Below are 121,896 nucleotides of genomic sequence, written 5' to 3'. Positions count from 1 at the left end.
GGGGTGCAGCCTGGGCACGCAGCCCTGCTGTGCAGTGTCAGCACCTGTAATAGATCTGCTGCCATACCACGGCCATTCCCTGCAGTGCTTTGGATGCTGCAGCAGTAATACTGTGCTCCTTTCTCTTGCAAGGGAGTGGGAGGGAACGGGTTTGGGAGCGAGCCCTGTTTAGGGTGCAGGTTCCCAAGGGAGGCCCGCGAGGCAGTGCTGCTTTCAGCAGGGATTGTTTGCTGTTATTTTTAAACAATACTTAAATAAAGAAAGAAACAAACTCACCACCATGGAAGGATATACCTCGAGACAGGGCTGGCAAGCTCGGCGTTTCCCTTGGAAAACAAGAGGGCAGGTGTTTCCTTCCCCTCTGCCCTCCATCCCCGTGTTCCCAGCACCCCCCCCCCCAAGACCCCCCTCTGCCGATGGGAGCAGCGCTCCGGGGCCTCTCGCCGTGCAGATTGGGGAGGGGAATTTGGTACCTTGGCTGAGCGCAGGTGCAGCGCAGGTAAACCGTAGAACGGTGCGGTTTCACGACTCCCTGGGAGGGAGGGGGGGTTCCCTTGGCGGAACACCCCAAATCCCCGTAGGGTGCCGGGGGCTGTAGACACCGAGCGATGCTCCCCCCACCCCACCCCCTGAGTCGCCGCAGCCGCGAGCCGGTCGGGGTTGGAGTGGGAGCACAGCAGGGAACCAACCGCCTCCTCCTCCCCGCAGCGGGGCGGGCGGCGGAGGAGCTCCGGTCGTCCCCCCCTCCGCCCACCCCATCCCTAGGGCCGCTCCCTCGGTCGGCGTCGCCGGAGGGGGGGTGCGAGGCGGCGGGGCGGAGGCGGCCGCTCTCCCCGCAGCAGTAGTACGGTCCGGGGAGGGCCCCGCGCCGGGCGGCGGCGGAGATGCGGGAGGCGGCGGCGGGGGCCGGGCCGGAGCGGCCGTACTGAACCCGGCAGGGATCGGCGATGGCGTTCAGCGCCTGGCAGCTGCTGTCGCCGGTACAGTGGGCCAGGTGGACGTGGTCGGCGGTGCGCGGAGGGAGCGGCCCCGACGGGGAGGATGGAGGGGTCGGGGGAGAAGCCGAGGAGGAGATCAAATCGTTGGGTTTCAGGCAAGTATACCGAGTCCCGGGGATGGGCGGCAGCGGGTGTGTGTGCGTGTGCATGCGGGGTCGGCGGCTCCCGATCCCCGGTTCCCCTCCGGTCCCCGCTCGCCGCTCGCTGCCTCGCATCGTATCGGTCCGCAGCCGGCCCCGCTGCTTCGGGAGCGGGGGGGGAGTGCATGGCTGAGCCGGCGCTGCTGGAGAATGGTGAGCGCTGTGCTCCCAGCTAAGGTGCTGGTGTGTGCATCGAGGTGCTGGTGTGTGCATCAAGCCTTCCCAAACACATCCCACAGCAGCCCCCCAAGCCATAGGGAAGATGCCCTTTGGGTTGCTGTATTCTCAGAGGTCAGTGGTGGCTCTTCGGGGTGACCCGATGAAGGCAATGCTGGGGCACAGGGGTGCACAGGGGATGCTCTCAATGTTGTTTTACTTGCTCTCCCTTTTCCGTTTGTTAGCGTGGCCCTGCTGGACAGGAGTGTGGCAGCCACAGGAGCCGGTCTGGCTGGATGTGTAGGCAGCGATTCCCAGCTAGCCTTGAAAGTGGTAATTCCTCACTTTTTTCCCCCCCCTCGGCAGCTCGGATTCCGAAGGTAATTATGAGACCCCCGAAGCAGAAACGCCGACCTGTTCAGCACTAAAGGAACCCAGTGAGCTGCAGCCTGAGGCCGGGACCAGAGGTAAGGGGTGAGCACACCTCTGGCTCACGGCTTTCTGCTCCGAATGCAGAAAAGCAGGGTGGGGTCAAGGAGAAGTCTCTTGGTTTTGAATAATGCCTGCCACATTTTTTGTGGTTAATGGCCTGAATGGTTCAAATGCCAGCACTTGGGGCTGTGTGCGCTCTGCTGTTTGCTAGTGTGGGTTGAATGCTGAGTTTACTGAATCCTGCTAGGTAGGGAAGGGGTGACACTGCAGGCTCGGAGGATTTGGCTTAGCCCCCCCTTGGCTCATTGCCTGTGCAGTGCAAAATTATCATCGGGTTGTGTTGTAACCACTGGTCACACCCTGCTGTGTCCCCATGCTGAGATAAGCAGCGGGGATGTGCAGCTCTGCGTTTGGGAGCACTGAGGCTGTGCCTGGGGGTGATGGGTTGATGTCCCAAGCACTCTCTGCTCTCTCCCAGCTACCCCAGCTGCTGCTCTGTAGTTTGCATTGCTGGGCTTGCAGCAGCAGGCTGGAGAGGTGCAGAGGTGAGTGCCATCCCCAAGGAGAGGTTCCTTTGCCTTGATGGAGAGAGCGTCTGGTTTGTGCTTCTGGTAATCTCAGCTCTCAAAGTAATCCTTCCCTTTAAGAAGGGATAGAGGCATCTTTAGTTTGGAGGATAATGTCTAAGGAGGAAAGATGAAGGCTTTCCTAGGAAATTCCCCTTGCAGGTGTCTGGGTCATTCCTGTGAAAGCTGCTGTGCGTTGCTGTGGATCTCAGGGTGCTGCTGTGCTGGCTGTGTTTGTGCCAGTCCCTGTTCCATGCACAATGGCTGCAGTGCTGTGGGACTGAGGGTGATGCTCTGCTGCAAACCCAGAGGAGTTCTGCTCTGCCTCTCCGTGATGGAGGCCGCAATTCTGTCCTGAAGTTCTCCTGCCAGGAGGGGATTTTCTTCTGTGCAAGGAAATGAGCAGAAGCAGCAAATATGGAGCACTGTTAGTGCAGAGCAGGGCTGTCAGCCCTGGTGCAGGGCACGTGTTATCCGGTGTGCTGCTGCTCCTTTGCCGGTATGCTAATTCTTAACAGAAAGGATTTAAAAATAGCCCAATGTCTGCAAAACAAAAGCGGAAAGCCGAAAGAGGAAAGAGGCCGTTAGCAACGTAACGCACGGCCCAGATATCCTGTGCTCAGCCGAGGGAGGGATGCGTGACTCATCCGTGCACAAAGCGAGGGGCGATCCCAGGGCTGCGCTCAGCTCGGGTGAAGGGATCGCAGCGTGGGATGGAGAGGGCTGTTGGGTTCTGCTGCTTTGCTCAGCTCTGCGGGTAGACACAGCCAAATGTCACCGCGCACAAAGCAGCTGTAACCGCGGTTCTGTCCTCCCTGCGCATTTTTCTTCGGAGAGCCTAAGATCTCCATGGTCACTGCATAGCGTTGGCAGAACCGCGTGCAGCAGGAGGGCACGGAGGCGTTGCACGGGGCTGGAAAGGCACCGCAACGTTCCGGGGAGCTGCACCGTGTGGAACTGCTCTGCTTTTGGGCTCACGGCCACGGTTCTGAGCGATGGCCGCGTCCCTTCTCTCCCCGCCCCGAGGACATCCGCAGGAATGGGGAGAGGTGGTTTTTTTTGCTGCGTGTTATTCAAGATGTAATTACTGCTTGGGCTGGAAACCAGGATGGGCTCCGTCTGTGAGAACCTAATGGGAAGGCAGAGCCTTTAAAGGGCGCCTTCTGCCCCCGCTTTGAAGTCTGTGCTTCTGCCCAAGGGTGTCTCAGTGAGGTTAAAACATCGGAGCAGCGCAGCGAGAGCGTGATGCAGTGTTCCTACAGGTCTGTGGGGGAGGTTTTAGGGTGGGAGGGCCTGGCAGGGTTCTCTGAGTGCTTTCTGGCTGCACTCCAAGTACGTTTCTTTCTTTCTTTTTTTTTTTTTTTACCGGGTTTGTGTTCACCGATGCCGTTCTGTGGGGCAGCGCAGCAGCGGCGTCCATCCGGACGCAGCGTTCTGCAGTCTCAGGGAGCACACAGCAGCCCCTCGTGATTCATCCCCGTGGCTTTTTAGCATCCCGGAGATCAATGGTGCAAACCGCCAGCCGTCAGCTGAGTCAGGGCTGCTGGCTGTGTGTGCTGGACTCGCCCATATTCGCTCTCCTTTGCTGCCAGCCTGTGCCTCGCTCGGATGCCCCTGAGTTGCAGGGGTGATGCTGGCTGTACTCCTATGCCGGCTCTGGGTGTAGCTTTCAGGATGCCCCGGTGGATAAGGAGCTTCCCCATCCCCTGACAGCAACGAAAAGATTAAACAGTAAAAGGATTTAGAGGAAGGGATTGGAGTAATAGTGATTAAGTCATGGAGCGGGATTTGTGATTAAGGAACCCTGGCAGCAGAGCGGTGCTGGGTGGGATCTATGCAAGGATGCAGGCAGAGCTTTGAAAGGCAGCTCCCTCCCTCCAATCCCACCCTGTTCTCCCAGGCTCTGCTCTGCTCCCTCCTGCCCCAGCACTGCTTGCATGCACAGCTTTTGCTCTCCATCGCACCGATGCATTGAAGTGACATTTTGTGAGCAGGAGCACCAACCTCGTGCAGCTGCTGTGAACAGTGGGTGTTTCACCCCATGCCAGCCGTGTGTCTGTGGTGGTGGTGAAGCAGTGCAGATCCCCAGCGTGGCCAAGGGTTGTGGGGCAGCTCTGCTCTGCCTGCTGAGCACCCACAGCCCCGTGCCAGCCTCCAGATCCCCTCTGCTGCCTGTAATATGCTTATTCATTAAGTGCAGAGTCTTGTTCCCGTTCATCCCAGGGCTTAATCATGTTTCGTGGTGTCACGCTTCCCTGAATTTATCCTGGTGACGTGTGACACCCACCCAGGTAGTTGCTGGTGGGATGGTTTGTGCTCTGCAGTTGGTCCTGGCTGTTCAGTGGTGTTGGCATTACGAAGCCCCTCTGGAGCTGGTGACACTCTGGGGGGGAGCAGGCGGTGGGGAAGGGGGAGGACATAAATGGAGATGTTGGTGGTGCGATGTGTGCTGGCACGGTGCAGCACAGCACAGTGCCTCCCGTGGGGCTCCCCTGCACCCTTTGCTTTACACACAATTCCCTGCACTGTGTCCATGAGTTTTGAGTTTTAAGGTTCTTGAAGCCAGAGATCAGCGGGGGTCCTGGCAGCGCGGGAGGGCACTCCCATAAGAACAGGGATAGGGGTGGGGGGGGGGAGCAGGAGGCAGGCTCTGATGCACTGCTTTCTCTTTGCAGGGCTCAGCAGCCATGGGGAGTTGCAGGAAGGGGAGCAGCACCCTGAAGAGGAGGCTCAGCCCGAGGTCGGGGGCTCTCCAGCCCACGTGGGGACCGAAAGTGGCCCTGAAGACTCAGCTGTGATGCAGCTACCGGTTGAAGCCCGGCCACCGGTGGCCAATGTGGGTGCAGCTGGGTGTGAGCTGATCATGTCAGGAGGGGACACAGCTGATGATGGTTTGGGGCTGACAGAACCAGAAAGGGATGCTCTGGTGCAGGAGAGCTCACCCTGTCAGCTCCAGAAGGGAAAGCTGCCTTCCCAAGGGAGCAAAGGAGGGGAAAGCACAGAGCCTGCCCCCGGTGAGGAGCCCTCAGTGCCTCTGGCTTCAGACCCTGAGCAGCACAAAGAAGCTGACAGTTCTGTCATGGCAGAGGGCTGCACGCTGCACAGCTGCCCACCAGCCCCCCATTGCCTCCCACTGAGTGAGCCTGGGGGTGACCTGGGCTCCCAGCCTCCAGGGCAGCTCCCAAAAGCTGAAGTTGATGCCACAGAAGTTGGGGACGGTGTGGAGACGCGGAGAGCCTCACCAAGGAAGGCCAGCAGGATCCCGGCCAGCAAGCTGACACCCAAGAGACACAGGAGGCCCATAGAGGACACAGAAAAAGGTCCCCAGGGCCCCCCCAGGGCCTCCCCTGCACCGTGGGACAACCCTGAGCTCGGTCCCTTTGGTGGCAGCTCAGCACTGCAGCACTCGCCCGCTCTCCCCAAAGGCTCTTACCAGTTTGACCCCAATAACTTTGACTCCGTGGATCCCTTTAAACCCACCAAGACCCTCACCAGCACCACTGACTGCTGCCCCGCGGCCGACAACAGCTTGAATGAGATCCTGGAGTCCCAGACGCTGGAGGATGAGCTGGGGAAAAGTAGAGGCTCCCCACAGAAGGCCAAATCACGTCTGATAACGTGAGTGTGGAGCACGGCCAGCTCCTTCCTCCCATGCCCAGGGCTCCTGTGTTCCTCTGCGCCCATCCTGTTGCATTGTGCCACCTCAATCCTGCTGCCCACCCAGGAGTGGATGGGATGAGCAGGGTGGGCTCACAGAGCAGTGCTCAGACACTGCTGGGATATTTGTGCACTGCTGCTGAGCTTCCCTTTTTGCAACAGGGGAGAGGATGGAGGTTAACAGGAGGATGGTTGTTACTTCTATGGCATTGCACAGGTGGTGGGACCTCGTCCCTTCCCAAACTATTCCAGGGCATGCAGGAATCTGTGCATATTTAGCTCCTGAACGTGCTATTTCAAACCCTGCTGTAAATGGTGATGTTTCATAATGCCTGCTGGGGGAGCAGGCAGCATTGCCTTCCTCCTCAGGGAGAAGGTTTAATCACAAACCTCTCTGTTTCCTATCACAAACCGTGTCTGGGCAGTGCTGTCTCAGCCTGGATCTCAGCTCCTGAGGCTGTCAGATGTGAAATAGCAGCTGCTGGGACAGGGTTGGCTCTGTGTGCTCTCTGTGGGTCTCTGGGCATGCAGTGGGGCAGAGGGACGACTGTGAAAGGGAGGAATTGCCCAGCCACTATTGGGTCCTTCCAGCACTATTGCACTCAGTGCTGGTGGTTGAAACCAGTTGGAAGCAGAAAGAGGAAATCAGCTTAAAAGGGGAAATTTTAGAAGCATCGAAGCTGTGGCTGGTTTGACAGTAAGAAAAAAACAGTAAGAAAAAAAGCTGTCACTCTGCAGATGGAAGCTCCAGTGGGGGCTTTACAGACAGCAGATAGCAGCTGGCAGGCAGAGCCAAGGGGAGGGGGGGGATCTTCCTCTTAGCAATGCCATGCAAAGGTTGATGCAGGGTCTGCGTTGCTGTGTGACCCCAGGGCTGTGGGTGGGAGAGCTGGAAGGTCTCAGCCCCTCTGCATTATCCCAGGAGCTGGGGCAGTGCTCGGTCTCATCCCACTTCTGCTAATAGCAAAGGCAGAATCCCTTATCTGTGTGCTCCTCCCCCAGATCTTGAGCTGTGTGACTCAGTGTGTTTCTCCAGATGAGAGCAATACTCGGGTCTTTTCACACGCTTTTCTTCTCTCCATCTGTCTGTCTCTCTTTCCTGTCTATTCTTGGGTGCCTCAGGACTACTGAACAAGTGAAATTTCTCTGTTTTCTGTTGTAAGTACTCTCTTCTGCCTTTCTTTCCTCTTTCCCTTTGCTTCTATTTCTCTGGGTGTGTGTTGACCCACCCGTTTCCATGGCATGGACCCCATCCTGTGCAGCTTTGCCCTGCAGGTGCTGCAGCCACGAGCTGCACTGCAGGCTGTGCCCCTGCTTGCTGCAGCAGCATGCTGACCCACTGTGCATTCTGATGGTGTAAAACTACTTACAGCACTGTGAAAGCCAGGCTTCCAGCTCCTTACAGGGAGATTTCAGCCCCAAAATGGAAGGGTGTCCTTTAACCCTCCCCATACCCCAGTGGAGAAGCTGCTGCAGAGGGGCAGGCTGGGAGGCAGCAGCTGGAAACGGTCCCTGGGCTGCCACTGTCTCATGTGAGGGCACCCACAGCGTGCTGGGCTTATCCCTCATCTTATGTCATCCACCCGAATGCCCTTCTTGTTCTGCTTAGTGCCCACTGCCATATGCACGAGAGCTTGGCTCAAGCACTGACATCTGTGTCACGGCTGCAGACTGATGGGCCTTTTTTGCAGCGTGGTTTTGAGCAGTGGCTGCTTGGCTCCATCCTTTTGAGTTACACAGCTGCTGTCTTGGCACTGGGGGAGATGAAAGCAGTGTGGTAACGGCATCCCAGGAGGTCGTGCAGGGCAGAGAGCTGCAGGTGAACTGCTTGCATTTAGGGTGTGCTATTACAAAATAGAGGCAAGGGTGAACTCTATCTGCTACAGATGTGCATGGCAGCCTGCAGATGTTCCATACCACACTGCTCGTGCTCTGCTGGAGCATGTGTGAGTTGAAGCAGGCAGGGAGAGAATTCCTCAACCCAAGGGCTGTCCTGCTGCAAATCTGCTCTGACGTCTGCATGGCTGCAGCTCTGGTGTGGGGCTGGAAATGCGTCTCCCCACATCATGTCAGCACTGGTTTTGGTGGCACGGACCTTGTGCTGCGTGCACCCTCCTCTTGGGGCTCTGTGAGCATCCCTGTGCTGCCTGCATCCGATTCAGGACACCAGCACCACACGCTGGGATGGGGCTGTGTCTGCAGTCCTGCACAGCCACTGGAATGGGACATTTGGAAACATGGGGTGAAGCCCCTGGAAGAGGCACCAGCCGTGCATCACTGCAGGAGCAACCTGAACTCAGCCTTCAGCCCCTCCTCAAGGCTTTTCTCCTCCAGGCAGCGTTTGCAGCACTCAACGCACAGCAGTGCTGTGAGCACAGCAGGGCTCTGCCCAGCTGCTCAGACCTGCAGAGAGGTGGGTGCTGCCATACGGGCAGGGAAAGGGCAGCACAGGGCTTTGTTGGGCACGGGACCGACTGCAAGTGCTCTTTCTGCAGAAGATCAGCGTGCATCAGATGTGATACCATTGCACTGGACATGCAGGCGAGATGCAGCAAAGGAATCCTTCATCACATCTTCTCTCTCGCTGTCAGCACCTGGGGTGCTTTCTGTTCTCCTTCCCTCCAATAGCAATAAACATCTCAAAGACAAATCGCTCTGTAGCTGTGTGTTTTGTTTGCTTGTTCCTTCGGCTCCTCCCAAAACTCACTCTGTCCCCCAAATAACTCACTGGTGAGTGGTTTTGCTGCGGGTGCAATGCTGGTGCTGGGGCTGCCTCCCCCTGCTTGGGCTGTCCTGCACGCACCCCCACTGTCCCTTCCTTGGTCTCTGTGAGCATCGGGTTCATGTTTTCATTTCCTTTTGTCTGCAGGAGCAGCTGCAAGGTGAAGCAGTACGAGACACCGGCGCTGGTGCTGGATGGCTGCACTCAGGTAAGTGGGAGCAGGCAGGGGATGCTGAGCATCCTGAGCTCCCCTCTGCCCACCTGCAGAGCCCAGCTGTGATCCTCCAAGCTCATCTCTGCCCTGCTAACCCGCACGCCTTGATCCTGCAGGATGATGGAAGGCTGATCTCTGAAATCCCAGACATTGCTGCGAGGGATGGACGTGCCACCGATGAGGAGAAGCTGGCATCCACCTCCTGCACACAGAAAGTGGCTGGGTTGGAGAAGAAGGGAGAGCCTGAAGATGACCTGGAGTACTTTGAGTGCTCCAACGTCCCCGTGCCAGCGGTGAAACCCAGTGTGGAGACAGGTAGGGAGCATCCCACTGCCCCTGGCTGTGCTGTGTATTGCTTGTCTGCATTGCTTTCATTATGGAAAAATCAGCGTGCTCTTTATCTCCAACCTGGAGTCTCCTGGCTTTAGAAAACCCCACCAGCCCCTTCCCTGCCCTGCTGAGCCCAGCATCCCAGCTCCTCCCCAGATGCACTGACCTCAGTAATAAAAACACAAATGCAAAGTCAGGGCTGTTGCTGAAAGCTCCCATCCTGCTCTGGTTTTGCTCCTGGTGCATCCTGTGCCAGGACAGCTGCACACTGCCTGCTAATAGAGAGCTCCAGGTCACTGCTGAAGCCCACGCTGCTGCTCCTGCTGTCTGTCTCCTATGTAATTATCTGCTGTGACCAATCTATTAAAAAATAATTAAAAGCCAGGCAACGTGGCACTCAATCGATAGCGGAGTTATAGGTGCAAACAGCAGAAATGGCCTCGTGGAGGGCTTGCAGCTGGTCATTAATCAGTTCAGAGCACTGAGAGAGGATGGCAGCACTTTGTCTCAATGGGGAGGGATTCCACAACAGCCCATCTCTGGGCATCTCTGCTACCTGGGCATCGTTGGTGTGGCAGCTGTGGGGTCAGACAGGGGCTGGGCTGCCACCAGAGGGGAGTGTTGGCTGCTGTTGCAGCAGGGATGCAGGATGTGTCCTACCCTCAAGGGCAGGAGCAGGGTATAAAGCCTTCTTGAGGTTGCTCAGACCATGCTGTACACCTCTGCATCCCATTGAAGCTGTGTGTGCTGCCAGGGTCTCATTTTCAAGCTGCTAAAACGTTTTATTTCTCTGTCTCCAGGCTTTGAGGAGATCTCCAAGCATACGGACAAGGATAGATCTGTTGCCTTCCCTGTGAGTGCTGCTTGCTTTCCCCTCTCTGCCCACCTTGGGCTGGTTCTGCTGGGGCTGCTGCATGGCTGTGGGGCTGATGGTGGTGTAGGGAGGGGGGAATGGGGCTATGCCAGCAGAGCTGCCCCAACCCAGAGCTGACAAGCAGGTGATGAGATTAGCAACATCAGCAAAATCAGCACCTCTGAGACAGATTTAACTGCACTAAGCCCCACAAGGACATCAGGCAAAGTGAACCTTGTTCTTGGTGTTGCTGAGGCTGCCCCAGGGGGTCGGGCTGTGGGGCAGGCAGAGCTGCACAGCTGCTTTGCAAGGTGCTGCAGGAAGGTGCTGAGGCTGCCTGGACCCAGGGATGTGCCTGAGGTGGCTGCCCATGGCTCCATCATGTGTGGATCTGAGCAGTGACAGAGCTGGAAAAGAGAGGAGAGGAGGGGAAGGGAGAGGAGAGGAGAGGAGGGGAAGGGAGAGGAGAGGAGGGGAAGGGAGAGGAGAGGAGGGGAAGGGAGAGGAGAGGAGGGGAAGGGAGAGGAGAGGGAAGTGCTTTCGTTTCCAAAACAATGCAGAACCAGGCTGCCTTCTCCCATCACTTTGCTATTTATGGCCTCGCAGCCCGTTTCCAAGGAGATAACTGCAAGGGGCTGCACTTCTGTGCAGACAGTGAAGGGAGGAAGAGGCTGTGTGAGCTGTGCAGTATAGGAGCACTTTGCTGGGGACATTCACCCGTGGGACCCCAACACCCCCCAACCCATATGTAGCCCCCACCCCCATTGTTCAGCCCTAGTTGTTTCAAAGCCAAACACAGAGTAAAGCAAAGTGATGTTGGATGAGAGCACAGCTGGGTCTGCCCCTCCCAAGGTGAGCCCCCACTCTGCCTCTTTTTTGGGGTGCAAGCCCAGGGGATGGCAAGGGGGTGACCCCAAATGTGGGAAGCGGGGAGAAAAGATGAGCAAAGCACAACACCCAGCTGGGTGATTCCCCTGCAGGGCCATCCTGGGCTGTGCCTGGCAGACAAACCCCCCACAGCCATCACCAGTGGCATCAAAAACGACAGCCCCCTGGACAGCATCTGCCTGAATGCCTCTGAGAAGGCGGCCGTGCTCACACTCATCAGAGAGGAGGTAACAGTGGGGGCTGCCCCATCCTGCTCTGCAGGGAGGGGGGGGGGTGGGCACGATGGGTCTGCAGGTGGAGCAAGGTCTCATTCTGCTGCTCCCCAGATAATCACAAAGGAGATCGAAGCCAACGAGTGGAAGAAGAAGTACGAGGAGAGTCGTCAGGAGGTCCTGGAGATGAGGTGGGAGCCTTGCCTGGTGGGATGCTGCGCTCGTGTTCCCCCCCAATGGGCTGTGGGGTTGTGATGGGATGATACAGTTCCCCTTTGCTGGGATGGGACACGTTGCAAGGCATGTCTGCTTTGTGCCTGTGCTGTGTTAAGCCTGCAGTTTGTTTGTTGTGGGGATGAAATCCCATTAGCTGCAACTGGAGGTGGTCTGGGAGCAGCAGCGGGGGGGTGCCCAGGTTGTTGCAACACTGGAGCCCAAGGCTGTGTGCTGGAGCAGAGCTGTGGGTGTTTGCCTGCAGAAACTGCTGTTTCCTACCTGCTTTTGTTCTCATTTTGTTGCAGGAAAATTGTGGCTGAGTACGAGAAAACCATTGCCCAGATGATAGGTGAGATCCCAGTGCTGCGGGGCAGGGTGCTGCTGTCTGTGCTCAGTCACTGCATCCCTGTTTGTTCCCCTCACAGAGGATGAGCAGAGGACAAATATGACCTCCCAAAAGAACCTGCAGCAGCTCACCATGGAAAAGGACCAGGCGCTGGCAGATCTCAACTCTGTGGAGAGATCCCTGTCAGATCTGTTCAGGAGATACGAAAACCTGAAGGGTGTCCTGGAAGGTTTTAAGAAGGTCCTGATCCCGATGTCCTCCCCATCCCTGTGGCTGTGGGGCAGAGGGGCCACACATTGTGGCATGCAACAGATAGGATCTGTTGTCCTATCAGAGCAGCACGCTGTGCCTGGTCCCAGTGCAGATGGCTGTACTTTGTTTTCCAGAACGAAGAAGCCCTGAAGAAATGTGCTCAGGATTATTTAAACCGTGTCAAGCAAGAGGAGCAGCGATACCAAGCCCTGAAGGTCCACGCGGAGGAGAAGTTGGACAAGTAAGAGCTGTGAGATGCAGGAGGATGGGCAGCAGATGCCTGGCCCTGAGTAATGAGCAGTCACCTCCGTGCAGCAGTAGGAAAATCACCTCTGATGCGTGGCATTCTCTGATTCTATGAGGTCCCTTCCAACCTTGGCCATTCTGTGAGGTCTCCCTTCCAACCCTGGCCATTCTGTGAGGTCTCCCTTCCAACCCTGGCCATTCTGTGAGGTCTCCCTTCCAACCCTGGCCATTCTGTGAGGTCTCCCTTCCAACCCTGGCCATTCTGTGAGGTCTCCCTTCCAACCCTGGCCATTCTGTGAGGTCTCCCTTCCAACCCTGGCCATTCTGTGATGCTGCAGAGCTCCCACCCCATAACTGTGGTCCCATCTCTCCCCATGCAGAGCCAACGAGGAGATCGCCCAGGTGCGCACCAAGGCCAAAGCAGAGAGCGCAGCGCTGCACGCGGGGCTGCGAAAGGAGCAGATGAAGGTGGAATCCCTGGAGAGAGCCCTGCAGCAAAAGGTAACGTGCCCACTTTCAGCACACTGGGGATGCTCTGCGCTCCGGTGCCCTGCTGATGCTGGAGCTGCCCTCTGAATTTTGGGGATGGAAAGCGCCCTAAGGTTCAGGGGGAATGGGATCACTGGAAAATGAGGAGGGATGCAACCATGGGTCTGCTTCCCTTCCAGAACCAGGAGATTGAGGAGCTGACCAAGATCTGCGACGAGCTGATTGCAAAGCTGGGCAGGGCAGACTGAGCTCACCGCCCCAGCGCTCCGCACCTGGCTGCTTTTTCTCCTACCTTTCGAGCACTTTGCCTTATTATTACCCCAGAGCGACCCCACAGAAAGCACAGCGTGGCTGCTGCACCCCCAGGTGTGAGGGCAGCCATCCCCACATGCTGTCACTGTCCTCACGTGTGCTGCATGGCACAGCCCTAAGGCACACCTGGTGCGTTGTTCAGAGTGCTGGGGAAGCTCTGCTTGGAGCTCCTTTCCCCACTCAGCACGGCGAGGCACAGAGCAGCAGTCACTCTCTGGCTCTTGCACTGCTGTCACCAATCCCCCTGCAGCAGCATTGCATAATAAGGGAAGCAAACAAAGCTGGCCTTTACAGGGAAAGGCAGATTCAGGCAGCATTTCCACGCAGGCTGCCTGCTGCTTTTTGGAGGTGGTTACTTCTTGGTGAGCCCAGGAGAAGTGCTGAGGCTCCTTCCCTCACCACGCACAGACAGCCCTGAGGTGTCAGATAAGGGAAATCAATGCTGTTGGACTGTTTCCTACCTAGCCTAGCTAAAACCTTAGCAAACCTTTTTGCTGCTACCTTTTTGTAAAAGAATTGAGCTGTTCTCCTTCTATTTTCTAACCCCTGCGTTCCGCATGCAGTGCAGACATCTGTTAAAGCAGAGCCATACACCGGAGATATATTTTATTAGTTATGTATAGAAAGGATTTATTACACAGGCACAAAGCCTGGGCACATGCAGGGTCCCCACCCACTCCCACTGACCCAACAAAGGAGCTGATGCTGTGCACCTGCAGTGTTGTGTTGAACGTTCACCTCTTTGCACAGCTGACAGAAAGGAAAAATCCTTTTCTCCCCCTGTTTTCTTGCCATTGCTGGGGAATCACAGTGCCAACCACATCCCACTGCAGCACAGCTCCCCTCACCAGCACAGGGGTGGCTGCAGCCTGGCACCATTCTCTTATTCTCCCATGTGTCGTGCTCTATAGCAGCCCTCCCAGCCCCAGCTTGGCTGCAGTGCTGCAGGGTGGTGGTGGCAGCCAGGAGTGATGCCAGCTCAAATCCTCATGACGCACGCGTTGCTCAGCACCTTCCCAAAACCACACGGAGCACGCCGAGTGCTGCTCTCTTCCTGCAGCACAGAGCTGTGTGGGAAGCAGAGCTTTCCCTGCTGTCCCTGCAGCAGTGATGTGATGTGGCAGCATCCTCACACAACACTGTTCCCCTTGTCCCATTGGCCACACTGCTGCTGCCTCCACCATCCGCGTGCTGTCGCGTGTCTGTGCCTCTCAGCATGCACGTACAATCTGGGCAAAGATTCCTAAGGAATGATTTATTAACTATAATATGGTTATAGTTGCATATATATATATAAATATATACATACCGGCCGTAGTTATCTATAACAGAAGGCGTATTTTAAGCTCACTGCTGCACCTCCCTGTGCTGCTCCCCGAAAACCAACGCTGCAGCACAGCTGTGCTCACCTTTCCTGCAGCAGCAGTGATGTGCTGTGATGCTGTGATGTCCCTTTCAGCAGCAGAGTGCCCATGAGCGCAGTGTTGCTGTGTGTAGATCTTTTGTCTGCAGTGAAGTGCCAATGAGTGCCCACCCTGAACTGCTCTCTGCTTCCACTGCATCCCTCCATCCTCCCCTCTTTGTGCTGACTACTACCAGGATCGCTTTGTACACCATACATCACTGCCATCAGCATCGATTTTGTACGTACAGTTATTTCCCTTTTATATGTCAGGTAAATATTTGTAAGAGTTATACTCACACAAAGGAGATTATGATGATGATTACTAATATATTTTTTTTTTTCCATATTTCATTGCCTGAGTAAAAATGGTGTTTATCACTCTTGAAAGGTTTCGTGCTGTTTGTAAGGCTGGTGAGGGGCTTGGGAGGATTTATCTCCTGGGAAGGGTCTGATTCTGCCTTGTGTGTGAATGAGGTTGGGGTTAGGGCTGGGTTAGGGTTAGAGGAGCAGAGTGCAGCCTTAGGGATGGATTGGGGCTGGGTTAAGGGAGGAGGAGCAGAGTGCAGCCCTAGGGATGGACTGGGGCTGGGTTAAGGGAGGAGGAGCAGAGTGCTGCCCTGGGGATGGACTGGGGCTGGGTTAGGGTTAGAGGAGCAGAGTGCAGCCCTAGGGATGGATTGGGGGATGGGTTAAGGATAGAGGATCAGAGTGCTGCCCTGGGGATGGATTGGGGCTGGGTTAAGGGTGGAGGAGCAGAGTGCAGCCCTAGGGATGGATTGGGGGATGGGTTAAGGATAGAGGATCAGAGTGCTGCCCTGGGGATGGATTGGGGCTGGGTTAAGGGTGGAGGAGAAGAGTGCAGCCTTAGGGATGGATTGGGGCTGGGTTAGGGTTAGAGGAGCAGAGTGCTGCCCTGGGGATGGATTGGGGCTGGGTTAGGGGTAGAGGAGCAAAGTGCAGCCTTAGGGATGGACTGGGGCTGGTTTAGGGTTAGAGGAGTAGAGTGCAGCCTTAGGGATGGATTGGGGCTGCGGTAAGGATAGAGGAGCAGAGTGCAGCCCTGGGGATGGGCTGGGGCTGGGTTAAGGGTGGAGGAGAAGAGTGCAGCCTTAAGGATAGACTGGGGCTGGGTTAAGGATAGAAGAGCAGAGTGCAGCCTTAGGGATAGATTGGGGCTGGGTTAGGGTTAGAGGAGCAGAGTGCTGCCCTGGGGATGGATTTGGGCTGGGTGAAGGGTAGAAGAGCAGACTGCAGCCCTAGGGATGGATTGGGGATTGGTTAGGGTTAGAGGAGCAGAGTGCAGCCTTAGGGATGGATTGGGGCTGGGTTAGGGTTAGAGGAGCAGAGTCCAGCCTTAGGGATGGATTGGGGCTGGGTTAAGGATAGAGGAGCAGAGTGCAGCCCTAGGGATGGACTGGGGCTTGTTTAGGGTTAGAGGAGCAGAGTGCAGCCTTAGGGATGGATTGGGGCTGGGTTAAGGGTGGAGGAGCAGTGTGCTGCCTTAGGGATGGATTTGGGCTGCGTTAAGGATAGAGGAGCAGAGTGCAGCCCTGGGGATGGGCTGGGGCTGGGTTAAGGGTGGAGGAGCACAATGCAGCCCTAGGGATGGATTGGGGCTGGGTTAGGGTTAGAGGAGCAGAGTGCAGCCCTGGGGATGGACTGGGGCTGCGCTGTGCCCATTGCCGTGCCCCTGAGCAGCCCCTGCCCTTGGAGTTGCGTCCCCTCCCAGCTCAGGTGGCATTAGGATGGGCTGTTAAGTGCGTTATCCTCAGCCCATAGATCCAATCGCCCAAGCAGATTACCATAAGTCCTCGGGACAAAAGAAAGGCTATGTGCCCCGAGCGCGCACTGCTGACAATGTTGCCCCTGAAGACCCTCCTGGCTCTGACCATCGTCACCTCCCTGGCGCGGGATGGTAAGTGACTGCGGCTGCCGTCCCTGCAGGAAAGAGTGAGGGGGAAAACAGTCCTTGCCCCGGTGCAGGACCGAGGAGCACCCAGCTCTGCTCCCCGCCTGCCGGCAATGGGTGCGCGGTGCCAGCAGGTTGAAGTGTTGGGAGAAGCCGTGGCTGCGCTCAGCTCGCTCTGATGTTGGGATCTTCGCACCGAGGGGATGATGAAATAAATGCAGCCGCGGTTGTAGAGCAGAGAAGCGAGCGGTGCCGCTGCGCACTCCGTGTTCGGTGTGGGTCCGTTCCCTTCACGCGTGGGGTTTTTTTTTTTTTCCTTTCCACGAGCAGTTCGTGCTCTGCGCTGCACAACGCGCTGAGCTGCGTGCCGCGAGAGGGCTCTGCTCGTCCAGCAAAACGGGCGGACGTTTTCCTCCCGAAATAAGCATTAATTCAACCTTCGCTACAAAAACCAAGCGGTCCTCCTGATGGCCCGGCTCGGGTGAGAGCGGCTCATCGGGGCTTTTCGGAGCTGCTCTGTCTGCATGTATTCAAAGCAGCGCTGTTATTTCAGGGCTCTCACTGTCAGACAGAGACAGCGGTGCTTTCACATTTGCTCAGGCGGTTCCTGAGCTTAATGGGATCTCCGCAGCCGCGCAGGGTCGGAGCTCCTCCACCCGCACAGAGCCCGGGTTCGTTGTGAGCTCCTCCGAGCGGCACAGCTGTGACACATCCACCCATCACCCCTCTGCCAGCCCTGAGCAGTGCCAACGGGCGCAGTTCTGTGCAGTGCATCGCACGGGGGGAAGCTGCCTGCATGGCACACGCACGCACTGAACCTCTTCCGCGGTTTAGATGAACCCCGCCTCCACTCCTTACAATTAAATTTGGCCCAAAAAGACAAAGGGTTGAAGGTTTTCCACCTCTTCGAGCTGTACCTGGGACAGTGCTGCACCCCCGTGGTGCCGGCAGCACGCAGCAGGCAGAGGCTCAGCACTGCCTCACCGCTCCTCCCCTTGCGCAGGTGCAGCGCTGAGATGCCACAAATGCGTCGCATCCAACGAGAACGACTGCAACAAGCAGGGCTCGCACAGCTGCCCTCAATACGCGGACGCCTGCTCCACCATCACTGCGCCCAGTAAGTCTGTGCCAGGGCTGCAAAGCTGCCACCACATCCTGCTGCAATTCAATTTTGTGCTGGAGGGGTTGCGTGTTCTCCTGCTGCACGGCTGCTGCACGCCAGCACTTAACCCTGTGTGCTCTGCCTTCCTTTGCAGACAGCATCATCAAGTCTTGCTCCTACAAATCCTTTTGTGACCAGGCACGGCGTAGTTCTGGAGGAGCCACCCTGCACTGCTGCTTCAGTGATGACTGCAATGGGCCACGGGGCTCACGCAGCTCTGGGGCAGCCACGATGCCACAGCTGCCCTGCCTGCTGGCTGCAGGGCTGGTGGGGACGCTGCTGCTGGGTGTGCCATGATGGGCACAGCATGGCCAGGGGGGTGGCACGGCCATGGGGGTGGCACAGCATAGCAGTAGTATAGGCCTTGCTCACCAGCAAGGCACGTAGAGTCGCTCAAATAAAGGCTGCAGCTGAAAGCCACGTTCTCTGCCACTGCTTTTCATTTACAGGAAAGCCATCAACCAGAGAGATAATGGCCCCAGCCAAAGCTATGGCGCTTCCTGAGGCTCTGATTTGAATGTGTGCTCATTGGAGCGTGGCTGACGTGGGAAGGCTGCGTCAGTGCAGTGCATGGCAGCCCTGGGCCCCACTCCCAGCACTCTGCCATGACCCCACACCTCAGGGTTGGGGTTGGGGCTGCTCATAATTTTGCCCTGTAGACGGACCGTGGATGTGCTGGGTGTGAAATATGAGCTGAGCTTGTCCTGTGCAACTATTTGCATTGCATGAACAGAGAAAACCATCCCAAGGTACCCCTGGCAGCACCTGTCCCCATCCTGACCCTGGGACACGGTTGGGTGAGCCACTCTCAGGGAGATTAAACATCTTTCTGGTGACTAATCCACGCTCTGGATGTCACCACCACCTCCAGGAGATCTCGCTTTTCCTCTTTCCACCAAGCTTTCCCTTTGAACCCCTAATGATTAGGTGTGTCCAGCAGTAAGGACCTGCCAGGTTGTGGCTATCTGGAGCTCTCCTCGTGTAGCCTGACCCCCTTCTTGGGATGCTCTGATGCAGGTGAGACAGCCAGGAGCACAGAGAGGGCAATGAGAACCCGACTACAAGAAGTGTGTGCAGGGTGAGACAGCAAAATGCTGACTGAGAGCACTGCTGTGTGCTGGGAGTTCCCCTCAGTGAGAGCACAAAAAAAAAAAAAGGGAACGGGTACTGAAACAAACAAAAAAAAAAAAGGGCAAGTTCAAACAGAAGAAAAGAAATAATTGGTTGTATGCAGATTCAGCTGTGGAACTCGATGTTGCAGGATGTTACCGGGACGACTGGGTGAGTTTTGCAGGATAAGAGGGTTGGAAGTTCTGGAAAGCAGGAATGTTGGGTCCCATGTGGGTCAGTGCTTGCAGAGGGATGCACTCTGGCTGCGGGGTGTCAGCAGATTGCTGGGTTCTGTGGTGATGGGACCTCAAGCCCTGATGGCTTCGCTGCTATCAGGGGTTTTCTGTAAGGTCAGGGCATTGCTCGTATCCCCAGGCAGGCTGCAGCACTGAAAATCATCAAGAGCACTGAAGACTCTCTAAATAAAGGAAGAGCCCCAGTGTGACCAATTGCCATGTGACTGTGCCCATAGAAAATTGAGCTGCCTCAAATCCAGGCCCTGCCGTGAGTCACAAGGTCAGCAAGAGGTGCCCCTGTGCAAAAATACCCTATGGAACAGTTTAGTCCTTGTGGAGCAGGCAGGGATGGGGGAGATGCAGCGGTTGGCAAGCAAGGATGGGGAGAGCTGCAGGGAGAAATGCCACCCCCATCCCATGAGTTGAAATGGCAAAAGGCCATCTGGGTGTTCCAGGCTGTAACCACGGCCCTGCTGGCAGCAGATGTGCAGGGAGGTCACAGTTCTTTGCTCCTGATGTAATGAGTGATGCATTCAGGGCTGCAGCTCCCAGCAGGGCGGGTGGCTGGACCGTCCCCATTGGGGAAGCATGGGAGAAGCCCCAGCTAGCAGAAGGGAGGGGAGCTGTGTGGTGCTCATGGCTTTGGAGATAAGGGTGGGAGAACAGCTCAGGCAGAGCCCAGTGTAAGAATTCTTGAAGAAACAGCTCCTTCAAGCACTAGGGGAGCACCAGTGCCTGTGTGAGCAATGCACCCCATGCACTGCACCATAGTCAGTTTCAATACCTGGGGAGAAAGTGCTCTAGGGTCAAATGCAGCTCTGGTCAGAGAAAGTGAGGCTTCCTGCATGCAACCTCTCTGCAGCTGAAGCCCTGCTGTCCTGACCACACAGAAGGCTGAGGCTCTCCTGAACTGTGCATTGCAGGAGCTGGAACTCGAGCTGAGCAGCTCATCTCTACCCAAGGCTGTGCTTAAAGTCCAGCACCTCTGGGCTCTGTGCTGCAGCCGTGGGTTCCGGGCAGCACTGCATTGTGATGCTGTGGTTTAACCCTCTCCTGAGGCAGACACACAGAAATGAACACACATGGTTTCAGTAACAGCATTTGGGCAATCTTCTGTAACATGGCGAGGGGGGGGGGGGGGAACCCTTTGTTCTAAAAGTGACCCTGGACATAGGAAGTGCTTGGGGATGAGGCAACGTGTTTACTTAACAACACTTCACAAAACAAGCCCTAAAGTGTATAAATACACTTGGAGGTGGGAATTTAATGCCTAACACTGCATCCTCAGACTAATCTTGCCTTAAAATGTGTGAAGGCAACCCCCCCACCTCCCCACACCAGATGCACCAGCACTGAGGTGCATGGAGCTGCAGACTGGGGCTGTGTGCTGCCCAGAACAAGGCTGGCTGTGTCCTACAGGGCTCTGCAGAACCTCCCTGGGAGTGCTGAGTTTGTGTTAACTCCCGATTCTGGTGCACCCCTCTCACCTGCAGGGAAGCTGTGCTGAGCCTCTCCCTGCTATGTGCACAAAGCAGAATCTGGGTGCACCTCCAGACTGCTGAGTGTGAGCACCCCCAAACGTGCCTCGCTGGGCTGACAGGACCTGGATCTAATAAGAAATAACGAGCAGCCTGGACCTGATGCAAAAGTTTAGGAAATTCACCACCTGAGATGCACGCTTTCCTCCATTCTTGTATTTGCTCACGGCAGCAGCGTTTTCCCTTCTGCACCATGAGAAAGGTTCGGTAAAGCAGTGACGGTGCGCCGGGTGATTTGGGGCTGACTGTCGGACAGAACCCCGTCGTGCACCTACCGACTTCTCTCTCACTTTTAACCCACTCGCTCCTTTATGCAGCGGGGCAGCTCCGGGAGGGTGGAGGCGGCTGAATTTCGGCTGCTCGGAGCCGCGTTCCCACACGGAACCCCAAATCCGACCCCCGAGATCACCGCAGGTGCGGAGGAGCGGCCATCTCCCGGCGCACCCACCCGCATCCCCGAGCACCCGCGCTCCCGCACTTACATCCGGGGCCGGCTTTACTAATGGGAGACGTAATTAACCCGGAAAAAAAGCGACGGCTGAGCCACGGGCACACCCCCTCCGCGCCCAGCCCTCCTCCGCGGCTCCGCTCGGCGTGCGCGCAGCCCCAACCCGGCCATGCGCGGGGCCGACAGCACAGCGGCGGTGCGGGGTGAGTGCGGGGCTGAGGGGTCACGCTTCGTCGCGGAGTTCTCACCCCACGCGCGGATGGAGGGGGGAATCCCAGTCCTTTCACTTCCCCCGCGCCCTCAGTGCTGCGCTGTTGGCTGTGCGCGCAGTGGAGCCGCCTCCGCTGTTCGCCCCGTCGGTCCTTAAGTGGGGTGGGGGCTGAAATCTCCTCGCAGCGCTTGGGAGCAGCGGTAACCATCGGGCTGGGGAGCCCCGCGCCGTGCAAGGCTTTGCGGTGGTCGTGCACGTCAGTGCTTGCAGCGAGGGGTGGTGCGGGGTGGGTTGAAGGCAGAGCGGGGTTTGGGGCGCTCGGGATGCGGGGCTGCGCTGGGCGGAGCTGGGAGCAAAAACGCGGGGAGGATTTGCGCTCCGCAGCTGTTGGAAGTGCTTTCTTCCGACAGAGTTTTTCGGTACGGTGATGAAGTGTATTTTCTTTGCTTGGTATCTGCGTATCCTCGCACACCAGCCGGTTAATTACTTCATTAAGGCATACATGCTTGCGCCTAGTAGGAGTTGCTGGGCTCTTCCTGCACCGTCTCTGCGCTGTGTCAGCTGCCGGAGAGGTGTTGGTAGGGCGAGAGCTCTGCTTCAGGTAGGAGGAAGTAACGCTGTCACCGCTGCGGGCGCCGCGTGGGGCCCTTGTGACATTCAGCGTCCCGTGTCTCGGATGACACCGGGACAGCAAAGACGGGACGAGAGCGAAATGGGGATGCTGTGACTGCAGATACGATGGGTTGCACCTCAGGGGGTCTGCCTGCAGCCAACGCTGCCACGGTGCAGAGTGCAGGGCTGCTGGGGGTCCCTGCAGCACAGCGATTGTGGCTGCTCGCTGAGCACCGGGAGCAGAAGAGGAGGGGGCATAGCAAAGTGCTGGTGTCCTAAGGATGCTTCCTGCAAAGTCTGGTGCTGCACGTGAGGTCCTGGAGCCATCGGGAAGCACGCGGGGGGGGTGGAGGGGGGTTGCACATCCCCAGAGATGCTGATTTTCTGTGTGGTCCTTCGTGTGTTCAGTCCCTCTTATTCTCCATCCTCTAGTGGCTTTCCTATGGCAAACGCGTACAAATATTTACGGCTCTGGATTTACAAAGTGCTGTGTAAATAGTAAACGTTTAGTGTAAAGCGAACCTCTTCCTGAACGGCAGGACCAGATGCCCGCAGGCTGACAGAGCCGGAGCTGCTGCTTTCATCATTTTCCTATGTAAAAGTGAAATTGGGGTGACTGTAAGCAGGGGTGGTGGAGTTCTGAGAGCTGGGAGCAGCGGGGCTCCCAAAGAGAGGGTGGGGAACGGCTCCGGATTCCTCTCAAAGAGGGAATCCAGCGCTGTCCCGAAGGCAGTTTGGAGAGATCGTTATCGTTATCTCCTCTCCTCGATGAGTTTTGCATATCCAGGTGCAACCCGAGGTCAGCTCGTGGAAAAGCTGAGCTGTTTGCATGCTCTGTTAACACGGGATGGCAAAGGGGAGAGGTGCAGCGTGTGTCCTGAGGAGGGGGGGAGCTGGGTAATAATCCCCAAACCGACCCCAAAAGCTACAGGAGTGCTGTGCCATGGCCCAGTCCCTTCCAGTTCTGTAGGAAGAAATCTCTGGGTTTTTGCTCGCTGCAGGAGGTGATTCAGGAAGCTCTGTCTGATCATTTGGGTGCCGCTGAAGTCACTTGGGAATTCGTTTCATGTGTACTCCCTGACCCCACAAAAATAAACCCACAAAAAAAAAAAAAGGCAGTGAAATGTGAAGCACCCACATGCCCTTTGTGTCGGGGCAGATGTGCTGTTTTGAAGCAGCCCTTCCTACTGAAGCAGCACCGTTTCCCCCAGCAGAGCTGTGATACCCATCTCCTGTGCGCTGATGTGGGGCTCTGAGGTCTGGGGACAGGTTGTCACCTTTACTCCCACCTCTGCTCTACAGCTGCACCGCAGCTCTTGCACAACACTTGCCACTCCACTGCAGCTATTGGGCTCAAAAATAGTATTTCCTCCTTTTCTGCATGAGATATTTTGTTTGTCTGAGCTCCTTTTGGCACCTGCACGAGTCACCTTCCCTTCTGCTGTCCAAACCACACCAACCCCAGCCTGCATCATCCATCACCACGACTTCTACCTCTATGCTTTAACCACAGGGCTCTGCTGGACTGAGCGATGCCCGCATCTCCTGCCTGGCAGTAGGGCTCTGCTCTGCTCCATGGGGATGTTGGAGCTCACAGCACCACGGGGCACTGCCCATAGCTGTCCCTGCTGACTCTGCATCACACGGCTCGCGCTTCCTGCTGGAGCTGCACATTGTTGGGCATTTCCTGGGAGTGTGCTCAGGCTTTCTGTAGCACGCAGTGCTGCTTTTGGTCCCCAGGGGCCTCGCACTGCCCATTCCAACCCCTTGCAGCTGCTCTGTTGTCCTATGGGGCAGCTCTGGGCTGTCACTCAGCACAGTCCATCCCTGCTGGCTGCAGTGCTGGAGTTCTTGGAGTGATGCAGATGGGCTGGAAGCTTTACTTTGGTGATGCAGTCACCCTGCGCTCCTTTCTCATCGCAGAAGCACGCTGGATGACTTCTGTGTTCGCCTGGCAGCTTCCCCACAGCACGAATGTGCAGAGGGAGCAGTTTCATTCTGCTCTCACTGCCTTGAGCCGTGTGCTGTGGAGACCTGGGAGAGGCAGCAGAAGTTGGGGCTGCATTTAGCAGCACGGCACTCACTGTTCCCTCTGATCCCTCCTGCAGGGTGATGCCAGAAGGAGCCCGGCATGCCGTACTTGGACCGACAGAACCGTATCTGTGGGTTCCTGGACATTGAAGAAAATGAGACCTGTGGCAAATTCCTTCGACGTTACTTCATCCTGGACACGCAGGCCAACTGCCTGCTGTGGTACATGGACAACCCGCAGGTAGGGCTCAGGGTTGATCCCATCCAGGTCCCCCTGAGGCTGAGCTGTCCCTGTGCTGTGGGACAGCCAGGTCATGGGGACAGCACTGTGTCACGTTTGTGCCCGTTCCACTGTGGTTTAATGGGTGGGAATGCTTTTTGCACAAAGCACTTGGGTAGGGTTTTTCCCCCGTCTATTGCTTTCCAAGCTTGGGGTTGAATTTTCCACTGCTGCAGCCCCATCCAAAGCCTGGTGAGGTCTGTGGGGACGCGTTAGGCTTTGCCTGCTTGGGGCAAAGCCACATAGTGGTGTTGAGCGTGGCCACATCTGGAAGCAATTCATCCACTCCAAGTAGCCCTGGTTCCTCCGCTGGGCTTTCCAAGGAAGCAGCAGCACAGTGGGATTGTATCTATTAGCAGCCCGGTCACCAACAATCCTGAACTCTGCATCTCTTTGCAGTTGCATCCAAAGCAAATAAAGCAGAATTCCCATTTGCATGCATTTGGCTGCACCCTGAACCCACAGCAGAACCTGACCCAGCGATGCTGACCCTGGGTCTCTTCTGCCTTCTGCTCTCACCCCCCTTCTGTTGTGTGCTTTGCAGAACCTGGCGATGGGAGCGGGCGCCGTCGGCTCTTTGCAGCTCACCTACATCTCCAAGGTAAGGCCTGGAGAGAGCATAGTTGCTCTGTGCCACGTTATCCTGACCTGCTGCCCTCCCCAGGCATCCGTTCTCCCAGGGAAGGGTAGAAATGGTGCATAAAGCAACAGCCAGCTGGGACTGCATGGTGTGAGTTTGCTGTGGGCTGGGGCAGCAGAGCCGGGAGGGAACGGAGCAGATCCCTCCATTCTGCTGAGTCATGATTTATAAATTAAGCACAGATGAAGCAATGCTGTGGGGCTGAGCCTTCCCCACGTCGGAAGGAGCCGCGTTTGTAAATTATAGACGTGGTAGACTGAGTGGAAATTGCTGTAAGACAACGTTTGGTCACAAACTCTGGGGCTGCGTTGTGCCGGGGGCTTTGAGTCCCGACTCTGTGTGTGCCAAAAAAATGGGACTTTGCTGGAGAAAACATACGTGAAGCATTACAGACTGGCTGGGAAGGAGGAAGTCTGTTAGAATAATACCCCGTGAGTGCTGTGCTTGGAGCCCTGGGGGATGTGATTCTTATATAAATGATTCCTCCACTTTCAGGGAGAAACCGCTGCTATTTTCCTTCAATTTCCTTAATTGCTGACAAGAGTGACTGCATTAGTCCGGCAGAAGCCTGAACGTTCAGGGCCTTGAAAGCTTCCCAGCATGTCGACAGCACTGGTGCTGATCCTTTCCCTTTAATTTGCTCTGCAGGTCAGCATCGCCACCCCGAAACAGAAACCCAAAACTCCGTTCTGCTTTGGTGAGTGGGGGGGATGCAGGAGATGTGGTTGGGGTGCCCCACTACACATAGAGGGGATTCCTGACTCTCAGCCCCTTCCCTGGCAGTGATCAACGCTCTGTCCCAGCGCTATTTCCTGCAAGCCAGCGACCAGAAGGACCTGCAGGACTGGGTGGAGGCTCTCAACCGTGCCAGCAAGATCACGGTGGGTCACAGGGCTCCTTTCTCATGCTTCTGTGCTGTGTTCCCATCCTTCCTGAAAACTCTGCGCATTGTGCTGTTGGAGGGCCGTGCAGGGCAGGCTGTGCCCAGATTCCAGGGCTTTGCCCACAGTCTCCTTTCATTTTCTGCACTGTTCATGCAGCCGTGAAGTGATGGGCGCTGACCCAGCAGCCGGTGGTGTCTGCAGCCCCGGCGCTGCGGGCGATGAGGGATGGATGTGCAGCACAAAGCACCATCTGTGCTCTGTGTGCAAGCAACACAGCTCCATCTGTGTGCTGGGAGAATTTGGGTGCTGTGTACCCCTGTGTCCTTCCAGCCCAATGCAGGCTGTGCTGGGACAGGAGCAGAGGTGGCAGTTTGGGTGCTGCTCCCGGTGCCAGGCTCAGCTTCCTCTTCTGTCAGTGACTTCTGCTCTGCGTGCACCACTCGGTTCCTGTGTTTCTGCACTGTGCATGCATGTGGTGCAGAGCACGCGGCTCGTGATGGTGACAGAGGCAGCTGGGTGCTGCTCTGCTCTGTTCAGCACGGGGAGCTCATTCCTGCCGCACCGTTGCACTGTGCCATGCGATGGAGGCTGACAGGAGCTGCAGCTGCTGCCCACTGACTGCTGCCTGCATGCGATGTCTCCATGCGTGCGTTGTGAAACTGCTTCCTGCAGCTCCCCAGCATCGCTGTGCAGAGCTGAGCTGGGGCTGGGGGCAGGCAGGCATTGGGCACGGGGCTGCTTGCAGTGCAGGTGCAATGTGCCCGCTGTGCTGGTGCTCGGTGCGTGGCACTGGGTGTGCAGAAGCACCCATCCGTCTGCTGCATCCCTCCAGACGTGCTGAAGCCCGGCCTCATTAAGGCAGATGAGCGCTCATCATTAAGCCTTGGCTGGAAGTAGAGCGGGGACAATTAAAGGAGCGATTGTCCCACAAAGGCACCGGGCTGCAGAAGCGATGCAGGCTCCTGTGGGGTGATGCTGAATTATTCACCACCTCTCATGTCTGTGCCTCCTGTGAACCGCTGGGGTAGGGGCCGCACCCTCCTTAATTGGGCTGTCGGCCCCATTGATGTTTTTTAAAGGGCCAAGGCTGCGTTTTGGCTGGGAACACCAATGTGGAGTCGCCCGTGGATCACACTCCCTTTCCTCCCCTTGCAGGTCCCAAAGGGTGGTGCTGCTGCACCCCCCACCACTGAGGTCACGAAGCCCCCGGCAGTGTTGCAGGCACAGGACAGGAAGCCCCCGGTGGCTTACAAGACTGAAATCATCGGTGGGGTGGTGGTGCACACCCCCATCTCCATCAGCCAGGTGAGCTGTGGGCAATGCTGCACTGCTGGGGTGTCCCCAAGGATGGGGTTGTGCTGGTGTGTCCAGCTGGTGTCTGGTTGGGAAAGTGTGGGAGGAAGAGAAGCAGCCCAGGAGTGCTTGGTGTGTGCCTGCCCTGGCTCAGCATGAGGCTTTGGAGGAGGCTGTTCCTGGCTGTGCTGCTGGAGGCTGCTTGGCACTTTTGGTTTTGGAAAGCAGCGCTGCGCCTGCAATGTCTTCCCACTCAGAGTGTATAAATAGCTGCTCTCAGCACCTCGAGCATCTCTGCTGTGTCTCACGCTGAGGAGTGATGAGACATGGGGGTGTGAGGAGGAGGGAACCCTCTGCTCCCTGCCCACCCTGTGGCACTGCCACCTTCCAGGCCTCGACTGCTTGTGTTGGGGACTGACAGCCACTCTTCCCACCGAGATGTGGGGATGGGTTCTGCCCCTCAGCCCCATCCTCAGTCCTTTCCTGGCTTTTTTTTTTTTTTTTTTTTTTTTCAGAGGAGTTGTTTTTAGAGGCAATACATCAGTATTGGGCTGGGCTATTTTCAGTGCACTCTGTTTAGCCTTAGGGGAGATGGCTGCTGCTCCCACTGCCATTTCCTGGGCACGCTCACCATTTCCTGGAGCTGTCCCTGCACAGTTCAGTGACTGCACTGGGGAGTCACACTCCCATCACCCTCAGCACACAGCAGCATCACCCACTCAGCTCCTGGGGCAGTGCTGCAGATGTGCCCAAGGTACAGAAGGAGGTGGTTTGGGGCACGGGGAGCTGCTCAACAGGGGTTTGCACAGATCCAACAAGTTGTCTGTGCTGCCCACTGCAGCTTGAGGTGGCTGAACTGGTCCCTGTCCTGGGAAAACCAAAGCACTGTCTTGAAGGTGCTGGAAGGAGCAGTGTGAGCACAGGGCGGTTGCTGGTTTAACCACACGGTGCCATATAAGGGTGGTGCGGGTGTGAGCCAGCAGTGGCTGCTATGGCAATGTGCAAACCTCAGACTGAGAGCGGGAGGAAGGGGCTGGAAGGAGCTGAGCACGGATGTTTGAGCTCAGCTACAATCTGTGCTGGGTGGGGACACGGTGGTGTTCCTACCTGGGCTATAAGCATCCGGTTTCCAGCAAGGGAATAGCAGCTTGGCCATAAGAAGTGGAACTGGAAGGTCAATGAGCCCTTTTGCTGTGTCCAGGTCATGCTCTGGCTCGCTCTCCCTCCAGTAACTGTGTGCTCCCATTTGCAGAATGGTGGGGATGGAGCAGAGGGCAGCGACCCGACTGCGCATCCACTGCTGCGCCGCTCGCAGAGTTACATCCCTGCCTCGGCCAGCAAGCCACCCGCTGGGCCACCAGCCATCAAGAGTGGCTTCTGCGTGAAGCAGGGCAATGTGGTGAGTGCTGGATGGGTGCAGGCTGCTCCCTCAGGCTGGAGATGCTCCAGGGCATCCCTGGTGTGGGGAGTGTGGAGCCCAACGCCGAGCGGTCCCCTCTGTTTTTCAGAGGAAGAGCTGGAAGCGCCGCTACTTTGTCCTCGATGAGTTTTCCATCAGTTACTACAAATGTGAGCAGGTGAGCAGCCGGCTGTGCTGGAGCTGAGTGCTGGGACTGCTGTGTCCCAATGGAACGGTGATCCCAGTACAGACCCTCTCATCCCACAGGACAAGGAGCCGCTGCGTTCCATCCTGCTGAAGGACATCTGCAAGACCCACGAGTGCCTGGTCAAATCCGGGTAAGGCTTCTGTGGGGGGAGGGTGGGAGTTTGGCTGCCACCCCCATCCCAAATCCCCTTCAAATCTTGAATTTCCCCTATGGGAACACTCCGGCTGTTGCGTGGGGGCTGCGTGGCTCCCATTTGCTTCAGCTCTCCAGTGTTATCCCCATGTCCTGGGTGCGGCTTCTTGCTTTCTCTGGACACTTTGCAGACATCTCAGTTGTGTTTTGCTTTGAAGAAACCCATGTTCCATCAGTCCCCAGGTGCAGGCGGGGGTGCTGGGACGCAGGATATTGCAGCTGCTCTCCGCCCCGCTGATAGGCATCTCTGTGCTGGGTGTGCTCACACGGTGCTTATCTCCCAATGGAGGAGCTGCTCAGTGTGTAGCACTGTGTGACAGCAGCACAGAGGTGTTCCTGAGGCAGCTGGGAGCCACGCACAGGCGTATTCCCTGCACCATCACAGGTGGCTGCATAGCATCTTGGAAACCATTTGTTCGGCGGATGCTGATAAAATCAACCTGGAAGAGTTGCAATGAGAAACAAACTCAGAAAACAAACCTTGTTAGCTGAAGTACAAATAGAATATATTAACATAGATTCATCTCTCATGATGAGACCCTCACCCTGAATGTGTCCCCGTATTCTCCAGTTATAAGAATGTATGTGGACATTTGCTACCCAGTGTGGCATCACCAGTGCCTCTTTCTCACTGTTTCAGTGACCTCCTGATGCGGGACAACCTTTTTGAGATCATCACGAGCTCCAGGACCTTCTACATCCAGGTATGGGGCGGGATGGTGGTGGGCACAAGGCTCTGCTGGAGCCATTCCCAGTGGAACTCCTGCACTCTGGGCATCGTTCCTCCCATCCTATAGGCAGACAGCCCCGAGGACATGCACAGCTGGATCCGTGCCATTGCAGGGGCAGTGCAGGCCCTGAAGACCCGCCCGAGGGTAGGTGAAACCCATCTGTATCCTATTTGGCATCTAGCTGCTGATTTACGAGCTGCAAAGGACGTGTAGGGCTGTGGTCCCAGAACTTTGCAAGTGGCTCCGGAAGCACAGAGAAACCAACCAACATTCTCTCCTTGCAGGAGATCTCCTTCATGCGCTCTTGTTCCATGACCAAACCTGGGGGCAGTTCGGTGCCATCGCAGCCACAGGAGAGGAGAACACCTTACAAGGCTCCAGCCACCGCCTGGCAGCCCTGGACGCCGGTACCACAGGACAGGAGGCAGCCCGAGGTGCCCAGTAGGGATGCAGTGTTTGTGCCGGCGCTGACGGAGCGCGATGGAGCTCCTGTGCCAGGTCAGCGCCTGCGGCACCGCTCGGAACCACAGCACCACAAGGAGAAGACGTTCCTCTTCGACCTGGATGATGACAGCATCCGGACCTCTGACGTCTGACGGCGCCTCTGCCCCACGGTGTGCCCCCTGCATGGGTGTGTGGCATCATTTCTCCCCGAGCACCAAATATGGAAGACAGTGCAGGAGGATTTGGAAGCACGAGGGGGGTGAGGCGGCCTTTCTTCTCTTTGGAAGAACGTTCATCTCCCTTCTGTGCCACTCAGTCTTCCCCAACACAGCTGTGCCTGGAGCAGGAGCTGCACTGCAGCCTGCGGTGTGGATGATGTTTCTTGGAGATCGGCTCCATGCACTGCCTGACTGATGGGGTACCAGCACACCCAGTGGCATCTAACCTCCTCCTTTTGTATCTGTGGCCATTGTTACATCCCAGTGAGGTGTGCTGCTCCTGGGGGACAGCGGTGACCGGGGCTGTGGTATCCTCAGGTTGTTCTGGGGTTTGTTAGGCACCAAAAAGACCCGTCTGAGTGAAGTGCCGTGAGCACAAAGCAACAAAAGCTGAGAGTGTAGATGAACCCCGGGAGACTCGTCCAACCACCCTGCACTGACTCAGAATGAAAATGAGAAGAACCTTTCTTAGCAGTGTGAGCCGGTCATTTCCATAAGCAAATATCCTCCTGTGGGAGGTGTGACACATAGCACATGGAAAATGCAAGTCTTCCCCATGGAGTGATTGTTTGATGCCTTCACCCCGACAGCACATGTAGGATGCCATGGGTGCTGCAAGCAGTGCTTGGTGCTGTGTGCACTCAGAGCTGCATGCAGGGCAGGGGCTCTGCTTCCCCTCCTAATGCACCACAGCAGTGCTGGAGCTGAGCTGCCCAAACCTGCATTGCAGCTGAAGGATCAGGGTTGCAGGTGTGGGGCTGCACTGCAAGCCCAGCAGTGCTGGAATGTGTGCTCTGCAGTTAGCAAGGTGTCCCTTTGCTTTATGTAGTTATCTTTTTTTTCTTTTGGTTATTATGCATTCTCTGCTCTGCAAAATCAGCCCAACGTGGCAGGATGTTGTCAGATGGCATTACTTTACTTTCCTGTGTGTCTGTTGTGACCCATGGAGAAGCAGCTGCAGATACACTTTATACAGTGGGGGAAGGTGAATGGGATCCCCCAGACCAGGGGGCAGGAGCAGCTTTGTGCAGGAGTGCTGGAGAACACTGAAATAATGAAAACGAGTGGAAAACAATGCAAATGGTACTGGGAGAATGTTAATATTTGTTATTTAATTGTAGAAACCTCAGTTACGCTGTTCATTTTTGCTTTTTTCCTTTGTTTTTTTTGCCTTCGGCTGACCTCTGCTTGCTGGTTTGGTGCTCTGTTCCCTGGAGGTTTTGGGCTGTCGCTCACACTCACAGCACTGGGTGATGTCGGCGCTCTGACCTCATTTTGGGAACCCATTAAATGATGGTTCCTTTGTGCAAGGCTTCAAACACAGCACCAAGCCTTGTTGCTTAGCAATTGCAAAGTTTCCTCAGGCCTGGGATGGTGGAGCAGAAGCTAGTTGCACAATTAAGGTTAATTATCCAGGAAGGTAACTACCTGTGGCTGCAGTGCTGTCGCAACAATCTCTCTTCTCCCATTCCCACCCTCCTCATCTCTGGGATAGAAGGATGCATTGGTGGGAGATGTGTGCAGGCTCCAAGGGTTTTGCATGGGAAGTGATGTGAGAGTTTGCTCTTTTATATGAAAATACCCAAATGGTTCCCAGCTGTGCTCCAAGTGCTCTTAGGACCGGGGGTCCCTCAGCCTGCGGGTGGGTTTTGGCTGCAGATGGAACTCTCTTTTGCCTCTTTGTAAATAAAGAAGGAAACCCCAGGTGCTTTTCCAGGCTCTCTTTTGGTGCTGTGCTTGGTAAGAAGAACGGTGAAAGGAAATGAAGGCATTTGGGGGCAGTTTGTTGGCACACAATGGGCACACACACCTGATGCGTTCTCTTGATGAGCCATTTGCTGCCTTTGCTTTCCGAGCGCTGCAAAGGGAGCCCTGCAGGCAACCCCTCCTTCCATCACCGATTCCCCCACGCTTCGGAGGCGTGGAGGGTTTCATTTTGAAGGTACAAAGAGCTTGGCGGGACGTGGGCTGCGTGCAGACAGATGCTATCGGCTAAGCGCCAGACCAAGTGCCAGACAGCGCCCCGGGGCTGTGGGACCGCACAGCGCTGCGTTCAGGGTCAGTGGGATCCAGGGGGTGAGCGCTGCCCTACAACTCCCCGATCGGGCTGTGAGAGCCGAGCTGTAATCAGCAGCCGCTGCCCCGTGGGCGTCTCCGTTCTTTGCATGCGGCCGCGCAGCGCTCAGCCACAGCCGCGCACCGGGAAGGAGCAGCCAGGAAGTAAATTCACTCCTTTCATTTACAGTGCCAGACGTCCTACAAGGAGAGAACTCCTCCACCCAAATTTGCTTTGAAATGTTTTCCATTAGCCCCGCTCACATTGGGAGTTAAAAGCAGGGAAGCTGACTTTATGTGAGAATAAAGTCAGACCCTGTGCTCGTGTAATCATGCAATATAACTCTCTGTGGCAGCTAACGAATGTAAATTTCTGTATCTGTTATTAAGTGAAGATAATAACTGAGCGCTTTTTCTTTTTTCTAAATGCTCAAAAGCCCTTTTAATTTCAGAGCAATTAAAAAAAAAGTAAGAGTAACTCACGTATTATTATTGAAATCCCCGAGAGAGAATTTTATGTGGGAACTGCAGAGCAAAGAAGTTCAGATCAGATGGGCTGAATCCCTGCAGCCAGGGAAGCTCCAGTGAATTCTGCCTTGCTGAGTACAAGGGCACAACGAAGGGTATCAGCAATGCCCTGGGTACCCCTCACTGTAGTTAATGACAGACTCACTCATGGAAAGAATGTGAGCCCCTGCTGTGAGCTGGCAGCTGCCGGGCTGAGAACACGGGGAGATGTTAATGATGATGGGCTTTTACACACAGGATTATTATTTTTTTTTCTTTCTGGCTCACAAATTAATTTTTTTTTTTTTTTTCCCATCGTGGGCTCTCCAGCCCTGTTGTTCCACTAGGCTGAAGAATGTGGTAGTTTTATAATGAAGGCTCCCCCCCCCACCTCACCCCACTACCCTGAGACCCGTTCAAAGCTGCCAAACTCAGATTACTTGTGACCTAAATGGGATATAAATCCCATTCCCCAGAGAGGAGGAGTTGTTGCAACAAACCACAAAGCAAAACTGGAACAGGCACAATTAATTCCCTGCCAGACTGAAACCTTTTGCAGTTCCACAGGACAGAAGTAGAAGTAACATTAGCAGAAGGCAGCTAAATGCAAGCAAGTGGAGGGTGCTCAGTTTGCAGAACTCTGTGAGAATGGAAAGTATACATCTGCTGTATTTTATGTCAAATCTTACTGGACCTTTGCATATATGGATTTTGTGTCTGGTTCTGGCTGCCTGTATTTTGCTGTAGCTTCCCTTTCCCGTTTTTATTCAACTTGGTAAGTTCTCAAACTGCATCTGGCAGAGCTTCCTCTTTTGTGTGCGTGCAGTTGCTTGAGGCCTCTCCTTGTTCCAGTGCTGCACGCACTCTGTGCCATGGCTGAAGTTCTCAGGTTCTTTTATTTCCAAAGCAAAATAGTTTATCCATAGTTTTTCTTCAATTCACTTCAAACGTGCTTTTGAAGTAGCTACTGGGAAGGAGAAACAGTACCTGCTGTAACTCTGAGTTTTGCCTACGCAGCAGCTGATATGACCATACAAACCAAAACCTCAACCAAAAGATCCCCAAACCTATTTCTCTCACAGTATGTGGACAATATTACTTTTACATCCTGAATTTATTTCTGCTGTACTGTGGCTTTTCCAGCCTGAAAGAGAGGAAAGTGACATTCTTCAGAAGGGTACAGTCTCTCTGCTAGATCTTACTCAGCTTCAATGTGTAGCAAATGCATATGGGAATAAGCAAATAATTAGAATTTGAGCTTGTTACTTCCCCTCTATAACACTGTTAGGTTTCAGCTTTAAATGTCTGCTAAACCACCACACAAAACCACAGGCTGGAGGCCTGCATCTCTGTCTGCAGAGTACTAACATCAAAAATAAGTGGAGTCAGCTCTTTCCAGACTTTATTAATTTGACCACTTGTGTTTGCAAAGTCTGAGTTGTCAAACTTATCACTTGAGAGGAAAAAAGCTCAGATTGTTTTAAACGAGCAAAATATATACCCAATTTTGTGTCCAACATATGTACAGAGAAATTAACAGGAACAATTGTTCTGCAGGTTAAGTTATAGCTTTGTAAATCCATATTTGTGCAACGCAGAAGTCCTCAAGTGGAGTTTGTTCTGATGCTTTGGAGCAAGAGGAGGAGTCCATCTCCAGTGAGCTCCGGGGAACCACTCTGGTTCTGCTCAGTACACAGTGCACCAATTGCTGCCATCGCTGGGCATCAGCCCCCCAGTGATGAGGAGGATCAGATCCACAAACCACCAGATCCCGAGACCTCCCAGAGTCAGCAGCTTCCCCACAGCAGTGCCCGTGTGGCCGAGGCAGAAGCGATCCACACCGAAGCAGCCCAGGAAAAACGAGTAGAGCAAAGTAGTGATGAAGTAATGGCCGGTGTACCTGCAGCAGGTGGCCAGGGGAGGGTTGGGGGGGAGGGCAGCCAACCTCTGCCCCCCACCCCGAGGCTGCCTGAGCCCAGTCTCGGCTGTGACTCGCTCCAGAAGAGCCCCTACCTGACGCAGGGCCGGCTGCCCCGCAGGAAGCTCCGCGGCTCGGCACATTCGATGCCGTCCAGGGCCCGGCACTGCACCCGCGTGTGATCCACATCGCCGTGTGCCTGTCCGCCGAACTGGACGGGGAGCGGAGGGGGGGACACTGAGCTCAGCCCTCAGCCGGCCCCCGCCGCCCCCGGCCCGGCCCTCACCTTTACACAGCCGTGGCCCAGCTCCTGCTGCGCCGTCGCGTTCCCGCCGTGGTCCACGGGCTCGTCGCACTCCACGAACTCCTCGGGGCTGCGGGGGAGGAGGAAGCGGTGAAGGCCGCGCCGCGGGGCCTTCTCTCCGCGCGAGGCCCGGCCCGGCGCTCACAGGTACGTGCAGAGGACGAGAGGCGCCTGCGGATCGCTGTAGGCCCAGGTGGCAGCAGGCGGCTCCGGTCCCGGCGGCTCCGGCTCGCTGCCGTTGTGCGGTAGGCCGCGCGAGGCGCCGTGCAGCAGCAGCAGGTTGCCGAGCAGCAGCACCGCCTGTCCGCACAGCAGCGCGTAGCCCAGCGGCCCGCCGCGCCGCGGCGCCATGGCGGCGCCCGCTGCTAGGAAACGCCGCTCCCGCCTACCCAGCTCTTCCGTCCCCGCCGCTTCCGTCGCGCTGCCGACAACCAATAGGAGAACGTGTTCTTAGCTCGAGAGGCGGGAGACCGTCGTCAGCAACGAATCAGAGCTAAGCCGGAAGGAGGCGAAGAGATGCGGAAGTACACATAGACCCGGAAGTGATTGATCGCTTCCGGCGTCGCGGCAGCCAATCGGAAAAGAGCGAGGGCGGGACGAGGGAGGAGCCCGCTTCTTTTAAAGCGGCCGCGGCGGTGTGAGGGCGTGGTGAGGTTTCGTTTGTGGTGCTTTGGGTTTGTGATCCCGGCCTTCTCGGTCTGTGGGTGCGTTTCCTCAAGGTGTGTGGTTCTTCTTTACTATGAGAGAGTGGTGAGGTGCTGGAACAGCTGCCCAGAGAGGCTGTGGATGCCCCGTCCATCCCTGGAGGTGTTCAAGACCAGGTTGGATGGGGCCCTGGGCAGCCTGGGCTGCTGTGAAATGTGGAGGTTGGTGGCCCTGCGTGTGGCAGGGGGTTGGAGCTTCGTGATCCTTGAGGTCCCTTCCAACCCTGGCCGTTCTGTGGTGCTGTGTCAAACAGCTCTGCCCAAGCACTCTGTTTTTTATTCGTCACAGTGCTGTGTAGCATGGGAAACACCTTTAACCAGTTCCAGTTCTGCCCCCACTCCCCCCTCGTTAGCAGGGCAGTGCAAGAGGCTGAATTGTCCTTAATTACTGTAAGCCCTGCTCTGCAGCAGCTAAAATACCAGTGCGTTACCAATGTTATTGTCCCTATCTATTTGTTTTGGGGTGGATTTCTTTCTGTTTTTTTGCATGCAGTTAATAAAAGTCAGAATTAAATACGTTTAATTACGTTCCAAATTTCAGAGCGTGAAGCAGGGTGGGGAACTGCAATATCCTCCTTTCCACTGCTACTGCGCAGCCCACCCCACCTGCATGATGCTGTGAGCTTAGCAGCAGCAGGTGTGGTCACACAATGGTTTCACCTGGCTTAGAATACAAAGCATGGCAATGGCCATCCTGCTGGGTCCTACAAGGGTCGTGAACCTCAGGCACTAAATAGACATGGAGGCAACTCTGCAGTGCCCTCAGCTGGGATTTTGCAGAAGGAGAAACACTGACCTGCTGGAGCACATCCAGAGGAAGCTAAATAAAAATGCTTCAAGGGATGGAACTTCTCCCTTTGAGGATGGGCTGAGTGAGCTGGGGCTGTGCAGCCTGGAAAAGAGAAAGCTCCAGGGAGACATGAGAGCAACCCTTCAGTAACTAATAGGGGCTGTAAGAAAGAAGGAGACAGACTTTTTAATAGGGGCTGTTTTGATAGGACAAGGGAAATGATTTCAAACTAAAAGAAGGGAGATTTAGACTGGATATAAGGAAAACATTATTTTGTGGTAAGGGTAGTGCAGCACTGGCACAGGTTGCCCAGAGAGGTGGTTGTTGTCCTGTTCCTGCAGACACCCAAATTCAGGCTGGATGGGGCTCTGAGCATCTGATGGAGCTGTGGGTGTCCTTGCTCATTGCAAGGGGGTTGGACAAGGTGGCCTTTAAGGGTCTCTTCCAACTCAATTGATTCTATGATTCTATCTAGAACGTGGTGCTGTAGCAGCTACTGGAAGAAAAATAACTCTGTCTCAGCCATAAACAGGACAGAGCCTTCCAAATGGCTCTATCAGTATGTTGAAGGTTGCGTAACACATCTGTGAACTCACTGGGGTGTGACTTTGGAAATGTCTTGAAGATAAATGGGGACCCAGTGCTTTCATTGTGCTTCTCATTAGTTAGGAAAGCATCTGAGGCAGTCAGCTGGTAGAATCTGTGTATCTCAGCTTCCGGTGCCCCTTGTACAGAGAGGTTGCCATTAGGAGACTCCTTTGGCCCTTCTCTATTAGGCCTAGAGGTGTAGAAATCACTCTTTAAGGGCTTTCTGAATGAAACTTGGGGATTAACTGAAGCGTGCTCAGCAGTATAAAGGTAGAGGGTTGGAGATGAAGATCCTGCTATTCACCCTCTAAATCTGCTGCTCTCTTTTTCCCTCAGTATCCTTCTCCAGAGGAATACCAAATTTGATCTCTCACTCCCCAATGCTTTGAGGTCTTTAGATTGGAAATGCTGAGCACACTTTGAGGCAGGTACGTGGCATTCATTAACTCCAGTTGGAGGCTGGGCAAAGGATATAATTTGATAAGAATGTATTTGGGAAACAGAGCCATTACCAATGTTTGTAGGTGCCAGTCAGGCAGTGATCACTCAGCTAGTGTTAAGGAGCGTGCTTCCTAAGCCAGCTGGATTGTTGCTGGTGATGTCAGGAAAGTCCTGACTGCATCCAGAGTCCTTAATTTGTTTTCTCTGCAGTGTTTATAAACAAACACCATGCACCTGGCACGTGGAGAGGATGTGGAAGCAGCAGGACTGAGGTTGTAGAGAGAACATGACACGTCTGACTTTGCTATTTAAAAACACTGTTATAAATTTAGCTGGTTTAGTTGGAGTCCTTGTGGCCTTCACTCTGACTAAGATAAATGTTTGTCATTCAATGAGAGAGGGACTGCAATGCCCAGTCCTATCAGGGGGGTTTCTGGGAAATTTCTTTTCTTGCAAAGAATTATGGAAATAACTGACAAATGACAAACACCTCATTTGAGGAATTTGTTCTGTGTCTTCTCCCATCCCCTTGCTCTCTGCTTAAGCACAGGACTCACTGAACTGCAATTCTGCAGTGTCTATTGTCCAGCTCCCAAAGGCTCAATGGGCCCACAGGTATCCATATAGGCAAGATTGATTCCAGAGCTGGCAGGTTCACATTTGGCCCAAAACATGTGGTTCAAATCCTTCCCACCTCCTTTCTGGTTTGTTTCTGCAGTTCAAGGCTTTGAGGTGTGTTTCTGTATTGCAGGGCTGGAACAGCAGTGGTGAACAGCAGGAGAAGTCAAAGGAGATGTGTACAGCTCTTGCTAAATGCAAAGCTGGGAATCTCATGCCCCTCAGGCAGGAACCACTTTTTCATGGTATGATTCATATTTGTGTGTTATTTGTACTATGCACAGTGATAACTGTGATCTGTGATAAGATCATAATCCCTGGGAAGCCTTATGTACCTCAGGGAAGGTATAAGCAGCACTGGATATTACCTGACTCAGAAGTCATGCACAACTTCTATGGAGGTTGAAGATGTATATCCTGTATCCCACACGGTGTTTTTCCTAACATCAGGCTGGAATAAAATTTTCTGCCTTACCTTGCAGAATTATGTTACTTACTGTGCTGGCTTTCTGTCTCACTTTGTGCTGTGGTCCATTAGAGTAAGTAAAACTGGCTTCAGGAAGCAGAGTTGTTTCCTCCTTCCCACAGGAACAGGAGGTTATCTGCTTGCTAGAGGCTCCAGGGAAAGAAACCCGAGTCAGAGGTTGTCTTCTCACAGCTCTGGAAAAAAATGGCTGTAGATTTCTGGAATGTGAAGGGCCAAGCAGCCCTGCTCCTTAACTGTTCACTGCAGCAACAGCAGTACAAGCTTCCTCCTGTACCTTCCAAGAACTCATCATTAGGCCAGAAGAGAAGGCTTGCTCCAGTTGGTCAGGTGTTTATTCACATGCACTCAAAAGCTATTTTTAAAACACCATAAATATCAGCCAGACCCGTGAGAGTGTGGGTGTGTGCAGGCATACGCTGTTTATACTACAGCATGCTCTGTCTACTATACTGCAGCTTCTCCACAACCTGCTCAGTGACGTGAGTAATTTATCACATGTTGTTTATGCCATCTGCTCTCAGAGGAAGGCACTGCGCTGTGTTTTGGAGAGGTGTTTAATGCGTAGCTGTGCTATCAGAGGCAGTGATGCTCTGAGCGGAAGGCAGTAAGCTCTGACGGTGTTTCATTCTGGAGTTTATTTCCCTTACTCACCTGTATCATGTGGGATCAGAGTGGAATGCTAATGTGAAGCTTTATCTCCATGTGCTTCACGCTATAATGCAGGTGATTGGTTTTTCTCTAAGAAATGTAGTGCCAAACTCTAAAGCTGGATTCTGGCAGTCCTTGTCACAGGAGGAAGTGGACAGATGTTCCTCCTCAATCAGCAGAACCCTTCCAGAGCCACGGTGCTGCTCCATGTGGCTGAGGTCAGCTCAGCTCAGCCCCGTGCTGCAGGGCTTCAGTGCTGAGCTCTCATTCCAGCAGTGCTGCTGTGGGTGGCACAGTGCAGCTCTCATCAATGCCACACTCCTGCCCTGCAGCCTGGCTGTGTAAGCATTTCTAAGCACTTTCTGTGCAAGATTTGCACAACTTCTTACAGGGATGTGCTTCAGGCACATCGAGCCCAAAGCTGTTGCTGCTGTCAGCTTGTGTGGGGCAGCTCTCAGACACATTGATCCCATCAAGCAGCCAGCTGAGTGCTTTACCTGCATTACAGTGTGAAGCACGTGGAGATAAAGCACACATTAGCATTCCTCTCTGATCCCACATGATACAGGTGAGTAAGGGAAATAAACTCCAGAATGAAACACCGTCAGAGTTTACTACCTTCTGCTCAGAGCATCACATCTGTGACTGCCTCTGGTAGCACAGCTACGCATTAAACACCTCTCCAAAACACAGCTGAGCTAAGTGTAGAACACTGACATCTCATACATAAGCTGGTTTTGGGACCAACTGTCTGTGTCCTCGGGTTTCTGGAGCCCTCCATCTGGCCCCTCACTGCAAGAAAGACATTGAGGCCCTGCAGTGGGTTCAAAGGAGGGTGACAAAGCTGGTGAGGGGTCTGAAACACAGGCCTGATGAGGAGTGGCTGAAGGAGCTGGGGTTGTTCAGTCTGGAGAAGAGGAGGCTCAGGGAAGACCATATTGCTCTCCATAACTACCTGAAGGGAGGTTGTAGTGAGCTGGGGGTTGGCCTCTTCTCTTGTGTAACTGGTGATAGAATCAGAAGGAATGGCTTCAAGCTGCGCCAGGAGAGATTTAGGCTGGACGTCAGGAAATTCTGCTTCTCTGAAAGAGTGGTCAGACACTGGAATGGGCTGCGCAGGGAGGTGGTGGAGTCACCAACCCTGGAAGTGTTCAAGGAACGTTTGGATTTTGCGTTGAGGGACATAGTTTAGTGATTCCTATTGGTGACAGGCAGCCGGTTGGACCGGATGATCTTGGAGGTCTTTTCCAACCTTGTTGTTTCTCTCATCCAGCTGTGCTTTTGCGGACCTCCCCACGCCGCGCATCCCGCAGCCTTTGAGCTCCAAACCCGCAGCCGGGGCTTCGCAGTGCGAATCAACACCAGCCCCGACAAACGGCCGCTGCCCCCGGGGTCCGCCCCGTCTCCGCCGTGCTGCAGGCGGCGGGCGGAGCAGCCCCGCCCGGGGGGCGGCGCAGCGCAGGCTTCGGCCCGGCTGCATAAGCCCGGCGCTCTGCCCGCTCCGAGATCCGCACGGCCGACGCGGGGCACGATGGCTTGGGCGGCACGGAGCTGCCCCTGCCTTCCCCTCCTCCTTCTCCTCCTGCTGCTGCTGGCCGCGCCCGCCCTGCCGGGCCCCGCGGGTGAGTGCGGGACGCGACCCCGGGGTGGAGCGAAACGAAGCGGCCTCTGCGGCCCGGGAGACGCGGGGATTCTGTTTTTTTTCCCTGCCCGACTCCGGGGTGACGGTTGTTGGGTTGCGCTGCGGGCTTTTGTCGTGGGAAAGGTGGAGCGTGGGGGTCTGAGCTGCTGGGGCTGCTCGCCGTCACCTTGCGCAGCCTGGGAGGGATGCTGGGAGGGATGTTTGTGTTCGGGCTGCAGGTGATTGCTGGTCCATGGGGAATCGTGGGTCTGGATGGGCAGCGTGGTCACAGCCCTTCCAGAAGCACTCGGCGAGCAGAGAATCACAGAATGGCCAAGGGTTGGAAGGGACCTCAAGGATCACGAAGCTCCAACCCACTGCCACACGCAGGGCCACCAACTTCCACATTTCATAGCAGCCCAGGCTGCCCAGGGCCCCATCCAACCTGGCTTTGAACACCTCCAGGGATGGACAGGGCATCCACAGCCTCTCTGGGCAGCCTGTTAAATAGCGGATACAACAGTGCTGCTGCCCAGCTTGGAGGATTCTTGTGCTGTCCTGCATGGAGGTGACCATACAGCCATGGTGTCTACGCTGCATTCGGGATCATAGAATCATAGAATGGCCCGTGTTGAAAAGGACCACAATGATCATCAAGTTTCAATCCCCCTGCTATGTGCTGGGTCGCCAACCAAAATGATGCAGTGAGATGATGGGGATCCAGCTGCCCTGCTCCTCGTGCACAGCTGCAGCCATGGCTGAAGGCACTGAGGGCATCACTGGGGGATGGATGGGGGATGGAGGGATCCAAGCAGCTGCTCCTTGTGCAGGATCTCAAGTGCAACACAGTGCAGTTGTGACAACGCAGTGACACCGTGCTTTGTTTATAGGCTTTTAATGAGTTGACACTGTGCTCTGTTGTAGTTTCAGTTCTTTGAAGCCCTTACTCCATTTATGGACTTCTAATGAATTCAAACTCTGCTCTGGGCTTCAAGGATGCTGATCCTGATGCTCCATGTAGATGATAGGCTAAAATGTTTCATCTGTTGTTGTGCTCTTTCTGTGGAAAGAGTAGCATGTTAAACTTGTGTGTCATGAACACACAGCTTTATTGTCAAGACTTCATAATTGAGAAAGCTTGTCTGAAGCTTATAGTGCTGAAAAATAATACACCTGTGGTCTGAGTGGCTCAGCTGTGAGTTGCTTGCTTAGCACCCAACGTGCTGCTCTGGACTGACTTGGAAGGAGGCTGCTGGCTGGCCCTGCAGCCCCAGGTGTTGCACCCATAGGTGCTGTGTGTACCACAGGCTGCTGCTGGCAGAGGGTTGGTGCTTCCATCCCTGCTGGGATAGGAGGAGCTGCAGGTCAGAGGTGTTACTGGAGGTGTGCAGGCAGTGCTGCTGTGACAGCTGTATCCCAGCTAGTCATCCTCAGTCTGTGACGAAGGATAATAGACCTTTGTCTATTATCATGTCTGAGCTCGGATGGGAGGGGAGAAACAAGTCACCTGCTTCAGCTCATCCACACCTTCAGCTTCTTGGGCTGGGATGTGAGTGCTGTGGCTGCTCCCCAATGAGGTGAGATATGAGGCAGAAATGAGGTGTTGCCGGAAACTGCTAATTAAAAATTCCTGAATTAATGTAATTGTAGAATGGCAGGTGGCCATAAGGGGTTGAGTGTCACGCAGCTTTTCCTCTCCCATGTGTGTCTGTAGAAGACCTCAGCCTTTGGCTGTGTAAATTCATAGAGAACCAAAGCATCACTGCCATAGGCAGGGGCTTTGCTTCTTGCCTCTTGGTCTCTTCTCTGATATCAGGATGGCCTTGCTGCTCTTTATCAGTCTTTAAAGGAATTTTTTAAGTGTCTGAATGCTTGGGTTTAAATTTTAGAAGGAAGTGCATTGTTTGGTTAGGATAATTCTTCAGTTCATGAGAAACACGGCCCTGCCTCCCCTGTGTTTTGAGAGATCTGGGACAATCGTTCTGCAGGGTAAAGAGGTTTTTGTGGTTATTTCTGTGTGAAGAATAAAAAGAGAAAAGAAATATCAGCGTAGCTCACGTCGCTTCTTGTAGCAATTTGTTTCTGGAAAAAGGAAGTTTGAAAGATGACTTTGTAGTTTTTGCCTGTCTTGAATTTCTCATTTCTTAAGATAAAGGAAAAAAAAAAAAAAAAAAAGTTTATTTGCTCAACTCTACTGAGTTCTATTGTGATTGAATGTGTGCTGCGTGGTTTCCTTTGGAGACCAAACGTAGACAGCAGCGTTTCTGAGAAGATGCATTCCCACGAACCTCTGCTGTGAAGGGAGCTGACATCCAAAGGGCTGCTGAGATCTGGAGGAAGTGAGTGGGCTCTGGGAGCAGCACGGGTGGGAGGGCAGGAGCTCCTGGGCCCCCAGCCTGGGAGAAAGGGTGTCTGGGTGGGCTCTGACGTCTGGCACCGTGGTGTGGCTTTGCTCTGTTTCTCTTCAAAGTGAGGTGTTAGTGGTGATACCAGGAAACGAGAGCAATGGCTCTTCTCACAGAACAAGAGGAGCTGCTGTCCTGCAGACTGATCAGGCTGTGGAGAGGACAGAAGGAGTAGTAGGAGTCTAGGCAGGAAGCACTTACAGCATCAGTTGGGATTTCAGCATGAGGGACATGAGAGCATTCCAGCAAATATTGCCATAGGAATGCTCAGTATCCTCATTAACTTCCAGCACCTCCAGTAAAATGTTAAGAGAAGTTACATTAATCATTCTTGTCTGGTTTAATGCTAAACAAATATTTAATCAAGTGGATGAACGTGCTTCTCTTGCTGTGACAGCTGGTCATCTTTTCCTACCTTCTGAACAGGTCTGTGACACAAGGAGAGACACAAGGAGACCTGCCTTCCCCTGCACGTAACAGGTTGGAGTGTAACACAAGTGATCAATGATTGAGTGTCATTCTGCAGGGACATCTGTGTTCCTGATCACACAGGTCTCTCCTGAAACAGGTGCTGCCTGGCAAAGTCCTTTGTGGTTCTAATAATGGGATACAGAGAATGCTTATTGAATTTGCAGTCAGAAAGGATTAGCAGTCCAGGTAATGTGAGGGTGAGAAAAATGTCCAGCAGTAAGGTGCAGCCTTTGGAAGGACAGATGCAAAGTGCTTTTCTGAGGTGGAAGTAATTGTCTGCACTTTATGAATGGGGTGCAGGAGTGTCTTGGCAGGAGAGGAAATGAGCCTGAGAGTAGCTTAAGCTGCAAGTGAATCAGCCTTACTGCTTGGTGTGGGGAAAAAAATAAACCAATGTAAGTAAATAAATACACAAAGTCATCTTTCATGAAGCATAGGAAGCCTGACCAAACTTTTAAAACAGCTTCAGCCTTCCTTGGAGCAGCAGGTGGCTGTGAGGTGGGTGCATGCAGGCTCCATGCAGCTGCATGCTGAAGCTTGGTTTTGTGCAGTGAGACTGTTCTGTTCTGTTTAGTGGTACCAAAGCTGGTGCTGAAACTTCTGTTTGTTTATTTTTCCTACCATGAAGGGTGTCTATCTGATCTCACTGTAACAGGCTTGGGAAGGAGTTACAGTAACAGAAGGGTGATGAATGAGGTGATGTGTTGGTGTAGGCGACTGTGGTTGTGTTGATGTAACTGAGCCAGCAGGCGTGCCATGGTCTGTGAAGGTGGGGATGCTGTCTGACCTCTGAATGCAGATCTTACCTGTCAGGGTAAGGGCCTGACATCTGAGCTTTGTGTCTGAAGAGCCCTAACCTGGCTTGTTTGGAGGGCTTTCCTGCTCCCACTCGCAAAGTTCTCACTGCAGATCTGGGGCGGGGAGGGAAGGTGATTCATTTCTTCCCAGTTGCTTGGTAATTAAGGCAGTCTTTAATGAGACAAGATAAATACAGTGGTTATAGTTGCTTTTTCCTTCTTGGAAATAGCGTGTGCTACAGCCAGGTGAGATGATAAGCAATGGGCTCCCAGGTGCAGTGCACAAAGAGCAGTGCATGAAGCCCTGTAGGTTATTGCAAGCTGCTGTGCACAGCAACTGTGCTCATTACACTACAGTAAGATTTTTCATCAGGCAGTGGGGTAAAAGCTAAAAAAAAGCAAAAAAGAGCTTATCTTGGGAGAACACAATGTGAAATCTTCAAACCTACAAACCAGCTGAATATCTGGGTTCGGTTTTTGCTCTTCTGCACCTCCTTCAGAACAAATTGCTATGAAGTGAGTTGTCTTTGTACTAAAAGGTGGGGATGGATTCTCATGGGCAGCATCCATCCGTCCATCCTGGAGGGTGGCATCTTCCTGCAGGCATTGCTGGTGAGTTTTTTGCACAGTGAAGGGAAAAGGAAGGCATTGTAGCCACTTTTTTTGCTCCCCAGCGTGGTGGTAGTGAAGTGGGGAAGGACAGAAAGCTGGAGGTGAGGTGTCAGGATGCTCTGAGAGCTGGAAGTGAGTTCCCCATACTGCTGTGCCTCTGAGAGCTGCCGTTCCCAGAAATCCCTCCCACTGCTTTGTGCAATGATTCACTCTCCCAGCTGCTGGGAGGGGGACTGGGGAGGGGGGAGCACGCAGCCTGCTGTGCACCGTGGGGCCAATGGTTCTGTCCCTGTGATAAAGGCTGTGGGGTTGGAGCATGGCAGAGAAGGGCTGTGCAATGGCCTGGGGCAGGACGTGAGCCTTGTGGCTGGAAATGAAGAGCAGTGCCATACTGGGGCACATGGTGTGATGGGTCATCTGGGAAGGAAGCAGCCCTTCCCTGTGCTTGGGGCCAGGGAGGTTCTGACACTGTACTTTCTGTGGCCTCTGAACATAAAGGCTATTTTCAGGAAGTTTCTCTGATTAATTTTTTTTATACTTTTTTTTTTTTTTTCTTTTCCTCTCCAGCAATCACAGTAATTAATGAGAATTGTGCTGCAGAATGCATCCCGTGGTTTTTTGTTTTTATTTCTTGAAAAGAAATCCAGCCTATACCCACGTGACAGCATTGCTGTGTGACAGATGGTTGTCCTGCAATACTTCTGCTTCCACAAAAATAAAACCACCACAGGCACATCACGGTGCCAAGGAGCACAGCTATTCCCTGCCCCTGGGTCCTGCAGCTCGAGCTCTCCTGATGAGCTCATTGATTCCATTGCCATGAGCTAGGAGAAGTGCTGCTGCTAATCCTGCACAGGGCGGCCCAGGGAGCAGCTCCAGGCAGCAGCATGCTGATGGGGAAAGTGATTAGCGTGTGCAATCTGTTATTGTTTACGTGTCTGTGCAGAACTTTGCAAAAAGTGGTGTCTTTTTTTTTTAATTCAATCAGGTGATGTGTTGCATGTGCAAATAATTTATGAAGGAATCTGGAAAAGGCTGCTTGCCTGTTCCTCTTCGGTTGTTTTTATGAGGTCTGTAAGTGCTCTCTAAGAACACGAGGAGCTTTGGCTCAGTCAGCAGCTTGGTGAGATGTGCAGGGGCTGGCTGGGAGCTGAGCACTGCTGGAGCCCCAGGGGGGTCAGAGGAGGCTGCAGGCAGGGCTGGCGTTCTGCAGCTCAGAGTCCTGAATTTGGCACCATCCTTCTGCGTGCCCTTGAGCAAGTTATCTGTGCTGGCCTGCTTTAGGTGCTCTGATTTCTGCTAATGAAAGGAGATGGAATATGAGATGGGATTTGCACGTGGCATTTTCTCCCCTCTGCCTCATCCTTCTTGTTTGTTTCTTTGGCCAGACTAACTTGGTGGTTGCAATTCTCTTTTGCTTTCCAGGTTTCCAGGAGATCTCTCAGTTGTCTTCCTACGAGGTTATAATCCCACAGAAGTTAGGAAGAGAGCGACGAGAGACCTCCAGTGTCTCCTCAACACAGGTACTGGGTTACCAATACCCTCAGTTCAGTATCTTCTTCCTAACAAAGTCTGTTGAAAATCAACCTTAAGTTCTCACACACAAACAAATCACACAAGTCATCTTGCAGCAAATAAGTATCCCTCCTTACAAAAGACACTGCATATAGCATTCACTTCCAGCCAAGTTCTGGGAGATGCTTCCTTGCTGCAGAGGTTACAAGCTGCAACAAAGGATCTTTCATCTGAGTATAAAAGAGGTGTAGTAGAGTTGTTAAGCAGGAGGAGTTTCAGAGAGGTGAAATTATTAACTTGGGATATGCTGTGGATGTGAGTGGAAGAAGCTCTGAGCTGCCTGGTCTTGCTTTGAGCAGTGGTTGGATACCTCAGGGGTACTTTCCAGCCTGTATTGTTGTGCTGTAATCACATAACCAAGGGCTGCACACCTCGAGGTGGATTAGGCCAACTGTTTTAGTCACAAATCTTATAAACCTTGGCAGAATTTAATATTCAGAAAAATGCCTTAAAGTGTATTGCGGTCATTAGTAGCACTAGTAGTGCTCTTGCTGTGATATTTAATGTAGAGTTCAGGTGATTCAGCTTATCTACTTAGCAACTAGGGTCCTTCCATGTTAAGTGAAGTCAGCTCACTGTGCTCAGTAATAAAACAGTATTGTCCTTTCCAGCTGTAACTCAATTTATCTGTGGAAGTCTTATAAACAAGGAATGTGAAAACTTTGAAATAGCTTCCTTCATGTGACTTTTCCCCAACTACTCAAGAAATGCCAGATTCTGGAGGTAGGGACAGTTATAAAACTGGCTTCAGGCTCACCTCCACGTGCTTATTTCTGCTGCGGTGCAACCAGCAAGATCTAACAGGGAAAGTCTGTCTGCTCAGGGTCAGGCAGCTTCCATGTGTGGAAGTGATGTGTAGAATCCTAGCCTGCTTTGTGCTGGAAGAGATCTTTAACAGTCTTTTATCTTTATATTCAGGACAAGGTGTTGTATGCTATTGAGATAGAAGGAAAAGAATACACAATCCATCTGGAAAAGAACAAGTAAGTGATTAATTTCTTGATATTTTTTTTTTTTAACTCCATCTGTTGTGTCCAAGTAACAAGCTGGCAGGTAGCATGCTAGTTTTGGTGGCTGAGGTTCTTTATGAGAAAGGCAGTCACAACCTAACTCTGAGAAATCTGCAGAGAAAGTCAATGAAAGTGAATCCAGTCCCACAGTCTTGGCTATCGAGCAGAAATGTTGAACTGAACTCTGTGATCCTTCTCAGAGAAGGAAGCTGTAGTTTGCTCAAAGGGGACCTGGGGAATCGTTGAAATGATTCTTCCTTCTCACATCTAAAAATAAACAAACTGAGCTATATTTCAAGTAAATATTTTTGCTTTCCTCTGGGTTTTGTTTGTTTCATTTTTTCCTCTGTCTCAGTAGCAGAAGACAAACGAGGAAGCTGATTTTATCTCCCAGGTCTTAATATCTATAACTTACAGAGAATATGTTGTCTGTCTTGCTTTTAATTTTTAAAGGGATACTTGCAGCAACAGCAAGTAAACATATATCAGGCTATTTCCCTTGTAATACTGTTACACCATCCTGATATCTTGGATTTTGCTGCAGGAGAGCACAACTTCTCTGTTAGTTTGTGAGAGTTTTCCTTTGAATGTTTCATCATTTAATTGCAATTTGTGTGTTAGTGACACTCTTGGTTAGAATCATCTTACTGCCCTGCTATGGCATCACAGTCAGTTCCTGGTATTTATTCTTCTCTGTCCCCTTTCCTTGCAGAGATTTGTTACCCAAAGATTTTACAGTTTATACCTATAACAAGGAGGGGAAGTTGCAATCTGAATACCCAGATGTCCAGGTAGGGCTTCTTTCTTACTTGCATAGCATTGCATTTAATCCATGTTTGCAGCTCTCAGCAGACTGCCTGCTAGGCTGCCTTTGAAAATTTGATTGCTTCTGTAGAGTAAGAATAACAGCAGCTTGTGTGATGCAAAAAGCATGAGAGTATCTCTATTGGCTTCACTGCTCTTACAAATCAATGTTGTTCCTTTGAAAGGGAAGCATTAATCACGTGATTTGTAAGATCTCATGTTTGAAAACAGAGCACCTGAGTTGACTATTTCCTTCCTGTTTAAAAAAAATAATTAAAAAAAAGAGAGAGAAAAAGCCTTTTCTGCACAAGATCACAAAAGTCTCAGTGACCTTGAAGCATTATTACATGCCTTAGCATTAATTGCCAAAAGCACAGGCAATGTGATCTACCCAACCCCTATTGTAACATTTAAAAACACACTTGCCAGATAATTTTGAATGTCTTTGCCACGTATTACCATCTCGTTTAGTTCCCAAAATGTCTAATGCAGAGGACAAAATGGAAGTATTGTGCCTTGCAGGGCTGATGAGGGACGTTCTGTGTGACTGAGCTGTTCAGGCTGCACAGCGCCGTGGTGAGGACAGCAGATGTTGGCCTTCTCCTCGTTAGCAGGAGGCTGCATACAAGCCAAATATTCTCCCAACTGTTTCTGTTAGAAGTCTGAATGATAATTTGGCTCAAATCTGTAGGGAGGGGCTGGCCTCAGAATATTTGAGGTGGGGTGAAGGGCTGCAGTTCAGAGCAGGATAGCTTAATGTCAGGCTAAGAAATCCAGTTGCTAAATAATGCTTCTCAGCCCTGCTTGTCAGTGTTACAGCAGGGTCAGCTCTGAATCCAGCTTCAGGTAGAATGAGTCAGTGAGGGGGGTTTCCAGCTCAAATCTAATTGATCCTGTCGAGTTGTGAGGAGCAGATGCTTTACAGAACAGGATTCAGACTGGATCCCTGTCTCCCTGCATACCTGAGCTATTGATTAGCTTCTCATGTAGAAATCCTGCTGGCACTAAGGCAGGTGAAGAAGTTGAGATGTGTGCTAGAGGAGGAAATGCTGTTAGACTGCAGTAGAGCCACAGGAAAATTAAAACTAGACTAGATAAAGGATGCATGGTGGCTTCAACTTTAAACATATGATGCTGTCGAATTGCAGCTAGTGCTGGTCAGTGGCAGACAGCAGTTATGTGATCACTGGATGTTCAGATGTGCATGGAACATGTGTGTAATGCACCTTTGTTTTCCTGTGTAGGATCACTGCCATTACCAGGGATACGTGGAGGGGATCCTGGACTCTGTTGTTGCTGTCAGCACTTGCTCAGGGCTCAGGTAGCAAACTCACCCTTTGTTGCAGCTGTCACGTGGGTCTCACAGCTCACTGAACACAAAACAAAATTCTTGCTCTGTTTTGAACTGCTGTTCAACCAGATGGGAATCATTGACAGGGAGCAACTTCAGTTGTGTATGCCTTTGTGTGGTTTTACTGCAGTATCTTTTGTTTATTTAGTGTTAACAGATACGTGCAATATCTTCAGTGATGCAATAAAATGTAAAGTGGAACACTAGTCTGCAGTTTTTACAAAAAGCTTCAAATGGGATTGGAAATTCCTTCTGCATTGGATTATCTTCCCTATTTTTTGGACTTTATTTGACACAGAATCATGTCAGACACCAAAGTGGGGACAGTAATTGAACTAAGTATTTCTGCTTAAGGTCTGTGATTTAATTTCTTGGGCACTGCAGAATCTTACAACTGTGTTTATTTTGGTGTATTTGCAAGGTGACAGGCTGCTTCCAGGCATTAAGTGAAGCATAATGGTTTGCAAGGGCTGAGATGTAGACATGCCTTTAGTTAAGAAAGAATAACTTGTTTTGTTTTACTGTAAAAACCTGCGTAACCATCCTGTGTTTAATGCAAGAATTCTCTGCACGCTGCCGTGTCTTAGGGGTTTGGTGACAATAGGGAATGTCACCTATGGCATTGAGCCCATGGATTCATCCTCTGGCTCTGAACACATCCTGTATTCATTGGATAATGTGAAGAAAGAGCCCTCGATGTGTGGAGTAACCACTGAAGGCCATGAAGAGGGGGAACATACAGGAGAAAATCACCATCCTAGTATGACTCAGCTCTTACGAGTAAGTGCACCACTGTTCTCTCCAGTCCCCTATAATGGATTTCATGAATGTTCAGCTAAGAATATGGCAGCAGCTTATCAGATTTCTCTGGGGCTTAACACATACCTACTGGGTTTTCTGCACTGCTGGAAAACAGCATGGTTGCAGTTTCTGCTTCTGCACACAGCAGTGAGAGTTCAGTGGCTAGTGAGATTGCTCATTGGCAGAGCTTTTGGGAGCTTTTAAGGGCAGGAACGTTGGAGCTTCATTGGAGAAGCTCATTACCAAAGTATGACATCTGAAGCCAGCAGCATATTGTGTTGTTTATTCCATTCTCCTAATAATCAGAAGAACAGATTGATGTGAAGATCTCCGTTGTTGTTTAAAGGCTGGCTGTATTGGAACAAGGTCACAGGAAAAGCAGGAGTATAGAAACATTCAAAAACAAACCAAAGGGCTGCTGGTCTTTGGTTGACACTGAAAGTCCTTGGATAGCTCAATTTTAGTATAAAATGCTCATAGGGAATTTGTCATTGCTTTGGACTACTCTTCCTGGTTTTGGCTTGTTTACATCTTGGCAGCATGCCTTGGGTGTGTCTCTTAAGCCACTAGTTGTATCGAGTGAAATATGACAGTATATTGTTTTTGTTGCTGTTTACACCTGAATTAATCACCTTGAAATTGTCTAAAAACCTTTTTCCACAGAAAAAAAGAGCCATCCTACATCAAACAAGATACGTGGAGCTATTCATAGTTGTGGATAAAGAAAAGGTACGGCTTGGATTGTGGGTTGCTTTCTCTTTCTTCTCCCCAGGAGATGAGTTGAAAAGCTGCCAGTCTCCATTACTCCCAAATGAATTGTTGAAAGACAGCCACACTTTAGCCAAGATTATGCAAATGTATTATACCAGCCTGTAACTGAAGAAACATGTCCTGTGTGGTACGCCTCTGGAAAACAAAAAACTGTCAGACGTGGAGAGGTTCTATCAGCAAAGAGTTTAGTAATGATGGAAAGCATATGGCAAAAGCTGCCTCTTGTGTTTTCTCTTGGATTATTGAGCAGCTGAGTAATAGCAGTGAAGATGCTGTTTTCCTGATGAGTGCCTTGCAGGCAGGGATTCAACCTCATGTATTCTAAGCAGAACATTGGGAGCCTGGCAAGAATGACTTTGGTTACTAGTCTGAAAATACTTTATTCATTTTGCTAAGCCTTGTCTTTATCTGCTTTTCCTGACTGAGTTTCTTTGTCTTGCAGTTTGAAGATTTTGGGAAAAGTGAAACAGAAGTAAGAGAACATATGGTGCAATTGGCAAACTTCCTTGACAGTGTAAGTTAGAGATACACCATCGTTCCCATTTAATGCTCAGTGTGACTTTTCAATCATTGATCCTTTTGCTAATCAAAATCTAACTCTCTGGGAAAATATTGATTTGAATTGTTTAATAAAAAAGTAGATTTTCACAGTCAGATGCATGACACAAAACCACTTGTTCTTCTTTGAAGCCCTTCAGAAATATTTCTCATTTTTTCTTCTCCAGATGTACATAATGTTGAACATCCACGTCGTGCTGGTTGGCCTGGAGATTTGGAAGTATGAGAACATCATTAGCACAGATGGAGGTGCTGGTGATGTGCTGGCAAACTTTGTGCAGTGGCGAGAGAAGAACCTTGTTCTGCGCCGGAGGCACGACAGCGCCCAGTTTGTCCTGTGAGTTGAGGTTCCTTCCCTTTGACTTTTAAGAAGCTTATTCTATTCCTGTCTGCTTAGCCTTGCCTTAGTATCAGGAGTGGCTGCTCACTTTCAGCAGAGAATCCAGTGCTGTGTTTTCCATAAAAACATTCCATGCCAACTTAAGCATTTTAAGGTTTCTCTGGTCTGTGAATTCAGCATCTTTTCTGACAGATCTATTTCTTGTTCCCCACATCCTGCAATGCTGTATTTCATACTGTGGACAGCTTGTAATCAGATAATCCTTTGTAAGGATTGTACACTGCTTAGACTTGTAACATAGGGCTTTTTCACATGAAAAGGGTTTAAGCCTCGTGCTGAGCATTGCATCTGAATGAATCAAAAGCTGTTTCTGCATTTGCTATCTAGAAACCAAGAACACGGTGTGAGCTCTGACACATGACATCGTGTGTCTGTGTGGTTGGAATGATTCTCTTTTTCTCTTAATGACTGTAGGAAGAAGGGCTTTGGTGGAACAGCTGGAATGGCCTATGTTGGAACAGTGTGCTCCAAGAGCCATGCAGGAGGCATTAATGTGGTGAGATATCTTTAGTAATACTGTGAGTATGAACAAGATTTTAAAAAGTGCCTTCCTGGAAGTGCAGAATCTTTAATATTAAGCACAGCTGAAGTGGCACTCATGAGGAGGTGACAGGATTTCTTTGCTGATGTTTAAACAGCCCTGTTTTATGTTAATGTAGTGACAGAGTAACAGAATTGTCCTTTTGGCATTTAAGTAAACAATTACTTAAATTGGCATTGAAAAAAAAAAAATCTCAATGTAGACTGCCCACTATTTTTCTCTGTTTTCCACTTGTGCAGTTTGGAAAAATCAGTATACAGATGTTTGCTTCAATTATGGCTCATGAGCTGGGACATAACCTGGGGATGAACCATGATGATGAAAGGGTCTGTCACTGTGGAGCAAGCAGTTGCATTATGAGTTCTGGAGCATCGTAAGTAACTGATAAAACAGGAAGCTTTTCCCTTTGCACGTGCTTAGTTTTTGCAAGTCATGGGATAGCAAACCTTATGCTTGTTCTATAACCTGAGGGATTGATTTGATGTAGAAATCTTCTTGTATTCTCTGTTACAGAGGATCAAGGAACTTCAGCAGCTGCAGTGCAGAAGACTTTGAGAAGCTGACCCTCAACAAAGGGGGAACCTGTTTGCTTAATGTTCCCAGGCCTGATGAAACCTATAGCATCCCCTATTGTGGGAACAAGCTGGTCGACATGGGGGAGGAATGTGACTGTGGGTCACCAAAGGTTTGTAGTTTGCCATGTTTTACAAGTGCTGCCTGAGTCACTTTGCATGCTGGCTGGGGAGCAATCTTTGCATGGCTGCAGGTGTGATTTCCTGATGTTCACAGAACTTCTGCTTTCAGGAATGTGAAAGTGATCCTTGCTGTGAACCAGGTACATGTCGGCTCCGATCCACTGCTGAATGTGCTTATGGAGACTGCTGTAAAAACTGTCGGGTAAGACTGAAACTTCTTATTTGGGATTGCACTTCACTGGTTTAGAAAAGGAGAGCACTTGTCAGTGCAGACGTGTGAGCAGCAGCTCTTGCTGCGCTGGGTAGCATCATCCAACACCCACAGAGGGCAGCAGATCAATGCCTTTCTTGTTGAGGACACACTGTGGGTTGGGAGCACTGCTCTCTGCTTTGAGGTTTGTATATTCTGATGCAGTTTCACCCTCAACTGTCTCTTCAGATCCTTCCTGGTGGAACTGAATGTCGGGCAAGTAACAACGAGTGTGACCTTCCAGAGTACTGCAATGGCACATCCCAGTTCTGCCAGCCTGACTTCACTGTTCAGAATGGCCACCCCTGCCACAATGAGGAAGCATATTGCTACAATGGCATCTGCCAGTACTACGATGCACAGTGCCAGGACATATTTGGCTCAAGTGAGGAAAAGCACAGTGTTCCTGTTTTCCTAGCAGATGTAGTTAAAAGAAAACACTAAGGTTATTTAAAATATCCAGTTGTTTTCCTGTAACAACACAAAGAATTTGGAACAGTGGCATTTATGGCTTTGCCTTCACGTGTCTTTTGTTACAGTTAATGCTGTGCTGGTCATTCAAGTAGTAATTTTCTTGCATTGAGCATTACAGTAGAGCTTCTGGCTTATAGGGCTTGCAGAAATAACATCCAGTCTACTGTACCACTTGATAAGTGATTCTTTTTTCACTTGGGACTTTGCAGTGCTGGCATTTTCACTCTTTATCATTTTGATCAAGCTCATAAGCTATCTTTTTTGCTTGGAAATTGTGAGACATAGGCTAATTGGGCTGGAGAATGGAAATGTGACGATGTGAGATGTTTCTGTCTCTGTTTAACCTGGTTCCTCTGGCTGTTGTTTTCAGAAGCCAAAGCTGCTCCCAACATTTGTTTTGCTGAAGTGAATTCCAAGGGTGACAGATTTGGCAACTGTGGTTTCCATGGCCATGACTACAAGAAATGTTCCAGCTGGTGAGTTGAACCAAATGCATTGGAAAGATCATAAATGTATGACTGACCTTTTATTTGGGTGCCATAGTATTAAATTGGGGTTTTATAGCAGAATCACTTGGGAGAGTAACATTATGCTATAATCTAACCTTAGTGGCAGTGCTTACATCATTCAAAAACCACCATGAGATGGCTTAGAAAAGATCTGTTTTACTCTAAATTCTGATGCTGTTAGTACGTAACAGAAAGCCCTCACACTTCTGCATTTGTAGTTTTTGTTGGCTTTTGTTGTAGTTTGTCCTGGTCCAACTTTTGCCCATAATATTTGAAATGAGTTTGAAAGTTCAGAGGGTTTTTCTGTAGCTGAGTTTGAAGCTGTTGCTTCAGGATATCTTTACCTGACACGTTCAGATTTGGGGTTATGGCAGGGAGAGTTTGTACTACGTCTCCCATCACTGATCTCCTAAGCATACAGAAAAAAGCATCACTACAGTATTTGTGTGTTGATGTTGTAGGAATGCCATGTGTGGGAAGCTGCAATGTGAAAATGTGGAAACTATGCCTGTTTTTGGAATTAAGCCTGCCATTATCTGGACTCCCAGTAATGGCACCACTTGTTGGGGTGTAGATTTCCAGCTGGGCTCTGATGTTCCTGATCCAGGAATGGTGAATGAAGGCACCAAATGTGGTAATGGAAAGGTAATTAACACGTTAAAAGTGACTTTTGTGGAAGAGTTGTGTTCCTGTGGAGTTGAGGTTTAACATGGAGGAGAATGTGACTTGTCAGAGAGCAGAGCAGCTGCAGAACCATCAATGTGGGAACAGTGAGAGGGGAAAAGAAGTGGGGTATTTTGGTAAAAAGTCATCTTGTTTGGTTAGCATGCATCTCTTAACTCCCTTAGGTCTGTAGGCACTTCCAGTGTGTGAGTGCTTCTATTCTGAACTATGACTGTGATGTGGAAAAGCAATGTCATGGACGTGGGGTAAGTGATACCTTACAAGTGAAACCTTCACAGTTTTGTTTTGTTCCCGTGTTCTTTTAATTCTTGTGTGTGTTTTTTTACATGTAGGTGTGCAACAACAACAGGAACTGTCACTGTGAGCCAGGCTGGGCCCCTCCTTTCTGCAATACCAAAGGCTATGGAGGGAGTATTGACAGTGGACCTCCCTTTAATGGCAAGTAGAGCAGAAGCAGCTCTGGGGCTGTGGGTCTGTGTTGGTAGGGATGGTGCTGGGCTGAGTGCAGGGTGCCTTTTGCTTCGAAACAGTTCAGTTCTGGTGGCTGAAGTGCTGGTGTGGGGCTCTTCACCAAGTTTCACCTGCTAGCAATCCTAGCTAGGGTTTTGAGCTCAAGGTGTTGCACTTCTTTCTTTTGGGATGCTAGAGATCTTTAAAGAAACTGGCCTGTTTTAACTTTCTTCAGGTGATTTCTGCCACCTTGGACCGAGATCAAATTGGGCTTCTCTGTATCAAAGCTGGATATTGAAGTGCTTTCTAATCTTAGATCCAAGCAAAACATGAAATTTGGCATAGGGTTCAAATTCATGGATGTCAACAGGCATCTCTGTAAGGATGGACTCGTAGCAGTGGTGGCAGAGATGGGTGCTACCCTGTTCTGATATCTGCATGTGCACCTGCAGGACTGTCAGCTGGCCAACATGGGCGTGTTGACAAGTCACTATTTGATTAATGTTTATTATTTGAGTGCAGACAGCATGCTTCGTTTGGTAGTAAATACAAATGTAGTCCCTGCCCCAAACATCTTACGGTATAGAAGACAGATACACCATAAAGAAACGGGGAGAGACAGAGGTTTGTGACACTGCATTGTTTGCAGACTTTTTTGGTTTGCTTTTTTTTGGTGGAGGGAAGAGATGGGTGGGGAGGAAATCTTGTCTTTGTTTCATGCAACTTTTTCACCTCTCAAGGAATAGGTGCTGGGTCAGTGTTTGACACAGCAAGAAGATGCTGTATCTGTGCACATAGAAGATACCTGTATGGGTTTACATGGGGAGAGTGGTGCCTGGAGCAGCACAATTCATGCAGAATAGAGAAAAAAGTGAAAGGCTGTGACACTTACTTTTCTCACTGATAGTTTGAAGATGAAAGAGGAGGCTTTAAGTTGGAGAAGACTTCTGCAGTGAGTTTGTGGAGCATATAAAGAAGGGACTGATGTAGCCTGCTAGAGGAATAGGGTGGCAGAATGAACCTGGAGACCCTTGTTCATGAGATGGTGTGGATTTTGAGGGAAGCTAGATAGTGTATTGATGCAGTAACAGATGGGAGAGTCCCACCATAGTGGGAGGATCAGACCTAGAAAAAAGGTTTGTGCCTACATCTTGCAGTCTTAATAGATTCTTTAGATATTTCTACCACGGAGAATGGAAGCTTGTTGTAGAAAAAATCCTAATAAATGCTAAAACAAAATATGTGACATTACCTCAACTCAATACTTTCTTCCTCTCCGTCCTTTTGTCCCCCAACAGACAAAGACAACTCATTGAGAAATGGGCTGCTGGTATTTTTTTTCCTGGTCCTGCCTCTCCTTATAGCTGCTGCTTTGGCATTTGCAAGGAGGGACCGACTGAAACGATGGTTTAGAAGGTTAATGTCACGTTGTCATTCGTAAGTATAGTCCCCTCTTCACCTTCTCTTCTGCCCTTTTGAGGTAGTCCTTAGACATTTCTTTACATAAGCCATTGCTGAAGTATGGAGATGTATTCCAGTCCCAAGCTGTCAAGCAAAGACAGCTGCACCAAATGATGCATGTAAATTGCTCTAGGCAATGGCAGAAAAAAATAGATCAATTTTACATAGTGGGAACAGAAAACTTTATTTTTACCTTTATGTTTGTTGTTATGTCTTTGGTGATGGGTTTTATGTTTTTTGGGTCCTATCTTCGGTGCAGAGGCAAAATAAAGCTGTCATAATCCTAAACAGAAAAAGGATTATGTTGTTTCTTAGATATGTGGCAAATACAATCCTCCTGACATTTGGTATTTGCTGGGATGCTCTAAATCCATCTAGCAAGTAAGAAGCACTTGGATTCATAGCCTACTCAGTCATCCTGTCAAGGTTATGTGCTCACCCAGGTAACATCTCTTGGGTTTCAGGTCACTTCAGTCACCACCTCCTAGAACAGAAGCAGAACCAAGAGATTTCCCTCACAGAGGTGTTCCACATGGCATGCCTTACCCTTCAAGAGGTGTACCCATGGTAGGAATTACTTGCTGTCTGTTTTTATTTGTCTCTGAAGTGACTGATGAGTACAGTTTATGTTGTTATTGTACTAGTAGAGGCTTCAAAGCTATTGTATTTTTTCATTTCTGTGAATTGGGCTTGCTCTCTGTTAAGAGTGAAACAGGAGCAGTATTTCTTAAATGGGTTCAAAAGCTCCTCAGTATTCTTTCTACTGATGTGCTTAGAAGGAAATAATAACTGTCATTTCCAGGCCTGTTTGCAAGTGATCTCAGATACCACCTATATAACGAAACAAATTTAATTCTCTTAAGTGCAAATCTGTGAACATTCTCATTCTGTTTTATCCATAGGACATGGAGCCAAATACTTTCCCTGTGCCATCCTACCCCATTAACCAGCATCCTCAGCAGGCTTACCACCAGTCCTACTACCCATCTCCACAATACCAGGCCCTGCAGCCACAGAAGCTGCCTGCAAGGTTGGTTTGAGTTAACTGCAAGTAATGTAACCAACTGTCCTGATGTATATGGCTTCTTGTTGCCTTCATCTTTGTAAGTATTAGGATATTTCATCAAATACTGTGAGCAGAACTGACCTTTTAGTGAAAGGGGTTTCTCTTTTGATTCATGCTTTGGAATAAAAGCACATTTGCACATTTTATGCTTATAGGGTGCTCTGAGGGCAGCAGAATTTGACCATGGGGTGTTGGAAGTGAGCCTGCACTGAGGCAGCTGAGTGTGCTGGAAGGGGAGGGTCTGTAACAAGTGGGCTTGGTGCAAAGCAAGAGGAAGATAGGGCTGCTTTGCTGTGTGCATTCTGGGCAGTGTCAGTGCATTTTAGATAATGTCATGTGGACTCACAGCAACTTGTCTGTTTTTACCATAGGCCACCTCCTCCCCAGCAGAAATGTGTACCTCAGAGACCTCCTCCATCACAGCAGAAATGTTTACCTCAGGGACATTACTTTCCTTCTCGACCGGCACCTCTGCCCCCCAAATAGCTTTTGACTTCTTTGGGACCTTCACATGAGCTGACCTGTTCACTGAAGCAAAGCTGAAATTGCATTTATCCTTCTTGCATCGAGTGGCCCATGGTAATCCCAGGAAGCCTTCCTTCTGCAGCCATGGATAAGGCAAAAGAGATATTGAAACGAGGAATGTAAACCTTCAAACAAATACCTCTACCAAAGCTACAGGAACAGAAAACATCAAACCTGTTTCTTAGATCTGAGTGTTGTGGCTCTGTATGCTGCAGCAGGGCTGTCCAGCTATAAGTGCAGCAGTTAAATAACCCTTTAAGTACAGCGCTCAGGAGTTGCTTTAGGTTTCCCCATTTCTGCAACGAGCCCTAAAAATGAAGATATTTGTTGTCATCTTTCTAAACGTCCAGTGAAGAGTTAAAGTAGTCCATACCATGTTCAAATCAAGGAAATCTGGCTAATTAATTTAAACTTAGCTTGCATGGACTGGAAAACGTTACCCATTTACACGTAAATGGCACAAGTGGAATAAGGTATCAGTGTACTTTATCAGAGAAAGATAAATATATTCTAAACATGTTTATGCATGTATATATGTTTATTGATGTGTAATAATAATGCACTTAAATTCTTAATTTCATGCTGACTGACACTAAACTACGTGAACATTAAGTTTAATTTAATGATTTTAAATTAGTTGTTGTGAGTTGCTAAGTGAGAATCCTGTACTAACTTCCACTAATACCATAAATGGGGAAGGAAAACAAAGGTACGAGAAGACGTGGCCATTTTTTTTGGGGGTTAAGACAAATTGAGTTTTCAGCTCTAGGTTTTAAGTTGGACCTCAAGACTCTGAAGAAATCCCTGCAGAACACTGAGAAGCAAATAATGTGAATCTGCTGAGACCACCTGAGCTTCTCTGAGCACTTTAAGCAGGAGCCTGTTGACTAATGCAGCGTTGTCACCTAATCTTCAACCCTTGTTAGTGTCAGTCAGGATGCTTACCTAGGCTTACCTGCAGCAGGTCAGGCTGCCATCTGTTTCTGTGCCACTGCTAAACCAGGTTTCATACAGTTCCCAAAAGGAGTGCTCAGCACTTGGTGTCACGGCTGTGCTGTGGGTAGAAACTGATGCTGGAGACAAATAGCAGAATTAAAATGGGGAAAACCAACCCTGCAAGGTGTGCTTGGCTTTTTCACTTTGTGCTGGCCACTGAGTACAAACTTGCTCTGCAAAGATCCCCCATAGTATTGCCAAAAAAATTCTAATCTTCTGTATATACATATATAAATATATATAGAGAGAGAATATTTGCATTTGCAGTAATAAAATACTTGAACTCCTGTGGTTTCCCATAAACATAGACTAAGATTTATAACACTTTTAAAATACATCAGATGTCACCTAGGCTAGCAGCAGACTTGTCCATAGGGGTCTTCTGTTTGTCCCTGTTCCCATTGTGTCCCACTTGGGTCAGGCTCTGCCATTTCCTGGCTCTGCTTTGTGTTTGGCAGCGTGGCTTCCAAAGTGGGGAACTCACATCACAAAGTAATCCAGGATGTCCTTAATTGTACTTCAAGCTGTACGTGTGAACTAAAACTATGCTGAAAACGGTGCCTTCTACTAAGTTTTTATACTTCATTGTGCATGTTAGCAATATTTACAGGGTGGTGGTGTAGGGCAACGAACGTGCAGTTTTTAGACGTGGTTCTATGGAAATGGCTCAGATTTTAAATGTGTTCAATATTGCAGATGACTACTGATTTCCTTTTATAAAGCATACATTATCCCTGCCCTCATTTGGTTGGGGGAGGGTTCCCAATTACAGTGCTGCCCCGGGAGCAGCAGCATCCCTCCCCCCTCCCCCCATTCCCATGAGCTTCTGGGATGCAGTGTGTGTGTTTGTAGCACTCAGGTGCGACGGACTCGCTGTACCCAACCTTTGTAAGAGCAAGCAAGCAATAAACACGCTGGTTTTGTACAAAAACACCCTTTTTTGTCCTCTGCTGCTTTCCTGGGGCTGCATGTGGCCGTTCCGTTGGGGCCGTTGCTGGTGGGGCTGTTCTGTTGTGGCTGTTCTGTTGGGGCCGTTACCAGCACAGCATTGCTGGTTGTTGTTGAGCAGCATGGGGCCGTGCTTGATGTTGGGGGCTGCACTGCTGGCTGTGTTCTGTGAGTGCTCCCTGCGGAGCTGTGGGGCTGTGTAGGGGCTGCTGGCTGTGATGCTGCTCTGCTGCTCTCTCCCCAGGTCCACGAGCGTTGTCACAGATCACAACCCCACTGCAGCTGCCCCACAATGAGACAGGACTGTCGGTACAGTGCTCCCTTCCTACTCATGCAGGGGTGGCTGGGTGATGGGGTGATGTGCTGGTGGTTGAGTGGCTCTGCCTGCCCCTCAGGGAGTGTTGAAGCTGGTTGGGCTTCCATTATCTGCTCTCTCTGCTTGCTGTTCTGCTTATAATTCTCCCCTTCTCTGCTTTTCTCCAAGGACATGCTGTCCTACATCCTCACGGTGGAGGGGAAGCCGTACATCATCCACCTCAAGAAGCAGTGAGTTGGAACTGCCCTGCTGTTCTGACACAGGGCAATTCCCACCTGTGGGCACTGAAGCTGCCATTGCCCCACTGGAGTGGAAGGGGTGGGGGGTGCATGTGGCTGTGACCCCAAAGGCAGCAGTTTGGGGTCTGCAGGCAGCAGTTTGGGATAATGCTTCAGTGTTTGACTCTTCTTCTGCAGTCTCTTTATACCTGAGGATTTTAGGATTTATATGTCAGATGAGACAGGATCCTCGATGTCTGATTCAACCCATATCAAGGTAAGCTTGAGTTGTTATTATTTGGTGACCAGCACTTGAGGCTCCCCAGCTCAGAAAGGGTTCCCTCTGCTTTGCCATAGGGTGACTGCTATTACCGTGGCTCCATCGAGGGCATCCCTGGTTCAGCAGTGACCCTCAGCACCTGTGCAGGGCTCAGGTATGGGCACAGAGCTCTCAGGTAAGGGATATAGCAGGCCTGGCACTGCTGGTGGCACCGTGTCCTCTGCAGGGGCCTGCTGCAATTCCACAATGCCAGCTATGGGATCGAACCTCTGGGCTCCTCTCCCACCTTTGAGCATTTCGTTTATCGGCTGAGAAATGAGAACACAGCGGGTTTCCTGTTTGCTCAGAGTCACCCCAGGGCTGCAGGAAGAGGGATGCAGGAGGTGAGCGTGGGGCTGTGCCCTGTGGGGCTCTGTGCATTTGTAGCCTGGATGGGCAGTGATGGCAATGGCTTGCAATGAGCTGTCATCGTGCTCCTGCCTCATCTAACAAGTGAGGAGCTGCTGAGCTGGAGTGGCTCTGGACATTATTGAGATTTACGTAGCACAGCAGAGCTCAGGAGTGCAGTTCCTAGGATGTAGGAATACAGAGCATCCAGCTGTTCTCTTTTCAGCCACCATCGGATGCAGCACAGTTGCCCAAGTACATTGAGGTGTACGTAGTTCTGGACAAGGCTCTGGTAAGTCAGCAGCATCCGTTTCTCCTTGTGTTTGCTTGATTGTGCCATTTCCAGCTTCCATTCATTCGCAGCTTCCCTTTGGGGTGATATTTGTGCTGAAGGTTTTGCAGGAGGGGAAGGATGGACATTGGTAGCTCACACTTACGTGATGGGCATAGGGAACTTGTGCTGTCACAAGCCATGCCTCAGCCACTTTCACGTCTCACGCTGTTTTTCAGTACAACTATTTGGGCTCAGACCAGAACGCTGTGACACAGAAGATGATCCAGGTTTTCAATTTTGTGAACAGTGTAAGTTTGGCAGAGGTGCAGCCCCTCAGGCTGACGCAGGGGTTTAATTGCTCTGAGACCAAGGTGTGAGCAGCCACAGCTGCTGCTACATTTCAGATCTTTAATCCCCTGAATGTGACCGTGCTGCTGTCCTCCCTGGAGCTCTGGATGCAACAGAACAAAATCCCAACGGATGGAGCAGCAGATGAGCTTCTGCAGCAGTTCCTGCAGTGGAAGCAGTCACACCTGGCTCTGCGACCACACGACCTGGCCTGTCTGTTTGTGTAAGACCAAAACACCACAATAACTGGAGATGAGCAGCTGCAGGGCATCACGGGAAGGGCTGTGCACAGAGCTGCTGTGTTCCAGGTACCGGGACCAGGCTGACTTTTCAATGGCAACATCTCCAGACATGCTGTGCCACAGTGATGCATCCGGTGCTGTGGCCGTGGTATGGAGCTGTGATATGGGGGCATGGTGTGGTGCTGTGCTGAACAGGGAGATGCGGCCAGGCCATGCCACAGCCAACAGCACTGCTCTCCTGCAGCTGCAGCGTGCTGTGACTCTGGAATCGTTCTCCATCCTCCTGGCACAGCTGCTGGGGCGCAGCCTGGGCATGGGATTTGATGATGGCCGGGGCTGCCGCTGCCCCACACAAACCTGTGTCATGGAGTCGGCAGCACTGTGAGTGCCCAGGGGTCCCTGTGTTACAGATACCCCCAGCAGAGGGCTGTGCTGCAGATGTGGTGGTGGTGGTGCAGGGATACCTGCTTGGGAAGGGAGCAAGGATAAATAGGGGTTTGCTATTGAAAAACAAGAAATTCCTGAATGCTGCCCGATCCCCATCAGAATCACAGAATGGCCAGGGTTGGAAGGGACCTCAAGGATCATGAAGCTCCAACCCCCTGCCACACGCAGGGCCACCAACCTCCACATTTCATAGCAGCCCAGGCTGCCCAGGGCCCCATCCAACCTGGCCTTGAACACCTCCAGGGATGGACGGGGCATCCACAGCCTCTCTGGGCAGCTGTTCCAGCACCTCACCACTCTCATAGCAAACAACTTCCCCCTGACATCCAACCTCAATCTCCCCTCCCTCAACTTCAAACCATTTCCCCTCGTCCTGCTGTTATCTCCCCTTTCCAAGAGTTGATTCCCCTCCTGTTTGCAGGCACCCTTTAGGTCCTGAAGGCTGCAACGATTCACCCCGCAGCCTTCAGCGCTGCACAGCGGTGGCAGCGCCAGCAAAACGGTTCATCCTTTCTTTCAGACACATCAGTGGGACGAAGGCCTTCAGCAGCTGCAGCACTGCAGACCTGGAGCAGTTCCTGAGGCTTGATGGAAGGCGCTGCCTCCTGCACAGCCCTCAACTGCGGGGCTCCTCCCCACGCCGTGCATCCATGTGCGGTAACGGCGTGGTGGAGAACGGAGAGCAGTGCGACTGCGGCAGCGCCGAGGTTTGGGTTGCACTGCAGCATCTCCATACAGAGCTGTGTGTTGTCCATTCGAAGCTATGAGCTGTGAGAGGCTGTGCTCGGATCCTGGCACCGATCTGATGGCAGCTTTGTGCGCTCTGGCTAGATTTGCGTTGTGGGGGTGAAAAAAGGAGGTGTGATGATGAGAAGTTTAAGGGAGGGGGGGACAAAAATGTGGTGTAATGCGGTGCTGCTGTGTCCACAGGCGTGCTTGAAGGATAAATGCTGTGCTACAGGATGTGTGTTTAAGCCAGGAGTGAAATGTTCCTCTGGGTTATGTTGTGCAGAATGTCAGGTAAGGCTCTGATCTTGTAACCATCATCGATTATTGGAGAAATATCATTTCTTAAGGATGGAGACAAACTGCTGCAGTGCAATTGAGGTGGTTCCTGGGTGGGGGATTTCCAGCTCAGCTCCCTTAAATTCTGGAGGGAAGTTATTGGGGGAGGTGTTACTTCTGGGGGGTGTGCAATGCCTCAAAGCCACGGGCTGCAGCGAGCAGTTGGTGTTCAATCCCAGTTCAAGGCTGCCAACACTCTGTGCCGTCCCCCTGCTGATGCTCAGTGCGATCTGCCCGAGTTCTGCAACGGCTCCTCTGCCTCCTGCCCTCCCGACGTCTACGTGCAGGATGGGCACAGCTGTGAGCACAGCACCGGCTACTGCTACCATGGGCACTGCCAGTCTGCTGAGCTGCAGTGCCAGCGGCTTTATGGGAGAGGTAGTGGCACCTGGCACAGCACTGGGGATGGGTGATGGGATGCTGGGTGGTGAAAGCAACCGGGAGCTGTATTCTGCTGGGTGCAGCCTGAGGAATTAGGAGCTGTGTGTTATGACCAATGTTACTGGCAAATATCCAGGTTCCAGGAGTGCTCCCGTGGTGTGCTATGAGGAATTGAACAGCCAGAGGGACAGATTTGGGCACTGTGGATACCACTCCCGGCACGGCTACAGGGCCTGTGCGTGGAGGTAGGCAGCTGAAGAAGGGCATTTCCCTGCTAAAAACACATTGTTGGGTTTAATTCGGGCTGTGCAGAGCAGGAAAGCATCAATGCTGTAGTTGTGTTAAGCAATAAACTCAGCACCGTGCGTGTTCTCCTTGCCAGCACTGCAGCCCTTCTCCACACTGGTGCTGTGAGGCTGAAGGATGCTGATGTTTCACCATGCAATGTATGTCCACGTCAGTGATGCACGCACCCATCTGATGCAGACTGATTTTACAGGAACCTTCGCTGTGGCAAACTGATCTGCACGTACCCACACAGCACCCCACTGGAGACTGCCAGTGCTGCAGTTGTTTATGCCCGGGTACGGGAGCAGCTGTGTGTATCTCTGAATTTCCTGAATGCATCACCAAGGCAGGATCCTCTGCTGATCCCACCAGGCACAAAATGCGGTTCCGGAATGGTAGGTAAACATTTTATATGTATTTTATTTAAAATGCTTTGAAGATTTTGCTCCGATGTGGGGCAATGAGCTGAGCACTCTGATTGTGATGTTCCAGGTGTGCATAAATAACACGTGCCACCCTCACTCCGTGCTGGGCTACAAATGCAGCAGCGAAATCCAATGCCATGGCCATGGAGTGAGCAACAGTGGGGGGCTGTGATTTGTCGGGGGGATTCCCTACCCACACCATATCACAGTAGGCAGCCCTGGGCAGGGCTGTGCCTGACCTGAAGACCCTCCAGCCGCCTGTATCTGCCCCCAGGTGTGCAATAACCATCAGCACTGCCACTGCCATCCAGGATGGAAACCACCCGACTGCCGTCAGCGTGGGTCGCGCCTCGGGGGCAGCATAGACAGCGGTGTGCAGCTGCTGCAGCACAGTGAGTGCAGGGTGGGGGTTATAGAAGCATAGAAGCATAGAATCATAGAATCACAAGGATGGAAATGACCTGAAAGATCATCGAGTCCAACCATCCTCCCCTCACCACTGCTACCACAAGCACTAAACCAGATCTCGCAGCTCCTCATCCTCATCCAGCTCCTCATCCATCTTGAACGCTGCCAGGGACGGCGACTCCACCACCTCCCTGTGCAGCCATTGCAGTGCCTGAGAGAACAAGTTCTTCCTTAAGTCTAACCTAAACCTCCTCTGCTACAACTTTGGCCATTTCAGGCTCTGTTTGTTGCCTGGAGAAGAGGCCAAACCCCTCCTCACCACAGCCTCCCTTCAGGAAGCTGTAGGGTGCAGTGATGTCTCCCCTGAGCCTCCTCTTCTCCAGACTAAACAATCCCAGCTCCCTCAGCTGCTCCTCATAGGACTTGTGCTCCAGACCCCTCACCAGTTTCGTTGCCCTTCTCTGAACACGTTTCAGTCCCTCAATGTCTTTTTTGTAGTGAGGGGCCCAAAACTGAACACAGCACTCGAGATGCAGCCTCACCAGCGCTGAGCACAGGGGGATGATGACCTCCCTGCTCCTGCTGGCCACACTATTTCTAATGCAAGCCAGGATGCCGTTGGCCCTCTTGGCCACCTGGGCACACTGCTGGCTTATGTTCAGTGTCAACCAACACCCCCAGGCCCCTTTCCTCTTCACAGTCATCCAGCCACTTGTCCCCAAGCCTGTAATGCTGCAAGGGGTGGTTGTGGCCAAAGTACAGGACCCAGCACTTGGCCTTGTTGAATCCCATCCCATTCACCCCAGCCCAGCGATCCAGCTTATCTAAGTCCCTCTGAAGGGCCTCCCTACCCTCAGGCAGACCCACACCACCTCCCAGCTTGGTGTCGTACGCAAACTGAGGATGCACTCAGTGCCCTCATCCAGGTCATCAATAAAGATAATAAACAAGATGGGCTCCAGTACGGACCCCTGGGGGACACCACTCGTAACAGGTCACCAGCTGGACTTCACTCCATTAACCACCACCCATTGGGCACAGCCCTACAGCCAATTCCTTACTCAAAGAAGAGCATATCTGTCCAGGCCACAGGCAGCCAGTTTCCCTAGGAGAATACTGGGAGAGACCACGTCAAAGGCTTTGCTGAAGTGTAGGTAGACTACATCAACAGCCTTTCCCTTGTCTACCAGTCCGGTCACCCAGTCGTAGAAGGAAGGTTGGTGCTGCAGGGCTGCCTTTCACCCCCTGCCCAGCCACAGCTGCTCTCACAGAATCACAGAACAGCCAGGGTTGGAAGGGACCTCAAAGATCATGAATCTCCAACCCCCTGCCACACACAGGGCCACCAACCTCCACATTTCATACCAGCCCAGGCTGCCCAGGGCCCCATCCAACCTGGCCTTAAACACCTCCAGGGATGGACGGGGCATCCACAGCCTCTCTGGGCAGCTGTTCCAGCACCTCACCACTCTCATAGCAAAGAACTTAACTCTCTTTCTGCCCCAGAGCCCCACCAGCAGCGGGCGCAGTGGAACGCGGAGAGAAAAGCAGGGTTGCTGGCCGCCAGCCTGCTGCTGCCCTCCGTGCCCGTGGTTGTGCTGCTGCTGCTGCTGCGCCGGGAGCTGCGGAAACGTCGGATCGGGAGCGGAGAGCGGTGAGTGCGGGGCGTTGCGGGGCGATGCGGTGCGGGGCTGAGCCGCTCCGTGCGCTCACATCTCCGTTCATCTCAGCATCGCCGAGGAGCGCAGCGAGGACGCGGAGGAGGAGCAGGAGGAGAAGGAGGAGGAGGAAGAGGATGAAGATGAAGCGGAGAGGAACGCGGCGGGGCGCAGCGGGAGCGAATAAAGCGTTGGGAGCACCGCGCGGCCGTGTCTCTGTCCTGGGGATGCGGGGAAGGGGGGGGGGGGACACGGAGGGGCCGTTACGGTGGGGCCGTTACCGGAGGGATCGCACTATGGGGCTGCTCCTGGTGATGCTCTTGGCGATGCTGGCCGTTCTGCGTGAGTCCGGTCCTTTGCGGGGCTGTGCGGTTGGGGGTCCCGGTTCGGAGTTCATCCGCCGGGTGATCGGTGGGCAGAGGGATGAGGATTCGGGGCTTCGTAAGGAAGAGTCCTTGGGAGGACCCCTGTGCCGGTTGGGTTCACTCTCAGCAAACGCTGAGCTGCTCGAAGATCCCTTCTGCTGCCGGCACAGCGAACACGAGTTGTGCTGCTGTGCCCGATGTGCGAAGTTCGGTTCGGGCACAGCAGCACCGCGGCGTGGGGCAGAGCTGAGCTCCTCCTGAAGCAAATGTTTGTGTGCAATAAATAGTGAGCGTGGCTCCATGAGCCCTGCTGTTTTCTGGAGAAGGTGAGCTGAGCCGGAGCCTCCCCTCGTGCTCCCATTGCTCAAAGTTCATATTGCCGGGCTCGGGTCCAGCAGTGTTACGTGGACTTTGGTTTAACCTTCACAAAAGGTGCCGCACGGCTGCATGGCTGCGAGGTGAATTTCTGCAGGCACAGCCCATGGAAAGCTGCCTTCCATGCTGTGCAGCTCACAGATGCCCACAGGAGGTGCTGTTCATCCGCGGTCATCACTAAATCCGGTTTGTTTCTTTAGATTCACAAATGCCTCTGCACATCACCGTTCCCCAGAGGGTGCTCTCAAACACAACTGGAGAGATGGTACTGATCAAATTATTCTCTGTGTGTGTGTGTGAGCGTGTGCATTCCTACCAATGCAGGAGTGCAGCTCTGGGAAGCGATGCTGAGCTGTCCCAGTGTGGGTGATGGAGTTGGCAGCCTCTTCTGTAGCTGCTCTCTGTGTTTTGTTTCTCCTTTCCTAATTCTCACTTTCTCTGCCCATGCAAGGACACGCAGTCCTACATCCTCTCAGTGGAAGGGCGGCCGTACACCATTCACCTCAAGCAGCAGTGAGTTCATTCCACACTGTTCTTAAGTTCTTTATTATGAGAGAGTGGTGAGGTGCTGGAACAGCTGCCCAGAGAGGCTGTGGATGCCCCGTCCATCCCTGGAGGTGTTCAAGGCCAGGTTGGATGGGGCCCTGGGCAGCCTGGGCTGCTCTGAAATGTGGAGGTTGATGGCCCTGCGTGTGGCAGGGTGTTGGAGATTCATGATCCTTGAGGTCCCTTTCAACCCTGGCCATTCTGTGATTCTGTTTTGGCAATTCCAACCTGCTGCCACCATCTCATGGCTGCGCTGGGGGCTGGGGGTGCTCATGCCTGCAATTCCAATGGCGGTGGTTTGGGGTCTGCAGGGACTTTGGGCTCCATCCACATGCAGTTGGTTTGAGCTGGGGAAATTCCAGATAAACATTTCTTTGGGTGTTTTCAGAGCGTTTTGCTGTATTTCTGTTCCAGGTTCTTTTTACCTGCTGATTTCAGCATTTACACATACAATGAGACAGGATCGTTGCGCTCTGATTCACCCTATATCAAGGTAATCTCAGCTAGCTTCTCTCTGTTGGCAGTTTGCAGGGTGGCCTTCCTGCTCAGTGCTTTCAGACTTGTCTCTCCTTATTACAGGAGAGTGGAGTTTCCCTTCTTTCTCCACCTTTTGGCATCCTAAACCAGGCAGGAGGTGCTGGGGTGGAACATAAAAGCTGCCCATGCAGATATACAACCACAGCCATCGTTGGGAAGGTTTGGGGTGTGCTGATGGTTCCCTTTGCTTTGCCATAGGGCGACTGTTACTACCATGGCTACATCGAGGGCATTCCTGGCTCAGCAGTGACCCTCAGCACGTGCATGGGGCTCAGGTATGGGGCACAGTGCTGCTATGCTCAGTGCTGCCCAGCACTGCCCACAGACTGATGCTGTGCCCTCCACAGGGGCCTTCTGCAGTTCCACAATGCCAGCTATGGGATTGAGCCACTGGGCTCCTCGCCCTCCTTCCAGCACGTGGTTTATCCTGTAGGCAGTGGGGTTGCAGCTGGGGCTCTGCTCCCACATGGCCACCTTGGGGGTGGCAGGGATGCTCTGGTGGCTGACAGCAGCTCTGACACGGCACAACCAGCTCTAAAAGTAAGTGCTGTCATTGGGACTGACCCAGCACTGGCATCTCTGGGTCTGTCAGAGCTCAGCACTCATTGCGTCTCAATTACACGGATAGATTAATTAACAACGATCAGCTTTTTTTCTCCTCCAGCTGCTGTCAAGGCACCGCAGAGAGGTGTTGCTCCACATCATTCTGGAAAGGAGTTTGGTAAGCTTGGTGCAGCCAACTCCAGGCTGTGGTTGTCCTCTGCATTCCTGCAGAGCTTTGCAGTGGTCCAGCATTGCTCTGTGCCCACCCCACGGCCGTCAGCCCATCACAGCATGGCCGATAGCCACGATGCATCCCTGTTTTCCAGTACAGCCACCTGGGGGGCGACAAATACATCGTGACACGGAAGGTGATTCAGCTCATCAGCTTCCTGGACAGCGTGAGTTTCACCTGTGCTTTGTGCGCTGCAGTTCTGCTGGTTGGGTTTCAGCTCGGCGCTGCTCGGCTTTGTCTCATGTTTGCTTTCAACCGCTCTCTATCCGTGCTGTGCTGGAATTAATCCCACTCCCTAAAATCGCTTTGGTGCCGTATTGTCCTATAACGAAATGCTCCACTGAGGGGCGGTGGTGCTCCGTGCGCAGAACGGCTGCAGGCTCTTCCCTGCCCGACACGAAGATCATCTTTCTCGTTGTGCTTCCAGATGTTCAGCTCCCTGAATGTGACCGTGACGTTGTCCTCCATGGAGGTCTGGAGGTTCGGGAACAAATTTCAGACCACAGGGGCTGGAGAATTGGTGCTGCTGCGCTTTTTGGATTGGAGGAGGAAGGCTAGCCTGCGGCCCTACGAAGTGCCCTTCCTGCTGATGTAAGAAAGCCACTACCGAAGAGCAGTGAGCTGCTAAACCTTTGTGCTTTGGATCATTGGGCATTGCACAGAGCTGCTGTGTTCCAGGTACCGGGTCCAGGCTGACTTTCTGGGTGCGATCTCTCCAGGCACGCTGTGCCGCAGTGATGCATCCGGTGCTGTGGCCGTGGTATGGAGCTGTGATATGGGGGCATGGTGTGGGGCTGTGGTACAGAGCTGTGGTACGGGGCTGTGCTGAACAGGGGGATGTGGCCAGGCCATGCCACAGCCAACAGCACTGCTCTCCTGCAGCTGCAGCGTGCTGTGACTCTGGAATCGTTCTCCGTCCTCCTGGCGCAGCTGCTGGGGCGCAGCATGGGCATGGGATTTGATGATGGCCGGGGCTGCCGCTGCCCCACACAAACCTGTGTCATGGAGTCGGCAGCACTGTGAGTGCCCAGGGGTCCCTGTGTTACAGATACCCCCAGCAGAGGGCTGTGCTGCAGATGTGGTGGTGGTGCAGGGATACCTGCTTGAGAAGGATAAAGGCTTCACTACTAAAAAGCAATCCTTTCCTTTCCAAAAGCAAGATGTTCCTGAACGCTGCCCAGTGCCACAGCAGTGGCAGTGCCAGCACACAACCACTGAGGTCCACCCTTTCTTTCAGTCGCGTCGGTGGGGCAAAGACCTTCAGCAGCTGCAGCGCTGCAGACCTGGAGCAGTTCCTGTGGCAAAACCCAAACTGCCCCTTCCTCAGGGTCCTGCAAATGCACCCCAACTCCAAAGCCACCGTCTGCGGTAACGGCGTGGTGGAGCAAGATGAGCAGTGCGACTGTGGTAGTGATGTGGTGAGCGGGGTTGGGGGGGGTTGTGGGGCTGGGATCCCTGCACTGCTCCCTGCGCTGCTCCCTGACAGCAGGAAAGGGCCAGCACTCATCCTGCAGCGAGGCAGTGGGGTGTGGGCAGCAAAAGTTCGTAGTGTGCTTGCAGGCGTGTGCCAAGGATGCATGCTGCACTACACAGTGCAAGCTGAAACCCGGCTCGAAGTGTTCCTTGGGTCTGTGCTGTGAAAAATGTCAGGTGAGATGTGCGAGTCTCTGGATGGGAGCTCAGCCCCACACCTGCAGAATGGACGGGATGGGGGTGTGGTGCTCGCAGCGAGCAGTTGGTGTTCAATCCCAGTTCAAGGCTGCCAACACTCTGTGCCGTCCCCCTGCTGATGCTCAGTGCGATCTGCCCGAGTTCTGCAACGGCTCCTCTGCCTCCTGCCCTCCCGACGTCTACGTGCAGGATGGGCACAGCTGTGAGCACAGCACCGGCTACTGCTACCATGGGCACTGCCAGTCTGCTGAGCTGCAATGCCAGAGGCTCTATGGGAGAGGTAGTGGCACTTGGCGCAGTGCTTTCGGGGCCAGAAATCCCCCCCCAACACCTGGGAATGGGTCCCTCTAATCTAAAGAATTGATATATGCTAAATGCAGCGCATTTGTGTGACCCTCTGTTCTATTGCTTCTAAACTTCCAGGTGCAAAAAATGCCCCACTGGCGTGTTATGAAGAAATCAACAGTCATCAGGATAGGTTTGGGCACTGCGGTAATCGGCTGCTGGATGGGTACCAGCCCTGCTCCTGGCTGTAGGTGTAACCCAGCGTGTTTGATTGGTGTTTCCCTTTACTTCCCAAGCAAAATGTGATGCAATGATCTCACGCTGCTGCGGTGTGGCTGTGTTCTGCACACTGACTTTTCTTCCTTTGCTGTGCTGATGAATTTCTTAGGAATCTGGGCTGTGGAAAGCTCATCTGCACGTACCCAAATCAAGTTCCCTTCACTAGATTAAAGGGTGCCATCATTTACGCTCAAGTGCAAGAACATCTGTGCGTGTCTTTTGATGTAATGCATGCACCCAATGAGGCAGATCCTTTCCTGGTTAAGGATGGTACAAAATGTGGTCCTGGAAAGGTAAGAAATGTTTCCCAAGCATGGAAATGATGTACCATTATCACAGGGTGTAACAGCCTTAGAAATAGCTGCTATTTTGCAGTATAATTTGAAGGTGGTCTCTGCTTATTGCCTGTGCCATTGGCTTACTGATCGTCCCTTAGACCAAGGGATCTTTTATAGAGCAATGGCCAGCTTGATGAATGGAGATAGAAAAGTGCCCAGCAGGGTTTTTTTCCTATTGTAATTGCAGGTGTGTATGAATGGCACGTGTCACCCACACTCCATTCTCAACTATGACTGCAATGCAGAGAAAAAATGCCATGGGCACGGGGTAAGTGACAGCAGTGCTGCTGGAGAGGTGATGCTGTGCTGCTCGGTGTTGAAGAGGAGCGAGAGGTTATTTCCAGGTGTTTGGGACTTGGCCAAACCTGGGGGTCCTCATCCTCCAGAATCATCATGCAGCAGTGTGGGAGAAATTAAGTGAGACTTTAATTAAGATCAAAATTAAATGGGATGAAGGAACATGGAGTATTTGCTCGTCTAGATTAGCGGAAAACTGGAAACGGAGTGTTTTCTTTCCACTCTGGCATTTGCAGGTGTGCAATAACAAGAAAAACTGCCACTGCCACCCAGGCTGGAACCCACCCCACTGCAAGATGCGGGGATCTGCGCTGGGTGGCAGCACTGACAGCGGACAGCGGCTGCGGGAAATGGAGAGTGAGTGCCCATAGAGGAGCCCCAAGCAGCCCCAGGGCTCTCAGCATCACCTGGGCTGCTGCGTGGTTCTGTCCCCAGGCCACGCCCCAAAGGTCTCTCAGAAGGATAGGCTGAAAAACGCGCTCCTGCTGAGCTTCTGCCTCCTCATCCCCATCCTCATCTGCATCATCATCCTGATCATGAAGTGGAGCCAGCTGATGCGGCGCTGTGCTAGGAGAGAGATGGAAGCTGCTGAGTGAGTTAAATTTGGGTGGTTCCTGCAGTGGGTGAGAGGTGAGCAGGGATGTGTGGGAGCTCCTGGAAAGCTGCTGAGATCCAGAGGACGTATTCCATGACATCCAGCTGGCTGTCTGCATAAAAGGCCTGGGAGAAATTGCTGGTTCCAAGGGAAAGGAAACTGTAGAAGGGGAAAAGTTAGATGCAGGAAGAGCTACAGGTGTCACAACTGGAAAGCAACACATCTGTCCCGCTGTGGAGGAGAAGAGTGAGAGAGACAACGTGAGAGAGCAGGGCCAGGACAGGGCAGGCATCTTTGATGCCCCTCGGGGTGTCACCATGTGCACTGTGACGGTGTCCCCAACCCAAAATAACGGGGCACAGATTTGGGGATGCACACATTTTGGGAATGGAGATGTGATGGGCTGGAGGGGAGTGAGAGCAGGGACTGAACTGTGCTGAGACCTCCACGCTGAGCCTTCATTTATCCCTGCAGCTCTGCCGAGGAAGAAACCAGCAGCATGGGGAGCAACGAGAGCAGCGTGAGCAGCCGGAGCAGCCGTGTGAGGATGGAGCCGGAGCCGGAGCGTCGCTCGGGGCTGTGCGCGGGGGAACCACGCGAGCAATAAAGACGTTGAAGCAACCGGCGGTCGTTGGGGCGATGAGGGCGGCTCTGGGGCTGGTGGTTCTGCTGGCGGTGCTGTTGGGAGGAGCGGCCCAGAGGCGGCCCCGCATCCGAACCTTCAGCATCCCCATCGCTGGCCGTTCCCGCACCGTGCGGCTGCGGCAGCAGTAAGCGGGGGTGGCGGCAGCGAACGGGGGCGGCCCCGGCGGGGAGCGGAGCGGAGCGGCACCGCGGAGGGTCCGTCTGTTCTGTGCGCAGAGTGTTTTTGCCCGAGGAGGTCCGGATTTACACCGACGGCCGCGGCGGAGGCGCGCAGTCCGAACTCGCGCATCTGGAGGTAACGGTGCGGCCGTGCGCTGCGCCCGACGGCTTTGGGTAGGGCTGGAGGGGACACCCGGAGCAGCAGCGGTGCAGTTTCCCTTCTGCACAGACGCTCTTTGGGCCTCTTGCTTTCTTTGGGATGCTGTTCCACCCCGCAACCTCAGTTAGCGGTGCGCTGAGGCCGGGAGGGGCGGACACCAAATGCCGTCGGTTCGGTGCTCGTTCCTCGGAACCTGCAGGGATGGGACGGGACCACAAGCGCTAGTGCTCAGCTCTGCTGCCCGGCGCTGTCTGTGCTCCCTGCTGCTCCCCACACAGCGGGCACCGCGCTGATGGTGCGGCTTCACTGCTTCCAGCGCGACTGCTTCTATGAGGGCTACGTGGAGGGTTTCCCAGGGTCACTCGTGGCACTCAGCACCTGCTCCGGGCTCAGGTAAGCTGTCCGCCCTGCTGTGACAGCAGGAGCACAAACACGGGGATCGACAGTGCAGCAGCAGAGCCATTCCTGCCCTGCACCTTCACCCTGCAGTGGGATCCTGCAGCTCGCCAACACCAGCTATGGGATCAAGCCTCTGGAGGCTGCATCTGGGTACCAGCACCTCGTTTATCAGATGGAGGGGGAGAACGTGGGCACGAAGCTGCTCGGAGGAAGCAGCTCCCTTGCCTGGGCTGCAGAGGTGTCCTTACAGCCATGGGATGGAGAGGTGAGCACAGCTCAGGGCAGTTTGCTTCGGTGAAGTGGTGCCATAGATCTGGGAGATCTCCAGCTCTGCAGCTGGGTGTTTTTCCTGCATTTGTTCAGTACCTCAAATGTTAATGACTCCCTGTTCATATGTGTATGGGGATTTTTGTTGCTGTTTAATTTGTTTTGCTCGTCTCAAGGTGAAGGAAGCTGTTCCTAGGTCCCCTCGGTATCTGGAGATGCGTGTCATTCTGGACAAAGCTCTGGTGAGTTTGCATCTTCTCCATCTTAAATTATTTTCCCTAGGAAAAACCTTCACAGAACATCAGGGGAAATGTGCACAGGGCTTGGCTGAACCCATGAGGTGGGAAGCAGCTCCCTTGGGTATGGAAAATGACATGGAATAGCAGGGGCTGCAATGGGAGAGCTGCCCAGTGTAGGGGCAATGCATGGTGGCAGCTCTGCGGGCAGACCCTGCACGGGGTGCTCCTGTGCTCTGCAATCTGTTACCTTTCAGTATGACTACATGGGAGCAGACAAATACGTGGTGACAACGAAGATCGTGCAGCTTTTCAGCTACGTGAACAGCGTGAGTGCTTTCAGTTGGGTGGGAAAAGTGATGCAGTGGGATGGAAAAGGACCTGTACTAAAATAGAGTGGGAAGCAAAGGTGCCCCAACCAGCCCAGACCTGGCAGACCCAATGGTGTCTGCCTCTTTCCAGATGTTTGCTCGCCTCAACCTGACCATAGTGCTGACTTCCCTGGAGCTCTGGACAGAAAAGGACAAGATCCCAACCACAGGAGCTGCTGAAGAGTTACTGCAGAGATTTCTGCAGTGGAAAAACACACATCGTACCTCTCGGCTGCAGGACATAACATTCCTGTTTGTGTAAGGAGGGGATGGATGGCGTGGGAATGACAGGAATAGGAGTGTTGGTGTAGTGCAGAGCAGCACTATAGGGTTTGGTCTGTGCTGTCCTCAGCTACAGGGAGCAGTCCCATTCCATGGGAGCATCCTCTGCGAGGAAACTGTGCCTCAAGGACCGTGCTGGAGGAGTAGCTTTGGTATGGAGCCATGTGTCCATGCGGGTAACCCTGTGCCTGGGTACAGCATTGGGCTGTGCCCACCCGGAGGGTGAGGGCTGCTGGCAGCAGGGATTGCTCTGCTGGGTGCTGAGCTGTGGTGTGGGAGGGTTGGGGCTGGCAGTGCCCCAAAGCTGCAGTGCCCTCGCAGTACCTTCGTGCCACAACGCTGGAGGTGTTCTCAGTGACCGTGGCCCAGCTGCTTGGGCTCAGCCTGGGGATGAGCTACGAGGACCCCGGGAGCTGTGGCTGTGTGGGAGCCACCTGCATCATGCAGAGCAGTGCAGTGTAAGGTTCCTGTCCTCCTAATGTACCTTCTGCTGATGGGAAGGGCCGTGGAGCCCCGGCACACAGATCTCACCCTCTGCTTACAGTCACTCAGCTGGCACCAAAGCCTTCAGCAACTGCAGCATAAGAGACTTTGAGCTTTTTCTCACTTCTGGAGAAGGGCAGTGCCTCCTGAACAGGCCACTTGTGAACGTGTCCTACAAAGCTCCTGTGTGTGGCAACAAAGTGGTGGAGCCGGGAGAGGCTTGTGACTGCGGGTCGGCAGAGGTGGGTGGTGAGCCTTGGTGGGAGCTCAGGGCTGTGCCTGGTGAAGAGCCATGCCAGGAACCCCTGGAGCTGTTTGTATCCCTATGGGAGCTGCGTGAGCTCTCCTGACTGTCTGTGCTCATTGTTTCCAGGAGTGCCGGCGTGATCCGTGCTGCACTGTGGGCTGTAAGACAAGGAAAGGGGTGCAGTGCCTGTCGGGGCCGTGCTGCTCCAGGTGCAGGGTGAGCCGTGCTGCGGTGCTGTTGCATTGCTTGTTTGCAAGACCTGTGTGCAGAGCATCACAACAGGAGCCTGTGCTGCTGGCTGTGGGTGCGCACTGTGCAAAGCTCCTCTCGTTTTGCCTCTTTCCACCAGTTTATGAAAAAAGGCACCCTGTGCAGAACTAGCTCTGAGGATGAATGCGAGCTGAAGGAGTATTGCAATGGCACCTCTGGGGCGTGCGCACCCAACCTGTGGGTCATGGATGGGCATCCCTGCAAGCAGAACACTGCCTTCTGCTACAGGGGGGTGTGCCAGACCGCCGACAAGCAGTGCCAGGAGATTTTTGGCAAAGGTGGGGCAGCATGCTGTTGGGGGAGCTGTTCTGCAGGGGGTATAAAGGGCCGAGAATCAAAACCACAAGGTGCAGCACGTGGCCCCAGTGATGATGCCCAGCTGCGAGGTGGGGTGAAGTTTTCTGGCAGTCTATAAGTGATGGTATGTGTTTGCAGATGCCAAAAATGGACCCTTGGCCTGCTATGAGGAAGTCAATGGCCAAAGGGACAGAATGGGGCACTGCGGCTCTGATCACAGTGGTTATCACAGCTGTGCCTGGAGGTGAGGGCTGTGGAAATGCCTCTCTCCTGTGGCTGCACTGAGCCCTCCTGTGTCAGAGAGCGACACGGAGAGGAGCAGAAGGGTGAGGGTGGTTTGCAAAGCCCTGTGCTCCTCGTGCCTGCAGTGATCTCCGCTGCGGGAAGCTCATCTGTGAGTACCTGGGCACTGTGCCCTTCACCAAGGAGAGGGCTGCCGTGGTTTACGTGCGGTTGCAGAACGTGCTGTGTGTCACACTGGACTACCTGCAGCCTCGCACAGAGAGGGACCCCATGTTGGTGAGGGATGGCAGCGTTTGTGACGACCATAAGGTGAGCAGTGGGGTGGCTTTTGTGAAAAGGAGGAGCTGTTGGAAGCATTTCTGCAGCAGTGGAGAGACCCAGGGGCAGTGGCTTTTCCATTGGTTGGATCCCAAACAAGTTGAGGTTGATAGTATGAATGGGGTGAAGCAGGAGGTGGGTGTTGGTGTCCATCGTGTGCTGCTGACTCTGTGTTTGTGCTTTAGGTCTGCATGGAACAGAAGTGTGTGTCTGCTGCTGCCTTGAACTACAGTTGTGACATAAAGAGAAAATGCCACGATCACGGTGTAAGTGACAGTGCTGCATGTCCTCGGTTTTGGAACCACTGCACTCTCTGCAGCTTGCAGATGTGAGGATGTGTTCATGGTCAGCTGCTAGAAATCATTTCTCTTCCTCTGTCACACAGGTGTGTGACAGCAAAGGGGATTGCCATTGTGATGTTGGCTGGAAGCCCCCGGATTGCCGGGAGAAAGCAGAGTCACAGGGAGGGAGCAGTGAGAGTCGTGGTGAGCAGGGAGGGCTGTGAGTGCAGGAGGGGCTGCTCCAAGGCTTTGCTGTTTCCCCTCTGGCTGCTGTGGGCTGAAGGAGTTGTCCCTTGCAGACCCCTGGAACAAGAGCTCGCTGAAGACATGGCAGCTTCTCGCCTTGTGTCTCAGTGCGCCCATCTTCGTTGGGCTCATCTTCGTGGTGATAAAGAAGCTGAGGCAGTGTCTGTCCAGAGAGCAGCCACAAGAAGAGAAGTGAGCCTGCTCCTCTCCATGGGGTGGCAGGAGGGGCAGAGCCCAGAGCTTGCCATCTGCACGGGGAGGGGAAGGCAGTGCTCTTTGGCACTTACAGGAACCCCCTTCTGTTCCCACTCTGTAGGTTTGAGGAAAGCACTGACGAAGAAAGGAGCACAGCGGATGCATAGCAGCATAGCTGGAAAGGCCTTTAAGGATACTGCTGAATTGAAGGGTGTTTGTGATGTGAATGGAGGCAGCAGCAGCAGCAGCAGCAGCATGGACCCCTGGGCAGGGGGCTGGAGTCTGTCAGAGGGACATTGAAAGGCTGTGTCCTTTGTATTGTGTCCTTGTGTGTGTTGTTCAATAAAAGGTGTTTCTGGTGCCTGAGGTCTGTGATCCCTGCAGGGCAGGGCAGGGTGCAGGTGCTCCCTTCATATATTACTTCTGCTCTCATCCCCCCCAGAGCTGTTGCCATGGGAAGAGCATGCCATCCACTAATGCACATTTAATCCATCATTACAGCCTGGTGCTTTGACAGTGGGAATTTAATGACAACCTCAGCTCGTGTTCAGCCATTAAGAAGTTAGCTGGAAACGCAGATTAATCCTCAACTGACATGAAATCTGACTCTGGGAGCTTTGCTCCCTGCTATGCAGCACTTACTTGCATGGCAGCAGCTTCAGTGCTGTTGCTCCCCTTAATTTACCTTGGCTGCACCGAGGCTGTTATGAGCACATAAATCAGCAGCACTGTGCAAACCCAGGGCTGAGGACTCAGTTGGTGCACACACCACTCCCCCAAGGACAAAATCCCCAGTCCAGTAAGGAGGACACCATTGGGGTGCCATGCTGGAGCTTCTCCCCATGTCCTCACACTGGGGGCACAGCTCACAGCCCCAAACCCTCTGCAGGGGCTGGAGCTCAGCGCTTGCTTATCAGCAACCTTTACTCATGTTTGCTCAGCCCCTCCGACCGCAGGCACCCCTCCAGGACAAGGTTCGGGGCTGGCTCAGCACAAAGCAGGGCAGCACAGCGTGTCCCAGCTGGGATGGAGGCCGGGGACGGGAAGGAGGAGAGCCCACAGCCCATGGGACTGAGCAGCTTCCAGCTCTCCGAGGAGTATGGCTTCCTTCTGCCCAAACCTCTGGTAGGACACGGCCGTGCCCGCGGGTCTGCATGCTAAAGAGAGTTGGGGCAGATGAAAGTAAAGGCAGATATTGGGGTTGGTGAGGGCTGTGCTGGTTGGGTCGCCACTTAGCAGCGTTTTACAGTAGTTTATGGAGCCAATGAGGAACGCATGAGAGATTTTGGCTTAGGCAGATTCATAGGACAAATTCCTCACTTTAAAAATGATTACGCTGGCTGCAGCAAACGGCACAGGGGAGAGGAGCAGGAGCTTTGCAATTCAGATAGTGGCTGTGGATTTACGAGGAGGGAATTTAGATGGCAAATCTCCTGCGCTACAAGCGGTGCCATTTGTCACCAGGCACAGCTTACAGCAGGAGCTCTCAGGGACAGGCAGACAGTTGTTTATCGGCCATTAGTTCACAATCACACGGGCTGCTATTACAAGTGGAGGAACCAGACACGAGCCATTAGCTGCAATCTGAGGGCTGGATGGGTGCTCCTGTCCCTTGCCACAGAACCTTTCCCCATGCAGTGGAGCATTGCCCTGTGCACACCTCGCACTGCCATTGTGCTCCCTTTCCCCGACCTGCAGCTGCTTTGCACTGCAAGCCCAAACAGGATGAAGCAGCTGTGTTCAGTGACCAAAGTCCTTGCCCAGTACTGTGCTTATTTCCCTCTGTGCCCTGAGCAGGATCAAGTTCCCAGCCTCAGAATGGACCTGTGTGTCTCACTAGTCACCAGCATGCGATGTGCTGATGCTCTCCCTCCTGCCATCTCCCCAGACAGAGCTGCCACCTCCCTACAGCCCTTGGATGGACATTGCCCATGAGCTGCCCCAGCTGATCGCCAGCCACCAGCTCCGTGCACGCATCCACCAGGTACACGTCACTTCATCTGGCTTTGGAGTGCTCTTAAACTTCAATCTGATGCAGCTGGGTCTGCAAAGGTCAATGCAATGATTGGGTCAGGTTAGCACCAGTCACTTTTGTGGCTGCAAAAGCAAAGCCTTAGTTTGACATAGAGCTAACTCATTGCACAGCTGCTGAGACACCTTGTGGTGCGGGGCAGTGAGATCCCAAGGGTTACCAGGGTTCAACACATGCAACCCAACCAGTTCCATCAACAGCAAACCCTGAAGGGGTGGGAGGGAAAGAACAGATATCCACAGGGAGAGCACATGGCTGGGGTGTGCAAGGTGATGTGCCAGGAGGGCACTGCTGGGCTGGGAGCACACAGGGCACACGTGCTGCCCATTGCTCATGAGGGTCTCTCTATCAGATGCCACAACTGAACACTCAACACCTCCAAGGACGAGAGGAGCTGCACCTGGCCCACCTGGTGCTCAGCTTCCTCACCATGGGCTACGTCTGGCAGGAGGGCGAGGAGGGCAGCATGAAGGTAACATCAGCCCCTGCACTGGGGGCCACAGCCATCCTGCAGGGGTGATGCCAGAGCTGATACAAAGCCCCACGTTGTGCTCTGTGCCCCCCCAGGTGCTGCCCCGCAACCTGGCCGTCCCCTTCTGGGAGGTGTCACAAGCTCTAGGGCTGCCCCCCATCCTCACCCATGCAGACTTCGTCCTGGCCAACTGGAGGAGGAAGGATCCCAGCGGGTAACCAGGCGAGCGCGGCTCCTGTCCAGCACAGAGCTCCCATCACAGCCAGAACCATTTGGAACCACCACAGCCTGGGGTTGACCCATGGCTGAGAGCCAGGGAAGGGTTTTGCCCCATGGTTACACGTGGGGGCAAGTGGCCAAAGGCTGGAACCTCCCACTGGCAAGCAAACCTGTTTGCATCCTATGCAGCACAGTCCACTGCTAGAATCGTTTATAACATCTCTCTATCTCTCTGCTTCTCCCCCTTTTCATGTGTATTTGCTGTCGATGCTCAAAATGCCTCCAGGCCTCTGGAAATTAAGTAAGTATTTAAGATGCTTATTTATTTTCTAACAGCATTTTGTTTGAATTGGCACAGTGCTCCCACACTGCAGGGCTCTGCTGGGTTAAACCTCTCTCTCCCAGTACACAACAGAAACAATTCAGTCCTTGGCACATAGACACCACTGCAACAGCAGCAATGCACCATGGCAGAACAACAGCTGCTCCAACCTCTGCAGAGCAGTGCTACCAGGGAAGGGTTTAGGATCCCTCAGAGGCAGAGCAGAGCATATCCCTGCTTACCTGTGCTTGAGGAATGGGACATTTTACACCTGGAAGGTTTTTCCCCCAAGGACTGAGCTATGCTCTGGTCCAGCACTGGAACAGGCAGCTTCACACTGAGTCCTGTGCAGATCTTCCAAACCACTCACCCATTTCTGGGATGCAGCAGTGCATTGGTGCTCAGTGCAAACTGCTGCAGCCCCTGAGCACACCACACATGTGGTGTGTCAGGGTTGGAGACAGGCAGGGACACAGGGGAACAGCTGCTGGCTGCCCTGCAGGAACCTGGAGCCCATCATATCACTGCCTGGGGGAGAGAGCCTGCGTGGATTCATCCTTGTCACGCTCCTGGTGGAGAAAGCAGCTGTGCCTGGCATCAAGGTAGGGTGCCACAAGCCCCACGGCCACCTGACCCAGTATTCAGAGTACATCTTAGCCCATCACTTCACGCTCTCCTTCTCTGCTCCTTGCAGGCCACCATTCAGGCCATTCACGCCCTCCAACACCTTGATGATGAGCGCCTGCACCGAGCCCTGCAGGGGTTGGCAGCAGCCATTGGAGACATGGACAAAGCCCTGCAGCGGATGCACGGTACTAGAAATGGATGCACAGTAAGAGCAGGGCTCATTGGATGCACGGTGTAAATGCACTGTGCCTCAGAGCACCTCACCAAGCCCTGCTCCAAGGGCAGAGCGAGGTCCCATCTGCTCAGGAAGCCCATGGGAAGCATTGCTGCAGGTGCCATCACCTGCATTTTCCCCACATTAACACATCTGGTCTAATTTCCACCTAGATTACGTGGATCCAGCAGTATTTTACACTGTGATCAGGATCTTCCTCTCCGGGTAAGTGGGGTGCATTTCCCTCCACCCACATCACCTGCTCAGAGCAGCAGAGAGCAGCACTGTGGATTTGCTGTCCCTCAGCTCCTCGCAGAGCTGCCAGCATCACAATCTACTCTGCTCTTGGCCTTCTCAGAAGGTTTCTATTTTTATTTCTGTTCAGCATTTCTCAGCATTCCGAAGTCAAAAGGCTCCATGCATCCTGATGATGTTTCTTTCTTTCCTTTTTTTAAAATCCGAGTTGACCTTGTCTTGATGGTCATCAGCCTGGAAAAACATGTCTTTGAATTCCCTTCTGCTTATAAGTACTTCCCACTAGTAAAGATTACTATAAATACATCCCTGGGAGAACTAAAAATATTAAGGTATTCGATAATGAATCTATTTTCTCTGCAATTTGAGCAAAATCTGCTCCTGCAGTCAAACAGCTCCAGCAGCCAACACCGAAAGCTCCATGAAATGGTGCATTCTTCAGTAGGTCAGGAGATATTTTTGTGCTGGGCACATTATGGCTCTGCAATGATAACTTCTCTTTCCATTTGTAGGAGAGCATTTATCCATTTTTGCACAAGCAGGGTGACATGGTTGTGAGTTAATGGCGTGCAGAGGGGGAGGCAGCAGAGCAGCCCAGTTCCCAGCCTTGCTGGGGATGAGCATCTTTCATGAGAGGGAGGAAATCACATTCTCGGCTTGTTCTCTGCTGAAATAAAGGCAGTGGATGAGGATGCAGCCCCAGGGCTCATAACAATACACACCATTCTGGTTTTCTCCCTGCACCCTGACCTTGCAGTGCACCTTGACGTGCTGTTTATTCCCGAATTTATCTCGCATTTGAGGACAGCTCTCAGGGCGCAGTGATGCATGGCTGGGGGCAGGAAGGCAACACTTCATCTACCAACCCAGGGTCACTCCTGCAGCCCAGCACTGGTTGTGCTGACCTGTCCATGTCTGTGCTGACCTGTCCATGTCTGTGCAGCTGGAGGGACAACACAGCCATGCCCCACGGGCTGCTCTATGAAGGCGTCTCCGAGCAACCCATGGCATTCTCAGGAGGCAGCGCAGCACAGAGCTCCGTGCTCCATGCCTTCGATGAGCTCCTGGGGATTCAACACAGCCAGGAGAGCAGTAAGTCCAACACTTTTCCCTTTTCTCAGGCGCTGCACAGAGCCAACCCACTGCATTGCCCGTTGTGCAGCTCCCATTGTGCCTACAGCATTTACAGCAGCCCACCTTGCCCTTCAAAACCCTTCCGTTGCCTCTGGCTGTCTCCAGTACATAATATGAGGAAGTCCATAAACCAGGCTCTGGCACACTTCCGTGCTGCTATAAATTCCCGGAGGAACAGACTTTGTTTTTTTGCACGTCAGCTCTTTGCTGAGGTTATATATGGGTACAGAGCTGAGGAGAGGAGCACGCCAGCACCCTGCCAGTAACTGAGCTCATCCATTCACATCGCTCTGCCCACAACAGAATGTGTTTATCAGAAATTAGCAAAGCCAACCTAATAGCAAATAATACAGAAATGCCGAGAGCAAAGGCTAAAACCTGCCTTTTAGGGTTAAAGCCAACGCTAATGAAGCACTGACCTAATAAGGGTTTGCTTCTCAATTAATTTAATGCACTCGGAAAGAGCTGAGGACAAGGGGATGCACAGGGATCTTGCTGTGAACTCAGTGCCAGGGGCAGAAGGGAAAAGCCAGCAGGAGGCTGGTTTGGGGGTTTTGGAATACCCCACAGACCCTGCAGCTGTGGGGCACAGCACAGCCTTTCAGTGAGGCTCAGCCCATGTGCTCCTGTGCTCAGGGATCCAAAAGGTGAAACCTTCTCCATAGGCATCCAGGAGAAGGAGGAGAGGGCAGTGCCAGCAAATGTCAGCTGGGAACTTCTTGGAGAACATTTGCATTGAACTGTGGACAGGGACCCATCCTTCTGCATCTCCTCTTTCCTTGGATTTACATCACACCAACTCCTAAAGGTTCTCCAGTGGTTTAACATTAACTTTTCTATTTTTTTTCCCCCCTAAGAGCATAGACAAGCCTTCCAAGGGCAAACAAGAAGGGGAAAAGCAATCTAATATTTCCACCTACAGAAATGCCTCTTCTCATTTCTCCCAATGTCTCTGCTGGTGTTTTGCAGCCACGTTCCTGCACAGGATGAGGGACTACATGCCCCCTCCCCACCGTGCCTTCATCAGGGACATCAGCCAGGCTCCCTCCCTGCGTCAGCACATCCTCAGCTCTGCAGACCTGCGGCTCCGCGAGGCGTTCAACCACTGCATCACAGCACTGGTGGACTTCAGGTCCCACCACATCGCCATCGTCACCAAATACATCGCTGTGGCCAAGGTCAGGGCAGGGCAGGAAGAGGCTGGTTCCATTGGCAAACCCCCAGCTGCACTGGAGGCCAAGGGGACCGGAGGGTCACACATTTTCATCTTCCTGAAGAGCGTCAGGGACAGCACCAGGGAAGGGCTGATCAGTGCCTGATGCCTGGCACGGTGCTTGCTGCACCTTCCTGCTTGTGCAGGTGGTCTCAGCTCACTCCTCCCCACTGCCAGCCCCTTGCCTTCCCTTCAGCATCTCTTCAGGATGTCATGATTCCACGCTGCTTTGAACACGAGCCTGTCTAAAGGAGGAGAGAGTGCTGCCATCCATCACCCCAAAGCACACAGGGAGCACCATCCCGAGGCACCAGCAGGATTGTGCCACCCGATGTCCTCTGTGACACTGGGACTCTGCTGCAGGAATAACACAGCCTAATAAAGCTGCAGCTCCTAGGAACGAAGCATGCTGCCGGGCTCATTACAGGGACGATTCTCAGGTGCTCATCTGCCCTAGAACTCCCCAGAAACCCAAACGTGCTCCCCCGGCTGAGAGCCCGCCTGCCATCACGAGGTGGCAGCAGAAAGCTGCTTTTCTCCCGGTGCTGTGCAGCTGCCTGGATGCGAGCTGCCAACAGCAACAGTGGTGGCCCAGGAGAGGTGGGGGGGTGTGGGGTGGGGAGAGAGCAGATAAAATAAAACATTAGTTTGCATTTCGGGAGTGCTGACTGCGCCAGCAGATTGCAGGACAGCGTTTCCCAACGTGACCCAAAGCCTCTGACACCCAGACTTGGCATCTTTTGGACCCTCCTGCCTGCATAGCAGCAGAGCACAGCATTGCAGTGCTGGGACAGGACACCATTCTGAACCCAGGGGGTCGCAGGAGCCACGGGTCACAGGCAGCTGCAGGTCACCAGGAGTGAGATATAGTGATTCTTGTGGCCCTTTTCAACCCAGGATACTCCATGGTTCCATAATGCCTGGGCTGGAAATAACAAGCTGCCCAGTCTACGAATAGGGCTCTGATTGCCTTGCATTTCATTATTACTTCTGTGTCAGACAGTTTTGCTTACTGCAATGCCTGCTTCCAGGTTGAGTAACAGGCAGAAATCCTAAACAGACGTTGCAGCCACAGCCGGACCACAATTACTCACAGGGTGTCTGCTGGCAGGCACTGACTGCCCTGTCACTGCAATGCTCCAATCATCCAGAGCCAGCTGGGATGGGGAGAACAGAACGGGCCCCCTGGGGCTGCACACAGAGCTGCAGCCCTGTATGCCTGCAGGGATTCCCAGCTACAACCTGTGCACCCTTTCCCCAACTCAGGCTGCAGGATGGGGACACACAGCCACATCAGTGCCAAGATGGCTGGGAAAGCTTTTTCCCACAGTGTCTGCTGTTCAACTGGCCTGGCTTCACCGAGAGTACCCCCAGATTTCCCAGCATCTCAGGGGAAATCAGGCCATGCACATCCACGCTTTGTCTGCCTGGGTCTGCTGGCACAGCCACCAGAGACAGATTTCACACCCAATCAGTGTCTCAGTGCAAAAATAGCACTGGCAGTGCCACTTCTCCTGCACTATCAGAAGAAAGTCAAGGTCCTTTGAAATGAGGTTTCATTCCCATAAGGGTAACAAAAAGCTCAGCACACTGTAGCTTGAATTGTTAAAGCTCCTTGCTAAATTTTATTTGGTGCCCTCTTTTGAAAGGCAGTCTTAAAACTGGAGCTTAGGAGGAAATATCTTCAGTAAACAACCTATAGGAGCATGGCAGCACCTCTAAATCTTTATCTGGCAGCCCTCGTTCCACTCCATCTTCGTTCCTGAATAGCTGCTGCATATTTTATGTAGGAGATATTTCATACTGATGATTGTCTTGGGCTATTACACTTCAGACCATTTCAGGCAAACAGCAAACTAGAGCTGGGGAAAAGTCACTCTAAATGCAAAATGTAATGAGGGTTCTCACAGTGAAATGGGACAGGGGGGGCAGAGGGGACATGGGACCCCCCCCTATAGCCCTCAGCTCTGCCAGTACTGCTTAAGGATGAGAACAGGTAGAGACAACTCACAGCTTTTCCAGGTGGACTCAGGAAGGGCTCACTGTACCTGTAATGCTATAACATGATGGAAAGTACAGCAGTAATAGCAGAGTGGCAAAGTCTTTGGCTGCAGTAGATGAGGACAAGCCCAGATGCAGCAGCCATAGGTGTGAAAATGAAGAAAAAGAGCTGCTTACCTTCAAAAGGCCACAGGTAGGCAAGGATCTCCAGTAAGAAACCCTCACTTCCACCTTTAAATGAGGACTGGGAAGGGGAGGATCCTGGCTCCATCTTTTATGGTCACTTGGGTGCATTGCTTACACCTGAGCTCCCCTGGGTTGGCCCTGCCTTCCCACCAGGTGCTCCATCACTGCTTCAGGCCATGATTTAACCTTGCCACTCCAGTACCCACCTGCAGTTTATGGATTGCTGTGTGAGAGCAGCGCAGTGACAGCGCTGGCACTGATCAGACCTGCTCTGTACAGTGGGTGTGTGCAGATCCTGCAACGCTCAGCCCTTCCTGTCTGCTCTCCTGGCAGCTGGGACGACTGCTGTGCCAGAGCTTTGATTCCTCTCTGTTTCCAAACCGCTGCTGTCTACTATTGATCACAAGGCACAGACATCTGAGGTCTCAGGTGCATTACAAGGGGAAGCAGGCTGCATTTCAATAATTCAGTGGGCTCTCTGCCTAAAGATGTTGTGATGAGTTTGAAAACAGCACAGCGCTTCACGCTTGTTGTACAGGAGCACAGCAAATTTGGGTGAGTGGAGCACGGTGCTCTGGCACAGGAGGTCGCTGTTTGTTGGGCTGCACTCAGCTTCATGCCTTCTCCTGCATCCCCTATGGCTGGGGGAGTTCCTGCCATGCAAGCCCAGCACAGCAGCAGTGCCATAGAGCTCAGTCACAACCACTGCAGTGGCTGCAGACCCAAATTACTGCTGCCCACACAGCAATCAGTACAAAGAGAGGTGCTGCACACAATTCTACTGTAAGACTGCAGCACGGGAGCCACCCAGCACCGTGGTTCAGCAAAACATGGTGCAGCACAGCATGGTGTGGCATAGGATGGCATAGCAGAACAGCACAGCATGGCACAGCACCACATGGTGCAGCACAGTATGGTGTGGCACAGCATGGCAAAGCACAGCATGGCCCAGCACAGCATGGCATGGCACAGCACAGCATGGCACAGCTCAGCACAGCATGGCACAGCATTATATGGCACAGCTCAGCACAGCATGGCACAGCATAATATGGCACAGCAAAGTGCAGCAGCACAGCATGGCACAGCACAACTCCAGTTGTCTCCCAGCTTTCATAAAACCTGTGCAAAAGCCCCTGAGCTGTCTTCCCTTTAGAAGCCACAAGCAGCTCTGCTCCACAGCACCCACATCACATGGCACACAGAACCCAGGGTTGTGTCTCTGGCTACAGCTTTTGTCCCTGTGAACATTTGAAATCGAACAAAAATATAAACATTTGGATTCCAGACACTTCTCAGCCCTAACCTTATTTATCATACTTGGCTCTGCTCCTGGAGTCAGGGCCAGAAGAGGCTCTGAACATTTTGAGTTATTTAATATGCTGCACGTAGATCAATCTTGCTCTCCCCTCTAGCCACAGGTTTCCTTCGTGGTTTGCTGCACAGTTATTATGTCCATCAATATCTAAGTAATTAAAATCCACCATTATGCAGGTCCTGGCTGCCTTACGAGCTTCTCATAAGCTATAAAACATTTCATGGTCAACTTTCCTTAAGTGCCCAGGAGGTCTGTAGCACCATCACAGATTCCCTTGGCTGCTGCCATTATCCTGAAGGTCCCATGCACAACCACCCTGCTGGAAAAGCACCTCCTGCAACTGTCCTTGCACCACCCTGTGATTTGTGCCAGAGGAGAAAAACTGGGAGGCAAGTACTTGTCCTTCTGCGTGGCTCAGCTGCTGGTCTCATAGGGATTTTATCAGTAACAACCAAGTTTGCTTTGCAGTTTCCACTTGGGAACAAGTGGAACAAGAGGACTGCCATAACCTCCTTGGCACCACTGCTCGCTCGAGACATGATGCTGTGCCTGGTGCATGCCCTGGGCACTGAGTCTACTCACAGCACCTGGCCTGGCTGGAGTGCAGAGGGCTTTATCACTGCCTGTGGGATTGCTCACCTTGGCAAGAGTGACTGCAGTCCAGATATGATGAAAGGACGTGACTCAAGCCAAAAAGCGCTAATTACAGCTCAGACGGAGGAGGAGACAGGAACTGCTACATTATGCCTAATAAAGGAGAGGAATAAGGAACAGATTGGAGAGCCATCACTGCAGAGATGATGAACAGGGGCTGTCCCAGTGGCACAGCAGTGCTGGGAATGCCCAGGGCGCAGCATCTCTCACGGATCTCTTCCACCATTTGTGCACCCTTGGAGTACCTGCCACACCATGCTCCTTGCTTTGGGTCCTTGCCAATGTCTTCCTGGCCCTGCCACCAAACCCCAAAGCAGCCACAGGCTGTTCCTGTGTTCCCATGGACTCAGTGCTGGGAACCAGAAGCACTGCAAAGCGAGCAGCCAGCTGGAGGCTGCCCGAAGGGCCCTGAGGGAAAGGGCTTGTTTTGAGCCCAAAGTCCCCAGGGTTGATGCAGCATCTATAAAGCTTTTTCACCATTAAAACCGTTCATAAATAGAAAGAACCAGCAACTAAAACATTAGCATTTGAATAAAAATAACTTTGCAAAGCAGCCAGAGCTAAAACTAGGTCTTGGCAAAGGTCTCCAGCCTCCTTCTAGGATTGAGAGTGCAGCAAACCGCATGCATCCCTGCAGAGCATAGGAACACCCCGGGTGTGCAGGGACAGGACAGTGTGCTCCCCAGGTTGGAAACACAGTGGATGCTGTCCCTTAATGGAGCCAGGAGCCACCTGTATCTTCACCATTGGCACTGAGCAGGGACGTGCTCAGATTGCAGCATTGCAATACCAGGGCTGTCTCCTTCTGTATTTACTCAGAGCCGTGCACAGCGGGTTCCTTCTTTATGATGAGGAGCCGGGGTAATTTGAATAGTAAATACTATGAAGAAAGTAGATTACTATGAAATACAGATTATTTTTTTTTTCCTGATAAATAAATCATGCCTGTATTTGCATGTATAATACCAAAAGGAGGCATCTGGGACCGCTGCTGCTAGTTGCAGTACTGCCTGACATGACAATTAGCAATAACCCAACGTCTCTCTCCTCCAGCTCCCCTGCTGCTCCATTTGGTTTCATGTTAGGGATAGTGGGGTGCTGCTGCTCGGGCAGAGCCCTCTTCCTGCATCTCCTCATGGAGCAAGCTCTGCTACAAGCAATGGCTGGGAATGGTGCAGCCCCAGCACTGCCCATGTCTGGCCATGCTATGCCAGCGCTGTATGGGCAATGCTGGGTGCAGTTTTCTGAGCACACGCAGTGCCTCTCCTGGGTTTATCACCTCAGCTTTCTGCCGATGCTCTGCACCTGACTGCAGTTTGTCATGCAGTTCTGCTTGCTACGTTGGGATAAACAGCAGCAAATAGCGACGGCCACATCTCCAGCAGAGCGGTGCTGCAAGGCGAGCTGCAGCATGCCTTCCATCAGCTGTGTCAAATGGATTTCTTAAATAAAAGGAAAAAAAAGGAAAAAAAAAAAAAAAAAAAAAGTAAAGGCTCTGCTATTATTGCAGTGAGAGGCTGCCTCACGCTGGGCTCTGCTGCTAAATCTGTTCTGTGTTTACTGTCTGCAGGAACAGTAGGAAGCCTTCCGAAAAGGCACTGGGGTTCCTCCGTTTTTCAGCAATCAATCATGCTTTGCTTGAGCCATTTTTATCCTAACAGAAACGGAAAATATTTTCCTGGTGTAATTTCTACTGATCAAAGAATTTTCCTCAACAGAGAGCAGCCCCAGGGCCCCGCGAGGAGAAAACCACAGAGGAAACTATTTCCCTAACGAGGAACAGGGGAACGGGTTGCATGCAGGGGGGTGAGCCAGGACACGAGTCCTGCAAGGCCAGCAGCAGGCAGCAAGGCTGGCAGTTCTTTTCCCAATTAGTTTGCTGAACAAGAGCCTTGGTGTGTGCCTGCATGCAGCAAAGCACAGTGCCTGGGGGTATAGGCATCCCTCTGCGTGCAGATGGGGCTGGCAGAGGCAGGAGCAGCTCTGCTATCAGGGACCAAACCCCGTGCTAAAGAACAGCCACCAGATTTTGTTTACTTTCTCCATCAGCTTTCCCTAAACAGCTTCAGTAAACGTTCTTCATTGTGGCCGGAACTGACTCAGCTTGCAGCACGGAGGGGTTTTTCTGGATGGGATCACAGGTCTCGGTAACCCCGCGACGCAATCGGTGCTGTTTATTGATGGAGGACTCTTTTTTTTAGCTTCCATTTGTGATTGGCGTCAGAATGGCGCATGGAGCTCCCAGACCATCCCTGCAGCCCCCACACTCCTGGGACAGAGCACACAGGGACAGCCAGGACTCCCACTGCCCACTGATGCTCATCATCAGCAGTGTGCCCTGCAGATGTAACCCCCCCAGCTCTGAAATGCTGTCACCTTTCCCTGCCTGCTGCGGGAGCAAAACCCGTTTGGCCATGTCTAAATCCACGCACACGGCATCATCCTTGTCCCCTTTTCTCCCCTCTGACACAGAGCTGAAATAAACTTGCAGCACTAAAACTGTTCTTTTGTGTTTGAACTGTGCGCATAAATAAACCGATGCAGACAGATGAAAATATCCATAAAGCAGATCTGACATTTGACAAGGATTCAAGGGCAGAGCTCTAGAACAAAGACAAGGCTTCCTTGTAAACAAGGCATCAGTCACTTAGATTACAGTAATTAGGCAAAGCGACTGCTGGGAAACTTCTCGAAAGCATGGCTGCAAAAGCAAAACGCATCGGGTGCAGCGCTGGGTGTGCAGCAGCACTGCAGGATCCGCATTTCTGCCCTGCTCTGCCCTACGGACTTCAGCCCAATGCTGGGAGCTCACCTCATCCTGGGGATGGGCTTTACTGCTCTGTTATTGCTCCTGAGCAGGAGCTGACGTGTGATAGGAACCAATGCTGGCACGGTGCAGTGACCTGACCTGACCCGAGCCATGGGGCTGCGCTCCTCAGGGCAGCACAGAGCCATCGTGGGGGTCCCACTTTCGTACCCCCCTGTATGGGAACATCCCAGACCAGCAGCCAACACTTGGCATTTGTGCTATAACCACGTGCTGTTGGTGTCACAGCCAAGGCAAAGCCCGGCAGGTTTGGGCTGTGGTGTGTCCCAGGAATAGCGCTGAGATGGGGGTGCAGAAAATTGCTTTTTGTTGGGTACAGAGTGAAGGCTGTTGGGCCACAAGAGAGGGTGACAGAGAGGCAAACACCATCTGTTTTCTCCAAGGAACTCTTTTATTACCGAAGGAATGAAACGCAAGACTGATGACACCACAATTTCAAGCTGACCTCCCACACAATTTACATTCCCACTGATTTCCTGATAAATCCCCACAGCGCAATGCTGGGTGTTTTCCCAGCTCTGATGAGTTCCCTTCACTCAGCATCACCCAGCTCAGTGCTCCCGGCGCATTACACCCAAACAGCTGCAGCCATTCCCAAAACAACAGCCACGGGAGGATCTGACATTGCCTTGCCTGGTGCTGGGTGGCACTGCTGCGAGATAAGGAGCAGAAATCAGCTCTCGCAAGGCTCTGCTATCGGCCATGCCCTTGGGTGAGGTGCTGAGCCCCAAGGGTGATGGGTGGCACTGTGGCCCCACCAGCAGCACAAAGACACACAGCCCCACTGCAGGGCAGCCCAAAGGCGGTGGCAGCCCCAGAATTGGGGGCACTGCAGACCCCCTTCCCCTCCCACCAGGCAGGATTTCCTCCAGCCCATCCCCTCACAGCAGACAATGCGTTGTCTGACAGCCGCCGCCGTCGCCCTGCTGCAGCTGTCGGGAGCTCCAGGAAGATCAAACAGGAAAGTCAGCAGAGAAAGAGAAGTTATTTCGTGCCTGGATGTCTGAACTTTCATGCTCAGCCTGACTGGCGCGGGTGGAAGATGTTGAAGTCAGCACGTTGAGAGCCTGCCCCACTCCCCTGGAAATAGGGCACCATGCAGGGCCCCCACCCACCACTGCCCAGGGCAGAGCTGCTCCTTGCAGCTGTACAGCATTGCATCTATAAAACAGCTGGAGTGCCACCACATAGCATGGCACTGACGCCAGCCACAGCCTCCCCCATCCCCAGCAGCCCCAGACCCAACGGAGCCTTTTTCTCCAGAAATCAGTGTTGAACTCAAGGCTTCTCTGGAAGCACGCAGACTTTGAGAGCTGCCAGAAGTTTCTCTTTCTGTTCTGTTTCTTCACAGGCATGATTTACTTACTGTAAGTGGCTATTCATTATGTCCTGCGCTGCATTATTAACTCAGTGATCGTACATTTAGCAGGGAATTTATGAGAAATGGGGAGACATTCATTATCAGGAATACCACAGACTTTACTCTTATATGGTCTCCCTCTAGGGAGCACATGTGCTCTCAGCCCAACGTGGTGCTGCTGTGCCAGGGCTGCACAATGCATGCAATGCCATCACCTCCCGGGGGTCACTTCCCTCCCAGCACTGCTCCCCAGAGCTGTAGAGAAAGAAAAGCATTAACCAGACTCGATGCACATTTTTTCCCTATTGACAGCTTGGAATTAGACCTCATCAGGTCTTCCAGCTGCTGAGAAGTGTTGGCCTTTTCCCCATATTGTAGGCAGTTTTGTGAGCAGAATTGTCTGGAGCTGAGCTGAGAAGTCTTCCTTTACTTCCCAGCGATCGAGCTGCATGCAGCACAGCTGCAATTAAAACACACCACATCGTGCAGCACGGCTCAGCCTGAGAGCACAACGCAAGCACTGCAAACGCACTCGGTCAAGTGGATTCCCTGCTTTTATAAGCAAAGGGCTGCACTGCGATCGGGGGGACAAAGGTTCCCAGATACTCTGCTAAAGAAACAACAACCAAATCAATAAAAGATATAGGGGGAAAAAAAAAAACAAAACCAAAAACAAAGCAGAACGCTGTGCACATCACTGGGGCACTGGGCAGAGGCTGCTGGCAGCTGGGCCAGGTGCTGCCACGAGTGTGCCTGCAGCTCTGAACATGATGAACCGGTTCCTCCCTCGCCTCCCACCACCCACAGCACGTTGGGTGCATTTCCAGATGCATCTCCTAGCCAAGAGCAGACAAGTTATGAGCAGTTGGTATCTCTCCTAAGAAGGGCAGAGCTCCTCCAGTCTGCACAGGCAGCAGGTTGTGGCTCAGGGCACACTGTTCCAGGGGAAGGGTGGGAGAAAAGAGCTGCCCTCAGCTCGTGGCCACTGTCAGAATCTCAGATTTTTGCTCTAAATGACTGAAAGGTGATCTTTTGTGTTCCCAAAGGGAACCCCCATACCATGCTGCAATGCAGGAGAAGGGAGCTTCGCTCTGCATTGTGAGCCGTGCACGCATAAATACAAAGCCCACGTGTGTTTTAAGGCAATAATTTCCCTTCTCTCCCCTGTTGAGAGCCTTCTAAATGCTCTATTTCTGAATATTTAAGATAGGGCTTTGCCAAACGAAGATTAGAGAGTTAATCCTCGTTTCTTTATGAGGAAAGTAACATGGTTTAACAGCTCACTGCTGTTCTAAAGGCAGCTGGTCTGAAAGGCAGAAAACTCCATTCTCTAGGATAAGTTGGCTGGTTCCCATTTTTTCCCCCTGAATTTATTACAGCTGAATTCCTTCTGGCCAATGAATCTGATAACAGTTGATGCCATCGAGCACTGATTGAGCTCCCACCCCCGTGTTTGAGCTGTCTCAGGTCTGCTTTCTTATTCCATCCTGACTGCCAGAACCAACAGCTGAGCGCAGTGCCATCCTGCTCTGATGTCTGCTGCCCTCCCACAGCCCTGGGGAGGTGTGTGAGCAGCTCAGCCCAGCTTCACCTCTTTCCTTCAGGAGTTTGGACAACAGCATCCCGGAGGACACGAAGCCTTCCTGGAAATCTCTCTGAGGGAACGATGATTTTTTTTTGTCTCTTGGGGGGGCTGCAATTTCTCCAGCACCAACATTCTTTGGGATTGCTGCATCTGGCAATACCGAGGCGATGTCACAAGTCATGCAGGCTCAGGCAGGCTGGTGAAAGGAAAGCTATGCAAAACATGCTTTCACAAAATGCAATTCATCCCAACTTGCCTTGTTTGGAGAGATTTTTGGATTGCTGCACAAAGGCAGACCGGGTTCTCTGCAAGGGTTTGAGGGGCAAAGGCAGTGGCAGCTCCCAGCTGCAGAGCTGCAATCCAACACTATGGGGCTGCACTGGGCTGCCCTGCACTGCTGCAATGGGGCAGTGGGGTCCTGCCATGCCCTGCTCCTGCCACAAACCACCTCAGGCACTGGGGTTGGTGTAACCCACAGCCAATCTTGTCAGCATGTCAGCTCCCACATCTTGAAGGCCACAACCTGGGGTGGGACAGCTGTGGGGTCAGCAAGGAGCACTGCTGGATGCTGTAGGTGGACCCTAAAACCCAGACCTGGCTGACAGCCCCATAGCAGGATCATCTGAGAGCATCACGTCCTGAAAAGCAGAGCACAATTAGGGCTTTGGCTAAACTGTTCTGCAGAGACAGAAAAGTGGGTTGGAATTAATCCTCCCATTAATGTGTGAAACAGAGCGTTTACATTCATGAAGCAATTATACAATAATAGCAGGAGAGCTACGATAGGAATCACATCGTGTCTGAAGTTTCACTCCAACCCAATACATGAATAATTCCTCCTAGGCATTGCTGTGAAAGCAATATTAAAAAAGTAGGAAAAAAACACCAGATGAGGCACGCTTCATCTCTCAATTAGGGTTGAACACAACTAAATTTATGCAAAGTGGGAAGAGAAGCTCCAAGAGGCAAAGGCATTTGTTACTGCTCGATGCAAGATGAGCTCACAAAACGCATTCTTCATCCTGGCAGCTTTCTGATGTCTTACTCCTGAAGCATCAGTTTTATTCTCGGTTTCCATGGCAGATACTTTTCTGAGCTTGTGTCTGCCATAAATACTGCTGATTTATTCCATCAGCCATATCTCTGCAGATACCTGCAGCATGGTTCCATGTGCAGTCAGGGTGGTGGGAGGTGGGCACGTTAACATTCCTCAGCTCTGCTTTTCAACCAGGGGAATCAAGCCTTGCAAAAGGAAAAGGAGCACTTATCCTCTGCTGCTACACAATCACTGCTGATCTGCTGGTGCTGACTTTGTCCTGAGTCCTTTGCAAGTGTGCAGCGTCCGATGAAACACATCTAACAGTTCGGTCATTCGCTTTACAGGCAGATTTCCCCCACACAACACTTTAAGCAGCAGTTGTCCTGTCTGCTATTTCCCCCATGTATTTCATTTTAGCAAGCAGTGATAAAACACACGGCTCTTCATGGGCAAAGACAGCAGCTAGCCACATCACAAGGCCCTGTTCTGAGGGTGGATTTACCCCATGCATGTTGAGCAAACACTGCTCAGCGTGTACTTCTCTCAAATTCAACAAGGCTACAATGCAGTACGAGGCTTTTCAGCTTTTCTGGCAGGAGGAGAACTGGGAGGTTTCGCAAAGAGAGCTTTTCAGACACTGATAGACATAATAGCCCATACAAAAGAAACTCTGGCAAAACTGCAAGGAGGAAGGCATGCAATGCAGCAGAGCAGAACGGGAGGAAGAGCCCCAACACGTGCAGTGTGCAGGAGAGCCCCGCAGGAACAGCCCAGGCCAGCAGGATGCAGAGGCAGGGTGTGCCTCACTTAGCTGTGATCCTACACTCACAGATAGGAAAGCTGTCAAACATTTAAGTGCAACCCACTCCCTCTCCCAAAGATAAAAACCAAAGAAGCCCCGCCAGAAGGAAGTGCACTGGTTCAGTTATTGTCTCAGTGCACGGGGCTGGGGACTGCCCATTGTTTTGCATTGTCCGGGCAGCAGCACAGCCCACAATCATTCCTATTTTTCTATTCTTTGCCCACACAAAGGCCCAGCACGGAGTTTCGATGTGCTCCTCTCATGTTCCAGAGGTGGTTGGTTGCAGGATGGGGTTCTGTAGGGTTGTGCGTGGGTGCATTGCTCAGCTTTGCAGCAGGAACCAAAGTTTTGGAGGTGCAACCAGGCAGTGTCAGCACTCTGCTCCTGTGGGGGCATCCCCACAGCTTTGTAATAAGGGAACCCCTGGGGGTGGATGGTCACAGCACACAGGGACACGTTGGTTGTGCTGTCCTCCTGGTGATGAGTAACAGGGGTCATCTTCTTATTGGTAAACAAGCAACTGATTTTTCTAAACATTGCCTCTGCAGCATCCGGCCCGCACTGAGCTGGTAAGCAAAAATGCACTCTCTCCAATGCCTTGAGTTACCTTTGTACCCATGGCCACATTCTGACTGTCAGAACCACATCCTCAGCATGAAGGAGCTGGAACCCTGGGGCTGGGGTGCACAGGTGGGGTGCTTTCGGGGTGATTACGTTTTTAATTTGCACCGCTGAGCTGAGCATGAGAGCAAAAGGTGCTTGAGGCAGGAGCAGAGCAACCAAGCGCTCAGAGCACTTTTGCTGCTGCACCGTGCTCGAGGTGGGGCAGATGTTTCACCTGCAGCCCTGATGCACGCAGCCGAGGGTGGAAATGTCCAAGGAAAGTCACTGTGGATGACACTACGGAGCAGCTCTTTCATAATGTTGCCACTTAGAAAGTCCAGCTTTGTGAGCACTCCTGTCCTGTGGCCATCTGGGAAGCAACAGAAGCATCCCCTGCACAGACCTGAGCAGGTTTCACTGTTTTGCTGTGCTCCTGTCTGACACAAGCAGGCACAGGCTCACAGCTAACACCCCTCATTGGCATGGCAGCAGTTTGGCACAGCTGCATGAGCACAAGGAGAGGCTCCCACAGCATCCCCAATGCACACTGAGGGTCGTGCAAAGCCCATTCTGCAGCGGGGCAAAGAAACCATCCCTATCATAACAACGCAGCAAACCGTTCCACTCGGTTGCACGACGGGGGAAAGTTGGCAACTTAAATGTTAAACTTGCCTGCGACCGAGCAGCGTGTTGACATCAGCGTGACCTCACCGCTGTAACTTGAGCTCTCCTCTTTCCCTCGGGCTGCCTTTAAAAAGCCGTGCAGAGCTCCGGGTACCGCACAGATCTCTCCAACAGAAGGAGAACTCGGAAGCAGCGGCGGTAGATGAAAGCAAAGAGAAGGAACACGGCCTCAGCCATGTCCACGTCGCTGAGAGTGAGCCCGTCAGTGCACGGCTACCGCTTCGACACCGCCCTGCGCAAAAAAGCCGTGGCCAACATCTTTGAGAGCATCGACGAGGAGTCGCTGCAAAAGCTCTTCAAGCATTCCGGGGACAAAAAGGCAGAGGAGAGAGCTAAGATCATCCTCGACACCGATCAGGACGTGGAGGAGAAAACAAGAGCGCTAATGGCTCTGAAACAGAGGCGGAAAGACAAACTCCTCCAGTTCCTGAAATTCCCGAAATACTCCATCAAAGTGCACTGAGCTGGAGGGAGCAGCCAAGGAGGAGAACGTTTTGGGACGATGCTGCCACAGGCAGCACACTCCATGCTGCTGGGATGCTCCTATGCCCGGTGCTGCCAGCAGGATGCTGCATGCCCAGCGCTGCAGGTGGGACGAGATGCTGCTGTGCCCAGTGCTGCTGTGCCCAGAGCTGCTGTGCCCAGTGCTGCTGCCAGAATGCTCCCAAGCCCAGTGATGATACCAGATGGGAAAAAACCAACACACCCCATCCCGCGGCCACTGCAGCAGGGAGAGGAGCCGACTGCACCCGTTTGCTTCACCTGCCTGAAACTTCTTAGCTGAAGTTCAAAACTTTCTAAGCTTGTTGTCTGCAGAACGGAGATCCCAGATATTGATCAGCTCCTGGTCATCCCTCATTCTGCATTTGTTGAAATGCATCGAAGCGCATCGTGTGACTGCAACACATTCAGCCTTCAGGGAATGCATTGCCCTATGGACACTGCGTGACTGTGCCTTTTCTCTCCCCAGGATTGTGCTTGCATTAAGAATTGTTTGCACAAAAGCAATAATAATGACAGATTTCCCTGAATTTACTGTGAATTGCCTTAATATTTTGTTCACTTCCCATTAACATGAATATTTAAACACCATAATTGCAGTTCATATTTGTATTGATTACAATCGATATTAGACAAGTACTTCATGGTATTATTTCATGGCAACGTTATCATTATATTGACTATAATTTATTTCATATGGCAACCTGAAATTTAATAAATTATAATGTAAATATAATTTCTCGTCTGAAATGCTCACTTCTCCAGGAGGAAGGGGGGATATCCTCTCGTGGCTATTCCTACAGGTTCTGTTTTATAGCAGTCTGCCTACACCTCTCCATAATGACCCAGGATCCCAGGCTGAGCTCCACTGCCAGCCAGCAGCCCCCCCCCTCCCTGCTTTCCCCAAGACCCCAGCACAGCTCCCAGCCCCAAAGCTGCACCTTCTGGCATTCCCAGAGAGAACTGCATTCACTGCATGAGCATTCACTGCAATGCAAATTCCACTGCTAGCTTCTCCCGCGTAATAAAAGAGAATGGATTTTATTTTTTTCAATAGAATAACCAGAAAAGTCAGACTAAAATATGAACAGCGAGTGGGACAGTTCTCAGCTCTCATTATTCCTGCAAAGCAGACAGAGTTAGGGCTTAGGGCTCAGCCAGCCAAAAAAGCCCTTGAACCAATAGAGGAGGGCTCCAAGCACTGTGACTGCAGAATCAGTCTTTCCAGAGGTTATTCAGTACCATCATGATAAAGTATGTAGAAAATATTTATAAATAATAGGCCTGGCTATTTTTAAATATGCCCTCTAGTAACCTCATCCAGAAAATAAATGTTCCCATGGCTCTGTTTAGAGCAACAAAGTAAAAACATTTTCAAAGAGCCGATGTAGGGGGGTTTTATCCTACAGTTCGAACTGCAAATTGCCCGTAGGATGAGGAAGAGAAGAAATAATCCCTTATATTACTTAAGAGAATGGATCACTGTGATTAATTACAGCGTGCTGCAGCAGATGCAATTGCTCCCCGGCAGCGTGGCATCACCACATCTGGAAGCTGAGTGTCCCCAGCACAGCCCTGGCTCAGGAAAATCTGCTTCAAAGCCAGGTTTGCGCAATGGGCAATCGCTGCTTTCCTGCTTTGCTCAATCCCAGAGTGCTGCCCACTGACCCACGGTGCATCCTCACAAAAACCACTGCAGCAAAACAAAGTGTCTCACAATGGCTGCTACCAAAAAAGGCGAATCCGGGCAGTCCAGCTGTGAGCTCACAGCCACCCCCGGGTTCTGTGATGCAGCTTTTCCTCCCTCTCCAGGAGGTTTTCCCATCAGAGCCATTTCTCATACAACAAGCATTTCACAGAGAAGCTCAGTGAGGCCAAAGCCTTCAGGTGATGGGGTACAGTGCGTGCCCACCACCCACACAGGTCTGCATGGTGCTGACAGCCTTATATTGGCAGCATAGCATCCCCAGCTGCTGCTGCAGCTGCTCTCATTGCCGGCACCCAGTGCTGTGCTGCCCCATCCCCTGCTGTTGAGGGGCATCCAAAGGAAGTTGTGATCACAGAATGACAGAACTGCCAGGGTTGGAAGGGACCTCAAAGATCATGAAGCTCCAACGCTCTGCCACACGCAGGGCCACCAACCTCCACGTTTCACAGCAGCCCAGGCTGCCCAGGGCCCCATCCAACCTGGCCTTGAACACCTCCAGGGATGGACGGGGCATCCACAGCCTCTCTGGGCAGCTGTCCCAGCACCTCACCACTCTCACAGCAAACAACTTCCCCCTGACATCCAACCTCAATCTCCCCTCCCTCGACTTCAAACCATTTCCCCTTGTCCTGCTGTTATCTACCCTTTCCAAGAGTTGATTCCCCTCCTGTTTGTAGGCTCCCCTTTAGGTACTGAAAGGCTGCAATGATTCACCCCACAGCCTTCTTTTCTCCAGGCTGAACAAGCCCAGCTCTCTCAGCCTGTCTTCATAGTGGAGGTGCTGCAGCCCTGATCATCTTTGTGGCTCCTCTGGACCCTCTCCAACAGCTCTCTGTCTTTTTGTACTGGGGGCTCCACACGTGGATGCAGCATTCCAGATGGGGCCTCACAAGAGCAGAGTAGATGGGGACAATCACCTCCCTGTCCCTGCTGGCCACCCCTCTTTTGATGGAGCCCAGGATCCCATTTGCTTTCCGAGCTGCAATCACACACTGCTGCCTCATGTTCAGCTTTTCACCCATCAGGACCCCCAGGTCCTTCTGTGCAGGGCTGCTCTCAAGGACCGCTCCTTCCAGTCTGTATGGATGATCATGGCAGACTGGAAGAAGTGCCAATGAAAACAGCAGCTGCTGCACACCTGCTATTGCCCACACATTCCTGCTCTCGGGCACTTGCATTAGCGTGATCGATAAATAAACCCAGTCCCTCTCGTCTCCCTGCATTTACATTATTGTCTCAAGTGATTTCCCGATAAATAAAACCTACCTACCGAAAAAGTTGCATTTATTTGAGATTGCAGCTTAGAAAAGGCGGTTTTCCTCGGCCTCAGACTGTATTCAGCTCATGAAACACAAACCTGCCAAAACAGCGGCGCATCTTCCAGCACGCTGAGTACAAACTGCAACTCATCGTTACGAAACAGCTGACGACGAGTTGGAGCAGAAATGCCCAAACACTGCAGGCATTTCTCCCTCCTGCTGCTGAGCGGGGCTGCATCGCTCTGCTTGAGGCCGTGTTGAGCACAAACCAAAGCGCTTTGCTTTGCTCTGTGATCCCAGCACAGTACACGAGGGCAGGGCACCCACATTTGGGTCGGGTTCTTCCTGAGAGCTGCTGCTGCAGACTCAGTGTCTGTCCAAACACGTGTGCTGACTTCATGGGACGGCTCAGGAATGCTCCTGCCAGACACAGAGCCCATTGTCGCCCCACGCAACAAAAAGAGGAAGAAGTCTGTTCAAGGTATTTCCTCCCCCCAGGAGCCGGGCGTTTCCATTAATTCTTCTCTGCGAGTCAGACTGGCTGTACTGGGTGTCCCTCTGTCGCAGCATCCTGAGGAACATGCGTCCCAATAGCTAATTTTATCTGGCTTATACAGTGCTGTGCCACAGGAGAAGGGGCGAGGGGACACCTCCAGCCTGAGCCACCCAGCAGGGTCACTATGGCCAGCAATGGGCAGAGAAGCAGGGAGAAAAGCAAGCAGAAGTCCTTAGCACTCAATCAGGGTGGTGAAAGAACGAGCAGCTCGTTGGACTGGTGAGGAACAGCAAAGGGAGTTCAGCTCCAGTTTCACAATCCCTGACCCCATCTGACACCAATGCCCACCACACCATCATCCACTAAAACTGCTCCTGCAGCTGTTCTGCTGATGGGAAACAAGGCTGGAAGAAGGCAAGAGCCCAACTCTACAGGTCCACCGTCTTTGGAAATCAATGGGATGTTTCCTGATGTCCCAACAGTGGGGACAGTGACCTTCTATCAAACACACATTGCAAGAGCAGAGTCCAATGGGAGCAGAGCCATGGCTGTGTGCAGGGACAGGACAGGCTGCTCCAGCACAGCACCAGGCAGCCGTCCCTCCCATTGAGCAATGGGTGAGTTAAACATTGACTGCTGAGCTGAGCTCCACGTCTGCATTACCCACATGTACAAAAGCAAACGGGTGATTCAGCAGCCTGGATGCACCCAGAGGGATTGGCACCCGTGGGCGAGGAGCTGAGGCACAAAACACCCATTGGGCAGGCAGTGCCAGCACCCAAAGGCAGCTCAGAACCAGGCAGAGCACATCTCAGCTGTGGCTGCATCTCTACTAGGAAGCACGTTAAATGCAACTGAAGGGATGTAATGTGGTGAAGCTTATGGGCAGGGTAGTGTACTTCTCACAGCAAAGGGCTGGCTGGGGATTTCAGAGCACAAGTGCTTCACAAGCTGCAAAATGATACTACAGTGCCATTTTGGTGTGATAGATGGAGGCTGTTTAGGAGAAGAAAAGCCTCCAAAGGACCGTAGCCAACAGGAGATGGCACAGTTGCCATCTATCTCTGCTAAAAATTAAAAGGCAAACTATGATCAGAATCTTAATATAGGAGATGTGTTTCTGAGACATTGCCTTTTCAAAGCAAAGGTGCTTTTATGCCTCGAGGAAGTAGACAAGCTGGCATACAAATGTTGTACAGAACACACGGTGCTTTCCCAGCCCGCTTGCTTTCTGCTCTGGCATTGTGATGTCTATACCAAGGGACCAAGCACTGAATATATGAACTTGAACTGACTTGCATTAATCCAAAGGAAAGAAAAAAACTGCCAACGTAACGTGCTAGTGCATATTCTCCAGCTGGGCTTCTATTCAAACTTCTCCTGCCATCTCAAATGGTAAAGAAGTTCACACCCAGGTCTCTCCCTCTCTCACACACTGATTGTCACTCCACAAATTGCTGCGGAGCCACCCATCCCCACACCTCTGTCAGAGCTTTGGGGAGGCTCTGAATCACATCTGAATCACCGCCTTCCCCTGAATGCTGTTCTGGAGCCCACGTGCAGAACGGTTGCAGAGGGCTGAGGGAGCTCACAGACAGAGGCAGCACTCAAAGCTGTGTCAGAATTCTGCAGGGCAGCGAGCTGCAGAAGTAAAAACCTTGAATGCATTCTGCAGAAAGCCAACATGAACTGCTTTTATCCAATTCCATCTGTAAGGTTCTTCCCAAAGCACTGTCCGTTCTAGCAGCAATAGAAAGCATGCAGGAACGCTTTATGATGTTGGAGATATTTATCAAAGCCAAGAAGCATATTTCCCCAGCTAACTGGCCAGGACATAAAATAGCTTTTTAATGCTTTGTGTTTGCTTTATCTACCTTGTGAAATTAATTATCTGTGGATGAGATAAAAAAAAAAAAGTGACCTACACCTCCCCCCCACCATCCACAGGCATTCCTTAGAGACAACAATGTGCAGAGCACATTCTGTTTGCTGTAGCATTCCAGTGTCTTTTAGGGCACTTCTTTTCTTTAATATGGCAAATAGAAAATGTTATATAAAGCAGCTTGGTAAAAACAAGGTCTGAAGTTTGCTTGTAGAGCAATCTGAATGATTTACACCTGGAGAAACTGCTGTGAAGCGTGCAGCTCTGGCTCATGGCTGCACTGCACTGCAGGGATGTATGGGGATGAGCAGAGATGCCAAGATGTGTAGGAATGCACTGGGATATTGGGAGCAGCTCCTCCAAACAAACCCACTTTATCTCCCACACGGATCACAAAACTTCTGCAATGGGGTTTGAGCCTCAGCATCAGAACATGCATGTTCACCATGTGGGTGCATGGCCCAGCAGGAAGGATTGCTTAAGCCACTTCTCTACAAAGAAAAATCCCCATGCCCAAAAGCTGCCTCCTCAAATCCCTCATTGCAATGGCAGGAAGCAACAGAGCCACGTTCAGAGCTCTGCAAACCTGCACAGCCTCTCTTGAGTTCAGAGCCTGCATGCACACCGCTGCATTGCAGATAAACCCTGCCAGGACTCTCCTTCCCCTGCTTCCTGCATTACCCGGACTCTGTATTGCTGCACCCACAGGATGGTGTCACACACCTCTGCACAGCTGATGGGAGGGCTGGAGGTCTGCCATAAGTAAATAAATCAGTAAATAAATTTGCTATTTAATTGTAAGAGCCACTGTTCTGTACGCTACAGCTTCTCAGGTGAGCCCGTGAATCCTCACAACTCAGAGTGCTCCCCTCAGCTCTGTTTGTTCTGCTCTCCTTTACACCACCGCCCTCAGCAGCCCTTGTGCAATCTGCACGTTTGAGCCCTTCTTCAGAAAACAGCTCAAACAGGCCCTCAAAACCGATTGCTCCAAGTGCCATCCTGTGGGAACCACGTTTGCAACACGAGCTCTTCCCACACAGCTGTAGATAAAGGACCTGATACCCAGACTGCCAGAGGAAAGCCAGTAAAATAACACCCACTACTTTGGGGGAATGGGGTTGGATTCCATGTCTGCACACGTTTCTCAGGTCCTAACCCAAAGGAGTTCAGTCTGACCGCTCCCAGGTTGGCGTGCAGGGGTTGTTCTGAAGGATGGGGAGTGATGGGAGCCCATTGCAGGGTGATGGAGCTTTGACTCAGCACAGCAGAGTCATCCTCAACTGTCTGAAACATCCCTGAGTTCACACCAGCCTGGCCCTACCCAGTCAAAATCCCATTTAGCTGAGCCAGAACTCGGGTTAAACAGCAGCTGAGCACCGAGTGCTGCACATTGTCTGTTTTTATTCCATTTACACTTTGCATGAGCTCCTTTAAGCCCAACATCTGTGTTCTCCCTCTTGCCAGGGCATCCCTGAGCCCTGCACTTCCAGCACCAGCACTGCTGCACTGCAGAGCACCCAGCAGCCACTCAAACAAGACCCAGTTTTCTATTTCAATCCCTTCTCCAGCCGCTGTAAACACACAACAGAACAGCCAGTAACGTAAAACTTCCCCCTCCACAAGAGATTTAAAACTGAAAATACTGTTTGCATACAAATGGTGCGTTAAGGCTGAGGTCCCATGTCCCTGCATGTGGTCACCCAGAGGTCCCAGGAACAGCCTGTAAATCACTCTGCCTTCCCAGCTCCTCCAGCCTTCCTAGCACAGTTTCTGCTCTGCTTCGTGCTTTGTGACCTTCTGACCTTCCTTTGATACTCAAAAACTAATCTGGGGGAATAAATCTGGGTTTGAAAGCTAATTTCCATCTGCCCCTGGAAGCCATGCTCTTAGAGCAACCCACACAGCCTGCAGAGGGGAGAAGTGCTGGAAACCTCTCCTGGTTTGTGGTTAGAACTGCTCTGCTGGTGAAGTGAAGTCACCCAGGGACGGACAAACAAACAAACAAAAAAAAATAAACCTTTGCAATGAGTTTTTAGAGCACTTGGAGCTCAACCTGAGCTGTTTGCAAGCCTTGCTGCCAGTCCTCACAGCTCGCTGTGCGCTGCAGACCGTGCTGCTCCACGTCGCCTGGTGGCACAAAGCAAAGGGGCTGCAATTGGCACAAAGAAAGCCAAGTGTTTTCAGTTCGTTTAGGAATCAATTAATTCCCTCCTCTCCTGGGCCCGCCTGACAGCATTACTGTGCTCAGCATCTCATGCCAGCACTGTGAAATTTCAGCAACAGCCTCAAATGCAGCAGCAGAAACTTGAGTGTGGGGCCAGAAAGCAATCAGCTGCTTTTGGCAAAGCGTTTTGGAAACGTGTCCTGTGTAAAGCAGCCCATACACACACATCAAGTGCTCCAGGCAGGTATCAAAGATCTCACCCCCCCTTTTTTCCTTTCAAGCAGTTTTGTTTTCTACCAAACGCAGCGGTCTTGGCGAGCTGGAAAAACACTTTTACCGCCCTCCTGTGGTTGCAACACTGATCGAGCTGTAATAAAATCAGCTTCAAATGGGATGTGGGAAATTTGCATTACTGGCCTCGGCTTTGCTTTGCCCCTGCTGGAGCTCCTAGCTGGCACTAGCCTCCAAATGAGGGGTTCCATACACCACCATGCTGAGGGCCATGCTCACTGTTTGGCTTTGTGTTGCCATAGCAGAAGCTGCACTCGAACAGAAACAAACAGTGATTTCCAACCCTGCAAGAAGAGTTTTTCCAGGCTTCCCTCGTGCAGGCAGCAGCCCCCAGCATTGGCAGCACCTCTGCTCTCAGCACACACACCCAGGATGCTGCTCCTCCTGGCCTTGCACAGCTCACACACACCACAGTGTTTGCAAGGAAGGAGATTTGGGACAAATGTTTCATTGAAGTGACTCACCCACTTCCACGGTGCGTTCTGGGTTTCCCAGTCATGCTATGGCAACAACCAGAACAACACATTTTTGTGCAGTGTTTCACTCCACGACCTTTTGCCAAAGTGGAATTGCTAAGAAACCATCGCACAGCCTTCACCCAGCAAGGGAGAGCAATGCACAAAGCTCGCAGCACCTTTAGAAACTGCAAACTGCTGCTTTGGTGCAGAGCAGCCATAGAGATGTGCTGCCAAACCGCTGCCCTTCCGTGTGCAAAACAGCAGATTTTAACCAAAACCAAATTCATTTTGGTTGAGAAAGTTTTGACTGAATCTCCATGGCTCATTTCTTGGCCAGAAAACAGACGTTCTGCCACCATGAAGATTTTGGTACAGCCCAGACTGTTTCTACTCTTGGCTGACTTTAAGCAGCATGCCATTCAGCAAAGGGAAACCAAACACTGCATCATTCATCTGATCTCTGAATTCTTTGCTCTGAGAAGGACTAAGCAGAGAGGTGACTTTGTTCGGTAAGAAATGAGCCCTGAGTTTTGCAGACCAGCATCAGAAGCGAGATACCAGGCAGAGGGAGCTGCTTCATGGCTACTATCCCAGCTTGTGTTTGTTACCTTTAACGCCAGCAGGGAGTTTATAACCACCCAGGAGCAAAGAAGTCTATTTGCTTTCGTGCTACCTTTATTTTTTCCACTTCCACAAACGACATTTATCAAAACAGTACAAAAAACTGTTCTGCACTTGGTGAGATCCTAAAGCCTGCAGACCCCAAAGCAGGGCTCAGCTCAGCACCCACATCTGAGAACACCCAGCACTGCCCCCCCCCCATTGCTTTGGTGGGTGGAGGAGCTCAGCCAAGGCATCGCCCTGGGTCACCACGCTGTGCTGCACCCGTACCCAGCAGCATCCTGCACTACGTCAGCACGCACATTTACACACCATAAACACGCTTCATTAGCCAGCACAGGCTGAGGACTGGCAGCTTCACAGCCAGAGCTGCTGGAAGCACTAAGGATTATGCAACAGCTCTCCAGGAAAGCGAGTGTTTTATGGGCATTGTGAGTTGCAAGGGAATTGTGCTGCATCAACACAATCCTGCGTGGATTTGGGATTAAAAGAGGGCTTGATTCACTTAAAGGGATGTGTCAAAGCCTCCCTTAATTGTGATAAATCCCTCTCTTTCATTTGAGAAGGTGACATTTCATGGTAAATAAACCCAAGAAATTGGCTGGAACAAGGAAGAGCTTCTTGTTTGGTGATTCCCTACAATGAACAAAGCACAGCATGAAGGCAGCAGGCTGCATGCCTGCTGCTGAGGGTTTCTGAGGTCTTCACTTCTCCATCCCAAGAAGCAAAGCAGGGGCCAGCCCCCCTCCAACCAGAGGGACCAAAGCAATCCCTGATGCTCTGGGAACTGAGCATCACTAAGCAAGCACTTACCTCAGAGCTGCTCCTTCTCCTACAGAGGGGACAAATTCCTCATTTACCAAACCCAGCACATTCCCACACAGAGGAAAGCACGCTACCCCCAATTATTCCCTGCCATTTGTCTGACATTTTCATTATCCCTGATGCAGCACCCATCAAATATCGTCTCGTACCAAAAGCCATTTCTGTCAAATTAAGTTGAAAGGAAGGAGCAGGAAACTAAAAGCTCCACATCTAATCCTACCACCTGGAAAATCAGCAGAGAAATATAATTTTGTAGTCTTTCAAATTAAATCAGATTCTGGGCTCTCTACTGATGAGTTAATCCAATGCTGCGTGGAATAGCTCCACTCAGCCATGACCAGCCAGAGCCACATTCAGTTCACAGCAAAAAGCAGTTCCAGCTCACAGACACTGCTTTTATTTCTCTTCTCAAGCTATTTCTTTTAATTTTCTAATTTGCCTCAGCTGCTCCCAGTTAAGAAGCCATCAGCAGGAGGTGGCTGTTAATTGCAGAGCTGTGTGCTCCCTGAGCCCTGCAGTGCTCCTGGTGCTCCCAGCCCTGTACCCAACCCCAGCCCTGGATCCATAGTGGGATTGGTTCAGGAGCAGTAGGTTTACTAGTAGGAAATGTTTATTATTTCCTATTTTTACATTATTTTTTAAGAGTTGCCTCTTGCGACAAGCATCCATCGGGCTGGAATATTATGAGGATTTATGGCTGCTAGCAAGAGGAACTCAATATTTATCAAGCACGGGGCTTTCAAACGTTGCCTAAAGTTGCAGCAATTTGATGGCTGTGCCATTCCTTCTGCTGCAGGGCAGAGCCTGGGGGGACAGCTTGCACTGCAGGGCTGTGACTCAGAGAAGAGAGCTTTTCCCTTCTGCTTTGCACGGGTTCCTCACTCAGGCATGAGCACACACAGGGCGTGCTGACAGCCCCATTTATTTCTGTGGGGCTCCCTGGGTGGCTGTGCTGTGAAATTGCTCTCGGGCTGCTGCTCCCCAGCGTTGTTCCCTCTGTGAGCAGCAGCTCCCACCTCTATTTGATGTTTTATGTAGAATTGACCTGCAGACGGTTCTGTGTCACTTTATTCCCCCTTTAAATATATGAAATATAACCAGGAGTCTCTCTCACGCTTTATTTTATTCTAATTTTTTTTTTTCCCCTCCCCTTTAGAAGTCTAGAATGTCACATCTGATCTCCCCTGGTTCTCCCGCAGCTCTTTGGGGAAATCTGATAGCAGCTGTTTCAGAAGCAGAAAAATAATTGAAAGTACCACGGTGCTGAATGGTTTCCACTGCCTCCTGTCCCCAAAATACAGACTTTGAATTGAGTGCTCTCCTGTCTGTGCAATGGGGTGGGCACCGTGCAATGCAGGGCTGCAGAGGTATTAATGAGAGAGCAGAAATGAAGAATTTCTTCAGTTATTTGAAGGGGGAAGCGTGAATGAACTGGTTCGCTCGGAGCTTTTCTGATACCAAGAGAAACGATCTCAGCACAATATGGTGTTTTGGGTTGGTTTCTATTTTGTTTTCCTTAATTTACAACGTGTTTTAGCATCTACGCAAAATATCCCTCAGGCTTCCAATGGCAACAGGACACGGAGCAGTGATCTTATGTAAGAGAAGTTGTTTCCATGTGCCATATACCCAAAGCACAGAGGGGTTCAAGCCCTTCAGGATGGGTGCCAACCATCGCAGCCTTACCCACGCCATGGGAAGCAATGTGCTGGGAGCAGCCTGTCCCAATGGATGGTGACAGGAGGAGAAGGGAGGGCTGAGCACTGCACCCTTCACCTGAGTCTGAACCTTTCTTCGTGTGCAGGGAAAACAGTTTGCACTGCAGCCCCTCCTGCAATCACAGAGGCTGCTCGAGAATGGGATGAAGAATTCCTCATCTCCTCTGGGCAGGCGGTGATGGATCATGGCTGGGGCTGTGGAATTTCCCCAGCCCTGGTGCAAAATCAATCTCCTGGCAACGTCTCGCTGGCCATAAAAAGGGCTGTTTGGAAACTGCTGGGTCCTCCGGTGTGCGGCTCTACCTGCAATCATCTGGGCTGCAGCGTTTTAATTTGTTTCCTTTAAAGAGACCCAAAGGTGCCATCAAGAGACAGTTTTCAGGATTCAAAGGAGACAGCGGAATTTGATCTCCTTCCGTGGCCTTGTATGTAATTACTGGAGAGACTGAAGCAGGCAATACAGATTCAGAGGCTCAGAGAGGTGAAAAGGAGTTATTCAGAGCCAGCAGACAGAAACACACCTGCCTGGTTTGGTGCAGGAGTGCTGGCACTGCTGAGCAGAGAGCAGAGCCAGGGCTGATCACAGCAGTTTTGCACATCCCCATGGCCGGAAGCATCATCCTTGGGAGCTGAAAGGACCACATTACTGCCTTCCTCCTGCAGCAAGAACAGCCCAAGGCTCAGCTTTGTTCGTGGCCACATTTCATTTCTCCCCATCCCTTTGCAAGGTGTTTCTTCGTGCTGTATAATTACAGAAGCTACGCAGCTTTGGGCACTTGCAATACTCCAAAGCAGTTTGTTTCTCTCCTGTTTTAATTGTACCTTGCTTCAGGGCATGACCTTCAGCTAAAAACCAATGCAGGCTCTTGGCAACACCGAGCTCATCCCTCTGACTGCTCAGCTCTGCACTTTAACAGCCCTCAGCCCTCCTCAGCACCACCACTTGCAGAGGATTTCTTACGTGCCATCTACTTTTAGTGCCATTCTATTTCATTTGCTACCTTAGCTTAATCATTTTTTAACACTCTTTCAGTTTGCTTTTCTATCTCTTTTCATCATCATCTGTTCCTCGAGATTTTATTTTTCCAATAAACTGTGTAATTTAATGGCCCTAATCCCAAGTCTCCTATTTAGAGCAGGGATGTGGAGCTGCGAAAGGAATCCCAATTTAAATCTGTCACTCAAATGTAATTTAATCCATCTCTTTACATCTAAAACTGCTTCTTTAGATGAAAAGCATGGCTGGGATTCTGTTTACCTTTCAGACACTCAGCTTTACAGCTTCCTAGTGCTTGCTTTCTTACACACGGCCTATTAGAAAACGATGGAACCACGCTTTGTGCAACAGGAAATCATCACTTTTCAGGTCTAGAGGCAATCCCATGGGTGTTTAAGTGTCAACCTCTGCCAAAAATACCATTTTGGAGTGTTTTCTTTGCGTTTGTTTCAGCATTTGGTTGCTCTGAGGGCAGCCAAGAGCTCAGCACTTGCAACACTGCTGTGTTTTCTCCTCTCTCATCTCCTCCTCACCCTCCCAGCAGCGCTCAGCCCTGGGCCGTTTGCTCTGCCTGCAGCCCAACCTGCAGTGAGCAGCACACCAGCAGCTGCAGCACTTCCTTAATTACCCTTTTGCTCGAGGCCCATCCGAGGAGCAGGATCAGGCAGCAGCAGGAAATGTTTCAACAAGGCTCTCCGCGCAAAGATTGCGCCTCTGCAATCAATCTGTGTGAGACAAAGCTGTTCATTACCATGCAGGCATTTGCTGCACCTCTCAGCCCGACTCCCACATACCCGGCAGCTGTCAACACAGGAAAGCTTTTAGGCAGCTCCTGCACCTTGCCTTTGGGTTTGTCATGACGTATATAAAGGGAAACCTCCCGTCTTCTTCCACTGATGGTTCCACTGGTGGGTGGGGAGGATGCTCAGTGAGGAGAGAACCTCTTTCCCCCAAAGCACCGAGTGCTGAACAGCTGCACTGCGCCCACGAGATGAGCCGTGTAACTGAGATGTCACTCATCATGCATCATGAAAAATAGTTCATCCGAGTTTTAACAGCAGCTGGATGCTCGGCGAGGGCTGCTTGCTGCCTCCAGAGCTGGCAGCTGAACAGTGCAAGGCACAACACGAACCAAAGGTGTAGGGCATGCCTCCAAGTGCCCCATAACGCAGCCTCCGTGCCATGGGCTCCAAGGACACGCAGTGGATGTTTGGTTCTTCCCCTTTGCTCCACCTTGAAATACAACCGTAAATCTCAAGCCCGCATTCGAGCTTCCTGCAGTAATATCTTCTCCATAAATATCTCCTAAATAGCCCCACCCTCAAATAGCACAGCTAATAACAGCGCTTTTTATGGTTATTAGGCAAGTGAAATGTCCCTGGACTGAGCAATTACCTTCAAATATCTGCTGAGAACTGGCTGGGAGTTGAAATCAGTTTTTCTATCCCAGGTACAAATCCATAATAAGGATTTATTTCTGAAGCGGTGGGAATGAGGTCATCTTTCTCCTTCTTAGAGTGAGGAAGGGAGCAAAAAACAGAAATAAAGTGATGTAAGTTCATACCGAAGCACCTGGAAAAGCAAACGACTTGCAGGAGGAAGGGGCAGGAGAGAAGAAATCGTATCATCCAGGAATAGAAATTGTCACCCTCTCTCTGTCCCCCAGCAAAGGCACAGCACGTCTGCAGGAGAGCCCTATAGAAATGCAGTGATTTAAGAAATAGTTTTGGATAAAGGCGGGCGTTTATGAGAAACAATTGAGCAAAATGCCTTTTTTGCTCTCTTGGGATTTCTGTTCTGTTTGCTGATCAGCTCTGCTTGCTCCCAAAGCCAGCTCTGTGGTGGGCAAAAGGGGAATTTGTTGATGCTACAGAAAATGAAGCCCCGCGCAGCAGTCGATAGAGAATAATGGATATCAATTACACAGCTGGAACTGCTGACTTGATCAAATTGTATCCGTCTTTACACTGGGAGTCTTTTTAATAAATCCACGGAGAGAAGTGTCATATCCTTTAGAGCAATGTGTTCCCACGTTTTATTTCCTATGAAGAACAACTGGCAGTTTTACAAAACGCTCCTTGGAGCCTCTATGAAGGTATCAGAGCTGATGGAAGGTGGACGTGAGCGATTTGTTCTCTAATGCAGGATCCAGTTCGCCATAATATGAGCAAATTGCTGCTGGAAAGCAGATGGATTCCCTCCCTCTTGTTCCAGCCCTGCTCACAGCATCCTGCAGGTGATTGAGGGGGAGCTTTGCAGCAAGGTGCTGAGCAATCCGGGCACCTGAAAGCAAATCACCCACTGAGGAATAGCTTTGCTGCAGTCTGAAAGCAGTGCTGTGCCACAGCTGTGTAAGCAGCTGCCTGGAGCAGAAGTAAAACAACACAGCCATCCAGACCAGAACGGGAGCTGCATCCAACAGGGAAAATGAATTCACCCTGTATTTCACTTGCAGACTTCTATCTGCATTTTTATTTAATCCAGTCCCCATCTCGAGTGCAGGAGTCTGGAATGCAACCTTCTTGCATGGCATCTTCCCTATGGTAAATCTAATTAAATAGCCATTAAAATGTGTGTTAGCTTGATGTTATCAAGGTGACCTGGAGCTTCTGCTAAATGTTAATAACAGCATTCCTCGCTCACTGGCATTCAGCAGGCTGTGCCATTTCTATTGATGCTGCCTTCGGATGAGTGCAGTTATTAAAGCTCTTTGTGTACCAGAGATTCCCAAATAAATGTGTATCTCATTTCTTGGCAGCTGAAGTGCTCCATGTGCCCTTCGCCCTCCCAGCAATGATGTGGTGCTGCTGATGGGTCCCCAGCCATCGCCTGGACCGACCTCCCTGCTCCCCACTGGGAGCAGCAGCAAACATTCTCCTCATCCTCTCTTCTCAGGATCACGTTCATGTTTGCAAAACTCCACAGAACCCATCTCCATATCCTCATCCAGAGCAAGATCTGCTAACGATCAACAACGAAATACCTTTCTGCAAGCAGGCAGTTTACCCTGTGAAGTTTAATGATCACTCAGTGCTAATGAACAGAGGGAGAGCTGAGAGCACTGCCTGTCCACGGCTGCAGTTTTCTGTCCTGCACTCCAAGAAGTATCATTATGTCGAAGAAAATCTTCTCGATGTGATAAAACAAGAGATCTGCATCTTAAAAACGCCTTCCCCTGGCGGTTACCTTACGTTTGACTCTACAAATTAATCCCTAAAGCTGCAGCTGCAGTTCAAAATAGGAAACATCCCACCATGCTGCAAAATAGCTGAACAGGTGGGAAATGTCTCACCTCCCCCCTGCACATTTCAGCAGAGAGGATTTGGGCATTTGGGCAATGTGACTGCATCCTGTCAACAAGAAGCAAAGACAAAACTAATTTACAGTCATCTCCAGTCACTTCATGGCATCAAACGTGGGGCTCAGAGAGGGACTGTGACAGCTTTTAAAGCACAGCACGACGGGGGTCCCCACCTCAGCTCCTGCAGATCTGGGGGTTTCATCTGCTGTGCTGGAGCCTGGGTTGATGCCTTCCTGCATCCTTCCATTGGTGGTAATTATGTTTTAGTCTTATGGCTTCGTGAAGGAACAGAGATCGCTTTGCATGATTATGCAAACAATCACCCGGGCTAACAGCTGAAAAGACAAACAAATAACCGAGATCAATGGTGAAGGATGGAACATAGCACTAATGAACTGGGCCGGATTCCAGGGCTGTAATGGTTTGAGTGCCACACAACCATTCCTACAAGGAAACCCATGCACAGCTGTGCTTTGCAGGACGGCCAGCAGCACCGCCAGGCGAGTGAAAACAGAGGAATGATGAACCTTAATTGGGTGCAGTGATAAAGAAATTTAATAACACGAAAAACCAACAAGAAGAAGAAGAAAAGAGGAAGGCTGTAACACAGAGGGCTGCTGCTCCGCTGGCTTTGGCACCTCTCATAGAGGGAAATGCCTCTTCCAGTGCTCTTTTCACATTTCCTTTTGCATTTATCCAAAACAGGTTTGCTGTGAGCGCTTTTAGAGAGTGGTCAGATGTTAAACTGTGCTCAGCATAGAAAATGATCAATGCACTCCAACAAAGGATAGCGTGCACCGATTGCACAGTAATTCTGCAATCATCGCTGCAGTCCGTGAGCGCCTTTCTGATGCAGTTTGTTGAATGTCCTTCCCCATGGCAGTGCTCCTCAGCTGCTGCTGGAGGATTAAGCGGCGTTATCTGCGTCAGAGCGGAGGTTGTGGACGAGGAGTAATCCCAGAGCTCACTTCTGGCCTTTTGAGGCTCGCTTTTATCAGGAGCACCATGTGTCCATTGCGCTGCAATTTCAACTGCGCCGTGGTAAAGTCTGTGTGTTTTCAGATTCCTGTTGTTCTTTATTGAGTTTGTGTTTCAATTCCGAGCACAAAATTTATTTCATTTCTAAAGCGTGCCTTTGTGTCAGTCCTTCTGCTATCGAGATATATCTCTGCTCAGTATAGGAGGTGCAGTAAAACTCATTAAATAACACCCCCAACTCTCAGCGCTCCCATTTATTACTATTACAGCAATACATTAAGCTGCAAAAAGCTGCTCTTAAAGACTCACAGCAAAGGGTGCACAGCTCATTTAGCATGTGACTGCTTGTGCAGGGGCTGCAGGAAGAGAATGGGCACCCATGGGTGCAGGGCTGGACATCACACCCACCAATACCCGTATGTGCAGGGGAGCAATGAGGAGAAGGGAAGGAGAAGAGATAGGGTGGGTGTGGAGGAATGCTGTTGGAAGGGACATGCGTGAGCTTAACAATCAATTCTATGTGGGAATCCAGCGAATTTCACAGGGGTAATGAATTAAATGAAGTGGAAAGCGTAGCGCGAACTGGAGATTTGCTGTAGTGACTAATGCAATTAACCTCTATTGAAATAATTAAGCCTTCCAATTTGTGCCACAATACCAGCACAACCAAAGGGCAGGTGGGAGCCGACAGCAAGCAAGGGACACAAGAGAGGGCTCATCCAACTGAAGGAACCCATTCCTTCCCATCCCACTCAGGTCCCTCTCTCTGTGCTTCTGCTCATAGAAGCAGAGGATGCCCACGTGCAAACCCAAAGCATGGACCCGTGGGCTCTGAATGTGCTGCTCCTCAGCAGAACGTTACTTACAGCTGTGCCACCACAGAAATAAAGCACGCAGGTTGAGGAGAAAAGACAGCACATTCCTTTGCCATTCCTTTCTGAGCTGTTTGCTCGTAAACTGACGCGCTCTCCTTCCCTCAGCAAAGCACTGCTTGATGCTGGCCTGCAAAGTGGGCTTCTGTTGTCTCTAGTTATTAATTCACTTTTATTGGCTGCGGTGCCTTTCCCTGTTTTATTACCGAATGGCCTCGCAGTAGCAGAATGACTGTTCTTTTAGGGTATCCATAAAGAGTGACTTTCCCAAACGGGTGTCAAGGAGAGGCAAAAGCCACTGCAGCTCCACGCACGCACAGCTCTGCACCCATCACTGCTCAGTGCACGGGATAAACAAAGCAGAAGGTTGAGATTGATTCCTTCCCTGTCCTAAACACATGCTCCCGAGTGCTTTCACACCACAGCGTTGCTCTCTGTGGTGAGGAGTATTTTTTTCTCCATAGCAATTAGTTTGAATACCGCTATCAGATCGACTGCGCAGACCCATTGCTTAAGGCACTGTAGGTGGGAACTGCATGGTTGGGAGTTTGGCCACTGAGTTGACACTCCTCGCCCTGCCTGCGTCTCCAGGTTGAGCACAGCTCCCATCCTGCCCACGTTCTGCAGTTCTCTATCTTCCATATATTTATTTCAGTTCGTTTTCCGCTTGGCTCTGCAGCCCTGCGATAAGGCATCGTCCCGTCGTTACACTCTGGATTTTATTGCTTCTGCTTTCCCCCGTAGACTTAATTGCCACCTTTTTCAAAGAGAATCTTCTTGCTGATGGCTTTGTCCCGCTGTTTTTTTTTTTTAATAAATATCACTTATTAGAAAATCACGACGTGGATAAGGGGCTCCAGGGCAGGGAGATGTTATTGGTGTAAAACGTGGCAGCAAAGGGGTTGGAAAAGCAAGCAGCAAAGTGCAGATTTCAGGACAGTAAAATACAGCTCAGCCAAAAGAGAAGTTTATAATCAAGATGCGTAGCACTGAGGAGGTTATTTGCATTTAACCTGGACGGGAACATATAAGTGAATTTACTACAACAGTTCTCCTGAGATGAAGCACGAGGAGCAGCACTTTATCTTTGCCTTTGCCAAACTTGGCTGCTACGACAGATGCAGCAGCCAGGCTGATTAGGGTCATTAGCATTCATAGATACTAAGTGGCAAATTAGCATATTCTCAGAGGGCGTGGGGATGGGATGGATGGTCCATCCCAAGGACTGCCAGCACCTGGGAGCAGTTCTGCTGTGTAATTCCTTCGCTATGGATCACACAGCCATCATTTTCCTGCGCTTTGTTAACAGTGAGCATCCACATAACTCATTTCTGCGAGGACAAAGGAGAACATTATTGATGCTTTGCTTCCCCTCACGCGTGTCAGGTATTTTCTGAATGCAAACTTGAAGGAGTAGATGCCACCCAAACACCTCAAGCAGTATTTCACTGCAGACAAAGCACAGGTGCTGCTGTACTCAGAGTTATTTTGCAGCATTAAACCCATCAATTGCACACAAACAACAGAGCAGGAGGGATGGGTACCCAGTGGCAATTAGCAGTGACCCATCCTCAGCTCTGAGGTTGGGATCCATTTGCCCCACACAGACCATTCCTGGCCATTCTGATCTTTCTGGTGCTTCACAAACCTTTAAGGTTTTATTTCAGGTCTTCTGCAGCACAAGGGGTGAGATTTGCTTCCAGCTTTAGAAGTCTCTTCTGACAGAGCACTTGACTCCATGGGAGCATAAACCATCCTGGGAAGCTGCTCTGGTCTTCCTATACAAACTTCTAAAGTTCTTTTTCTCCCTAACCTGTATTCTTGGAAGAATTTTGGTATATTGTTACTGGGGTGTCTCTCTCAAACACTGTTCTGTGGAATTTATTTCTGTTTGCCCTGTGGGGAAATAGGAAGATGGAGAAGCAATCCACTTAACAGGCAGTGACAACACTCGAATGCAATCTTTAGATCTCAGTAAGTCATTAATTAAGAAGTGCAGTGGCACGGACTGCAGGAGCAGGAGGGCCTGGCAGCAGCAGAATGGACAGGGAAATTCGTTAATATCTTTCCTGCTGCCTGCAGACAGGTGGCATTTTAGAAACACAGGATTATTAATCTATTTCAGCATTCTTTAAAGGTGGCAAACTTTAAGTAAAAAGGGACGTCTGAAAAGCATGAGAAAAACTCACAGAACGTATTTTAGGAAGATAAAGCCATACACTGGGAATCAATAGCCCCTCAAATTAATACTGCCATTCTAGGTGACTGCATGGCAGTTGTTTCAGGCTGTCTTTGCTTTTACCATGTTCTTTGCTAGCCAGATCGTGCCTTAAACATGTATTTAGTGGGCTGGTAAATAGCACAATTCATTATTGCCTGCAGACAGAGCAGCACTGCTGCAGCACAGATCTCACACACATACATGGAGACTTTCTTGAGCACTCCCCCAGGGAAGGAGGGTCAGGTGGGGGCTTCCCAGCCATCCTCAGCAGCACTTAAATGGTGCTTTGAAAGGTCTTGAGATATTAAGGCTATAAAAGCACTCGAAAATTGTTCTCATTAAACCTTTTCATAACCTAGAGGAATTGGAAGATGACAGTGTTAATGCAAGGACATTTAGCTCCAAGCAGCTGCACATCCTGGGCTGCTGCTCCTGAGCATCTATAGCCACCCCAGTGGCACAGACCCACCAGTCCTGACTCACACTGCAGGAAACCCCATCACTGGATTTTGTGCATCCTGCTAGGCAAGAAGGGTTGGATGCAGTAACTCAAGACGACTTCTTCCAGCACTCGCTGAGCTTTTATTCCTCTCTATTTAAATGTGCCCTACCCTTTCACACTTTCCTCACAGGCACGCATGATTTCAGTTGAAGGCAGCCATGCTTTTCTCACTTTCTGCAGTGACAAACTGCCAGACTGAGTCATAACGGGAGAGTACACGATGCCTCGGATAAATCACTGATGCATGCAGACACCCTCACAGAATCATTTCTGGTGTGGTTGCTCAGAGGTTACAGAGCCCGAGATGCGATCAGCAGCGCTGACACGGGGCCCATTTGTTACATGGGAGAAATGGAACATTTGGTGTAAATCCAGGAGGTGGAGTGCAGTAACGGATGAGCTCAGCCTGCAGAAGAGCCCTCTGGGTGAGGCAGAGTATTGATTTCAACGTGATGAGGAAATGAAGAAGGATGATATGCTTCATATCACTGATCCTATCTGTTAGCAATAGCAGCGGGTTGCTCCATCCACTCTGCTGCCCTCTGCTACCAGGGAGTCAAATCTGCATGGAAAAGGGCAGGCAGCCCTGGAGGGGTTTATCCTAAAGGACACCCAGCCCACTTAGTTCCACGAACTGCAGTCAGAGCTGGATCCCTGCACAGCACACCTTTGCTTGCCCTAAATAAGGGACACAAAGATATTCGATCTGTTTCCTCCCAGTCCTCTGCAATTTGCTCTCGTTTGTTCTGATCGTGAGAACCAAAAGTTGGAATTGTAACGGACCTCAGATCAGAAAACAAGCAAATTGCAGATGGTAAGGTGATTTATTTTTTTTTTATATACAAGTTACAGTCCACGCATTGAAGCTTAATTGCATTTACCCTCCAGCCTTTCAATTAAAAATAAAGCAGAAAGCAGCACTTAAAGGATGAAAGTGAGAATGAGAACTAATTCTCCTAAAGAGAAAAATGCTACATTTGGAGGGGAAGAATAATTACTGCCAACGATATAATGAAGAGGGAAGGAGAATCCTTTGCTTTTGGACCCAGGGGCCAAAAGGGGTTTTCCAAATGAGGCCATAACCATCACCAGAGGCAGAGAAGACGACTGCAGAGCTCGTGGGTCTGCATCACTGCTCCTGAAATGCTGAGACCCAACGGTGCTTTGGCCACTGACTTCAGAAGCAAAGAAGAAATGAAGAAGCAGCCAAAGGAAGCCTCTGTTTGGTACCCTGGGCAGCTTTGCAAGCCAGGAGAGTCAATCTCAGCAGGGAAAGGCATCGACTTGGGGCTCTTTGCTCCTCTGATGGAGGTTTGCCCACGCTGCTTCTTAAGACAAACTGACTCCGTTTCCATTCATGACATGGAACATTCATTAAATCACACACATTTTTTCCTTTACCCCTGGCCTCTGAGCAGCAGGGCAGCTTGCACTGCCAGCACCCAGATGGCATTTGTTTCAGACCACTTATCTGTAAAGGAGACACCAGGCTGGGCAAGAGCAGAACAAAAGGGAGCAGCTTTCTGCACAGCAGGATGGATGTGTTTGGGAGTTCAGGGGGATGGGGAGCATTAGTTATAATGGATGACAGGGCCACAGAGCAAAGCTGCAGAGCATCGCTGTGCTGCGTGGACAGGATTGGGACAGATTTGCAAATTTTGATCCCTAAAACCAAAAAGCATTAATGGGGATTTCCTACAGCCCAGCACGACTGAAATAAGAATGAAACCAGCAATTCTCAGCTCATTCCTCTAATCAGACCCATATTCTAATTTCATACTGCATTGGAGACTTCATCTACAAGGGGGGAAGGGTGGGGGAAAGCATTTTAAATAAGGTGCCAAAAGCAAAAGCCCCTGCTACTGCAGAGCAGCAAGCAGTACGTGTTAGCAAACAGCTCCATCTCCAAAGCAAAACAAACGAGGTAATTTAGCAAGCATTAAAGACATCTCAGCAAAGCACTTCTAATTGCAGAGGAGAGGCCTGAAGGAGAAACAAACACGGAAAAACTAGCTGCAAGGAGGATACATCAGAATTCTTAGCTTTGCCACTTAAGATGCTTTCTCTGTACAAAACACACATGCACCTGCAGGCACACTGAACTGGGATGCAGCACTGGACCTTTCCAGCTCTTGGTGTCACCAGCACAGCTTGGACTGCTCCAAGAGCACCCAGAGCAGAATAGGAGAGAGAAGCAACCACATCTTCTGCCTCCTTTTATGATAGGGCATCCTGACCATTTACATAATTCATCTTTAATTAACTGATGGTGCTATCAGCTGCACCTTCCTAACCGTGCCCCAGTGACCATCTGAGGTTCTGCAGTCGTTTAGTGATGGTGGAGAATGACAAATTAATCAATGCTCCACACAGGAATTGCTAAGTGTTTGTTCACAGTAGTTGCAGCATCAGCCCAGCAGAACTGCTGGTGCCACTGAGTGCCTGGAAGACAATCTGTTGTGCAGCTCAAGGGAGATAAGGCAGTTAATGAGCATTTCTCCTTGCAGCCACAGGCATTGCAGCAGTCTCCAGTGAGCCCCAGGCCTTCCTTCTGGGTAATGGGAGCAGAAACTGATGCTATAGAACTGCTGCTTAAAATATTTCTGGCAGAGATTTGAGCTGATTGGGATTGTAAGCACTATTGCAACTATTATAGCAATGCTGAACATGCAAAATAAACCTCACGTTTCTAAAGCAAAAGCTTTTGAGCCACTCACATACAGCACTGGGGAGGGTCACAGCCAGCAGAGCAGCTCAGGAGATCTTTCTTTCTGATCCAGGGTTTACTCCCTGGCAACTCCATCACTCCACAGCGTTGGTGCAGAGCTCAGCACATCCCTGCTG

At 51.7% G+C, this 121,896-nt stretch overlaps 10 protein-coding genes and 1 long non-coding RNA gene across 26 annotated transcripts; 9 read left to right on the top strand and 2 right to left on the bottom strand.

Annotated features, from left to right (window-relative positions):
* Window positions 1–704: 704 nt before the first annotated feature.
* On the top strand, window positions 705–14,789 carry TACC1 (transforming acidic coiled-coil containing protein 1). 4 transcript variants are annotated; one of them, XM_090125373.1, is made up of 14 exons: window positions 705–1,093; window positions 1,661–1,761; window positions 4,968–5,910; window positions 7,072–7,107; window positions 8,819–8,879; window positions 9,002–9,200; window positions 10,016–10,068; window positions 11,049–11,183; window positions 11,283–11,359; window positions 11,690–11,733; window positions 11,810–11,970; window positions 12,117–12,223; window positions 12,609–12,729; window positions 12,897–13,033. In XM_090125373.1, exons 1-14 carry the CDS (start codon window positions 948–950, stop codon window positions 12,963–12,965), a joined length of 2,253 nt encoding a protein of 750 aa, XP_089981499.1. In that variant the 5' UTR covers window positions 705–947; the 3' UTR covers window positions 12,966–13,033. The 4 variants fall into 4 exon arrangements, with proteins under 4 accessions (XP_089981499.1, XP_031458045.2, XP_031458046.1 ...); XM_031602185.2 differs by lacking the exon at window positions 7,072–7,107; XM_090125375.1 differs by lacking the exons at window positions 705–1,093; window positions 1,661–1,761 and adding an exon at window positions 1,795–3,554.
* A 157-nt stretch (window positions 14,790–14,946) lies between these two features.
* LOC149914811 (uncharacterized) lies at window positions 14,947–18,250 on the top strand. The gene is made up of 3 exons (XM_090125376.1): window positions 14,947–16,349; window positions 17,347–17,460; window positions 17,600–18,250. Exons 1-3 carry the CDS (start codon window positions 16,265–16,267, stop codon window positions 17,800–17,802), a joined length of 402 nt encoding a protein of 133 aa, XP_089981502.1. The 5' UTR covers window positions 14,947–16,264; the 3' UTR covers window positions 17,803–18,250.
* Window positions 18,251–18,719: 469 nt separating this feature from the next.
* On the top strand, window positions 18,720–31,684 carry PLEKHA2 (pleckstrin homology domain containing A2). 5 transcript variants are annotated; one of them, XM_031602180.2, is made up of 12 exons: window positions 18,720–18,786; window positions 23,769–23,932; window positions 24,516–24,572; window positions 25,260–25,308; window positions 25,395–25,492; window positions 26,651–26,800; window positions 28,041–28,187; window positions 28,297–28,365; window positions 28,455–28,525; window positions 29,228–29,291; window positions 29,385–29,462; window positions 29,603–31,684. In XM_031602180.2, the coding sequence occupies exons 2-12, from the start codon at window positions 23,792–23,794 to the stop codon at window positions 29,912–29,914; spliced, it is 1,236 nt and encodes a 411-aa protein (XP_031458040.1). In that variant the 5' UTR covers window positions 18,720–18,786; window positions 23,769–23,791; the 3' UTR covers window positions 29,915–31,684. The 5 variants fall into 5 exon arrangements, with proteins under 5 accessions (XP_031458040.1, XP_031458039.1, XP_031458041.1 ...); XM_031602179.2 differs by lacking the exon at window positions 18,720–18,786 and adding an exon at window positions 20,903–21,040; XM_031602181.2 differs by lacking the exon at window positions 18,720–18,786 and adding an exon at window positions 21,068–21,248.
* A 1,832-nt stretch (window positions 31,685–33,516) lies between these two features.
* TM2D2 (TM2 domain containing 2) lies at window positions 33,517–35,172 on the bottom strand. The gene is made up of 4 exons (XM_031602183.2): window positions 34,910–35,172; window positions 34,747–34,834; window positions 34,556–34,671; window positions 33,517–34,442 (listed from the first exon to the last, which is right to left on the bottom strand). Exons 1-4 carry the CDS (start codon window positions 35,113–35,115, stop codon window positions 34,229–34,231), a joined length of 624 nt encoding a protein of 207 aa, XP_031458043.1. The 5' UTR covers window positions 35,116–35,172; the 3' UTR covers window positions 33,517–34,228.
* A 222-nt stretch (window positions 35,173–35,394) lies between these two features.
* On the top strand, window positions 35,395–58,885 carry ADAM9 (ADAM metallopeptidase domain 9). 4 transcript variants are annotated; one of them, XM_090125717.1, is made up of 24 exons: window positions 35,395–35,483; window positions 37,183–37,274; window positions 38,039–38,150; window positions 46,372–46,469; window positions 47,440–47,504; window positions 48,244–48,322; window positions 49,580–49,656; window positions 50,274–50,466; window positions 51,151–51,216; window positions 51,701–51,772; window positions 51,984–52,153; window positions 52,631–52,712; window positions 52,997–53,130; window positions 53,271–53,442; window positions 53,562–53,654; window positions 53,892–54,087; window positions 54,547–54,652; window positions 55,147–55,330; window positions 55,534–55,614; window positions 55,702–55,807; window positions 57,118–57,256; window positions 57,745–57,847; window positions 58,183–58,310; window positions 58,718–58,885. In XM_090125717.1, the coding sequence occupies exons 3-24, from the start codon at window positions 38,081–38,083 to the stop codon at window positions 58,830–58,832; spliced, it is 2,529 nt and encodes an 842-aa protein (XP_089981843.1). In that variant the 5' UTR covers window positions 35,395–35,483; window positions 37,183–37,274; window positions 38,039–38,080; the 3' UTR covers window positions 58,833–58,885. The 4 variants fall into 4 exon arrangements, with proteins under 4 accessions (XP_089981843.1, XP_089981846.1, XP_089981844.1 ...); XM_090125720.1 differs by having other exon boundaries at window positions 35,398–35,412; XM_090125718.1 differs by having other exon boundaries at window positions 35,413–35,468.
* Window positions 57,264–58,947, bottom strand: LOC116234523 (uncharacterized). The gene is made up of 3 exons (XR_004168139.2): window positions 58,868–58,947; window positions 57,720–57,764; window positions 57,264–57,563 (listed from the first exon to the last, which is right to left on the bottom strand). It is a non-coding gene; the product is annotated as an uncharacterized LOC116234523 (long non-coding RNA).
* Window positions 58,948–60,900: 1,953 nt separating this feature from the next.
* LOC116234522 (disintegrin and metalloproteinase domain-containing protein 32-like) lies at window positions 60,901–67,751 on the top strand. The gene is made up of 20 exons (XM_090125724.1): window positions 60,901–60,983; window positions 61,060–61,124; window positions 61,300–61,361; window positions 61,548–61,626; window positions 61,707–61,783; window positions 61,856–62,012; window positions 62,243–62,308; window positions 62,527–62,598; window positions 62,695–62,861; window positions 62,947–63,028; window positions 63,125–63,261; window positions 63,848–64,034; window positions 64,258–64,347; window positions 64,572–64,770; window positions 64,910–65,018; window positions 65,273–65,456; window positions 65,554–65,634; window positions 65,761–65,878; window positions 67,401–67,548; window positions 67,625–67,751. The coding sequence occupies exons 1-20, from the start codon at window positions 60,938–60,940 to the stop codon at window positions 67,737–67,739; spliced, it is 2,241 nt and encodes a 746-aa protein (XP_089981850.1). The 5' UTR covers window positions 60,901–60,937; the 3' UTR covers window positions 67,740–67,751.
* A 40-nt stretch (window positions 67,752–67,791) lies between these two features.
* Window positions 67,792–74,236, top strand: LOC116234561 (disintegrin and metalloproteinase domain-containing protein 18-like). Of its 4 annotated transcripts, none has more exons than XM_090125722.1 (20): window positions 67,792–67,894; window positions 68,493–68,557; window positions 68,744–68,805; window positions 69,253–69,331; window positions 69,574–69,650; window positions 69,723–69,915; window positions 70,040–70,096; window positions 70,245–70,316; window positions 70,578–70,741; window positions 70,829–70,910; window positions 71,033–71,169; window positions 71,388–71,568; window positions 71,768–71,800; window positions 71,903–72,101; window positions 72,245–72,353; window positions 72,495–72,678; window positions 72,911–72,991; window positions 73,257–73,377; window positions 73,456–73,612; window positions 74,090–74,236. In XM_090125722.1, exons 1-20 carry the CDS (start codon window positions 67,849–67,851, stop codon window positions 74,220–74,222), a joined length of 2,232 nt encoding a protein of 743 aa, XP_089981848.1. In that variant the 5' UTR covers window positions 67,792–67,848; the 3' UTR covers window positions 74,223–74,236. The 4 variants fall into 4 exon arrangements, with proteins under 4 accessions (XP_089981848.1, XP_089981847.1, XP_031458106.2 ...); XM_090125721.1 differs by having other exon boundaries at window positions 71,711–71,800; window positions 71,948–72,101; XM_031602246.2 differs by having other exon boundaries at window positions 71,711–71,800.
* An 18-nt stretch (window positions 74,237–74,254) lies between these two features.
* Window positions 74,255–79,071, top strand: LOC149914810 (disintegrin and metalloproteinase domain-containing protein 2-like). Of its 2 annotated transcripts, none has more exons than XM_090125725.1 (18): window positions 74,255–74,385; window positions 74,477–74,555; window positions 74,896–74,972; window positions 75,069–75,243; window positions 75,422–75,487; window positions 75,739–75,810; window positions 75,944–76,110; window positions 76,205–76,286; window positions 76,456–76,592; window positions 76,679–76,859; window positions 76,991–77,080; window positions 77,214–77,412; window positions 77,570–77,675; window positions 77,800–77,983; window positions 78,178–78,258; window positions 78,378–78,477; window positions 78,573–78,711; window positions 78,836–79,071. In XM_090125725.1, exons 1-18 carry the CDS (start codon window positions 74,255–74,257, stop codon window positions 78,879–78,881), a joined length of 2,112 nt encoding a protein of 703 aa, XP_089981851.1. In that variant the 3' UTR covers window positions 78,882–79,071. The 2 variants fall into 2 exon arrangements, with proteins under 2 accessions (XP_089981851.1, XP_089981852.1); XM_090125726.1 differs by having other exon boundaries at window positions 78,378–78,493.
* A 409-nt stretch (window positions 79,072–79,480) lies between these two features.
* Window positions 79,481–85,606, top strand: LOC116234567 (indoleamine 2,3-dioxygenase 2). 2 transcript variants are annotated; one of them, XM_090125666.1, is made up of 10 exons: window positions 79,481–79,839; window positions 80,512–80,698; window positions 81,099–81,218; window positions 81,314–81,432; window positions 81,724–81,738; window positions 82,262–82,361; window positions 82,454–82,571; window positions 82,774–82,825; window positions 83,799–83,947; window positions 84,959–85,606. In XM_090125666.1, the coding sequence occupies exons 2-10, from the start codon at window positions 80,576–80,578 to the stop codon at window positions 85,306–85,308; spliced, it is 1,146 nt and encodes a 381-aa protein (XP_089981792.1). In that variant the 5' UTR covers window positions 79,481–79,839; window positions 80,512–80,575; the 3' UTR covers window positions 85,309–85,606. The 2 variants fall into 2 exon arrangements, with proteins under 2 accessions (XP_089981792.1, XP_031458111.1); XM_031602251.2 differs by having other exon boundaries at window positions 79,486–79,839; window positions 80,603–80,698.
* A 12,738-nt stretch (window positions 85,607–98,344) lies between these two features.
* TCIM (transcriptional and immune response regulator) lies at window positions 98,345–99,473 on the top strand. Its single transcript, XM_031602250.2, has one exon. The coding sequence runs from the start codon at window positions 98,401–98,403 to the stop codon at window positions 98,719–98,721; it is 321 nt and encodes a 106-aa protein (XP_031458110.2). The 5' UTR covers window positions 98,345–98,400; the 3' UTR covers window positions 98,722–99,473.
* Window positions 99,474–121,896: the final 22,423 nt, after the last annotated feature.

This window comes from Phasianus colchicus, chromosome 27 (assembly GCF_987193195.1).
Source record: "Phasianus colchicus chromosome 27, bPhaCol1.hap1.1, whole genome shotgun sequence".
Lineage (NCBI taxonomy): Eukaryota > Metazoa > Chordata > Aves > Galliformes > Phasianidae > Phasianus > Phasianus colchicus.
The sequence above is the reverse complement of the archived record's forward strand: the minus strand, read 5'-3'. Positions and strand labels throughout refer to the sequence as shown.

Coding starts and splice junctions, on each gene's coding strand:
- TACC1 (XM_090125373.1), top strand. CDS start 948: ATGGCGTTCAGCGCCTGGCAGCTGCTGTCGCCGGTACAGTGGGCCAGG. Junction 11,360..11,689: donor CAGGAGGTCCTGGAGATGAG/GTGGGAGCCTTG, acceptor ATTTTGTTGCAG/GAAAATTGTGGCTGAGTACG. Junction 12,224..12,608: donor GCGGAGGAGAAGTTGGACAA/GTAAGAGCTGTG, acceptor CTCCCCATGCAG/AGCCAACGAGGAGATCGCCC.
- LOC149914811 (XM_090125376.1), top strand. CDS start 16,265: ATGTGCCCCGAGCGCGCACTGCTGACAATGTTGCCCCTGAAGACCCTC. Junction 16,350..17,346: donor CACCTCCCTGGCGCGGGATG/GTAAGTGACTGC, acceptor CCCCTTGCGCAG/GTGCAGCGCTGAGATGCCAC. Junction 17,461..17,599: donor CTCCACCATCACTGCGCCCA/GTAAGTCTGTGC, acceptor CTTCCTTTGCAG/ACAGCATCATCAAGTCTTGC.
- PLEKHA2 (XM_031602180.2), top strand. CDS start 23,792: ATGCCGTACTTGGACCGACAGAACCGTATCTGTGGGTTCCTGGACATT. Junction 28,366..28,454: donor GTTACTACAAATGTGAGCAG/GTGAGCAGCCGG, acceptor CTCATCCCACAG/GACAAGGAGCCGCTGCGTTC. Junction 29,463..29,602: donor CCCTGAAGACCCGCCCGAGG/GTAGGTGAAACC, acceptor CTCTCCTTGCAG/GAGATCTCCTTCATGCGCTC.
- TM2D2 (XM_031602183.2), bottom strand. CDS start 35,115: ATGGCGCCGCGGCGCGGCGGGCCGCTGGGCTACGCGCTGCTGTGCGGA. Junction 34,672..34,746: donor TGGGCCACGGCTGTGTAAAG/GTGAGGGCCGGG, acceptor CTCCCCGTCCAG/TTCGGCGGACAGGCACACGG. Junction 34,443..34,555: donor GGCAGCCGGCCCTGCGTCAG/GTAGGGGCTCTT, acceptor CACCTGCTGCAG/GTACACCGGCCATTACTTCA.
- ADAM9 (XM_031602177.2), top strand. CDS start 40,572: ATGGCTTGGGCGGCACGGAGCTGCCCCTGCCTTCCCCTCCTCCTTCTC. Junction 53,443..53,561: donor GTGACTGTGGGTCACCAAAG/GTTTGTAGTTTG, acceptor TTCTGCTTTCAG/GAATGTGAAAGTGATCCTTG. Junction 57,848..58,182: donor CTTCAAGAGGTGTACCCATG/GTAGGAATTACT, acceptor TTTTATCCATAG/GACATGGAGCCAAATACTTT.
- LOC116234522 (XM_090125724.1), top strand. CDS start 60,938: ATGGGGCCGTGCTTGATGTTGGGGGCTGCACTGCTGGCTGTGTTCT. Junction 65,635..65,760: donor TCCAATGCCATGGCCATGGA/GTGAGCAACAGT, acceptor ATCTGCCCCCAG/GTGTGCAATAACCATCAGCA. Junction 67,549..67,624: donor CGGATCGGGAGCGGAGAGCG/GTGAGTGCGGGG, acceptor CGTTCATCTCAG/CATCGCCGAGGAGCGCAGCG.
- LOC116234561 (XM_031602246.2), top strand. CDS start 67,849: ATGGGGCTGCTCCTGGTGATGCTCTTGGCGATGCTGGCCGTTCTGC. Junction 68,558..68,743: donor CAAACACAACTGGAGAGATG/GTACTGATCAAA, acceptor TGCCCATGCAAG/GACACGCAGTCCTACATCCT. Junction 68,806..69,252: donor ACCATTCACCTCAAGCAGCA/GTGAGTTCATTC, acceptor TTTCTGTTCCAG/GTTCTTTTTACCTGCTGATT.
- LOC149914810 (XM_090125725.1), top strand. CDS start 74,255: ATGAGGGCGGCTCTGGGGCTGGTGGTTCTGCTGGCGGTGCTGTTGGGA. Junction 77,676..77,799: donor TATCACAGCTGTGCCTGGAG/GTGAGGGCTGTG, acceptor TCGTGCCTGCAG/TGATCTCCGCTGCGGGAAGC. Junction 77,984..78,177: donor GCGTTTGTGACGACCATAAG/GTGAGCAGTGGG, acceptor TTTGTGCTTTAG/GTCTGCATGGAACAGAAGTG.
- LOC116234567 (XM_031602251.2), top strand. CDS start 79,741: ATGGAGGCCGGGGACGGGAAGGAGGAGAGCCCACAGCCCATGGGACTG. Junction 79,840..80,602: donor TCCTTCTGCCCAAACCTCTG/GTAGGACACGGC, acceptor CCATCTCCCCAG/ACAGAGCTGCCACCTCCCTA. Junction 82,362..82,453: donor CAGCTGTGCCTGGCATCAAG/GTAGGGTGCCAC, acceptor TGCTCCTTGCAG/GCCACCATTCAGGCCATTCA.
- TCIM (XM_031602250.2), top strand. CDS start 98,401: ATGAAAGCAAAGAGAAGGAACACGGCCTCAGCCATGTCCACGTCGCTG.